This window comes from Mytilus edulis, chromosome 5 (assembly GCF_963676685.1).
Source record: "Mytilus edulis chromosome 5, xbMytEdul2.2, whole genome shotgun sequence".
Taxonomy (NCBI): Eukaryota; Metazoa; Mollusca; class Bivalvia; order Mytilida; family Mytilidae; genus Mytilus; species Mytilus edulis.
The window spans coordinates 34,643,847-34,788,025 of record NC_092348.1 but is presented as its reverse complement, the minus strand read 5'-3'; the positions used below and the strand labels follow the sequence as shown (position 1 = coordinate 34,788,025).

At 31.5% G+C, this 144,179-nt stretch overlaps 3 protein-coding genes across 6 annotated transcripts in view; all 3 read right to left on the bottom strand.

The window, feature by feature from the left end:
* Window positions 1-16,055: 16,055 nt before the first annotated feature.
* LOC139523523 (uncharacterized) lies at window positions 16,056-39,244 on the bottom strand. 2 transcript variants are annotated; one of them, XM_071317591.1, is made up of 6 exons: window positions 39,163-39,244; window positions 37,947-38,054; window positions 36,784-36,945; window positions 31,651-31,716; window positions 25,766-25,831; window positions 16,056-19,146 (listed from the first exon to the last, which is right to left on the bottom strand). In XM_071317591.1, exons 2-6 carry the CDS (start codon window positions 38,005-38,007, stop codon window positions 16,991-16,993), a joined length of 2,511 nt encoding a protein of 836 aa, XP_071173692.1. In that variant the 5' UTR covers window positions 38,008-38,054; window positions 39,163-39,244; the 3' UTR covers window positions 16,056-16,990. The 2 variants fall into 2 exon arrangements, with proteins under 2 accessions (XP_071173692.1, XP_071173693.1); XM_071317592.1 differs by having other exon boundaries at window positions 37,947-38,088; window positions 39,163-39,231.
* A 10,857-nt stretch (window positions 39,245-50,101) lies between these two features.
* On the bottom strand, window positions 50,102-110,325 carry LOC139523521 (uncharacterized). Of its 2 annotated transcripts, XM_071317589.1 has the most exons (9): window positions 110,144-110,325; window positions 91,630-91,680; window positions 90,182-90,232; window positions 80,614-80,814; window positions 62,644-62,814; window positions 56,165-56,320; window positions 55,069-55,108; window positions 54,687-54,797; window positions 50,102-52,637 (listed from the first exon to the last, which is right to left on the bottom strand). In XM_071317589.1, the coding sequence occupies exons 1-9, from the start codon at window positions 110,217-110,219 to the stop codon at window positions 51,107-51,109; spliced, it is 2,388 nt and encodes a 795-aa protein (XP_071173690.1). In that variant the 5' UTR covers window positions 110,220-110,325; the 3' UTR covers window positions 50,102-51,106. The 2 variants fall into 2 exon arrangements, with proteins under 2 accessions (XP_071173690.1, XP_071173691.1); XM_071317590.1 differs by lacking the exon at window positions 90,182-90,232 and having other exon boundaries at window positions 110,144-110,260.
* Window positions 110,326-137,220: 26,895 nt separating this feature from the next.
* The window catches only part of LOC139523520 (uncharacterized), a 14,970-nt gene continuing 8,011 nt past the window's right edge, over window positions 137,221-144,179 (bottom strand). The window contains exons 6-10 of one of the 2 annotated variants that reach the window (XM_071317587.1): window positions 141,693-141,770; window positions 140,942-141,052; window positions 139,678-140,052; window positions 138,088-138,221; window positions 137,221-137,591 (exon numbers count right to left, since the gene is read on the bottom strand). In XM_071317587.1, the coding sequence (XP_071173688.1) occupies window positions 137,535-137,591; window positions 138,088-138,221; window positions 139,678-140,052; window positions 140,942-141,052; window positions 141,693-141,770 (755 nt within the window). In that variant the 3' untranslated portion in view covers window positions 137,221-137,534. The remainder of the gene's footprint in view (window positions 137,592-138,087; window positions 138,222-139,677; window positions 140,053-140,941; window positions 141,053-141,692; window positions 141,771-144,179) is intronic. The other variant, XM_071317588.1, reaches the window with a different exon arrangement.

The following is a 144,179-nucleotide window of genomic DNA, read 5'->3' as shown; positions in this document are numbered from 1 at the left end:
TACATCTATTGTTTCCGCTAGACTTTACGGTTCTAAATAATGTTAAACTTGAAATAGCAATTTTCAGAGGATGAAAAAAAGTAAATCCCTAACAAATTTGGAAAAGTAGAAGTAGGATTGAGCAGCTTAGACATCTCATACCCGCCTTATTTACATATATTTTGATTATCAAAAAACCCCTATCATACTAGTATTGTTAAAAAATATACCAATAGCTTTATGACGGTGCTTCATGAAGAAAATCAAATTGTCAAATATCTGATTATGCATTTATGACTGGGTTTCATCGCATCTTAAAACGATATCTTTTTGATATTATCAGCATTTTTATGAAATTTTATCTAAATATCATTACCTTTTTATATATATTATCAATCTTGAAATAGTGACTTGATGCAGCGACTTATTCCTTCCAACTATTTTATAGTGACTGCAAACCTCCAACCCTGATGTTAGGCCCCAGGGAGAAAAACACGGATTCGCTGTTTGTGTTTCCCTCGGTTTTAGTTTGTAACCCGGATTTGTTTTCTATGAACCGATTTATGACTTTTTAACACCGATATACTGGTGTTGCCTTCTTATAGCAAAACCATTTTAGTTTTCTCAAATTAAATGCATACTGAATTAAAATTAGAGGATGTGATATAATTGCCGATGTGACAGATGAAGTGGTTGTTAGCAATAAGTGTACATACGATGAAGTTCTTGTGTACAAATTTAAGATTTGGGTGTTAATAAATTTTCCAATCGTACAGAATTTGATTTACATGATGTGAACATGGTAAAGCATATTTGTCAAACCCTAATTCACACAGAAGTGCGTTTAAACTTTCAAATTTGTTTTGATGGAATAATTCGAGCGTTACTGATAAGTCTTTTGTACTGACGAAACCACATGTCTGTCGTACACAGTTTTGTGAAAACGAAACCAGCAAAGAAGCAACACAAGTATACATACACCCTTTCATGTATAAGTGCAGGTTATTTCTATCTTTTAGTTGTTTAAAAAATGCTAATCAATCATAGTCTAGCCATAATTTGATGTATGTAAATATTTGAATACATCATTTGTATTGAAATTTGTTTTTTTATAAATTCTATTTGACAGGAAATCAGAAAAGACTTCCAACAGTGTTAATTTATATCATCGTATGTTCTAGTTTGACATGCTTGTTTCTTTTAACACTTGTAACAAGGCGTACATTACTATGTAAATGCAAAAGAACCTAAAATTTGTATACAGATAACAAGACATGGATATAAGTTACAATTTGATGTTTTCACTTGCGGATTTATGTATGATGTAATAAAATTGTTATATGATTTAAAACAATTATTTAATCTATACGACATTAAATTCTACTACTTTGACACAATTTGTCTCTGCGTTACATAGACAATGTATGCTGACGCCGTTATTCAATCAAGCAATCAAATACCAGCAGTATTAATGCATGTTGAAATGGCAATAGTAGTATACCGCTGTTCAATAGTCATACATCGATTTAAATTGAAACGAATTAAGAGTCACACATTAAAATTGAGAGAAAACATCAACAATGAGAGGAAAAAAGGGAGCTACAGAAACACTGACCTGCTACAAAAAACCAACATCAAAGGACTATTTAATTATAACTGCAATAAGCCTGGCTTGGTACAGGACATTTTAAGAAAACATGGCGGGTCGAACCTGGTTCTAAGGCTAGCCAAAAAATGGCAATGTTAAAAATTCCGCACAAATGATAACATTACGTGACAGGAATACAGTACAAATAAATACAATAACACTCAGGAAAAAGAAATACATAAATATAAACTATAATAGAACATTTCAATATGTAAACGACAGAAAACAACGAACAACTAAAACTAATCTACGACAGTGCAGAAATACAGCACAATAGGATTATGAACCTGTGTTCAAACTCATTAGTCGAGTACGAACTGACAATGCTCAGACAAAAAGAAAAAAAAATATTATCAAAAACGACTAAAAGACAAACAGGTCTCCAAAATACAACATAGAATCTATAACCTCAGCAACACAAACCCTACCAAATTCCGAGGTGCTTCGAAATGGTAGGCAGATCCTGTTCCTCATATACAAGAGGGATTAACTATGAGTTACATTGATAAATTACAAAATGAATGTACTATTGATTAAAAGCAAATAATAAAATCCCTTTTATCGTTTAAAACGTTAAAGGTAGTTTGTCTTTCACAACTAGTAAAGAACCAGAGCTGTTCGCATATCGGAAACAAATACGTCCCGTATATGCATCCTAGTTGCTGCTATGAATGTCAGTATTGAGGCAATGGCATTCAAGAGTTTTGGTTTAATTTTTATAATCATTGCCTCAATGTAAGTATGACAGATGTTTTCTGATCTGAGGGCAATCTGAGAGAATAATATATAAAATAACATTTGATGCAATACTGAAGATATTTTTAGTTACATAGTTAGCTAGTGACCAAAAGCGATATATATAGGGTCAGTAAATGCCACAGGCATATATTACCTTAACTGTATATAAATAAACAGTTTACAAAACTTTACATTTTTGAAATACTAAGGCGTTTTTACCCAAGGAATAAATTACCTAAGCTGTGTTTTGGCAAAACGTTTAGGAATTTTGGTCCTCAATGGTCTTCAACTTTGTACTTTATTTGTCCTGTTTATTTTTTTTCATATGATCGTCACTGATGAGTCTTTTGTAGACGAAACGCGCGTTGGGCTCGAATTCCACTATTGAATTTACTGACCCCATATATATCGTATTAGGTGACTATCACAATGTGTATCGAGTTTATCATACCGACTTTCTTGACATGTGATACTAGTGTTTAGACTAGTGGCATATCAAACTGGTTAAATCTTGATACTTAGTATTAAGACCCTACTTCCATTGGTCTATACAAAACCAAATGCCGACAATAACAACTTGTTAGTTTTAATGTTTTTTATCAAATTATTTCAAGACAAACAGACAAATAATATTACAGAAGAGACAACATTAAAAACTAAAGACTAAGCAACACGAATCCCATCAAAAACTGGGGATGATCTCAGATGCTCCGGAGGGGTCGGTATCATGTAAAAAAGACACCTTATTTTCAACAACAGTGTGTTCCTATTGTTTCCTACAGTTAAGCCAAAAGCATTGCACCTACAGTATTTAACTAAGCCAGCATTGCAGGAGCTTGATTTAGAATAATACTTAGAAACCCCTCTGACCTGTTACTATTCCCATTCGTCCTTAATTTACAGTCCCTCATGTCGTGTTTTTACTGGGGATCTAAACATTATTCAAGAAGAACATCTCCGAAATGTGATATCTCATGGTCCTAAGTTACGAGAACCCCAACACATCTATTGGAACCATAACTTCAAAATAATCATGGCTTCTATTGAGAACTACGCCATAGCATTGGCTACACGAAAAGAAGTTGGACTGGACACTTTGTCAAAATGGGTCAGAACAATCAGGTCTCTGATAAAACGTCGATTCATAAGTTGAAAAACAGTGTGCATGATTTGCCAAAGTCCGTTTTTCAGGGATAAAGAAGCTGTGAAATGTATATCATCTCTTCACGATAAATATGGTCTTCTTCCTGCAAACAAAGCTGCAAATGATATCGTCTAGGTATGTATCGTACCATTACGATTATCTTGTAAAAAAACTCATACAAAACATATCATTCATTTAACAAGGCAAAGATTTTGGCGAATCATAAGTCCTTCATTACTTGAATGAACATTACACTGAACAGCAAATCAGAGGACTTGTTTGTATTGGATACCTTATCATACCTTGTTAACACAGATTTACAGAGGTACATTGCCGTCTCATCTGCATATTTGACAAAATGTCAATTAGATTGTTAAAAATTCTGACGGCAGTGACAGACCGTCTTTAAAATACTGCGAAACTGTTTACTCGCGAAGTGATATTAAACATATGTGGATTCTTAAAAACTTAAAGAACTTGTAGATTTAAATTTCGATCTTTCTCTGAATAAACTCATCATAGATACCAGGACTAAAATTTTACACTTACGCCAGACGAGCGTTTCGTCTACAAAAGGCTCATCAGTGACGCGCGAATCAAAAATGTTAAAAGGCCAAATAAATTACAAAGTTGAAGAGCATTGAGGACCAAAAATTCCTAAAAGTTTGGCCAAATACAGCTAAAGTAATCTATTCCTGAGGTAGAAAAACCTTAGTATTCAAAGTTTTGTTACCACTTAATTTAAATTTATTATTATGAACATATCAATGATAACTCAAGTCGACACAGAAGTGCTGACTACTGGGCTGGTGATACCCTCGGGGAAATGAATCTCCACCAGCAGTGGAATCGACCCAGTGGTTGTAAATAAACTCATCATAGATACCAGATGAAATTAGTTATATACAAACCTTTGATTTTTTAACCATGTACACCACCATTCCCCATGTTAAATTGAAAAATCGTCATAAAGAAATTATCTACAATTCTTATCAAAATTAAAATGGTAGCATACGGTATCAATTTATTACTTTGGAATACCATACGGCTTCTTTTGTTTAAATATTAAACAAAAAGGTTAAACCTGCTACACAGAGGTACATGTGAACTAATATTAGAATGCTGGAGTTTCTTATTGACAACATATTTGACGAATTTTGAGATAGACTTTTAAAAAAATTTGTCGACATTCCTAAGGGAACGCTTATTTGCCGACCTATTCCTATTTTTATATGAGTCGAAGTTTCTCCAGACACTTGGCAAAACCAAGAAGATAAAAAAAAATCCAGAACATTTAATTTGATTTCACATTCTGTCATTCATTTATATTGATCATGTTCTTTCCAATATCAATCCAAACTTAAGTGATCTTTTTAATACCACAATCTATGACAAACCAGACGACTTTAATTTCGAAATTATCAATTTCCCCAACCTAAGTAGCAATATACAAACTTCACCTGCATATGGGATATACATTTCCCCAATCATTTTGTATCTAAGAGCTTGCAGGTGCTACTCAGACTTTGTAAAACCTGTGTCTGAATAGAAATTTGATGAACCTTGGGTATGTCAAAGATTGTCTCTTTCCTTTTTCTAAAGAAGTTCATTGGATGATCCAAAGACATTGTAGATTAATATTCCATGTAAACTACACAAATAATACACGATTGCATTGGTGTATATATTCTAGGTACTGAAGTTGTTAATCATCTTAATAACGTGTTATATTATTCTTTTATTTGCCATGTTAATTATTACTGTTAATTTAAATTTCGATTATTTTTGGTAATATCCGCGTAATATTGACGTGGCTCGTTACTTATACATCCCGTCCTTGTATTATTGTGCCATCATGGTAAATTTTTGTATTCTAGTTTTTTGATTTTGCTAATGTCCTTTGTCTATACGCCGTTTTCTTTTGTTCACAAATTTGTTTGTTTTAGAGTGATTAAGATTATTACACAATGATGACTGCTCATAACCAGAAATCAACGCCACTTTGCTTATTTGAATATTATACTAAAGAAATCGGATACGGGTCACGGAAATTACATTAAAATGATAGGGAATTTTGAAAAAATGTCTGTTTTAATTTGAATTTAAGTGATAGACAGGTTGCCGGGGCAGAAAATGAATATACACAACAATATACACCATTTAAACGAAACATAATGACTGTTGTTGCAAAAATACAGGTTCCTGAGCTATTTTAAAAATCGAAGCGAGAGGCTTTTAACATTGCAGAGTAAAATACAGGCTAAAATGGCTGAAACGTCAAATTTGCAAACTTCGTGTTGAAAATTGGCTTACAAGGTCATTACAAAAACAGGTGAAATATGAAACTTGAATTTCCAAAGAATAAGCAAGTCCAAACCTTGTATGTGTAGTCGTTGAACTCTAGGTTCCCACGTAAAATTAAAATGTCACTATTTCAAGAAGAATAAACTCACGAAAGCACGAAAAATTCACTAAATTCGCGTTCATTGTTTTGATTTTGACCGCCTGACAACTTTACGGAAATATCAAAGTGATTGTAAATAAGGGCTCTGTGACGGGCAACTTATAATATCCGTGTTTTAAAGATTTTAATGATATCAAGCCTATCAAGCCAGTCCAGTTCAAAGTACTATCACGTGGTACAATTCTCATTTACATATTATGAATATTAATTAGCAAAACCACTACTAATTTCTGGCTATGTGTACCCCCATTTTTGACATTTTTGTTTTGTTCACACATGATTGTCAATATAATGGAATTTTATGCGACTGTGATGCAAGTCAGAGGTTTATCTATAAAACTAGGTTTAATCCGACATTTTCTACACAAGAAATATGTCAGTTATTATCTATTTGTTTGATGTGTTGGAGCTTTTTATTTTGACATTTGAAAAGGGCCTTTCCGTATTGAATTTTTCCTCGGAGTTTAGTATTTCTGTTAATTTTACATTTTACTAGTATACATGTCCATTTGTTGCTTGGCAGTTCAACTAAGAAAAAAATCTTTTCACTTTCGTGCAAAATTATTTCTTCAATTACCGCGAGGCAAATATTGATCCTCCCTTTGACCCAAGAGAGGCGAAATATACCAGAGGGACAGTCAAACTCATAGATAAAAAATACAGTGACTACGCCATGGCTAATAATAAATATAAGTACACAAGACACAACATAGAAGAAAACTAAAGACTTAGCAACACGAACCCCACCAAAAAGCTTGAGGTGATCGCATATGCTCCGGAAGGATAAGCAGATCATGCTCCACATATGGCACCTGTCTTATAACAAACCCGGTAAAGATAAAACAAATCTACATTTATATAGAAAAAGTACAGGAAATGTAAAGATTTTAAGCCATTCGATTGAACATAAGGAAATATGTGTAACATGATTTTATACAAAGACAATATGAAAATAAATGTAAAAATAAACTGCTCCGTGATTCGTAAGTGGCGAAAATGTAAATCGAATTTCCTAGTTTATTCGTGAGCGTTGAATATTTCATAAGAAAACGGGTATTCCGGATCTATTATCAAAATATACGTTATGTTCTCATTCGCCGAAGAATAAACGGGAATAAAAAGTGTTATACCTTAACATGGTAAAGGACGAAACCTATTATCATGCAGTGTTAAATTAAGAAAACAACACATGCAATTATGACCAGTAGAGGTGCAGCAAATTTTTATTTTTGAATCAAGAACATCATGATTATCGTTAAACTTTGCTCGAATGCTGCTGCAATATGCAATTTCTACTGTCCATGATGACAATCTAAAAAATAGAAAAAAATACATAATAGATTATAATTTAACATTTACAACTTTACACTGATTTCAAAATGGATTGGAGGGTGGGACATCTTATAGAACTCTGCTGTTTACAATCATCAGAAAATATATAAAGATAAAAATTGTTTCTCTAAAACATCTTGTGTTACAAATAAAACTTCAATGACTGGATGAATCGTAAAATAGCAAAGTGAAGAATACTATAAACAATCTTGTAAGATTCGTATATAATATAGAAGAGTAAAATAATTGACAATATGTCCTTTCATTAATTTAAGGTTGATGAATTATTTATTATAATTTATTGGTATTATGTGTTGTTTTAAAGTCAATTATTATAGAAATAAGAAAACAAATCAAGGCACAAAATGAGTAAAAAAAAACTTAAACGTCTTACCTTTACATGCTTCCATTGTACAAATTCTTGAGCTTGTCCCTTAACCATAACACAGGTTCCCGTTGTGTTCAAGAGCAGGATTGTTGCAAGATCTTGTTTTTGTTTGCGTTCCAGATCCACAGGATACTGAGCATTCTCCGTACAAACCCCATGGTCCCCAGTTTCCATTAACTAGAAAACAATAATATGAGTTAAGGCATTTATCTTTACCTACCGGGATAACTCAATTAAGGTGCAATATATATCACCATTGATTTTCACTAATTAGTCTTTGTTAAATTTGCACTTTTCAAAAGGTTGTTTAGAATTTATCTTTATTTCAAATAAAGAAATACTTGGCATGAGTGAAGTTTTATACTGTCGTATACTATAGAAAATATTTCACAAAACCTTCATTGCATATAAGAAAATAACTATCATTGTAAGTTAACCTTCAGATTTTCAACCCTTTTTTTTTTTACCTGTGTTCAAGCATTAGTAACCATGTAACCTCAAGTTTCCAAAAGATTCTATAGAAAAAATAATAGTGCTTTAAAATACCCAATATATACTTGATACATATTTATGACCCAGACATGATTTTCTGTAATGAAATGTAGGATTAATGACCTATAACTGTCAAATTCAAGGGAATATTTTTTAAACCAATTTTTTTATGCAACCGGATGTAACGTACTATTATTTGGTGGTATTACACCTATTAAATGAAAATCTAGTGTTGTATTACATATTAATAATTTTTTATGATCTTATGAAGACGGTAAAATTCGACTTTGTATAGATCGACAAACAACTGAAATGTTCAGAGATACCAGGACTAAAAATTTGACTTACGCCAGACGGGCGATTCGTCTTCCAAAGACTCGTCAGTAACGCTCGAATCAAAAAATGTTTAAAAGGCCAAATAAAGTACGAAGTTGAAAAACATTGAGGACCAAAAATTCCTAAAAGTTTTACCAAACACAGCTAAGGTAAATGACGTAGGACAGGGAACATTCGTTATATTCATGATACCTTTATAAGTTAAAAGCATATGCCTTAGTTGTGTCTAAAGAGCTTTGATGGATTGCGTTTAATTTTGTGTTAATTTTCTATAGTTAAGGTATTGTTTGGTATTTATTTATAATAAAAATTTCATTACTTTGAAAAAAAAATAAAAAATAAAACTGACCCCATTCGAAAGAATTTTTTTTAAATTTATTTACTTCTTCCTAAAATTGTCCAACCAATATCTGTAGCAGGCTTCAATAAGTTAATTGTCTGGTGTATGATGTTCTCATATTAAATACCTAGCTGTATTTGATTTTAGAGATTAACTTTACCACTTGTAACATTACAAGTCATGTATTGTCCAGTCGGAGTTGTAAAGTATTTGTAAAATAAATACGACTTATTAAAACTGCAAACTCTATTTTGTATTTAATGTATTCTCAATCAGGAATGCATTCATCTGTCTTCAATTAAATTATTTGTACAAACGTCACATACATTAATTATTATGTTGATGTTGGGGTATGTTTTGAAGTGAATCATATATATGAATTAAAAAAAAATCAAGCCTGGCATTGAATAAATGATGCGAACTTAAACGATGTCTTACCTGCATATGCTTCAATGTTATAACTTTTTGAGCTAGTCATTTCACCATTAAATGAGGTTCCGTCCTGTGAAGGAGCAGGATCTTTACAATCTCGTACAAAGTCTTTTTATTCGATGTTTCTAAAGAACTATCATGTCTACTGATATAAGAAGATGTGGTATGAGTGCAAATGAGACAACTCTTCATCCAAGTCACAATTTATAAAAGTAAACCATAAGGGTCAAAGTATGGTCTTCAACATGCAGCCTTGGCGGACACCGAACAACAAGCCATAAAGGGTCCCAAAACTTACTAGTGTATCATACCACTGTGAAATGCTAAACAATTTCAGAAAAACATCAACCTTTAAAAAAATTCAGCCATTTGCAAAGATATTATACACAGGTTAATGAAATAATTTTGTTGTAAGGTATACTTTTTCTTCTTCTGTCTGTATGACCTTCAGTTTATGAACACCAAGAAATTTCTTAAATATCAATTAAACTAATCTAAAACTCAGTACATGTGGTGAGAATAACAACAATAAAACTATTAAATTGGTGCTCGATGAAACAACGTGTTCTTTATGTACAGGTGCCAGAAGTGTTATGTATATACAATATAAAGAGAAATGTTATTTCTTTATTTTTGTTTTGAAATAAAAACACAGAAAATAAAATTTCTGTTTTCAATGTATCGTTTAGTATTTACTCATTAATTCATAATAGAATAATGTATCTACTTTAAAGTTAAAAAAAGCCGTCTTCTGAAAAAAATTTCTACTTTTGAAATTGTCTGACAAAATATTTCTTACGAATTTCAATAAGTGTGATCTCTCGAGTATGATGTTGACAAACATGTAAAACACATTGCTGTATTTGATTTTAAAGATCTATAGACGTGTGTCTATTTAAACTGTATGTGTTAGCTACTCCTGTCACATAATTATCTTTCTTTTTTTGTCTTAGAACTTTAATGTACCTTTTAGTCGAGGTTGTTTTCATAGTATGTATGTCACCGTCGTTAATTGCTCTGTTTCTGAATTCTTAAATTTATGTTTATCTTAATTATTTTCTTTGAAACAAACTTGGGTGAATCGAAAAACTGGAACATTTTATCTGAATCTATATTTATTGTCGATTATTAAAGTCATTAAAAGCGAACTCTTTTTATCTTATTATATTTTCAAACGTTTAATACATATTCGGATACGTCTATTTGCTCTTAAGATTCCAGCAAGTCTTAAATGCTTGTTCTGCTTTTTGTCCATTTAATTGCTCTTCAATTTGACCTGAAAATTGCACCTGTTTGGTAAAAACCATGTATATAGTTTTCAAAGTTATACCTTCCATAAATTTGTTCATATTATCTAGCAACTCTGTAAAAATGTATACACACAGCTGAACAAATATTAGTATCATACCAGCTTGAAATAATGTGCTGATATTATAAATAGCAATGTTCTATATTTTTTGTCTTAAATATCTGACAGGGACATTGCAGAGTGTAACTGTTTTTTATTAATCTTTTTCATATCTATAGCTGACAAGGTTTGACCAATTCTATAGATTAACAAACATTGGTCAGATTTGTTGTAATATTTGCATGGTTGAGTCTGAGTATTGGAGGCATACATCATATGTTTAATATAATTAGTAATATTGTTGTATTTCATTGTAGAGTCATTCAAGATTTGATAATTAACAATTGAACTAATCACATACCTGCAAGACCATAACATAAATCAGAGTTATCATGTGCATATTGTCTTTTCTACGTCTCGTCAAACCTATTTTGAGGAATGATACATTGCTGTGGTCCCCACCTTTGCTTATATAGTCAAGTTGTCGTCTTCTTCAACCAGCTGTAACCAGTACGTTTAAGTTAAAACCTTTTTTCTTTATTTTAGGTATCAAATAAACTTTATTTATTATAAACTAGTTTCGAGTACAAAAAAAAATTAAGTGCGTCAAATATTGTGTTCACTCTAATACACTGTATTTTTTCTTACCAGATGTGACTAAAATGTTTCATTTAATATTTCATTCTTTTTAGATAAAAAATCAACTATGTATGAAATAATATGATGTCGAGTGAGATTTTATGTCAGCAACTAATTTTTGCGCCCATTTACGTATAAAATCATAGTAGAAATATTAACAATGTAATGTGTAACATTCAAATGTACATTAAGTCTTGTATAATAAAAACCTCACATTTGTGAACAAAAATATAACACGAAAGTACAAGATTAAAGTTTGAAGTTAAAAACACTACATGGTCTTTTGTGGTTTCAAATAAATAAGACATATAAAGCCTTGATAAAGGGATATGGTAGTTAGGCATAGTTAATTTATTTCCTCAGTGAAGGACGTGGTTTTTTTTAAAATATTTATTTAATCCAAAAATCTGTAAGCATACTGGTAAGTTTTTTTATATGCCTTATTCTTTTAATGAATATAAACTTTTTATCGTTTCTTTTCCGAAACACAGTTTTCTTCACAATATTATATGACTGGAATTTACAAAAAGATGATAAATTTGCGCATTAAAATATTTATTCATTGTTAGTAAACGTAATCGTTATATACATGATTCATTCTAATTGAATTATTGACTTTTCATTTATAACTGTTGATGTAAATGTCCTTTGGTTTTGTGAGTCTTTGTTTACTCATTGGTTTTGATTGTTATTGTCTTATGTCATAAATGTTTATTGTTAAAATATTAAATGAGTTTGTTTGTTTTATCTAGATTTTGTTCACAGTCAGTCTTCCAAGACCTTAAATAGATTTTTCTACGTTATGTGTTTTGTTCATAATTATTGAAGTCCTTTGATCTGGAATGGTCGCCCTTGGTGCACGTGGCAATGATGCAATTTTAGTTAATAGTTTTATTTAAACAAAAATCTATCAAGCAGATGTACTCGGATGTCATTTGATATATCGAAAGAAAAATCGTGAATACAACCTAACCATTGACGAGCAACGCAATCTGGACTGATCGTGAATGAAATTAATTGTAGTTCTACTTCAAAATTCTATGTAAAACCTGCTGTTTTTTTTCAACCAATTCTCTTTGCAACTGTTCATTTTGTTTTTGAAAACATTGAATTTAGGTGATTATTCTTCAAAATTATCGTGGATAAATTATGACATTGTGATTGATTGAACGCCGTCACGTGATGACCCCTATGTATCCGTAGGGGTTAGAAAATTTCATATGGGGATCACATCGTCACGCCTACAGTTGATTGTATAGTCATCTATTCATGTTGTTGTATTTTATTATTTAATGTTTTAATTTGGCCTCACCCCCTATGGATTTTACTAACCCTCTATGTACCTGTGGGGCGTCACCTGCAAACCATCTAACTTATGACATATTGTTTATTTCGTTGATGCGCTGACAAAAAGGTACCAAGAAAATGCTATTATACTTGATTGTTTGATCAGTCTGTTCACAATGGCTTTACAAAAGTCATTGTACCAAATTTGAAAACTTAGTGGGAGAATTATCGAACAACGTATCGATACTGTGCGATGCCGAGCTTAAACTGCAATTTTAAGAGCATACGATACTTTAACATTGGAGGTGATGACGTTGTAGACGTAAAATGCTGTTTTTTGCGACGTCAAACTGTAACATAATGAAGAGAAAAGATGCATTTTTGACTGATTTGTTTTAATCATTCAGACTGATTTCCTTCAAAACGAGCTGTTTTTAAAAATGATTATAAATAAGCAAAACTCTATAGTGAATTGTCTGTGGCTTGTTTTTTTTGTGTATCAACCAGATGATTGGTGCCCTTTTCGACTTATATTTATAGCTTGTTTTTATGTTGTGCAGTTTAACTAATTTCTCAAATTAAGGGATGAATTGGGATCCCGTAAACTCCGCCAGATTCTGTATATGACCGTCCAAAGCCTAGAGCTTGTTATTCAGTGGTTGTCGTTCGTTAGGTATATTAGATTGATTTATCGTAGTTTTCTCATATGAACTGTTTTTACATTTTGTTAAGTCGTACCTCAGCTATCTTGATAAGTGCTAGGGGTTCTCTTTTTAATGAAGGCCGAATGGTGACTTGTTATTTGCTTACATCAATGTCATTTGGGTTTGGTAGATAGCTGTATCATTGGCAATTATACCACATCTCCTTATTTCTTATTACTGTTTGAGATTTCTTGTTTGTTTCGCTGTGTAACTGAAGTATTTTTGTTTTAGAAATTTTTTGGCGAAATTGCTGAGGGATAGGTTTCGCAAAAACTAATCGAACAAGTTATGATGAAACTAAGATGAATAATATCTCTTGTTTGTCGGATATCCAGCAATCATAATAACTAGTCTCGCATTTGTGTTCCTGTTACAATTACAATGAAATAATCACGAATAATTTTATAGTTTTTTTTAATCAAGTTATAAAGGTCCCATTGTGTCATTATGTTCCACTGTATTAAAGTTAGGAATATGTACGCTACAATGCTTATGAAAACGCTACCTCATTCTTAAAAGAAGAGTAATTGTGGCATTACAAAGTTGTTACATCTAAAAGCTTTATTTTCATTTTTATATATACTGAGCAGAACGCCACGTCTTGTTTAAGGGGGTAGACCTGGTATATGGGAGACAAATCGTACACATTTATTGAAAGGCTTTAAATGCGTTTTAACATTGCAATAAATTAAACAGTGATCAAGCATTTATGTTGTTTACATTTGACTGTGCGAATGATGCAAACAGTTCCAGTAAACTGTACACGTTTGACACCACCAAGCCTTAAACTAAAGAACATTTTTTTATAATGTCGTGGAAGAAAAGGTAGAAAATTACCATTCATATATATGAAATGCTTAAAAAACCAATGAACTGAGTCTGAGGAATTCTGGAGCAACTATACTGACTAAATTTTGATCCCCTTCCCCAAACTGTTTAAATTAAGTTTTTTTTATCCTTCATTGATTTTTTTTATGTCGCTCTTACTGACAACTATTTGTGTTTGTTTTTTTCAAAAATAAAAGGCATTGTTCTAGAATATTTGATTTGAACATCAATACTAGTACAAACTTATGCATATAGATAATTTACATTAACACACAGATATTACTTAGATAGTGACAGACTGTCAAAACAATGAATTCTGATAGGGTCTGCTATTGATGACAGGGGCATTTTGTAGTCTGGGGTGAGAAACCAATATAAAGTTGTGATAAAAATCTATATCAACTCGCCCCTAGGATACTCGTCCCGTACTGAATATTACTGTTTTTTTCTTATAAAATTTATTTCAATTATTATTGGGACAGTATATCTTTGCCTATAACACATTAAAGAATGCAAAGACAGTCTGCAGAAGTTTCTGTAAGGGGGAAATTAATTTTGTCCCTAAATTCTTCTTTATTCGTGTGCCCTGTGAGCCAACTTGTTTAAAGATTTTGAAAATATCAAACGGTCAAATCGATAAAAGTTTGTGATTTTCAAGATTAAGAAGCAATAAATTTTAAAACATTTTTTGGCAGGAATTAACAAAAAAAAAAAACCTGTCTGGCTAAATTTGAAATAAATGTGTTTAATGAGCTGGCCAGACTTTTCGCCATATCAATTAGTAAAAACAGTTTTTTTTTACATTCAGGCTATTTGTATTACAATGATGTTTCAGATTTACTTTAAACTATGCATTTTAACAGTCGGGTATTTCTTATGACAACATGTGCAAAAACAAACAATGATTTTTACCTACTAGTGTTTTCTACCGTTTTTTTTTTAGGGTACCCCAAAACTGGTCATATTCAATATATCCTAAACATAAAATGAAACGGTGAATTTCATTAAGACTTTGGCAGATGATCATTCCATAGTTTCTATGACAGTTCGCATTATCGAAAAGATATACCATAGCTCTAACAATCCTAATCTTTCAACGACTCTCCGTAGACAAAAAGAGGACTACTGGATTAGACAATTGGGAACTGCGACACCTTATGGTTGCAATGACAAAATTGATGGTATAGGTATTCTATCTAGTCCTTCGTGTAACTCGGTGAATGGGATGAATATGTTCAACTCGACTCCTCGACGTAGACACAGTCATGGTCATCGTCATTATACATCAGCTTCTCTGCATGATGTCTCTATTAATGACTTGCTGCCATTTATACAAAAGCCGTTAGGTATTCATCACATTCGCACGAAACTTTATTCATTACCCCTTTCAAAACGTCATTCTCTGTTCAATTTATGTTTGGAATCCACTGTTACAAACCCTCATTCAAACCAATACAAACTTGAAGCTAAAGTAATCTATTGACTGCTATGTTCCAAATAATTTACAGGATACAACCTATACAATGAATGATATACACTCATCATTATTATAGGAGTGATGTCCTATTTTATGACGAAAATTCACATGTGTTGATTGTCAAATTATTTAGAACTCATGGGGTCGCTATCAGATGCGAAAAAAATATAACAAAAAATAACCCAAACAAACATAAAGTAAAAGCAAAAAACTGTTCAGTTCGAAAAGAGATTCTCAGTCTGATCGATGATTGGGCTTATATGGAAAATAACATGCAAAGATCTATGAGTATCAAGCTGGGTATAAATGGTACACACCTTTGATTCATCTTATTTGTGTATTATCAAACTCTGCTTTTTTCTTAATTCATTTGATTATAGCTATTCGATATCGTCCTTGATTTTCGAAACATTTTTGTCAGTTTATAACGTATCAAATACACTTTGTAATATGGACGTTATTAAGAATCAAGCCGGTTAAAACATGAACAAAACGCCTTTATTTTGAAACATCAAATATATTACAAAAACATTACGATAAGTCATTTTATAATAACAAAAAATACATATAGAACTACAACCACAATTTCTATTTAAAAACAAAACGCTTAGTATTAACGAAGTACCCAATACCATTTCTTTAATGAGCACGATTTTCTGACAGAATGTAAATGATAAAATAATAAATAAAATTCATTGGATAAGTTATAAAGATAAGTTAATCAATATCAACCAGCCATGCTTGTTACTTCAAACTAAAATTTGTACAATAGAGTTTAATCACAGAAATATACAAACATGTAACTGGTATTAAATTTGTCTACATATGATCAAAATTTATAGTTGTCTTGAAAGTTAAGAAAAAAATCCTTTATTTTAACGCATGAAAAACAAAAGAAGATTAGAAATACAAAACAATATGGTATATAACATAAATCATAATAAGTGGCAGGACAACATAAGTTAACATAACAACAATGTGTCACCACTAGGCCCTCAAAAATAAGAATATCCTTTCTCAAGCTATAAAATGAAAATATATGACAAAAGGTAAAACACTTAAAAAACATCGGTCTGATTTATGTCCAAAATAACAAACGATAACCACCTTATGTCAGTCTCCTTTTAACTTTGGACAGGCACATACGAAATGTGACGGGGTTAATGATGTTTATGGGCGCCTATTTTAACCAATTTGTGGTTGTGATGTGTTAAGGGGTAGCTTGTTTTACAGTAGGAAACCAATCTTCAAAAATGTATTTTATTAATTGTTTTTCGACAAACCTTTTGACATTGCACAAAGAGGTTAATTAAACTGTTTTAAAAAGAAGATGAATATACCATAGACAATTGAATTTGTGGTTATAATTATATTTTCGCTTCTCAACATGAACAGGTCTGTTTTACATTTCAAACTATTTTAGTGGAACACAACTACAGCCAGTAGTTCCACAGTACTTATCCATCTCGGGGGCCTGTATTTTAATCAGATTTATAACTTGTTCACTCGATAAGTGAAACATGTTAGCAATTAAAGATGGACATGGGCAGAATTTGTAGTTTTTGCATGTATTCAATGTGCTTTTGATTTGCAAAGACATACCTCTTAAAATTCCTGCATCGGTTTTTTGTTTTTGGAAGTAATTGTCGTCTACCTTCCCACAATCTGGCCTAAATGGGGCAAGACTTATAAAATCATACTCTTTTTTAGATGGAAATTCTGTTGCTATTGTACATATGACGTCTTTGTCGGTAAGTTTTTCACCATATGTAGATATTTCAGGATTATCCTCAGCGAAATAAGCATCTTTTACAGATTCTGTCAAATCTGTTAAGGTTACTGTCGATTTATTGCTCTTTAGTTTTCTGATAACAATAACTTTCATTATGTTTTCATTTCGACGTTTACTTGCAAGAAGTTCATTTTGTCTATAAACCTTGATAGATAGATCACATGATGGTCGAAAAATATCGAGAGGAAAGAAGTCATAAGTCATAAGGTCGGAACGTAGAAGAGATACTGTACACATTAAATCTTTTTTGGTCAGCTTTTTGCCAAAATTTTTCACTGTATCTGAACTCATAAATTTTAATATATCTGTGATTGACTTAAACATATAATCCACGGTATTGCCTTTATCCGTCATTGTTATGACCGTTTTATACATAACTTTCCTAGCACGCATTTCGTCAACAACCCTTATTATATCATTGTCTATATCTTTTAAGAAACCAATTACCCTTTCTTGTGCCGATTGAGTATTTATACGGTTTAAAGATTGAAATTGTATGGAGAAAATAGGATTGTCGGTATCTATTGGGAGTTTTGATATTCCTAAAACTGTATTGAATTTAGTATAATTTCCGGCATTGTTCATTAGTGTTCTGAAAACTAATGTGGAGCTTTTAAAGACAGATATAACACCAGTCCAACTTTTTAAAAGTGCTACTTTCTCTTTTTTAACTTTATTTAACTCTTTAAGGAATTTTGTATGATGTTTTTCATAGTTTATTCGGGCATTTTTTACTTTTTCGGCAGTTTTCCTCCATTGAACTGCACTAGTAACCTGTGATACAATATCTGCAATGGCTCCTATAACCCCCATAACTTTCTCGGATGGCTTCAACTTATATTTTTTAATGTAGGATCCGAGAGATGTTTTTAATTTTGTTAAGTCAGTCAAAGTAGATTTGAAATTTGAAAGCTTAGTTTTAAAGGCGGCAAATTTCACGCGTAGATTTTTCTTTAAAGATTTCCTGCGAAGGGGGTTTACAATATTCTTTACAGTTGTAGAAATACTTTTAAACTTTTGTTTAAGTTCTTGAATAGGACCTGTTATCATTTTTTTAAATGTTTTTCCTATTGTTATGGTTTGCTGCCAGGCTTTGGATCCTAGTTTCTTAATTTGTTGGCCAAATTTCTTCAGGGTCATCAACTTTACGGTTTTCCTAAAATTTTTGAGTGATTTAGAAATTCCTTTGAGTGGTTTAAGCAGTTTTGACGAAAGCTTAAACTTGCCCTTAGTTTTAGGTTTTGATGTTACGTCAGCGTCTTCATTGAACAAGTTTTGTATTACAGACCCTTGAAAATTGCCTTCAGCATCAAGAACCTGAGTATAAGCTTTCGAGAAAGAATTTATAAATCTACTGACGGCTGCTTCTACCAAATATTGAACAAGTAAACCTATCAATTGGTTATGCTTTTCATTCTTAAGCATAGTGCGAATATCAGAAAGTCGATACTCAAGACGTCCTATAACACTATCTAAATATTCCTGTGATGTATAATTTTTCGAAGCTTCGAACATTTCATAAAGCTTCGGAAAATTTGTTTCAAGGCTTTCTGACAACCTCAATTCAAGATCCTGCAAGGTATGCATGTTTCGAAGAGTGTCATTAATATAATAGGATATGTATGCGTTGTTCGTATTTGATGTAGCAAGGTTAAGGTACTCTTTCTTATTTTCAAGATACAATTTGTCATATTCAGATCTCATAGAAACTAATCGTCTTTCGATGTGTTCCATTTTTACTTTATCTCTACAAATACTTGGATAGTAAGCACAACCCTCTGAAAATAAAATTGGATATACATTTTAACAGATAAATAAATCACTGTCATGCACGCAAGAGCTTTGAATAAATTAAGAATGTTAGGTATGGTAAAATATATAGCTGTATGACATCCCTTGGTTGATATATAGAAGTAGATTATGTCATGGTCATTATGATAGTCTTCATTACAAACCATAATAGTTAAAATGAAAAAAAGGTATATTTGCTTAAATATGTACCCAATAGTTTTGTTTTGTGTTTTTGGGATGTTTTTTCATTGATTTACTTCCCACATTTTTTAAAATGAAAATGTTCAGTTCTATGTTGATGATCATTAACACATATTATTAACCTTCGAACTCAGGGTTAACAATAAACTGATACAGAAGTTGGAGTTCTTTAACCACTTGCCTAATGATGTCACCGACAATTATTATCATGATGATTCGTTACAGAAAGCAACTCGACGAAACAAGTAACAAAAGGTCAACGTACACTTTCCAACAATAGACGGGTATCTAATACAACATTTCAAGTTAAAAAAAGTCACGAGTCTTTTATGGAGGTATGACAAACATTGAAGAGCATTTCAAACGAAATTAAGATTCTGAGGTATAGCCAGACCCAGACAAGCTTAAGGAATCAGAGCGAAATGATGTTTATTTCTGAATAAAATAAAGGTAATATATATTGCAGCAAATGCGTTAGTGTTCAGGTTCTATATGTATTATTAATTAGACATCAATTTTATGACTAATAATGGATGTGTGCATATCTGAATACTAAACTAAACTCAATCACCAGTGATTTGATCTAAATCGTGTTATCCTTTCTTATCATTGATTACTTTTGAACCTGAATTTAAGTTGACCATCGAATCTGACTTCTATGTAATCTGACTATACATTAACCTAAATATGAATAGTCATGGTAAAGCAAAACAAGAAATATATGGACACACATAAGACACCAATAACCCCACAACAAACTAAAGATTTGGAGAAACGAAACGCTCATAACATCGCGGAGGAAGTCAGTGTTGACCTAGTTTTATATTACAGGATTTTAATGGTTATGGTTGAGTGCTACCATATAGACACTCAAACATTAGATATTACAAAAGCGCAGTAAAGAAAAAAAAATGGAACGCAAGCCTAATTCATAATATATGGTAATTTCAAGTGTACTTAAACTTCAAAGCATTTCCCGATCAACAACTTCCACCTGTATGGTACTATTTTAAATGAGACAACTATCCAATAAAAACTAAAGGATGGGGAATTTAATATCAGAAGGGTGCCATTCGTCCTTCAACAATGAACAACATACAAAGCGCATAGTTCATTATGAATTGCCTCTGATAGAAAACCGTAATACATTGTTTCAAAAGAGCAGCAGGTAAGTTAATTTTAATCACTGGAAAAAAGATAAACCAGAGACATGAGACAGTGATGAAACAGCACAACAGAAAAACAAAGTCTTAAGGGGACTCGCGGGTCTAAATGAAATATATTATGTAATATAGGATTTCGCTATATTTTTCCATAAATGAACTTTATCTTATACTTAATAGAAAAATAAAGTAAAAAAATGGGGTCACCGTTCATTTACGTTCACTATCTGTCTACGAATAAAGCATACATTTTTGTTAATTACCTTTTTTTCTATTGAACTAATAGGAGAATATCGGTAATATCGAAATAAAAAAAGAATTAAGGTGGCTCGTGGGTACAAAAATTTCAGCCAAAAATTAAACCTTTATTTTTTCATTACAAATTTTATTTATTACACTGTAAGTTATTACTTTATGATATGGTACAAAAATCAACACAAAAAACGATTCGGTTTGGCCCCAGATGACTTTTAAAATGTTTATATCATTGAAAAAGCTCCAAATTATCTCCATTTGGTGCAAAAATGCCATTTTTTGGCATTAGATTTGAAATATCTTTTTTAACTCATCGGTGAGCTATATTTTTTTATTATTGTTTTCAAATAAACTGTACATAAACTAAATAATTGTAAAATTTAAGCGATTTCTACATTTTAAAAGTCACCTGGGGCCAACACGAATTGATTTTTTGGAATGATTTTTGTACCATATGATAAAGTAACAACTACTGAAAAAATTAATGAAAAATAAATGTTTAATATTTTTCTGAAAATCTTATACCCGCGAGCCTCCTTAAGCCTGGAAGAGCTTGACACATTCGATTCAAAACTCAGAATAAGATACAACTAACCAATACAATAATGGAGGACGAAGTCCCCCATTACAGTAGAAAAATCAATAATATTTTTTTTTTTAAAAATGGGAAAATTTCCCATCATTTTCTTTATACTAATGAACTCAAAATCGTTAACTTTTTTTTTGTCACCTTTTTTTTACTTCCCGCAATTGCACAGAAATCTACTCCTTTGTGTGGTCTCGTTTGTCGTGAGACTTTGAGTGAAATATATATGTATCAGTTCAGTAAAATATAGGAAGGAACACAATAACAATTTCTATTTTTAATTATTATTTGATATGAAAAAAATACGTTACCTGATGATAGTGTTTCTTTGTTTACATTGAATATGACGGCATAACTGAAATAACGTAACAACTAAAATCCTTAACAACAGAACCAAGATCGGAAACGTTTGAAGTTAAAATATGTTTAAATTAAAAAAATAAATAAATCATACAGTCATCGTCCGCTTTCATAGGTAATGTCTGCCTCATATTATACTATCGACGAGAGATATTGGAAACTAGGTCGTTGTCTAATAAGGAAAATAGACACATCGTTTAACATAATAAAGTAAAAACCATTTCTACCTACAACGCATTTTGTTAAGAGATGTATGAAAGAAAACACGAACTTTTGCAATGCTAACTTAAAAGTATAGAATTAATGTAGGACAATAAGTGTTAAAATAAATGAATAGCAATACATGTACAAATACCATTAATGGTAGCAATTTTTCTGTACCATATGAGCATTTCGACATTGAATGTCCCCCTTAGTGATGATCAGTAACCTTTACGTTGAACGATGAATATGGCGAAGTGGTCTTTTAATTCTTCCGGCAATCATAGTTTTGAGTGGTTTTATTCAAAATGGCCCTGTTATAATGCTCTTTTGGCTGTAACAACCATTGTTTTGAATTTGTAAAAGCTTGACATTTAAAAAAAAAATTGACTTATGAAAATAAGGAGATGCGGTATGATTGCTTTTAAGACAACTGGTTTTTAGTTAATACATTTTATACTATTTGTTTGGTTATGTATTGTTAAGTTGAATAACCAGGAGGTTTGATTAGTATTTAAATTGTCAAATCCCACATGACTTAACGTCTTCAAGGAAAGTTAGTTATAATGGTTTCAGATGGTTTCAGATGAGTTCAGCTGTATTCTCAAAACAATATTTAGTAACGTACACCAACAAAGTAATGAAACCCTACGGCTATTCTTTTCAGTGTCTTTATTATGATTTTCTGAAACGTTTTGCACCAAAAATATATTTGTTAATAACTTATCAACCGTCAATGAGTTACCCTTGTGCACATTACCTTCTTATATATGTTAACTTATCTTAGATAACTAGCTTAACATGTTATACTTCAGCGCGTTAGCATTACAGAAGAAATTAGTGACGCTCAAATAGAAAAAAATTAGGAAGGCCAAATAAATTACGGACTTGAAGATTATTTAGGATGCTTCGTCAATGACCATACACAAGTAAAATTAAAAACTAACTGTTCAGAAAACAATTGAAACTCTTTCCATCTGCAAAGATCCATTTTGATATGAACATGTTAAAACTAGGTTTAAAATGTAATTTTTACCATTAAAGGTGTAATACCACAAAATCATGGTACGTCACATTCGGTTGTATACAAAAATAGGTCGCAAAAAAGTGTTTCCTTGAATATGACAGTTTAGGTAATTAATTCTACATTTTATTGCAGTAAAATATTTCTGTGTCATAAACATATGTCTTGGGTATTTCAAAGCACCATTATTTTTTTTATTTGGGATTTCTATGAAATATTTTGTAATCTTGAGGTTACATGGTGACTAAACCTTGTACACATATAAAATAAGGGGAGATATTTGATTGGTTAACTTCCAGTGATGGTTATTTTCTTATATGCAATGAAATATTATGTGAATTTTTTTCTATAGTACTGGACAGGATAAAACTTTACTCAGACCAAGTATTTCTTTATTTGAAACAAAGATACATTCTACAGATTTTTTGAAAAGTGCAAATTTAACAAAGACTATTAGGGGAAAATCAATGGTGGTATTTCACCTAATTGACAGTTTTTGTACACTGATTAAAGAAAAAGTAAAATCACAAAAATACTGAACTTAGAGGAAAATCAATTCAGAAAGTCCATAATCACATGGAAAATCAAATAACAAAACGCATTAAAAGTGAATGGACAAGAACTGTCATATTGCTGACTTGGTACAGGCATTTTCAAATGTAGAAAATGGTGGATTAAACCTGGTTTTATAGCGCTAACCGTCTCACTATGATGACAGTCTCATCAAATTCCGTTATATTTACATTGATGCGTTAACTAAACAGACACAATAAATAAAATAGTCAAATATGGGTACATCAGTCATCATCGTATAACAATTTTAAAAGGAACAATTTAACAGAACACAAAAACATCTATCTACAAACGCATTCATTGATTTGTGTGTCTGACGTCAGAAAATTTTATACGTCACAAAGATTTGTCGTTCAATGTGCATACAAACAATTTTAGAATTTACACATATTGTTTCCATCAAAACCTTTTTTAAAGAAGGGAGATAATTTATAACTTCCGGTTTAAAAATGAAACTTCGGGTCTTATTTGATGTTTTACTTGACACGGATTCCAAAAATATATGGTTTTATATTCTTCTACATCAAATAGAACAAAAATTAGGTACTACCGGTTTACACAAGGTCACTTCCGGTTGGCGTTTACAAGGTCAAATGGCTTGCAACATAATGCAAAAAGTCCCATGGCTTTATACCTAAGAGGTAAAAGCAAAGGTCAAAATCTAGAATATCAAATTTACCAATGACCTCGAGCACAATTTTGAGATCATAAACCAAGGACCTCAAATCAAAAGACACTAGGTCCTTATAACTTATAGTTTACAAGTTAGAAATGCATATAACTTATATCAATTGCATAAGGGTGAATAACTGTCATATTGAGTGTCCGGATATCTTCGGTCCAAATGGTAATTCTAATCCTGAAGAATGAATTAGCAATTTGGTAAAATAAATGTGTCGTAATTTTTACAGCTGTAAAGGAGTAGTGGCCACAAGAAAAACAGTGTATGGGGAGATAACTCTTACAAGAAAAAGTGTTCGGTTAAGGTAGCACAATACAAAGATTTGTTCACTCCCAATCAGATAACTTTAAACTGATGTAATTCATTTCATCCTTTTTTATATTTTATAAATGAGGTACCAAAAGACTGAAGAAAGATTAATCTTTCAACTTGTGATAATTTCAATATGACATAATTATTACATAATCAACTGTTATGTAATTAGTTGCTATATTGTGATGACCACACTTGAATGTATTTAGCGTCTTTGTTCTTCATAGCATCCAAAAATATTATATAGATTCTTGCATAACACAGTTTGACCTCCAAAACTGTGTCTCAGATTTTTCCTTTAGTATTTCATTCTCTCATAAATCCTCAATGAAGTTTGAAACATCAATTTATAAGAGATCACTAAATTCAATTGGGTATAAAATCTGTTCTATTGAAGTTTTTGGAAATCTGAGACACAAAAATCTTTGTATTGTGCTACCTTAAACAAAGTTAGTTTCAAGGTCAGTTTCAAGATCAGTTCCAAGGTCAGTTTCAAGATCAGTTCCAAGGTCAGTTTCAAGATCAGTTCCAAGGTCAGTTTCAAGATCAGTTCCAAGGTCAGTTTCAAGATCAGTTCCAAGGTCAGTATCAACTGTTCGATACTATATAGCAAAAATCTAAGCGACATCTTGTAAAACAATAATACTGCACCAAAACAAATAGGCGGAAGAAATAAAAACAATAATCAGAACAAAAGCAAAAAGGTCTCTCCACCGTAAAATGGAAAGACCTAATTATATAGTGAATTTGATCATGTTTATAATTTACCGATATTTTCCACTAGCGGCAGATGACTCTAATTCAGTTTTAAGTTTTTAAGCACATTTATCATCAAGGTATCTGTTAGCGTTATCAAATGGTACACAAAAGAAGGGCGAAAGTTACGAGAGAGACATTTAAACTCATATGTCGAAAATAAACAGACAACGCCATAGATAAAAAAGAAAAACAAATACGAATAGACAAACAATATTAATAGTACACAAAACACAACATAGGTACAAACTGATGTTTGCAGAATTTTGTCATGAACGGATTTTATACAATACAGAAACAAATTGTATTGCTATATCACTAAATCTGACAAGCTATGGGTGATAAAATTTGTTTGGGGTAAACCATAGAACAATGCATGATATATTTACTATACCTATGAATATTACTTTGTATACACTCAGGATCAATGTATTTTGTAGCTTCAAATAATAAAAAATTCAGAAAATAGTAATTAGTAAAATCTTAAGCATACCTGTTAAAGCCTGTGTAAGAGTGAGGCCTAGGCCAGCTAGACGTATTGCAGATGTAACTCCTGTAACTGAAAATATAAAACATTCACTGATAAGTTTGATGCATTAAAGAAACACACCAAGCTGATATCGTTAAACGTATTTACGCAAATTACATAGTAAAATATAATTGTAAGTCGGAAGTATTCAACTTTTTAAGGACAAATTGCAATGTTTGTATGATTGTAGTTAAAAAGTTAAATGAGTTCTTATGTAAGTCAATTGGTTTCAATACATTTATATTTAACATCATAAAAAATGATCTATTAGTAACTTTTGGAAAATGTCATAATTATTTAACTTCGTACTTTGTAATGTCCCTATATTATACAAATACATGGTCCGAGACCACAATTGTCGTCCCTTGATTTTCGTTGTTCACAAATATAGTCCTTAGTGTGACAGTGGGTTACTTGCCATTAATTTTTATACCCCTTCCAAATTTATTTCTGCATGTTTAATGCCTCATATTGCAAGTAGGGGGGTGAAATTACACTGTGAAAAAATTTGGGTCCAGAATTTTAAAGAAAAGAAGTGATTTGGTCCAGGTGAAAAAGGTTGAAAAATAGCACTTCGGAAGCTGTGAAAAGATTTCAAGACGCCCTAAACATAAAATTGTCCATATTTTGAGTTAGAGGCGATGAAGTTTTCTATAATTTTGATATAATTTGTCCCAAAAGTAGTACAGCACACTGTAAAAGTTTCTTTGAGAAAGCGCAGGTGTTATTTTTTTTTATTTTCATTTATGTTCTAAAAGAAATGCACTACGAAATAATTGTGGTCTTTGACCACATGTTTAAAGGACTTTGAATTTCTTTATTAGACGAGGAAACTATTTAATACGAATGTTTTGTTGATTCTTAATCTCCTAAAAATTATTACCCCCCCCCCCCCCCCGCCTGAAAAAATAATTAAATAATATAAAGATATTGTGTTGGTTTTTTTTCCAAAATTATCATAGCTTGTACTTTGTAAATCTAACTGATATTCTACAAATATAGCCTTTGTATGAGGTCGATACAAGGATATATTGACCTGAAAGAAGTATATTGACTAAGGACGAAGTCCGAGGTCGATATACTTCTTTGGATCGATATATCCTGTACTGACCTCATACAAAGGCTATATTTGATGTATTATTAATTTCCGACCATACTTGTATCAAAATCGTCATTTGATTTTGTTGGAATGTTATAGATATCATATTGTCTCCTTATTAGTTGTTATTTCAATTGTTTTGTTTTGTTTGTCATCCTATGTATTTGAAGATTTTTTGTCTAATAATCGATCACAGTTATCATTTGTTTCAAAACGTTTAAGATCGTTTAACAATATCCTGAAATTCATTAGATGACGTCACAGAGTTTCTCGGTTTTTAGATATTTTAAAAGTAACCGTACAATATGCTTTTTGCTATTTGCCGTTTTCTCTCCACCTTCGAAAATATAGTTTCACATGTGACTATCCCTAAACAAATCAAATTTGTTAAAATATACGAACTTATAATATTGTTTAAGGATGTTTTAGATGAGGTTTTGAAATTTGTATCAAATGGTCAGACTCCTTGGTGTTTTTCCATATAATACAATGTAAAATATTTTGCCCCATAACACCCATTTATTTTTTCAGATAAGACTTAATAGCTCATGAAAGGTCATTTATCAAAATTTTAGAAGATTCTTGATTTTCTTTCTCTTCTTTTGAGACCCAAATAATACCAATGCAAATATAAGGTAAAAGTCCGAGTCAGCTTTTTCCCGCCATATTTTAAATCTCAAATATCTCCAAAAGGAGGTCTATGACCTATCAATATTTTTAGCTTATCTTTATCCTTAATTGATGCTCTACCAGCTTATAGTATCAATTTTAATATCTTAATTTCTTATTTTTTACTTAAACTCACCTAAGTACATCCTTAATATCAAATATACTTTTGGTGTAGCTCGGTACGTATACATCCCGTCACTATGTTATTATGCTATAGTCATTTTTTTTTTGTATTCTTGGCTTTTATTTGCTTGAGTGCTTTGTTTTCATGCCACTTTTTTCTTTTTGTTGACATATTTGTTTTATTTTAAGTGTTAAAGATTATAACACAATGTTGACTGCTGTACCCCTATTTTTGATATTTTCCCCTCTCTATTAGTTTTGTCCACACATTGTTGTCAATATTATGGATTTTCTTGCAATTGTCATACTAATGAGAGGTTTAAAACCAGATTGAATTCATCACTATTACCAAAACGAAATGCATGTGCAAAGTCAGGAAATATAACAGTTGTTACTCATTCATTTGATGTGTTCGAGCTTTTAATTTCGTCATTTCATAAGGGACTTTCCATTTTGAATTCCTTGGAGTTAGGTGTTTTCGTTAGTTTACTTTATACTAAGTAGCTAATTAGTGTACGCGGGGCTGCTTACTATATAATACTCTTGAAGAAACCAAATCTTAATCACTATAACACAATAAAGAATGTAACAAAGAAGCTCAAAATGGCACATAGACTAAGCATATTATATTAGCAAAAATTAAACACAAGATTACACAAATAATCGATAGTACAATAACGGGATGTATAAGTACATAGCCACGCCATATATGTATCAAAGAAACACCAAAAGATACAAGAACAAAAAAAAAGTTTTATAATAGCACAATAACGGAATTCACAAGTACAGAGGCACGTCATATGCATAAAAAAAACCAAATTGAACACAGACAAAGCACATTAGCAAAAACGAAAGACATGAATACGAGAATAATCTTAGAACAATAACACAATGCCGGGATGTAAAATAGCTCGCGTGTTGTTCAGTTAAGGTGGCACTGTATTATTTCCTCTCCCATAAGGGATAATAATAGCCCTTTTTGAATTTTCACCAGTTTCTAACACTACCAAAAATTCTACATTTACTTTACTATTCAGAAAGGAAATTGGTGGCGTATCATGGTCCGAAACCACAATTATTTCGAAGTGCATTTCTGTTAGAACATAAATGAAAATAAAAAAAAATTCCACCTGCGCTTCCTCAAAGAAACCTTTACAGTGTGTTGTACTACTTTTGGGACAAACTATATCAAAATTATAGAAAATTTCATCAGCTCTAACTCAAAATATGGACAATTTTATGTTTAGGGCGTCTTGAAATCTTTTGACAGCTTCCAAAGTGCTATTTTTAACCTTTTTTAGCTGAATCAAATCACTACTTTCCTTTAAAATTCTGGACCCAAATGTTTTACAGTGTAATTTCACCCCATTGTTGCAATTTGAGGCATTAAACATGCAGAAGTAAATTTGGAAGGGGTATAAAAATTAATGGCAAGTAACCCACTGTCAACACTAGGGACTATATTTGTTGTTATTTATATAACAACGAAAATCAAGGGACGACAATTTTAGTCTCGGACCTCATGACCGTTTACTTTTTGTTGCTATTTATGTCTTTTATCGTGCAGTGAATACAAAATTTAAAATATTTCTCAACAATTCATTTTCATCTGTATGTAAAATTATTTCTTGCTTTTCTACACCTGATTTATCCCTCAGTTTTGGAAAGTATGTTCAGTTAATACTGTAATTTTTGTCCAATCTCACTGTTCAGATACATTGACTTAGGTAGGGTACACAAAAGAGCAACCTAAATTCTTGAATGCAAATAATACCGTGCTACATTAAAAAAACTTTTTTTTGTGATAGTATATAGGACCTTAAATAATTTGACGTTTTATTTGGATTCTATGATTCGTTCAAATAAATTTTGTAACGCAGTTGGTCCGATGTTGTGAGTCTATTACCTTCTTTGAAGTTGGTTCATTTACTCGAAATGTTGGCCCTTATAATCTAAAACCTTAACTGCGATACTTAACCACGATGCATATATGAAAAATGTGACGAAAACAAATTTTGTTAAAATACCAAATTCTTTCAGTTAACAAAGGCATTCACTAAATGCGTCATTATTTGTCACAAATAAAGATTTATTTACCAGTTGCACCACCAATTGCTCACAAGAGTTTTCCTGGAATAGTCTTTATATTCAATCTGAATTTCAATTGGCGTGAATAAGCCTTACATACAAAATCATGAAAATATGTGAAGAAGAAGGTAACCTTGTGCTAGGAAAAAAATTAAATTGAAAATTCAACATCTTCTTATTCCATACTAATATATTTATAAATAAGAAGCAAATAAACAATTTTTCTTAAAATATAAATTAAGAAAAACGTACACAGAAGATCTACTCAAGCAATTAAATCTTACAAAGAAACACCTTCACAATGTTGTTTAATAGGAACAATTGGCTCTACTCCCAGAATTAATTAAAGCAATGCAACTTTACAATTTGTTATTTTTGTGCCTTTTGGTTAAAACTGTTTCCATTTGATGTTTAGCAAGTAATAAGCAGATCGATTTATTGATATTTGAAGGATTGTTTTGCATTGATAACTAACATATTCTATTGATAATCCAGTTTAAAAAGAGAAACATGGGATGTTGGAACGCTTTTATATTTTCTTATTGGTAGAAAAAACAAACGACAAAATCAAAATACATATATTTCATTTATGTTTTATTAATATGATTATATTAGTTGCACCTATGTTGTTTATGGGCGAACAGGTATGCTTAAAAGATACTTGATCGTGATTGCCTGATTCTGCTGAAATAACACTCAGTTTGTTTGTTTCATATTTCACGACAAGAAATTTTCAAAACACGCATAACGGCGTATACAAATGTCTGGGGTTTCATGTATTTTGTCTTAAGGGCTGCAGTTACAGTGGATATGTTGACGTTACTTATATCAATACTATTTTCGCGACGTCAAACCGACATATCGGAGAAAAATGCATTTTTCAACTGTTTTTTTTTATGATTTATAAAGGTTAAATTTGAAAACGAGTGCATATACCCATCTTTTTTTTAAGAAGGCATTAGATTGGATTACGCATGAAGTGTATATGTACCAATATAAATAAAAAAAAGACAACAATGATATTTTTTAGAATTTGAAAAATAAACAACCAAAAAATAATGTTGTTTTTCTAAAATGCTAACCTTTGTTAAAAATTCATTATTTCCAAAGAATTGTTATAAATATGCATTTATGTAAAGAAGAAGATTAACAAAAAATCTGCTTGTATTTATCTGTTGATATTACAATAAAAAAAGTTAGGTGTGTATATTCAAGGAAAGTAAAAAAAACAACCCAAAGTTTCAGATTTTAGAAAAACAACATCATTTTTTAAATGTTTTAATTTCGACCTCTTTTAATTTTATCTCTAAAAGTAGCACACGAAGATATAATTTTTTAACAAATTTTAATTGCCGTGGTGAAATTAGTTATCAAAGGTACCAAGAAAACAGTTTGTGCTAAATTTTCGTAAAAATTTCCTCAAGGGATTGAAACCGTATCGTATGCCTATAATAATAATTTGTATGAAGTAAACATTATGAGAATTTGATTAAATATCTTGGTATAGAAAAACATCGACTAAAGAAATTGCAATAATTTAACCAAAATTGTTAAGTTCTGTCAATCTCAATTCAAATGATAATATAAATAAGAAGATGTTATATAAGTGCCGATGAAACAATTTTTTTATCCAAGTCATAATGTGTAAAAAGTAAACAATTATAGGTCAAAGTACTGTTTTCAACACGGAGCCTTGGCTCAAACCGAAGAGATTACCCTATTGAGAGGTAACTAGATTTCATAACAAAACTCAACAGAAATCCGATTATTTGTGCTTATTAAACATGTTAAAATAATTCAATTGAATTTGCTGTAGAAACACCTTTGCGTTTTTTGTTTCTTTTTAAATCAGAAAAAACACGATACTTACAAATTACTGAACCCCATCCTCTTTTTTTGCGGCGATTCATAAGTTCCAGTTCGTATGAACCCAAATCTGTAAAGATAAAATTAATCAGTTAACAGAACATTATTGCTCTTAATACATACGTTTGTTGACTTTAAACGAGGAAGCTGTTTCGAACCCTTTCATGGTAAAGACTATAAAACAGAAATCAGTGAATGCAAAGTCCAAAAGGTTACAAGATCAACTACAAGTAACTTACAGAGCAAAAGACGAAGAAGTTAAAAGAAGTACTAGAAAAGATAAAAGACAATATCTGGAGGACCTAGCAAAAGAAGCAGAAAAGGCAGCCATTCTTGGAGAGTTGAGTACAGTTTACAAAATCACCAAACAAGTCTGAAGAACATCAAATGCACAGACAGCACATGTAAACGACAAAAATGGCAAAGCATTGAAAACGGAAAGGGAACAAGCAGAAAGGTGGGTCCAACATTTCAAAGAGGTATTAAACTGCCCTGAGCCTGATATCATAGCTACCCCTGAACCATCAGAAGATGATTTAAACATCAACACAGAACCACCAACTATAGAAGAAGTAAGAAATGCCATTAAATCATTGAAGACAGGAAGGCACCAGGCATTGATTCCATTCACGCAGAGATGTTAAAGACAGACTTAGATACATCATCCAAAGTACTCCACAATCTTTTCCTTGTCATCTGGAAAGAAGGGGACATTCCATCAGACTGGAGCAAAGGCCTGATTGTGAAATTACCAAAGAAAGGCAATCTACGCAACTGTGACAACTGGAGAGGGATTACATTACTTTCTGTCCCTAGTAAGGTATTTTGTAAAATTCTTTTAAAAAGAATTGATAAAATTGTGGATGAAAATCTTAGAGAAGAACAAGCTGGCTTTAGAAGAGGCTGAGGATGCATAGAGCAAATTTTCACTCTGAGGAACATCATTGAGCAATGCATTGAATGGAACACACCACTCTTCAATAATTTCATTGACTTCAGAAAGGTCTTTGACAGTATACGTAGAGAAACTCTTTGGAACATTGTGGAATAATATGGAATTCCACCAAAAAATTTGATGCTTATAAAAGCTTTCTACAACAGCTTTGAATACAGTGTCATCCTTGATAGCTCTATCTCAGACTCATTTGAAGTTAAATCTGGTGTAAGACAGGGATGTATTATGTCACCGATCCTATTTTTATTGGCCATTGACTGGATACAAAGAAATACAACATCAGACAAGAAAAGGGGTATCCAGTGGATCATGTTTAACCAGCTAGAAGACCTTGATTTTGCTGATGACATTGCCATATTATCAACAACAAGTGAACACCTCCAAGAGAAGACCAACATACTTAACAACTATGCAAAGCAAACTGGTCTGAATGTCTATGCCAAGAAGACAAAGGTAATGTCAATAAATACCAGAAATACAACACCAATAACAATCAATGATCTGCCAGTGGACAGTGTTGAAGATTTCACTTACCTTGGAAGCATCATAAGCAAAGTTAATGGAACAGGGCAGGATATAAAGGCAGACTATCTAAGGCATGTGCAACATTTGCACGACTTCATACAATCTGGAAGTCCAACCAACACAGTTTAAGGACCAAACTGCGAATTTACAACAACAATGTTAAATCTGTCCGACTGTATGGTTCAGAAACTTGGCGTTTTAGTTAGTGACCTTCAAAAAGTAGATGCATTCCATACAAGCTGCCTGAGAAAGATAAACAGAATATTCTGGCCAAATAAGATCAGCAACATATCATTTTGGAGAAATGTAATTCTTAGAGCATAACAGCAGACATTTAACCACTGAGAATGCCACAACACCGCACACCTAAAACAACTCTGTATTGGACACCACCAGGAGTAAAAAGACATCAAATTAGATTTAGAACGAAATTCATAACAGTGTGGTCGACAGTAAAACGTTTATTAGTAATTGTACTGAAAAGTTTACCTTTAACTTGTTTGTCGTGGACGATGATTTTATGCTCACTCAGTCTATCGGAGGCCTTCAAGTGGGGATTTAAATAATCATTTGTTACAAATTTTGATACATAAAATGAAACTTTCTTTTCACAAATCATTTAAGGAATTTATTTTAAATAATTGTTATACCATCACTTACAACAGTTTCACTTTTAAGAATATTAATGTCCAGAGCTGATATCAATAAATAATAATAATAAAAAAAAAGTTTATTCATGGTAAAAAAAAAAAAAAAACTTTTAAGTTAATAGGGACCCGCGTTATTTCAGAAAATATCTTATTGATTAAGAGAACAAAAACTTCTACGTTGTGATCATTTAAGAGTGGCCTTCTATTTATTCAATGCTAACCATGTGGGCTTTGTTTTTTTTATATGCCATAAATCGATTCGTTCATTCAGATATTTGTCAGTTTGCCTTGGCTCTTCAAGTCCAACACACAACTTCTCACGAAATTGGTATTTTTCTTACAAAAAATACATCCATGTGATGTATTCTTTTCATGGAGAATGAATGTTGCACCTTATTTTATTTGTTATCGTTTTTTTTGTGTGTATCATTGACGTATAAGACAACCTGAATCTTCTTTATTCAAATTTAAAACATACAAGATGGCAATTATGACACAAAATAACTAAATTAAACTTACAGCAGAAGAAAGATAATGAACATCGCTTTTATAGTCTTCTAAATATCGAAGACGCGTGGTCTTTTTAAAAATGATGTAAATTCATAAAGGAAACAATAAACAAAATAGTTCGAATATTTATATTGGAAAAAGTAACGGTGTGTAAATCATAACAATTATTTTATTTCAATGAAAATCGAACTGTTGAATTTTTTCCGCTGCGAGCAAATTTTTAATTTTGGTCGCATTTTGAAAATCAATAAATCTTGTATTCTTGTTGGAAGCTGCACTGTGTAGTTTATACCCGTTTTTTTTCAATGCCACACAAATCCAACACAGACAAAAAAAATGGTAGGTTCAAGAAATAATTGATGCAAACTATACTTTATTGTAGTTTTAACATGGGTAGGCATTATATTCGTGATTATTTTTGCCCGAGCGATATCTAAAAACTATTATAAAAAGTGTCCTAGTTCAGTGAAAATGTACGTCATACTTATTTCCTAAACAAATAAATAAACAAACATTAATTAACATACAACACTATCAAAGGCCAGAGACTCCTTACTTGTATGATTTTGTAAAAAAATGCATCTTTTTAAAACAGTCGAAAACAAAATTGTCTGTCCAATGGAAAAGTCGAAGCCCAAAAAAGATGAACAGTGCATTATAGAAACATAGAAGTTGGTTGCAAAAGTTGACGACAAGATATATTTTATAACTTGAGTATGGCCTAATACTATTAATCTGAAATAAATATATTTATAGCAATTCCCTTGATACGAAAGATCTACATGTTGCCTTGGGCTTTTTTTTTCTTTTCTTTTTTTGCTCTTTGGTTGGGTTTTTGTCTCAATGACAATTCAATTTTCATTCTTATCATAGATATAACTGCATGTTAAAATAAGAATATGAAGTGTGATAGACAATCAGACACATTCTTTCCAGGGACCAACAGGCGTTATCAAGCTATAGGTCCCCGTATGGCCTTCGACCATTAGCAAAATACACACTTTATAGAATGAAAGCTCCAAGAGGTCTTGGGATGAAAAAAACAAACATAAAAGATGAGCGAGAAAAAAAAATAGGGATACCGCATGGAAATTGGAAAATGGTCCGCAACATTAATTTAGTCAACTCACTTAGTTGAAATTAAAGACCTGGCGAATTTTAGCCTTTTGCAATGGATGTGATGTATGTTTAAAAAAAAATCATGGTTTGTTTGGACATTTTTATAAATCAAGTCTTGTTTTTAAATTATTTGCAAGTAAGTTTTAAGTCATGAACAAATAATCACTCACAGAAAGACGTCAAATCCATCAACAAAAGAAAAAAATTAATAGACGACCGACAACGCACAGAATATCATGTATGTGTTCCGGACTATATGAGTATTTGGACCATACGCATATATCATGACCATAAGGGTATACTAATATGGTCCAACCATACACGTATGGTCCAAATACTCATAAGGTCCGGAACATATTTTATTTGCGATCACAAATGCACGAAGACGTCCATTTCTATGTAAATTGGGTCGATTTTTTATATAGATAAGATGAATGCGTTTCTGTTGCCAAGTGTTTTTCACAAGTATAGTAGCAGTATAGCAGAACGGTTTAAGTTTCCTATATACACCAAATGATACATTTTGCCAATACAATAACGTAAATGCATGCAAATTTCACAAGGTTTAATCCAAATAGCTTTCTTACTATCCAATAACTTTCAAGTACGAAAAAGACAGGGCAGAAGTATATTTTGTCTTTATGTTTCGTATTTGCACAACTTTTGAAAGTGGATTATGCATTCGTTCTAAAATAAAATTAGACCAGATAAAAGTTAAAAGATTACATAACTCGACAATCGCAATTGTTAAATCCGAAAAAGATAATCAATCAATACATGCATTCAGTAAGTCATTCTTTTTTCTGAAAGAACATGGCTTTGCGATATCTTATTATGAAAATTGATTGTCGAAACATAACAAAAACACAAGTAAAGGACGTTTAATTAATCAATATAAATCAAAACACAAATTCCTGATTAGTATTTCGAATTATTTTATATAGGCGTTGAGAACCTTTGGTGACCCCACGGTTTAAATGTTTATATTAAGGACGTCGTGAGCAATGGGCGTTATAGACGAACGTTCACCTAATCTGTCCAAGTCAATGGGATATTAAAGTGCGCCAATCAATGTCCATAGCCACACTGTTATGAATTCGATACTATTAGTATAGGTTATTTGAACTCTTTGGAGATAGCAATAAGCTAGAAAAATGTAAATATATTGGAGAATAATGATTAAACATGTGAAATTGAATTGCGCAACAACAATATTATTTTGATGATCTTATATTGGTTCCCTAATTGACAGCAATAAATGATAATCAATGAAATATAAAAAAAAGAAAATATCATTGTTGTCAATATTACAGATTATATGCATGTTCTTTATCGCGTTGAACCTGTTATACATTCGTTATTATTATTCGATACTTACCGGAGGTGAGAGGTGCATGTCCTCCAAAACTTTGTAACGCTCGTGTATCTCTAGAGTCAAGATTCTCGGTTGTAACTTTTTGCAGTGCATTTTCCCCATCTCTAACGCGTACTGAATTTTCATCTGTATCTGTAACGTCTCTAAAGCTGAATGTTTTCGTAACTGTAACAATAATTTTCTATTTTGTACATTAGCAAGCATTAAAAATTGAGATGGAATTACCTAAGTAAATTGTGTTGCTAGTTAAGACTATATTTCATTTATACCATTTATTCATTAAAACTTCGTAAATACAATCTGCGCTACAATGATAATGTATCGGACAGCATTTTATACATGTTTAAATCTAACGTAAATTTTTTCTTATACTCATCATCAAAGAACATTGATATTTCATTGTTAGGCTTTGAGGGTTCCCTCTTGTCATATAAAGACTTATTATTGGGCTTTTAAAAAAGAACAACAAAAAAACCCCGATATTGAATTTCTCGACATTTGGATAATTATCCCCTGTGAACCTCAGAAAGAAGTACTCAACTATACCTAGAAATAATAAAAAAAAAAACTCTATGCAGTGCTATTGGGTATGGTTCTAGTACTGGTATAAATGAAATGAACCTAACCATTTGTACCTTTTTGTAGACTTTTTGTATGAGCGTCACTGATGAGTCTTATGTAGACGAAACGCGCGTCTGGCGTACTAAATTATAGTCCTTATACCTTTGATAACTATTTACACCACTGGGTCGATGCCACTGCTGGTGGACGTTTCGTTCCCGAGGGTATCACCAGCCCAGTAGTCAATACTTCGGTGTTGACATGAATATCAATAATGTTGTCATTTTTATACATTTTCTGTGTACAAAACTTTGAATTAATAAAAAAAAAAACTAAGGATTTTCTTAACCAAGGCATAGATTACCTTAGTCGTATTTGGCACAATTTTTTGGAATTTTGGATCCCCAACTTCAACTTGTACTTGTTTGGCTTTCTAAATTTTGATATGAGCGTCACTGATGAGCCTTATGTAAACGAAACGCGCGTCTGGCGTACTAAATTATAATCCTGGTACCTTTGATAACTACGAAAATAAATTTTATGCATGTAAGAAAGGAAAAAAACAAAACTAAAAAAAACTTGAATCGATATTAAAAAAATCTTACCAAGACTTGATGTCAGTACCACGTTTACAATCAGAAACGTATAAATCAACATTATGTCCATTCAGTCAGTATTCAGTGCTAAACAATTGACAACTTCTGTGTTTCTGTCTGAGAATATGAACACACATATTAAATTCCCCGACTAGAAGGAAAACAAGTTCAAAATGAAACACGAGAAAAGGAGGAAAAGAAGATTACTTTAACATTTTTAAACCTTTTCTTTTTCTGTAATATGCACAGTTACAAAATTTGTGTGAAACTTTATCTCTACACGACGAAGTTTTTTCCAACGGGATATCACATATTTTACATTATTTTTTACGATAATGATTTATAAACTCGTAAATTCAGAAATCTTCCATATTAAGTTATTCATGTAGAAAAAAATTATGCAATAAAGATATTGTTACGTTGGGAAAAAAATGGAAAAAAAAATCGTTTAAGTATTTAATTTAGCTTTTTTGGTAAGAACTTTGAATATTATCTATATCGGATTTAGTTTGATAGTTTTATACACAACTAAAAATGTATTCAGACCAATTTATGAAGACCAATGGTCTTATATCCGAATGATCACTTAATTTTGGAATTGTACAAAGTCCTGTCATTCGACTCCTTACGAATCTTGTAGAGCTAGAAATAGCGTTTCAGATGCGCAAAACTAATATAGGGGTTCTTCTTAATAGGACAAATGTTATTGGATAAAAACAAGAATGTATACATTATGTATCTCCTTAGTGTATTTCTATGTTATTTTCCTCGTAAATGCTCAAAAGTATTTTCTTTGAAAGGCATGCATGTTAAAATATACAAACGTTAGAAGTTGTACGATCAGAAGGGGACTAAATCAAAATGATTTTTAACGTTGCCTGGTGTAATTGGAACATTATTTTTCATTACTTTTTAAATTTAAAAACGGAAACTATATGGGAACTTTAGAAACAGCTATACAACATATGTGTATCAAAACAATTACTTCTAAGCTGACGATAAAATCATGGAACCAACAGTTCATCAGCAGTAATTTTGACGAAGTGCTAGTAAATAAGTATTACACTATGAATTTTGTGAATCTGAACTGCTTTTCTTGATTCATCTTAATTAGCATGACCAGAAACGATTAATTTCAAACATAACAGTGTATGTCAAATGATAATTTGCCATAACTTAAATAATAAAAAAGTTATTCATGTAACATGAAGTGAAAGCTACTTACAATAGTTGTGTTCTTTATTTTAATTCACTTTGTGAACTTGTTAAGGAATGGTAAAATATTGACTTAAATGTAATTTCAGTTGTAATGGTTTAATATTTAATTTCAAAGGGCATTCAACAACTGTTGCTCAACAAAGTGAGAAATAGCGTGCAGTATTATGAAACGAATACACCAGCAATCGATACCCATCGTTGAAAGCAATATGTCAAATACAGGAGAAATGGCATTCAATATTGGAAATAAAAAAAACCAACAACACTGGGTTCAGTTTGTGTATGCTTGTTAGCTAGTTTGCTAGGTTTTTTGTTTGTTTTGTTGTGTGTTTGTGTGTGTATGAGTATGTATAATTATATAAATGGAATAAGATAAAAGTTTTACATATTGATTTAATAAGACAATATTACCATCTGCTTGTACATTTATACCAAATTTATTGACTGAACATTTTCACAATACACTTCTTATGTTAAACCTTCGTACACATTATCATTTTTGTATCTATTTGTGTTTTTTCGTATTCCATAATTTGCAATACTCATTTTATTGTGCCCAAAAAAGTATTTGTACAACTTTGCCCCCCGCAGAGCTACAGAAAAACAGTACATTAACGGGTGTTACACGGACTCTTTTTAGACGATACACGGACTCTTTTTAGTTGTTACACGGACACTTTTATGAATAGAATCACTCGTGCATGATCAGTGAGGTCATAGGCACTTTAACTTTCAATTAGATTTGAACTTTTTGGTTCACCGACTTATTTCCTTTTTTTAGCTCACCTGGCCTAAAAGGCCATGTGAGCTTTTCTCATCACTTGGCGTCCGTCGTCGTCGTCGTCTGTCGTCGTTAACAATTTTTCAAACATCTTCTCCTCTGAAACTACTGAATGGATTTGAATGAAACTTAGCATGATTGTTCCTTAGATTATCTTGCACAAAGTGTGTGCTTCGATTTTTGATCCGTCAAAAAACATGGCCGCCGTTACTTAAAATAGAACATAGGGGTCAAATGCAGTTTTTGGCTTATATCTCAAAAACGAAAGCTTTTAGAGCAAATCTGACAGGCGTAAAAATGTTCATTAGGTCAAGATCTATCAGCCCTGAAATTTTCAGATGAATCAAACAAACCATTGTTGGGTTGCTGCCACTTAATTGGTAATTTTAAGGAAATTTTGCAGTTTTTGGTCATTATCTTGAATATTATTATAGATAAAGATAAACTGTAAACAGCAAAAATGATCAGCAAAGTAAGATCTACAAATAAGTTAATATGACCAAAATTGTCAATTGACCCCTTAAGGGGTTATTGTCCTTTAATGACAATTTTTCACAATTTGTTCATCACATTTGCTAACTTTAAAAAATCTTCTCCTCTAAAACTACTAAACCAAATTCAACCAAACTTCAACTGAATGATCAGTAGGGTGTATAAAATAAAGTTTGTGCTTTATTTTTTATTTCGTCAAAAAACATGGCCGTCATGGCTAAAAATAGAACACAGGGTAAAATGCAGTTTTTGGCTTATATCTCAAAAACTCCAGCATTTAGGGCAAATAAGACAAGAAGTTAAAGTATTTATTAGGTCAAGGTCTACCTGTCCTGAAATTTTCAGCCGAATTGGGTAACTGGTTTTTCAGGTATAATGCCCCTGAATTGATGATTTTAAAGAAATTTTGCAGTTTTTGGTTATTATCTTGAATATTATTATAGATACAGATAAACTGTTAATAGCAAAAATGTTAAGCAAAGTAAGATCTACAAATAAGTCAATTTGACCAAAATTGTCAATTGACCCCTTAAGGAGTTATTGCCCTTTAAAGACTTTTTTCACAATTTGTTCATCATGTTGACTTACTTTAAAAAATCTTCTCCTTTGAAACTGCTGTATCAATTTCAGCCAAACTTAGGCTAAATGAGTTTCAGAGTATCTAGTATAAATTTTATATTTCATTTCCTTGTATGTCAGAAACATAGCTCCTATGGCTAAAATAGAACATAGGAGAAAATGATTTTTTTTTGCTTTTGAAGAAAATAGGACGATTCAAAGAACATTTAAATAAATTGAAAAGCCAAAATAATCATTGATGAGAGATTTAACCAAAAACATTAAGGTGAGCGATTCAGGCTCTTGAGAGCCTCTTGTTTTTTTATTGAACAAAATATTTACGTTAGCATCAATATCTAATTTCAAACATTTCCAGTTAAAAACTATACACATCAGTACACTAAGGGATTAGACATTTAACTTCAATAGTGGGAGTATGGTTTTCTCCTTAAATAGATATTTTGATCCCAAATTTTATGATAAAAAAATAATTATGGTCAAGCAGATGACAAATTAATGTTTTGAATGATTCCTGATTTTCCAAATACCGTTAATAGTGCTCATTGGTGGATCCAAGTGGGGGGGGGGGGGGGGGAGAGGTCCGGGGTTGGAACCCCCCTTTTTGTTGGCCGATCAATGCATTTGAATGGTAACATATAGTTGGAACCCCCTTATTAAAATGACTGGATCCGCCCCTGGTGCTAATTCAAATAAACACATTTGGGTGATGGCGTTAAAAAGTAAATAGTTAATATACTCAAAAAAGAACATACCGCCTTCTTTATGAAGCAAAATATTCGGTCAATAAATGTTTTCTTCAATACATGGACATGAATAGTATTTTGGACAATGCTGAAAGTAAAGAAAGGATGATACTGACGTGAACATTTCAATAAAAATAAGACAGGAAATAAGTAAATAAAAATCAAATCTAATATCAAAAGATAAAGTCCCTATCAACTCACCAATACACAATTGATCCTATAAACAAAAAGTGTTCATGTAATCCACGTCCAAATAAGCAGCAAATCTAGAAGAAAATCATTCAACTTATGTCATCAATTTTGGGTGTTAAGCTGCGATTGGATCATATAGTAACACGTGTTTAATCTCGATTAACACTTGCAGATATAGAGACGAGCATGAATTAAAAAAAATCAAAGTATATTCCTGAATATATATAATATTAAGACAAAATCCATTTTTTTCATAAATATTTCATTCACCTAATGAAGTAGGAAATTCATTATTTTGATACCTTTATATTTTTATCGAATTTATATCAGTGGCGGATCCATGTCTAAATCCAGAACAAAACAGGGGGGGGGGGGGGAGGGGAGGGGTTCCAACTTTATGTCCCCATTTAAATGCATTGATCTTCAAAAAAAGGGTTCCAACCCACGGGACCCCCACCACTGCATATTAAATTCATGTATTTGGCAACAAACGCGCGATTTTTACGATTTCTTTTAAGAGGGAATGGGGGGATTGAATGGCTCATCCTGCATTTTTTCATCAAAAATAAAGATCACAGCCTGTTTATTTTAAAATGAATTAGCCTCCCTCCCCCTCCCCGCTTTCCGTTTTATTCATAAAAATCAAACGTTATCTTACCACTAAATTATTCCTGAATATATTACTTTTTACGAAGTTGCATTTTAAAAAGTCTTAAATGTGTACAAAATTTATCTTTTACTTGAAAGTGTTCCTATTTTTATCCAATTATTAAATTCCTGATTTTTTTCTTGAAAATCTCGGTTGAAGGGAAATGAAAAAAAAATATGTGTTTATACTATAACGTTCATTTACTGCTTTATGGCTATCCAAATTTCTCAAATGTTTAGTCGTGCTTAAAGTATTATTACTTGAAACGTCGTACAAGTCAGATAAAAAACAAAAGTAACAAAAGAAACAGGCCGGTTACAACCAGCCGAATAGATTTTCTGCACTTGTAGTCAAACCAAGGTCATCGGCTATGGCCTCGGACCTTGACCTGACTACGCGTGCAGAAAAACTATCCGGCAACGGTTGTTACCGGCCTGTTTCTTTGTTTTCTTTTGTATTTTATCTAATACGTATTTTTTTTCTCAAATTTATTATTTTTATAAAGAACTTCTGTTCCGAGGCCTCACTTTTTTTTTTACAAAATTGCACAAAATCCCGAATTATCAGCCTCAAATTTCTAGAAAACAAGCATGGTCACCAACGCTTTATTTTGTGTTTTATTTTATAACTCGCCAAGGCCTACAATATATTTCAAAATTATAAAAATGACATTATATTAAACTGTATCGGATGCCCTTAATCAAAGTTATAAATCTTGGAAACACTTTCATCTGGCTGTGTTACGTATTCATTTAAATGAAATATTTCCTAAATTCAGTAGCAATATTCAACTTTATCTTTTCACTTACCCTAACATAGTTTTGCCCACCCATTGGCATTCATTAATAAGTAACTAATATCCCCATTTATGTCAACTGAAGGTACCACTATGGACCATGGCAGTTGCTATCAAAGGAACTGAAGATTTTTAAAGTTCAACCTAGCATTAGTTGGTTGGTAATAAACAATTGTTTTTTTGGGATCTTCTATTTTGTTTACTATTAGATTTCGGTGGACAGTATATACATTCATATCATTCTTACTAAATTTCACGTTTGATAAGGAAAACCACAAACTACACAATGAACCAGAGTCACACAAATCAAGCACCAGTGAACTCAAGTTGATTTTTTTGGACGTGTATAGGATTTAATACAAAATTGAACCACTAATGATTGAGTGGGGTGCAACTAAGATATACTTAAACATTAAAACACTATTTTTCTAGTTTTTAATGACTGGTGCCACATGTTCAGCCCAGAAATTCGTTATCATTTTTTTATTTTTTAAGAACATCATCGGCTTACGTTGGAGATCTTTGTTATCTCTCTATATATATATCCACCTCCAAACGTAGAAACTGACCACCACAAAATACAACAATAGTGTTAAAAGTGATATTTACACCAATCAATCAATCAATCAATCAATCAATCAATCAATCAATCAATCAATCAATCAATCAATGCATATCAACCCTTTTTCGTCAGATTCCTGTCATTTCGAGTCTCTCCCCATTATATTCGGGGAAAATAAAGGCAACAGTAGTATACCGCTGTTCAAAAGTCATTAACCAATTGAGAGAAAGCAAATCTTGATTGCAAACCAAAACCGAGACAAACACATCATCTATAAGAGAAAAAACAACGAAACAACAGAATTAATTAATGAAGTGCAGCAAAAACAAACGAAAATGCAACACACACATAAACGAACTCCTTGTTGAAGACCGTACTTTGATCAATAATGGTTAACTTTTATAAATAAGGGGCGAAAGATACCAGCGGAACAGTCAAACTCATGAATATATAGAAAATCAACTGACACCGCCATTGCTAAAAGTGAAAAAGACAAAGAGACAAATAATAGTACACAAGAAACAATATAGAAAGCTAAACACTGAGAAACCCTATCGAAAACAGGGGATGAGCCCAGGTGCTCCGAAATTGTAATTGAGATTAAGAGTTGTCTCATTGCCACTCATGAATATCACATCTTCTTATTTTTAGATAAGATAACAACTGCCATTTTCAAAAATATTGCGTCTGATTTCTGATTATCTGAATTGAAAATACAAAATTTAAGACCTTTCTGTTAAAGGCTGGAACCTCCAATCAATTTGATTGCGTTTGTACGTCGCCCCTTTACATGCCACCATACATACTGTTTGTGGTCATTCATAAACACGGATTTCATGGTGAACAATGTCACCTTAAGGTTTATGTACCCTTCTGTACCCACTTTTGTACGAACTTTTCAAACTTCAATTGTATCAAAACTACAGATATAATGAATAATAGAGATAGTTCATTTTGTACATATTCCAAGGGGAAACTTGATGCAAAGCATTATTATTTACTGTTCCATTGCATTTAATAGAAAAAGAGGACTTTGTGGCAAATAAATCAAGATTTTTATAGAAAATCCACAGCCTTTATCCTTATACTCTCATATTTGGCAATTTGATGACTGATAGATATAGGATCATTGCATGCAGTGCTAGCATTGATTTCCTTAAAACAAGTTTATAAATGTAGTTATTGGTTAAGACAAGTATAAATATGGCCAAAATCAAGTACACCTTTTAGGGTGTGCTCGACTTTAGTGACTCAGCACGAGGTGTTTTGGAATTTACAGGTTACTTAGAACTTTTTGTAAAAAATAAACACTAGCACATCATAGAATATCAAGTGAGTAATTTATGTTTCAAATTTTATAACAAAAATCTCTGTATTAAAGGCTGTGGATTTTCTATAAAAATCTTGATTTATTTGCCACAAAGTCCTCTTTTTCTATCAAATGCAATGAAACAGTAAAAAATAATGCTTTGCATCAAATTTCCCCTTGGAACATGTACTAAATGGCCTATCTCTATTATTTATTATATCTTTAGTTTTGATACAATTGAGGTTTGAAAAATTCGTACAAAAATGGCTACAGAAGGGTACATAAACCTTAATCCATTGGCTAGCCAATGGTATAAAACTGTCAGTTCTTTCTATTATATCAACTGGAATAAAGACACTCTGGCTTCCTATGATAGGTCAGGAATGTCATCTTACCTGTAACTATTCCTTTTGGACAGTTTGACTGAGCTCGGATAACCATGACAGGCGCATCATGAATGTAGAACACGAAGAAGCCTCAGCCTCTTGACAAACGCAGTATCTATCCATTTTTTTTTGCAATTTTGATTGGTATAACAAAAACGAATTACAATGTTTTATTTTACCATCGTATACTACAGTTGTCTTTTTTTCACACCAAACACCTCCTTCTATTCTGTTTTTTTTTAATTGCCATGATTTCTGTTTATTATTACGAATAAAGGTTGACGCTGAGTATGCATATGACACCAACATAGTTATATTGAGGGCTATTTTGTAAAACATACGATATAAATAATGGACACTACTTTCTTATTCAATACGTTTTTTCTACGAATACAAACCTTCAAACGAAAGAAACGACGGAGTTTTGACTTTGTAAAACAATGCAGAAAACATCACACACAAAAATACTAATATGCGAACAAGAAGATGTAAATTAAGGCAACGGTTGTTTACTTACTAGAATAATCAAATATAAATAAAACATCAAAACATATATAAATGTAACAAATAACACTTTCAGCAATTCGAATGAACTCTACGGGAGCAAAACCTGATACGACTACATAAAATGCATTTCCTTCTATGTATGAATCACTCGCCATGATAAATAAACTCATTTTAGTCTCTTGTGGACAGTTGTCTCATTGGCAATCATAGCACGTCTTCTTTTTTTATATCTTCATAGATACCAGAATTGAAATTCTATATTTGCGCTAGAAGCGCGTTTTGTTGCCAAAAGACAAGTGAAAGACGCTCGAATATTAATAAAAAAAGCCAAATGAAGTACGAAGTTTAGGAACATTGAGGACCTAAAATTCCTAAAAATTTTGCCAAATACAGCTAAATTAATCTATTCTTAATCAACACTCAGTAAAAATATCGTATTTAGATATAGGACACAATTTGAAAATTTTCAGCTTAGAAGAATATGATGGAAGATAAATATAGAATCTTGCGAAAACATGTAGCTTCTGCGTTGATTAACAGACATATCGTATCGGTGGACGTTCTTTCAAATAACACTTTTGTCTGACAAGTGTTAACCTACCCAATCGTAACGTATTAACTGAGACATTTTAACGCCATACGATAAGGAAAGCTGGTGTGGTACTGTTGAGAAACGGAGAAATTAACAAAGTTAAAATCATCATGTTTTGTGAAGATGCTTGTTTGAAGTCGTCAGTTCTAAGCAATAACGATGAAAGATCAAGATACTGGTATAAGGGCATGCAATTATAATTATACTGAATGTTCTAAAAGTAATATATGCACATAATGAAACTATGAGGCGGGAAAATATATACTACAGTTTGAAATGAGGGAAGCCAATTAAATCACTTCCAAATTAATATTTTGTGATTGTATTTTACTTTCGCATTAACCGACAGATATAGATCATTTTTATTATCATCATATTATGACATCAGTAAAATCCATTTTATTGTTTTTTAAGTATAACGACATGATATATCAATATATATTTTTATCACATATTTGTTATGAATACCTTAGGTTTTGCATTGCCCGGGACAAAAAAGAGTATATTGAGATTGTGCCATTTAAATGACGTGACGTCATTGCGTCCTTAACGACAATGGCGAACAATGACGGTGCAAAATTTTCGCATTTGTGTATTGCCATATTTCAAAATTCTCGCGTTTGTGTATTTCCATATTCTAAAATAAGTGGAAATATGACAATAAATTTCTATGGAGTAAATGATTAAAAATTAATTTGAAAATGTGATAAAACTATTGTTAATTTGTTTTAGGATTTACCTAATTTGTTTCATTAAAATTATTATAATTGAACTTTTTTCCCTCTTTTCTGCAAACTTAAATAGGTGATAAATAGATTATAACATGTCTTTTCCATATTGGCCCTGGTATCATCCCTCGAGTCTTGGGATGATACCAGGGCCAATATGGAAAAGGGAATGTTATAATCTATACATATATTTATATTTCAATTAAGATATATGGTAATCATTCAGATATGTCAACATTACGAAAATGTTATTCGATACTAAATGTAGATTGAGTAATCGAAAAATTATGAATCTAATTCAATGTTACCAAAGAATTATCATCAAAACTACCAAATTAGGTCCAGGTAGCTTCAACTCTCAACGTCTGGAGTTTCTGGCCAAAGTATCATATCATAGTGCAGATATTTTGGCATGAATACGTGTAAACTTTCAGTTATACTCCCATACAGACAAAAAATGTGTACGGTACAAAAAGGCACTGAATGATAAAGTGTTAACTTAGATTTACTAAATCCATTTGTTTTTCAATCGGAATGCTTTGTAGGTTTTAAAACTAGATCAACGTGTTTAAATCTCCAAATCCAAGTTCAAACAAAACGTTTTGGAAAATTAACTGAAACCAAATGTTTGATGGATATTTGTCTCAGTGGCAATCATACTTCTCTTCAGTTTCCTTAATTTGAAAAAAGTTGAAGACGAGCAATATATTCAAACTAATATAAAAAAGCAATTCCTTGATTCAGGAGAATAGGATTGCAAAAACAGTGAACAATAGCCATATGCATCCACTCATAAGGAAACACTTGTATGTAAAAACGAAATAGAACGACAACATATATCTTATGAGTGGACCGGTTGATGAACACACACACATTATAGAGCTCATATTATCGAAGAATGTGTACACTTTAATCCCAAGACAATAGATCGGACAAATACTAAAACAAGATAAGGATTATTTCATATTAGGTTTCACCTTACACTTTATCCATCCGATAGTAAGACAGGTACAGGAGCAACTATCTGAGTCAGAATGGGACGCGGTATGTAGTATAATCAACGTGTATCTAGTACATTAAATATTCTATTAGCAACAACATTTTGATATTCAAATAATTGACCTAGACCAGTAATTGTCGTCTTATATACTAGTATATTCTTTCAGTCCAACCTTCTGTTCATCTTGCGTTTCTTCCTGAATATAACAATTTGCTTCAACTGGACGATAAACAACACAATACGAGTATCTAAGACAAAGACGGTAATTTCTAATTTCGTTCTGTCGACCTCTAGGATTAAAAATGAAATGACATCTAACAAAAGACAATAACACGTGAAGACTAGACATAATAGGAACAATTATATGCGTGTAAACTTTTTTGACGTCAGAGACCTTCACAAGCGATATAAAGCGTATACAACATTAAGTGTTGAAAGCCAGTGATTTTCATAGGTAAAAAGGGATGTTTATATTTATCTCGTTTGCTAATAATCAAAACTGTTGGTCGTAACATGATAAATAATATACGTTTAAAAAAGATCTTCTGTCAAAAATTCTTCAAATTCTCTAAATCAAAGTAGATCAGGGACAATAATTGGCTATTCATTGATAATGAAGAAAATCTATTGAACCCACCCAATTCTTTCAAACGCTGAGCAAAAAGCGGCTCTTTGTGTTATGAAACTGAAAACTTTAAACATATAATCAAAAATGTAGCTACACATTTCTTCACTAAACATCCGCTTGTATTTCAGTTTGCACGGAATAAATGTGGACAAAATGTGCGGAAGAAACCTTTTTACATTTAATTTAACAAAAGTCATCTACTGTTATATCAGTCTTTAATTTAATTTGATCTTGAAAATTCTGTTGATAAAATTGCTTGTTTTTTCTCTGTTTTTCAGTGTTAAACTATTTGGATTGTTCTATTGACTGATATTTATTTTCCAACAATTTTTACACGGATCCTACACAATTTGTTAATGATGAAAGTAAATGTGACATTCTTACCAATAATAAAACTTTCCACCAAAAATCAAATGAAAAGGATGGTCGTCAACAATGACAAAATTATACCGTGTTGTTAGTTGTGATAACTAAACGTGAAAACATTCAATAAAGAAAACGACCTGATATAAACCACAAGTTTTAGATATATAGCAATAACGGAAAACATTCATTGAAGATATTCCTACAATACAGGCTCCTAGTTATTTCACATAACGATTGTAGCTGGATAACACATGTTTTTGAGAGCTTGATATTAACATTCTCTCTAACCTGAAACAGTGGATAAACAGTATAACTTAGAAACATTCTGTAAAAAAAATCTATTGCCAAGGGTTCGACAAATCAGGTTGATATTTTTTAAGACTAAAAACGTACAAACATGTTGACAGACGAAAAGAAGTAAGAAACAAATGGATTGTGTTTACGCAGGTTTAAAGTTTAATCGGTTGTCCTGTTACGTATATAATGTATACTTATACGTTCACCTTCTTATATCTAATTAATAATTATTAATCTCCCATGTATATCTGAAAGCTTATGATAAAACTGATCTATCACTATGATGTAATTCATCAAATTGTTTCTTTCATTTATGACATATCATAATCAACACAAAACAACCCTATTAACCATTTATTCAGGATGCAACAATTCGGAAAAACAGAAAAACAGTTATAAGAATATCGTAAACCATACACATTACATGTACAACACAATTTAATCATATAAAATCAACAAATGTTTTCTATATCACTACACTGACATGTGGTCTTTCAATAACCATCATCAACAAAATCCTGTAATAAAAAAGTCTATAACAAACTGTTTCATGATGTTAAATTTAATTTTAATGTTATCAGATAGTTGAGTTTAGTATGAACATATTCCTGGAAAAGCAGTGCCAAATAACCTACACAGACAGTAGTTGTCTGAAAATGTATAAGTTTTTGAAAAAAAATAAGATATTAATTTTACAAGTTTAAAATCATACATAGTATTTGCATGGTACTTAGTTTTCAAACAGTTAATAAATATGAAAAACATTAAATGAACATTGAGCTGAAACTTCTCAGAGACAAATGACACATAAAAGTCACACTTGATTGAAATTTGTCAACATTTCAGAAAGCACGATTTGTATTTACCGATGAAGAATTTAATTCTTTGGTAACGGTATATGGATTTTTGGAATGAAACGGACCAAAAACTCACGATAAGTTTATGATAACCTTCACCAGCACATTCAGACCACATGATTAAGAAGGTATAATCGTGTTTGGGCTTTAAAATGAAGAAATCCAAAATATATTTTGTTTCAGAATAATAGTATTTGTTTTCTTTTTCAGCACAAAGTTTATATTCTTTATTCATATTAATCACATCTTACCTTATACTTTCGCATCTATAGCCATATTTTTTTTCGGTTTGCAGCTCACGTACAATATTTGAAAGTAGCCAAAGTAAGTTGCAATTTCCTGAATCATTAAAACTTTTTTTGGAACACGAAATTTTTTATCGGAAGAGTCGGAACGAATAGCAGATCACAATATAGCTCATAAAAAGTAGTTCCCATATGCCAAATAAAACAGTAACTATAGATATGATTTTGATTTACTTTCTTCTTTAAATATCACAGGATTGGAAACGTTTATCGTCTGGTATGCACTGAGGACCGGGTGTTAAAATGTTAGACTTTGAACAAACTGTATTTGAATCAGGAATGTTTAATACGAGACATAATAAAAAGTTTTGCCAGCCGTGACTACAAACTTTATGTTTTGTACAAAGTAACGTTCTTGCCATTAGAATAAGGTTGGTGTCCAATTTTGATGATTTGAAAAATTTAAGACTTAAAAACAAATGAGAATCTACCACACCATTGTTAATTTCAAGCGGAGTGTGTTGGTTTCGGAGACTTCTCAAGTCATACCCCCAGTAACAACTTTCATTCAATAAAATGACGTCGGCAATAAATTTGATAACCCTATAATTACAATTGAACACTGAACTTTGTACTTGCGTTGTTAATTTACAGGGTGCAATATTCTGTTTTACGCCTGTCTTTAACTTTTGGGTGAATTTATCAATTTCAGGACAATCACATATTGGAGATTGAAGATAATTTTTAATTGTTACTTTATTGTTCCTAATGGAATCTAAGTGTGTACCCCAATAACATTTAACTTTAGGAAGTACACTCGCGATATATTTCAAAAGATCGAAAAGAGTCACAAACATTTTTTTAGCCATCTTTGGTTTATGACGTTTTAGAAAACCAAACAATTTTCTAGGACTTAACTTCTTTGTCAATATTCGGGAATTCAATTCTCTTAGGAAGGCCTGTGTTTCTTCTACCTCAACTATTCTCTTTTTCAAACTAGCAATGTCTATGGACAAAAAGTTAAGTAAGGGCTGAATATACTGTCCATTCAACATTTTCAGCGTATTGAAGTTTGATTTAGAGTATACGGATACCCACCTGCATCCATTTGTGGATTTTCCATATGTTTTTGAAATAAAGTTATAGAGATTAAAAAATGTGTAATCGTAGTCCTTACCATTAAATGATATATCACGAAGGAATGAGATAACAACTTTACAAAACTGTTTTTGAAATTTTTTCATATTTTGGAAGGCAATATTTATGTCTTTCTTTGCTTGAATGAGTGTTGCTTGAGCTTTTCTCAACTTATCGCGAATTTTCCGTTCCTCTATAACACTTGTAACAACGTCAACAATCCCGAAACCAATAGCAAAGACAAGTCCTATTCCAGCTGCAGCTGTTGCGAAGACTGAGGCAGTTGTTGTAGCTGCAATTGTTACAGCAGCAATTACTGTTTCTACAGCTATCATTGCTATATCTATATACGTCGATTTCCATTTGGAATCAAGCCATTGTTTGTGTTCTTCGAGAAGAGATTTCATATCTGGAATATCTTCAATAAAGGAACCATGATCTTGAATGACACTTGACAATAAACCTTTTAGTTTCGTATGCAATTGTTTGACTGTAGTTATTTTATCTTTGGTGTCTAATACGTTATCATGTATTTTGTCAACCAGCGCAGATATTTTTTCGGGATCACCATATTTCGATAAGAATGAATCTCGCAACTTCGTCACTTCTGGCTTTAATTTCTTCTTGATGTTATCTCTAAAAGTGAAAACAATTAATGATTATAAGGTCTGATTTTTATAATCTTTCAAACAGGAAATTGTGGAAAGATAACAGTTGTAATGTTGAGAAAAAAAAACCAGGATTTTAGATTTGAAACAAATTCTATAATTTCAATCATCTGCATAAAAAGTTATGTAAATTAAGGCGACAGTAGTTTATTGATAATTAATTCTTCAATCGATTGAAGAAGTGTTTCCTGCTATGTCTTCATCAACCGCCATGCAAACAAATCGCACAATAGGAAAAAGGAAACGTTTGAACATCAGACCACATCCTTGGTATCATGAATTTGAAAATATTGGTGATGGTGACCATCAAAGTCATTTTCTGTAGATTTCGATGCCGTGTGATATACTGAATAAGACATTAGCTTTCAAAAATTATGTTTTAAATTCTTGACTGGGATTATGTCAATGTATTATTTTCCCCGCTCTCATTAACGGATGGTATGAAGTGTTAGTTCGTTCATTCGTTTTTCTTTATGTCCAACATTTGTATCCGCAATATTAACATACACAAAGTTCCACACAATGTTCATTTTTTCATCCATTCTTTTTTATCTTTTCATCAAAATGATTTCGGAGGGTTACGTAAAGAAGGCACGGCCTCGGACTTCTTCACTATATTTCACATTTGTATCCGCTTCTCCTAATAAACCCTTTATCGTATTAAATGAAACTTTCTCCGAATCTTTTCTAATTATTCAATATTTTATGTTTTTGATTAATATCAAAGCTTCGATTTTGACATTGCTTTATTTGTGGGAACAATTTTTGTTTATAAGAAAATCTTCCTGAACCCTGGATTTATTATTTTTATTTTTGCACTTAGAAGTTGGTGGTCCATTTTGGAATGCTGTCGTGAGTTGCTTTTTAATGTCTTATTCTTACTAATCACCTGGGTTCATGGAAAAAGTGAAATTCGGATGATTTCAAACTGAATGTCCACGAATGGAAAATTTATTCCGCAATTAAAATAAAAGCAAACGCAAAAATATTTTTTCTACAGCGATTTCTCATAGATACGAAGCTTCATGCTAGACTTAAATACTATTGGATAAAAGATTCATGTGTCAGTCTATACTATTGGGACATTTTTAGTAGTTTTTGAATTTTTTTTGTAGTATTGGCTATTAATTTTAAGATTTATCGGCTTAGGACCTTAGGCATCAGTGAAGAGAATTTAATTATGCAAAAACCTGGTACACAGTTTCCTAAAGTGGGTCTGTGAGGAGGATAGCCGGGTAATCTGAACCCTCTATCGATTTTTGAATTTATGATTGATAGGAGCTGAAATTCTGCCTTTTAATGAGTGTCTGGGTATACCATTGGGATAATTTATGTAATTTTGGAAACATTTTTGTTTATATATTTTGCTTCCTTTTGGTAGATTGTTTCCTGAAGCAGGTAAATAAAACAAAAACGCCTCGAATACCTGACATTTATACAATATTTTGATTTTTTTAAACGAATGAGTTATAAACAATTCTTATAGACTATTAAAGCCCCTATTGAATCAGTAGTAAGAGCTTCATTACTGACATAATTTTTGACATACTTTTCTTAAATTATCCGTTCAATTTTTTGTTTTTGTTTAATGAAAACGAAGGTTTTATCTCCCTCACGCATATTTAACCATACATGTAGATGGAAAGTGATTTTATGTCAAGGTCCCCGATGGTCAATCATATATATCTCTTTACGTATGTCGATACCTTTTCATCATCGGCTTTCAAATTGTTTGTTTTTACAGTAAGACAGTATGGTACTATTAAAACAATGTACTGTTGTAGTATATATTGCATAAAAACGAATACATTTTGGTTGATTTTTTTTGTCAAAATAGTGAATATGTAAAACTTTTATATTTTTCACGAATAAAATAAAAAAAAAGGATATTTTTCGTTAACTTGAATGTAATCGCATTCACTTTCAACTATTGATATTTTTATTGAATGTTATACAAATATGTTTCTATTACAATACGGAAACACCGAAGTATAATCATGTTTACGACGTACTGTACCTCATTTTGCAAACGCTTGGGTAGTATAGACATCCCTTCTTTGCTTGAACCACCTTTAGGGTTGTTACTGCAGCACTCACTACTACAGAAGCAACTATTAGTGCTATAAGACTGAAACGAAATTGTTTTGATATTGAATTATCACAAGAATAGAGAAAGAGAAGCTAATATGATGCATTTAAACTATTTGTACTATTTCTGTTGAATAAAATATGAACTTTATCAATTTGCATGTTTGATACCAACCGTTGTCACTAATCATGCTAATGATTTTGAACGCCAAATTCTGAATAACACCAGAAAGATATTGAAGCAGTTAGAGTGAAATACTTCATTTGAATTTATTTTCTCACTAATACTAAATTTTAAAAATATAGCTTACAAGAAAAATCTTTTCTTCCTCGTTCTATCAATTTCGTCATCTACAAAACAAGTATTATAATTTAGGTTGCACAGGAAAAAGAAAACTCAAAAGAGTCCGTTCTTTTTCTGTACAAGCTGAAGTTTGATATATGTGATTTTTCCCAAAGGAATTTGAGGATGAATTTCAACTTACATGTTGAAATTCGGAAATATTTTCCCAAATCAAATGCAAACACAACATGTCGGCTTCTTTATTTTCTACGAAACAATCGACAAAGCGATGTCTCTCTATTTTTGTTTTGTAAAAATAGAATTACAAAAAATATTTTCTCAGGGTATTCATAGTATTCTTGCTGTTAACCACTATTACGTTACGAATTTATTCGTCTATACAAACTTGCAACTCTTTTATTGCACATTCGAAGCTAACACCAGCTGATTATGAAATAACAATGTATTAAAGTTTATCTGGTTTATCTTTCTTTACATTCGGAATAAAAAAAATACATGTATTATATCAACTTTCAAGTCAAGTGCTGACATTTAGCAATTTTAAAAGGAAATACGTTTACGTTGACAATTACTTTTAACAAAAGGACGCAAAGGATACGTTGATAGAAAATCGACGAATCAAACATCCGAATGATATCAATAAGTGTTCATAGTATTGTTACTAGCATGGCAATTTATTCAATCATTCAATTGCAATTTTTATTTCTAGTAGTATAAAAAAAGTTGATATGGCATGATCGAAAATAAGATACTATCATAAGATAAAGATAAAAAAAAAACAATAATCGCATCTGTGAACTACAGTTGAAATTGTTTATGTTATCCGATTTTATACCATCGTAAGTTTCACTCCAAGATTGAAAAGGTCGATTTTTGACAGATTGCATTGTTGATACTTATAAAGTATTTGACTTTTAGCTTCTTAAACAACAAAAATTTCTAAGGGAATCTTTCTTTTAAATCTAATTATGTCAGACAACAGAGAGAAAGCACACTTGTTTGCAGAATTCATCAGTAGACAAAACATCATTCCATATATATTTCTACTAATCGTAGTCATTTTTGTTTTATACTGTTGTACCCCTGTCTAAATACAAATGTACCTTCCATACACTCTAAATGCAATGAAGAATCAGCTTCCCATGTTACGTTATTGTCTTTCATTTTCACAACAAGCATGCCTCCTTCATTGTCCTGTGGATAGGTGGAATTCATCTCTTGGACCAGTGATACATATGTCTTATTTAAAGTAATCTTTCCTGTAAATGGATAAACAGCATAGTTTAATAATTTACATAATGTTCATCAAATTTAAGTTTCAAGAAGAAATATTTTAAGTACAACCAATCTTTAATCTGCTTGTTACTCACTGCTTATAATGAATTTAAAATATTTTTCAAAAACAATACAAATTCCACAAGATGTAAGGTAAAAAATTTCAAGATATCAAATTTGAGGCATAACATCAAAATATCGATTATAGTATAAAAAAGAATATGTGGTATGATTGCCAATGAGACAACTATCCACAAAAGACCAAAATGACACAGACATTAACAACTATAGGTCACCGTACGGCCTTCAACAATGAGCAAAGTCCATACCGCATAGTCAGCCATAAAAGGCCCCGATAAGACAATGTAAAACAATTCAAACGAGAAAACTGACGGCCTTATTTATGTAAAAAATGAACGAAAAACAAATATGTAACACATAAACAAACGACAACCACTGAATATACAGGCTCCCGACTTGGGACAGGCACATACATAAATAATGTGGCGGGGTTAAACAGGTTAAACATATAGACATGTTTCTATACAATATGTAAAGCTCCACATCAAGTCCTCTAGAAATGTGAGGAATTCTTTTCTTTGTCTTACAGATCTACAACCAACACAATTCCGTGTTCATTTGGCATCATTCTGAGTAAACTACTTCATCTATATTTTAGATAAGTTGGTTCCGAGAAAAACAATCATACTACAAAGTATAATATACTATATAGTAGATCATGTCATTGTAGTATTTGGACAAGTTTAAACGAAAGAGCACACGGCCGGATATGTATGCTCAACACAATAAAAGAAAAACAATTAATGAAGAGAGCATTCAATTAAAACCACCATCGTACAGGTTAGGCAAATGAAGAATGTGGCGGGGTTAATATGTTCGTGATAGTACATTCCATTCCCGAATATATATAGGGATGTAACAACAAAACACAAGAACATACTATTTATTTCTTTAAAGTAGCTCAAGTCATCAGTTCCTGATTTAGTACATGTTTCGTTCTAGCTTATAAAACACAAGTTTTGTAAGACTAAACTATCTATTATCACTTGTTATATAATGACATTTCTTTCTCTTGATTATTTTATTAAAAAACTTGCTGAAAAAAGGGGGGTCTGGTGATACCAAGGGTTTATTATTCGCAATCGGATGTTGCACCATACTTTGATATGCGATTATGAAACCCAACTTGAATTGAAGAGGATCGTAGGTGGATCTTTTCTATGGTACAATTATGATGCTATTTCATGACTGAAGCTACAACATAATTAATTTATATGTTTCGAAGGTTAGTAAGACGTTCATTATCCCATGACTAGTAAACACTTTTGTTTAGGAGCCAGCTTAAGCACGCCTCCGGGTGCTTTTTTTTTTGGGCTGTATTGAAGACCCATTGGGGTCCTCAGTTGTTTTCTGATCTTTGGTAGGGTTGTTGTCTCTTTGACACATTATATTACCCATATCCAATCTCAATTTAACATTTAATTTGACTGTTTCCGTGTAATTATGACTGACTTTTGTTTGCATTGTTATAATTTGCCTGGAAGTTAAAAAGATTTCTTGTTTCTCTGATATATTTGACATACGCACACGTTTATTTATTTATTTTCATTTAATATTCACTTGGTACATGAACTTTCGATTTCTTTGTGTATACTTTGCTCGTGAATAATTTTAATACCTTTCATTTCTAAATACTATCCATAATAATAAAGTATAATTTGATTCAATTCATTAATGAATTCATACATATTTGAAAATACAAAGAAGACATAGAATAAATCAATACGAATCAACAATATTCCATCTGTATATTTGTGATTTTATCCATCACTTGTGACCTTGAACTCTGAATATATTTCAACAGCGGTATATACTTTTTATATGAAAGCTCTTCAAGGAATTTACATATGAACACATATTTGATTCGTGCAAACTATCGAAAAGACCGTCACAATTTGAAATATGACACATATAGGATTGTCAAGTAAAAACAACAACATTAAGAATGTAAACAAAGAATTAGAAGTAACAACTTAAAACAAAAAAGTACAAAACCATATAAGAAATCTAATTTGATTAAATTCAAAACGATACACATGGTTTTAGAATTACCATGATATAGCATACCTCGTGTGTGTGGTAAAATCTAATAACAGGTACATTTGAAACATATACTGTTAAAAATAAAAACTTTGAAATGAAATATAAATTTGACAATTTGAAAATTGAAATACAATTAAATGTACTATTCCGAAATCTCTCTGCAGAAAAAAATCACACTACTGATTCCAGATTGCCTTGATGAAAATGAAATAATGCATGTTAACATTATTCTGTCTAGTCCTTCCTGTAGCTCATAGAATGGCAAAATTATATAGATTTCTTCATTTGTGACGTTGACTTTTATGAGGTCAAACACGCGAAGCAATGCATGTGGTTTTTAAATTTGATTGATGTTTTTTTTTGCTTTTTTGTTATTTATTTGTTTGTTTTGAGATTGTGACACAGTGATGGCTGTTGTACCCATATTTTGACTTTTTTACCTATTATGTCTGTTTTGTTCACGCATCGTTGTAAATATAATGTATTTTGATGCGACTGTCAGACAAGTGAGATGTTTAGCGCTATAAAACCAGGTTTAATCTACTATTGTCTACATACGAAAATGCCTGTACTAAGTCAGGAATATATTATAGTTGTTATCCATTCGTTTAATGAGTTTGAGTTTTTGATTTTGTCATTTGATTATGACTTATATCTAGAAATTGACTATGAGAGTCGGTTGAAAACAAATATTTACGACTAAAGAGATATTGGTTGACCGTTGTGGACTTTACGTATTACATTATGATATCGGGTATGTTACTTATGTCGTAACTACAATCCCCTTTCCTTTTCACGAGTGTGACCTACCGAATAAGACTATTTACCTCTTTTATAACAAGCTGAGCAACACGACGGATGTCACATGTGGAGAAGAATCTGATCCACTTCCAGATAGAGCACCTTTAATCGCCTCTAGTTTTTGGTGAGGTCTGTGTTGTTTTTGTAAATCTATTTGTGACATTTTGTTCACGCATCATTGTCAATATGATGGAAAATGATGCGACTGTCGTACAAGTTAGAGGTTAAACGCTATAAAAGCAGCTTAAATACAACATTTTCTAAATTTGAATATGCCTGTACCAAGTCAAGAATATGGCAGTTGTTGTCCATTCGTTTGATGTGTTTTATCATTTAATTTTCAATTGGATTAGGGACTTTCTGTTTTTTTTAATTTTCCTCGAAGTTCAGTATTTTTGTGATTTTACTTTTTTCATTCAGTCTGATGTGCTTTTCACAACTCTTCGTAATGGCTATACTCGTTATATATTGCATAGGCTCTATGTTGTTGCTATTGATACCATTAGAAGCAGTTGGCAATTCTTCATCATATTCCTACGATGCTTTCTCTACTAGAACCATTTTTAAAACTTGTCTAGACCAGTAAAAGTCTCGAAGCAATCAATTTGGGCGATATCTTTTATCATCAAACAGTTAGTCGTATATATCTACCTATAGGTAATTGTAAGATCAACCTCATTCTAACATCTTTATACCTATACCAAACTAATTGCAACTTTTGTTGTCTCTATGACACATTCCCCATTTCCATTCTCAATTTTTAACTATAAAAATCAGTTGAAAGGTCTAAACTCATCAGCACAAAAAAGAATTGATTGGCACAATGTACAGATCTAAGAGAACTTAAAGGATAACAACTGATGTTTTATAGCTAGTAGATTCAATGGTCTTTTATAATACAACTGTCATGTAAGAATTTTAACGATATCGATGCCATCGGGATGACTTTGTCGGTTTTCAAGAGCTATATTAACAGCGCGTCATCCCTGCAATGGCTTCCATGTTACCGATCGATAAAAAAATAGATGAACATAGTTATGGTACAGAAGCCGATAAGGGCTATTAAAAAAAATGTCGTAATTACGACATAGCATGTCGTAATTTCGACATAACATGTAGTTATAACGACATCGATATATCGTAATTTCGACATAACATGTCGTTATAACGACATCGCTATGTCGACATTTTGAAATAACATATCGTAATAACGACATCACTATGTCGTAATAACGACATCACTTTGTCGTAATAACGACATCGCTATATATATAAAAGAATATGTATTATGATGGCCAAGAGACTAAATGACACATAAATTAACAACTATAGGTCATCATACTGCTCTCAATAATTAGAAAAGCTATAAAAGAGGGACGAAAGATAACAGAAATACTGTGTGACAGACGGTGTAATTAATTAATTATTAGCTCCCTTGGTTAAACTTCAAATTTCATATTTAATGTATTTCATTGTTAAATAATTTACACGAAGCTTAATAAGTATATTATTTGTTAATTGCATAGCTTTTGCTATTTGAATATATTTATTTGTATTGTAAAGTTTAATATTTGCGTCGTTGCAAAATCTTTGGTTACCTTCTTTGGTTACCTTCTGTGATAAACATTTATATGTTATAGATCATAGCCTAGATTAAACGGTAAAAGACCGTACAAAGGGTTATATAGCTAATTGAGGACTAACATTCAGTCCAACTACGGCTAGCCAAGCTATCCACCCCCTTTCAAATGAGCGCTTACATGATGCCTTTGTTTTTGTCGTATTGTTTATATTGAGATTTCTCCGCATTAACTACTAATGCCTCATGTTTGTCTTTTCAAAGTGAAAATACACTTCACCGGATGCACTTGAATCAATGTCAACATAGTATTCATTGAATAATAATACATTGCTACTATTTTGTTGAGTGTGTTTTCTGTTGTATATTATTTTATTTAATATTTTTATAACACTTGTTACATATCTTTTATTGTTTGTGTATTGCATATGTTATTGTTTATAATAATATTGTCTGTATGATATGCCTTCCTGGGGACATAATTTGGTAAATAAAAATATTCTATTCTATTCTATTCTATTGTAATAAGGGTGAACTAAAGTATTGCTTGCTCTACCTCTATAGAGCACGATGTTCCTAATACACGACGTTACACTTAAAATGCGGCGTCGAAGAGGGTTTTGGGCTTCGATAAATTTTTGCAAGTTTTATTCGGTTTTTTATATGTTGGTTGATTTTGTTCGTTTTGTGATGTCATTTTATCATAAATTACCTCAAGTTGCGGTAATCGATTGAATAATGTTTACCCTTTAAGTTATTTCAACTAAAAATGCAGTACTGTCGCAAGAAATGTAAGAAAGGAAAATAGGACGGTTTTATATAAAAATAAAAATTTGATGTACACAACTTTTCTCATAGGATGTTTAACTTTTAAGGTGCATATCATCTGTCATTGTAAAATTTCTATACTAGTATCTTAATTCAATCCCAATACAAATATATACTACACTCTGCAAGTAAATCGAAACATTTTTACCCTTGGTCAAATTTGAATAGAATTGTATTTTCCCGGGCACATAAACTAATTTTTTTTGAATGGCCCTTATCGGCTTCCGTATAAACGTTTCATTGCTCTGAACATATTGTAGTTAACAATAGTAATCGATAAGCTTCTTTCTAACCAGTTTTTAAAATAAGAGTAACTTGGTAAAATGAAAGTTGACAAAAAATCTATTTACGCTTCATTTTAATATTTTTTTCCAACATATACTTTGAAATTCACAATTTTCGATGATGTGTTGAATGCTGTGTATCGTCTTTTCGTTTTCTTCTTTCTCCATAGGTAGTAAAGTTGAAATAAAATATTTAAGCGACAGTGGCATCAATCATAATTTCTTATTTGTCAAACAAATATTTACTTTCGTATCTCTTATGTAGAGATACAATAATGCCTACTTGTATCTTTACTTTTATAAAATTCCATGTATTGTGACATCATAAGTATCACATCTTTATTATCTATATATATAACTGTAATGTAAGAATATATAGATACATCTATACTATTAAATGACATGACCTCATTTTGTGTGTCGCTTCTCTTACTTCCATTTAAATGGATCATCATGACTCTTTAGCTAGTGTCATATAGGTACCATTCAACCTCGCATTTGTAATCCTTGCTTATGAGTATTCAGTTTGGATTATTTTGGGAGAAAAACGAAAATAAAGGTGTTCGGATATTATTTCCGTCATCAGGCGGACTTTTTAGACATAGACAAGACATCTGTTTGGTCAATAATGTAAAGTTATTAGAAAGCGAAACCATTGATAACGTTTGAATGTATTTTGAATTTTACCTACCGACTGTCCATGCTGATAGCTCTGATGAATAGAAAACTTGCAAGTCATCTCCTTTTGTTGATTTATACTTGGTTTTCAGTTCCATATCTTGTCCTTGCCGAACAAACGTAGCATGTATCTGTCCCTCTGGATACTTCATTCCTCCAGTCAATTTTAGCTTTCTACAGGCACCTGTCATTTGAAACGTATTAAATTGAACTAATGATTGTGATAATTGATAAGAATTTTTATTAATGAATCAAAACGTGTATTTATTGTTTTTGTGCGTTTTTTTGCAATTGTCGAGACTATATCCATCTCTTCAGCTTTAAAAAAAAAATCATTTATCTGAATTTAAACCTAATTAGTGTTATTTCCGTTCAGAATGATATGCTTTTCGTTTATTAAATATGTTTATAAAATACCAAGTTTGAATGAAATGTGCTTTTAGAAATAAAACAAAAGCATGTATAAATATGAAAATGTGAAAAAGTGGCATTCTTGCAAATGATACAACTCTCTACATTCGACCAAATGTCATACACGTTAACAGCTATAAGTCACTGTATGACATTGAACAATGATCAATGTCAGGTAACTATAAACCCTCATGCTGTTTAAAATATAGAAAACTATGAATTTGAAAAATTATAACATGTAAAAACAAATTACGCCCTCTCTTTCAAATATAAAACGATACTTTATATCAAAGTGGCATGTACTTTTTATACATCGTATATAAAAATGCATGTGTATCTTGCTTGCAGGTCTTCAAATCAAATATCGTAAAAAAATAACTAAAGATAAATGGAATTAAATCCTTGTATCTATGATGAGTTTATTGACAATGAATACTATATATATGCAAAACACTAATAAGTGTTGAACATCATCGCACAAAGATGAAAAAACTGAACAGATGATATAAATTGTACAATAATTGCAAATATTTCGGCTCAACAAATTGCCTTCCGCAGTGTTAAAAGTTTAACAATACTGATACATAACGTATAAGGTGTAAAAATAGATCAGTAATAATACAGGTAAGTTTTAGTCGATTGATTTTAATTCAAAATCCTGAATATCAAAATATAAACATTAGACTGTTAATTTAATAATTTCTTTCTATTGATTCCATCTGGATGGAGGACACCCAGTTCTTTTATCCAAAACTTCTTCCGATTCTCTATTTGCCTATTTTGCCATGTACATATAAATATACACAAAGAAAAAGTTAAGCACCCCTGATATATTGCATTATATGTTTTTTACCAAAATGTTAAATTGAATATAAATATAGAGTTTAACAAGATCAATGGTCCTTTAAAAAGATGTGACCATACAGGTTTGGCCAATTATTACGATATTGACGTATCATACACGTGAACCATGTCTCCCATGCAAGTTACAAAATGCAGTTTCCCTGCGCTTCAAATTTGAGTATTTAAGTCCGGCGATTTGAAATTTTTATTCACACTCTGTGAACATGGTACGAAGACGAATATCGGAGGCTCAAATATGGCAGATTATCAGTATGCGGTCATAAGGGTTATCTTATTAAGCTATTGGACGTCAGATGGGCTACCATTATACTGTAGACAGCAGGTTTGTGAGGAAACACATCCAAACAAATCACGTTAAAGACTTGCTAAGATCCAGTAGATCATTGGTAACATCGCAGCGAGAAGACAGGGGCACTGCAACGCCTGGTTAGACGAATGCCATTCGCAACATGTCCTGTTCTTAAAAGTGAATGGTTACCTCATAGACAGCTATCATCCAGAACCTTGAGGAACCGGTTGAAATCAGTAGAACTGAAGTCAAAAAGCGTTATAAGACGTCCCATGTTAACTGACCGACATCAACAACTGCGTTTGGCATGGTGCTTGGCTCGTCATGGTTGGACCTTGAGGAACTAGAGCAAGACCCATTGGTCAGACGAGCACCGGTTTCCCTGCATGTAACAGATGGAAGATTGAGAGTTTGGAGACATAAAAATACAGTATATACCCCAAGAAACATCAAAGCAATTCCTTACGGTGGATGTTCTCTGATGGTATGGGAATGCATCTCTCATGACTGCAAATTGGACTTGGTGACTTTACGAGGAAACCTTAATGGTGACCAATACATCAGAGACGTTCTTCGGCCAGTAGTTTTACCTCAATTTGATAATCACCTATTAGCTGCAAGACCTGTGTTTATTGATGTCAACGCTAGGCCGCATCGTTCAAGGGCGGTTACCGCATTTCTGCAAGGCGAAGCAGCAACTGCTCTTACACGGCCTTCCATGAGCCCGGATTTAAATCCGATAGAGTCCAATTGGGATACGTTAGGACGTCGGGGACGGGCAACCGAACCAACTGTACAACATTTACATCAGTTAGATTCAGCATTGCACCGGCATGACCGGGAATGGCGGCAAAGACCACAGCAGGAATTTACCCAATATTGAATACGGAACTATGGATAACGTTAACAGACTTGTAATGGACATTTTCTTAGTGAAATGACTTTAGTATCATGCATAACGAACTCAGAAGGTCCATACTTAAAATAAACACTTTTTAGTGTTTAAACTGAACTTGTGGTTTTGTGACAATCTATTCATTAAATTATAATTTGTGTTGCAATTTGTTGTGCATTTCTTAAAGCTAATGATATGTCCTTACAGTCTGCATTACTAATTATGGCACCAATTGTTGTAGGATCCCATGTCCCTTTTCGTAATATTTGTCAATTCGAAAAAACGTGGGGTTGCTTAACTTTTTTCTTTGTGTATATTAGTGAAAAAGGGAACGCTACATGTTTGTAAGATCATGTGTATCTTGCTTGCAGGTCTTCAGATCAAATATCGTACAAAGATGACTAAAGAAAAATTGACAATGAATACTATATATACTAGTAAAGAAAACAACGTTATATGTTTGTAAGATCATTTATATTTTCTATAACAAAAAAATTGATAACGATTAGTTAATGTAATAGTAATCTTACATCATTTTGAAGAGAACACTTACAAGTTTTCTATGTTTGACACAATATTGCACATTTTCGGAAATGTTTTACAGCACAAGTAAACATGTCAATACCGTGTATGAGCACCTCTTGCATATATGACCGCCTGACACCTATGTCTAATTTAATCAATAATACGTCGAAAAAAGTCTTGGGGGATGTTGTTGCAATCTTTGAAAAGTATTATTCGGAGCTGGGCGAGCTTTTCCGGTGGATTTCTAATACGTCGTCCAAGTTCGTTCCACAGATGTTAGATTGGCGATCGGGAGACATTGCTGTCCATGGCAACACACGAATATGATTATTCCCTTATATGTCCATCAAAATGTGTGACACATGACAACGAACATTTTTCCTCTGAAAAACCTGATAAGCTATCAAATGTACCAGGCTTCAAATTTGATATGCCAGACGTGCGTTTCTACATAAGACTCATCAGTGACGCTCAAATTAAAATAGTTAAAAAGCTATAAATGTGAAGAGCATTGAGGACCTAGAATTGCCAAAAGTTGAGCCAAATAAGGTGTTCTATGCAAAGGATAAGAAAATCCTTAGTATTTCGATTGTTGTCTTCGGAAAAACAGCATAAACTGAAGCCAGTACTTGGTTCCTTCATTGCGCCAACCGTTACTTACTTTCAAGTTGAATTCGATTCATCGGTAAAAAAAACCTGTCTCAATCTGAGCTTATTCCATCGAGTCTGTACCTAGGTCCATTATAGTCGCACCATCCTGTGACGCTGCTTGAGAATAGACCAATTCAAGGTACAACGAGTTCTTGTGTCAACTTAACGCAATCATTTACTAGCTGTTTATTCAGATATTCTGTTGTTTTTTCTTCCGTGGAATTTTCGTACTGTTTGGGATGCATTTACTAACCAATTCCGGAGATAAATGATGTGGATGTGCCTGTCTTGACATGACGTGGCTTGTTAATTGGATGATCATCTGTCGTGCTAAAATTTCTTAAGCCTTTCAATGGTCATTATAGAGACATTAAAATGATTTACAACCTACTTTTTTGTAATGCCTGCTGCCAATTTTCAATTACCTCGTTCTCTCTCATTTTGCTGTAGACAGAGTATCGATTCCAACTGTATACAGGTGAAAAAAGGGTTATGTGTTTGAAATCATAAAATCACGTTACATCAATTCTAATGTTTTCTTATAAATAAATGTGATAGATAAATCCTTGAGGTCTCTAGTTTTAATCTTGAAAATATTTGAAATTAAGCTATCATAGTTTTTTTTAGTAAAAACAAATGTAACGTTTTGCCTAGTATATATATATATATATATAGTTATAGCACACAGAAACAATTAAACAAGTGACAACTCTACTACACATCCATTTTATCCCCACTGGAGGGGAAAGTGACACAAGGCACTATCTCTCAGTTATTTAGACGTACTTATTTCTCTGACTACATCTTACGATTCTTTACTCACAGCTACTTTTGCATAGGTATTAATTCTGTACTAAAAAAATGCAGTACTGGAAATTTACTTTCGATTTTTAGTACTATTTCTTTACTTTAAAACTATTGTAATATTTAGGTACTTGAAATTTACAGTACTTGATTTGTAATAAATATTTTGGTACAGAAATAATACAAAATTCCATGTTTGAAATAGAAAAACTTTCTAAATGCTGAAAATGTAACGGTAGTAACCAACAATCTGTAGTACCTAAATTTCAAGTACAAATAAAGTACTGTAAAATACAGGTACCTAAATATTACAAAAAATTTAGAGTAACAAAATTATGGAAATGGGGAATGTGCCAAAGAGACAACAAAACTGAATTTTAAAAGTAGATTTCCAGTACTACAATTTTTAGTACAGAAATAGTACCTATGCAAAAGTAGCTGTGTATACATTATTTAACTAATTAACTCCATCCTTATGCCTTATATATGATGTACTGTGCTACAACTCTAGAGTCTACACACGAGAACGTGCAAATAAGGCACTAGACCACCGAAAGCTGAATGTTTAGTTCAATCAAGGTATCCGAATGGTCTAGAGTGCACAACACAATGCAGTCGATGTTGTCTCGATATCAAACATTACAAACAGGCTTTGCAGAATCTCAATATTGACAAATTCAAGTCTAAACCTCATGATTGCACCTGTGCTAGTTCCCAAATCACACATAATCCGGTTGGCCACGTTAATACCGGAGACCTCGATATTTTTAATAATACTTCCCTTCGAAATGTGTTATCCAAAGGTCCGATATAGCGTGAGCCTAAATCAACAATTGGAAATACAATTTCAAAATACTGATGGAGTCAGGTGAGGATTATTCCAGGCAATGAACTAAACGTGAGATGTAGATACATGTACTCTAAATGAATAGATTAAGGCCGTGATGTCGTTAATACAAATCAGAATAAAGAAATTAAATGGATCTATTAAAACTCATGTTACGTCAATCTTTAGTTACGCAAATGATACTAAACACTTGTCCTACCTCGATGGAAAATATGTTGTTGTCCTCGCAGATAAAGCCCCAAACAACACCGTTTTTGTGTGTAAATCTCATTACATAAACTGCTTGATAAATGAATTAGGTATTACAATTCACTTGGAAACTCAACATATACCCTTACTACGCTTACTATAGACGAACTCCTGGATAATCATTGGTCTGTTCTCTATTTCTTTGGAATTTCTACCAAAGATGAAGAACTGGATCGTCTATCACTGTGTTGGATACCTAGACTTCATAATTGTCACGGTATATTGCGGGGTCTTCCAAATGCTCCACGAAGCCTCTTTTTAATTTATTAACATCTGTTTTATCAGAAATCAAAGCCGGGCTTTAAAGTTATTGTGAAACTGCCATATCTAGAGGTGGCTTGAATCAGATATGGATGCTAAAAACATCCAAAGATCTTTTAAAGTACATACAACCTAAGACTCTCTCATCTTGCAATAGTATTAAAACATTTGACTTTTCTATACTTTACACAAGTATTCCCCATTCTCAACTTAAAACAAATTAAAGGAGTTGGTATTGCTTTGTTTTGTATAAAAAAGAATGGCACACGTAGATACAAGTATCTTGTCTTTGGGAGGGATAAATCTTACTTTGCAAAGAATCACTCTGATTCAAACGAAACTGACATTATCAGGAAGCTTGATTTCTTGATTGACAACATATTTGTTACGTTTGGAGGACGTGTTTTGTCTTCAACAGAATGTCGTCATTCAAACCAGAACTGCATGTGCCACTCTCTTGCCGACTTGTGTCTTTATTATTATGACGCTGAATTCATGCCGGAAATTCTTAGGAAGAAAGATAATAAGTTAGCAATATCCGTTTTACTTTACTTTCCGCTTTATAGGTGATGTTCTCTCACTAAATATTTCAAAATATGGTAACTTTGTTAAACGCCCCTATCCCATCGAACTAGAGATAAAGGATTTATCCGATGCAGTCTGCCTTATAGAATGAAATTCAAAACAGTGTGGCTGTGGCCATTGATTGACACATTAATTCATCCATTGACTGGGACAATTTACGTGAACGTTTGTCTGTAATGACCACTGTTAACGACGTACCTACGATAGACATTTTACCAGTGGGGTCACCAAAGGTTTCTTAACGCCTTTAATTATAAAATAATTAGAAAAATTTATCAGGAATAACCTTTATGTTTTGATTTATATAATTGGTATAAATCAAACATCGTGTTATTTCTGATAAATTTTTCGAATTACTTTATTAAGGTGTTGAGAACCTTTGGTGACCCTATAGTTTAAGTGTCTTCAAAAAGTACATAGTGAGCAGTGGTCGTTACAATCAAACGTTCACCTAAATTGTCCCAGTCAATGGATGAATTTAATGTGTCAATCAATGGCCACAGCCACACTGTTTTGAATTTCATTCTATCTTAACCTTCACCATGAGGGTCTGTTGAAAACAAAACTTTACGACAAAAAATATGATTTTAGCCCCCAATTGAGAACTGTCCATTTATATGTAACAACATTCCAGCAGCTTCTGCATATGAAGTATATATGTCCCAATTGATATAATATTCCAGGGCTTGTATTTCCTATCATGATCTCATTGATTGAGGGCTGTTGCTTACAAGGAAGCTATTATACCAAGAGTACCTAATGAGGAAAGGAAATCCTCCCTTCGTAAATTTTACGAGTTGGTTGACCATTACGAACAGCCATTTCAGAGATGAGATCTCACATGTTTCTTATGTCGTAAATAACACGAGTAGCACGACGGTGCATGTGAAGCAGGATCTGCTTACCCTTCCGGAGCACATGAGATCACGTCCAGTTTTTATAATGTGTGTTTCACGCCGTGTAATTAGAGCTGCTATTAATATAAGGTGTGTTTCAAGCCATGCACCACCTTTACTGATAATACAAGTGATAGAACTGTCATAGATTTGTCTCTTGTTTAATCGTTCTTATACGTATTGGTCCACGACCTTACTTACTAGGGCACTGGATCGTTACGAGTAACGATACATATACAAAACAAATAAATTATACGAACGCATTAAAAGTGTTAAAGAAGCAACTATATATAAACTAGAGACTCTACAGAGCTTGTGTCGCTCACTTTGGTCTATGTGAATATTAAACAATGGACACAGATGGATTCATGACAAACTTGTGTTTTGGTGATGGTGATGTGTTTGTAGATCTTACTTTACTAAACATTCTTGCTGCTTACAATTATCTCTATCTATAACAGTACTTTCTGTGGAAAATGTTATTGAAAATCTTCAAATTTTAAGAAAATTGTTAAAAATTGACTATGAAGGGCAATAACTCCTTAGGGGGTCAATTGACTATTTTGGTCACACTGACTTATTTTTAGTTCTTACTTTGCTGTACATTATTGCTGTTTACAGTTTATCTCTATCTATAATAATATTCAAGATAATAACAAAAAACAGCAAAATTTCCTAAAAAAATTACCAATTCAGGGGCAGCAACCTAACAACCGATTATCCGATTCATCTGAAAATTCCAGGGCGATAGATCGTGACCTGATCAACAACTTTACTTCCTATCAGATTTGCTCTAAATGCTTTGTTTTTTGAGTTATAAGCCAAAAACTGCATTTTACCCCCATGTTCTATTTTTAGCCATGGTGGCCATCTTGGTTTGTTGGCCGAGTTACCGGACACACTTTTTTTTAACTAGATACCCCAATGATGATTATGGCTAAGTTTGGTTAAGTTTGGCCCCGTAGTTTCAGAGGAGAAGATTTTTCTAAAAGATTACTAAGATTTACGAAAAATGGTTAAAAATTGACTATAAAGGGCAGTAACTCCTAAAGTGGTCAACTGACCATTTTGGTCATGTTGACTTATTTGTAGATCTTACTTTGCTGAACATTATTGCTGTTTACAGTTTATCTATAATAATATTCAAGATAATAACCAAAAACAGCAAAATGTCCTTAAAATTACCATTTCAGGGGCAGCAACCCAACAACGAAATGTCTGATTCATCTAAAAATTTCAGGACAGATAGATCTTGACCTGATGAACAATATTACCCAGTCAGATTTGCTCTAAATGCTTTGGTTTTTGAGTTATAAGCCAAAAACTGCATTTTACCCCTATGTTCTATTTTTAGCCATGGCGGCCATCTTGGTTGGTTGGCCGAGTCACCGGACACATTTTTAAAACTACATACCCCAATAATGATTTTTGCTAAGTTTGGTTAAATTTGGCCCAGTAGTTTCAGAGAAGAAGATTTTTGTAAAAGTTAACGCAGGACGACGACGGACGACGACGGACGTCGGACGCCAAGTGATGAGAAAAGATCACTTGGCCCTATGGGCCAGGTGAGCTAAAAAAGAGGGAAACATTATAAATGTAACCACCAATCTATGATAATGATAATATAGATAATTACATCTAATATTGGTGTTGTTTTTGATCATTTTTTAGTTATGTTTAATGTATTATATTGTTAACATAATAATATATGATAACATAAAGACATGAAACAAAAGGAAACTTGTTGAAGCGAATTTATGGATTTCAAACGAGTGCATCGGTTTATAGTATGAATAAAACACAAAACACCGAATTGTTTGTGTGGAATTATCAATGCGCAAATCATTTCTTGTGTAGACATGACTTTAAAAGAGGGACGAAATATACCAAAGGGACAGTCAAACTCATAAATCTAAAACAAACTGACAACGTCATGGCTAAAAATGAAAAAGACAAACAGAAAAACAATAGTACACATGACACAACATAGAAAACTAAAGAATGAACAACACGAACCCCACCAAAAACTAGGGGTGATCTCAGGTGCTCCGGAAGGGTAAGAAGATCCTGCTCCACATGTGGCACCCGTCGTGTTGCTTATGTGATTACAAATCCGGTAAATAGTCTAATTCGGTAGGTCACATTCATGAAAGGGAAGGGGATTGTAGTTACGACGTAAGGAACATATCCGATATCATTTGTGAAACGGTTATTCCATAACGGTCAACCAACTCGTGATTGCGTCCGTAAAATTTACGAAGGGATGATTTCAACTTCACCATTTGGAACTCTTGGTTTAATAGCTTCCTTGTGAGCAGTAACCCTCTATCAAGAAAATCATGATAGGAAATGCAAGCACGGGAATATCGTATCAATTGGGAAATATACACCCCGTATGCAGGTGCTGCTGGAATGTTGCTACTTAGAAATGGAAAGTTCACAATTGGAAAGCTGAAATCATCTCTTTTGTCGTAAAGTTTTGTTTTCAACCGACCCTCATTGTCAATTTCTAGATGTAAGTCAAGATATGAAGCCGACTTAATTGTATCTGTAGTATCCTTTATCTCCAATTCGATGGGATAGATGCGTTCCACATACTAGTAGTCACCAAATTTTGAATTGTTTAGTGAAAGAACGTCATCTATATAGCGGAAAGTAGAATTAAAGGATATCTTTCTTCCTAAGAAGTTCCTGCATGAAGTCAGCCTCATAATAATAAAGAAACAAGTCGGCAAGTAGAGGGGCACAGTTTGTTCCCATTGGGATGCCGACAGTCTGTTAAAAAACACGTCCTCCGAACGTTACAAATATGTTGTCAATCAAGAAATCAAGCATCTTGATAATATCGGTTTCAGAGAATTTTTTGTTTTAATCAGAGTGATTCTTTACAAAGTATGATTTATCCCTCCCTAAGACAAGATACTTGTATCTACGTTGACCATTCTTTTTTATGAAGCAAAGTAATACCAACTCTTTCAATTTGTGTTTTAGTTTGGAATGTGGAATACTTGTGTTCATGTTTAATAAATGCGTGTGTGTTGTTTCTCATAATGATGCTTAGGATCTTAATATAGTATGCAAGTTTGGAGAAAGGATGTAAACTACACAATGCTAAGTATAGATTTGAAACTTAGTCTTATATTCTGCCGTTAAAATGCATTGAATCGTTAATGATAACGTAACATAACAATAGGTATACATCAAGACCATACGGTTATACCCATTACATTTATATAGAAATATCTTTAAATACATGTGTTGAATAAAGGCAACAGTTGTATACCGCTGTGCAAAACTCACAAATCGATAGAAAAAACAAATCCGGGTTACAAACTAAAACTGAGGGAAACGCATGAAATGTAAAAGGAGAACAACGACAAAGAAAAAACACGCACAGAAACGAATAAAGCATTAGACAAAATTCGATGAGAATAACAAATATAACAGAACATAAAAACTAAATACATGAATTAGGGATAGAAAAGTACCGTGACACGTCTTATAATAATGTAAATTCACACTCAAATATAAGAGGAAACAAACGACACAAAACCCAGCGTTAAAATGTAACACACACAGAAACGAACTATAATATAACAATGGCCATATTCCTGACTTTGTACAGGACTTTTTTAAGGAAAAAATGGTGGGTTGATCCTGGTTTTGTGGCATGCCAAATCTCCCGCTTTAATGGCAGTGTTAAGTATAACATTAAGGTGACAACACAACATTACAGGACTACAATACAAATGAATAGGAGAACATATTGGAAAAAGCAACCCACGAATAATAGCTAACAAAAAGCACCAAGTTTAAAATTTAATACGCCAGCAGTGAGTTTCGTCCAAACAAGACTTACTAGTGACGCCCAGTTAAAAAAGTTCGAAAGCCAAAACAAGTACAAAGTTGAACAGCACTGAGGACCAAAAGTTCAAAAAAATTGAACCAAATACGGCTAGGGTTTTTTGCTTGGGATAAGAACATTCTTATAATTCAGAATAATTTATATTTTTGCAAACAGTAAATTTTATAAAATGACTATATAAAAGATATACATGATAAAACTGAACTATTAACTCATTACAGGAAAAACAAACCGGATACATTGTTTATAGAATTAAGGTTGTCAATGCAGATAAAAACGGTTGGTATTCTTTATATACTTTGAACAGATAAACAAATATTATTGTTTTTTTCATTACTTAAGGCTTCATCACCAATTAATAATAAAACGATAGTAATATTGACATTAGAGACATTAATTTCGTTTAACATCAGATTTCTATGAGTTGAAAAATTAATACACTATAGTAACTGGTGTTCAACATTTTCATTCATTAAACCACATGAACAATTGGCATTCTGTATCAAATTTGCTTCGAACAAGGCAGCTTGCAGAAAACTGTATCTGTTACGCAGCCTCGTGTGTAAAACAGAATACAAACGAACTAGAAGACACATATCTCAGGGATTTATCATTCCTAATGTTTATGCAAATTTCATTTAAAAAGGGAAAATGTAGGAATTTGTATTATGCTTAAGTCTAAAGAATTCCACAATTCAATAAAGACGGAAAATAAGACTGTTAATAATTAACTGATAAACGCTTTACAAAAATAGTATGTTTTTTTACTGTTACGGAAACTATGATTACTAATAGTTATTTGATAAAAAATCCGGTGCTTGTATTTTAAAACAAATTTTTAAAATCGTCTGCACCGGTACAAATGTGTCTTTTTAACAAACACAGCAAATCTACTTGTATACCATATTTTTCAAGTTTGTATAGTAAAGCCTTAATATCAGAAATATTTATTTAAAATTTCAAACCTTCAGTATGTTCCTTCATACGAAAGGTTAAATTTCTGATCCGAGTCTCCTAGCGGAGTAATAACATGAGTTAGTCTATCGCTTTTAATTAGTATATTGCTAATCTTCCAATACTGTTAACTGTTTTCAACTTTCAGTTCATCTAGATTCTTGTTTATAGTCGCATAGACATGTTTTTCATCCTGTTTCTTTAAATTATTAGTTTTAGTTTGTAACCCGAATTTGGTTTTTTCTATCGATTTATGAGTTTCGAACAGCGATATACTACTGTTGCCTTTATTTAACTTTGTTCCTGTGTTACTTATCTTAATGTTCAGCATATGTACTACTTGAACAAATATAAAGAAAAGTATGTCCCGTGTTCGCACTTCCCGTCCCAAATTTGAATCAAAGCAAACTTTATCATCACATCTCATAGTTACTGCCCTTGTAGATACACACGTAGATGCTATATTAATAAAATTGTTTATTGAAATTTGAAACAGCAAGATGAACATCATTTGCATCAAAAATTAAATTTTCCCAATAAGAATTACGTACTCTTTGTTTTATTAGGTCATAATACCTCTTTAATAATCCCATATAGATCTAATATATGTTCGACTTTTACTAATACCACAATCAAATGTAACGTATGTTCCATCATGATCACTTATACCTCCACGAAGAAGTATAGTGTCCTTATCTAAAACCGGTGTAGAATCTTTAACTAAAATAGGAGCAAGTAGTTACGAACTTATTGTTCGTGTGTCAAAGTTGGTGGCTTTGTAAATTATGTTAATTACGCCATTAATAAAAGTAACATCTCTAATATTTGATGGTAGACCAGATATAAAATCTTTTTTCAGAACACGTTGGCAAAGTATACAAATATTTTTATCAAGGGTGTGTTTCAACATTTTATCAAAGTATAGCCAGAAACAAACTGAAGATTGCCTTTCCGACCTTTAATTATTTATATTAATTAAAATAGATCGGTTTGGTCTTAAACTCAAACACAGTTTGAATTCACTGTTTCATTGAACTGTTTGGTGCGGTTATACCTTAACACATTAGAACCGAATCTTCCACTTTAATGTGTGTGGTAAGTAGGTTTACATTTACTGCAAATCTTTACAGAAAACAATATTTGTAGACATATTGTAATGTTTGATGTAACATTTTTCCATTTTGGATTGTCAGAATTGTCCATGAAAGACCTCCATGTGGTCAATTGGATCAATCAAAACATTAATTGGTTAGTTATTTCACAAGAAAATCCTTTTATAATTTAGAATGCAAACGGAGAATTTTCAAAATGACTTCAGCCGACCAAAGATCAGAAAACAGCCGAATGCTTCGAATGAATCTTCAACGCAGCAGGAAAATCTCGCACCCTGAAGTTAGATTAAGATGCCCCCTTGACAATAATAAAATTCAAAATGAAAATTGCGAATATGTCAAAGATTTGCATCATTTGGCACCTAATAAATGTGTGTACTAGATCAGTGAAAACAAACGGCATACTAAACTCAAAGACATTTAAATGAAAAAAAAAAAAAAAAAAAAACAATACAAAAAATCCAATCCTGGGACAGGCGCAAACGTGCGGCGGGGTTAATCTTTTTATGCGAGATCTCAACAATCCCCCTTTACATTGTACCTCCAGCCAATGTAGAATAGGTAACAAAAGAAACTAAGCAAAATGACCATTATATATACAATACCAAAGGATTACTAGCAGGTACTGAAATGCAAACTGAAAATTTCAATTAAAATGATTTAGTGTATATAAAAGGTGAAACACATAAGACGTCGCGTACGGTATTGGTGTTAGTTGTTGTTAATTTGACGTTATTTTTCATGCAAATGTATAAATAACGTCGTACTATTAAGTCCGTGCAGCTCAATCATACAGCATGATTTATATAAACGGTCTGCTTGACTTGCTACGTGTAGAGCCGAAATGAAAAACGGCGGCACATACTGTAGAAGCACAAATTTTCGTGGGGGATTTAATTTCGTTTATTTCGTGGATAAGAATTATCCACGAAATTAAAACCCCAACGAAAATTTAACTGTAGATTTACATTATTTTATGATCTGACTAAATCTTATTGACATTATATAATTAATGAACATAAATGCAGACAATGAAATAAATAGGTTAATTGATTAAACATCGATATTCAAAGGTTTTCTTTAAGTCAGATGATAATCCTAATCTTTTGTTTGTACAGTAATTAATAATCACCAAGAACTTTTAATCAATGTCATTTAACAGTCTAATGCGTCTGTAATGCCCTCAAGTTGTAATACATTTATTACACAATCATTGTCCTTGGATAAAGTGTATAACAGCCAATTAGCGTGTGCAGGTTACAACACTTGATTAGTGCTCACTGTTACTATGAAATCCAATTATTGATTTTTCCCAACGGCAAAAGTTCACATCAGTTTTATTGAGTATTGTCAATTATAAAGTGACATTTGTATATTTTTTTCTAAACTTAAAAAACACGAAAATTAATCCCCACGAACTTACTTTTGGATACAAAACGACGAAATTTTAACCCCACGAAAATTAATGTTTATACAGTATATCTTAAAGTGCAGTTAAATTAAAACAGATATATAATATTTATTAATATGGTATCACATTGAATCAAAGATATTTTCTTTTTCTTTTGATTGTAACAGGATATTTTTTTTTAACTACGGTTTTTTCTTCTGCTTTCTTTTATCGACTTTTGATAGTTTCTGAATAAATTTTGGATAGTATTGAAGCGTTTATTTCATCACCTCTATTAAGGTTAAGTATCAATTGTTGAAAGCAAATTCAAAATTTACTACAACAAAAAATAATTTAATCAAATTTGTCAATTGCATAAACAAAAGGAAATTTAAACTCAACTATAAACAGATAAACGGATACAGTTATAAATTTTATTTAGATTAAAAATCTGTTGAGATATAATTGTATAAAAAAAAATATAAAAAAGTAACGATTATGCATGAGATATTTTGCGACGTTAGGTACTACATGTCAAGTTATACAGAACGTCAAAACAAGTAAAACAGCATGCTGTGATATTATGACTAGACAAAAGTGGTTGCTGACTGTGTCGTTAATACTTTCGACATGTAGTCTAAAATGGGTTCAAATAAATCCCTGAAATGTAAATTTTCATCTTATATAGTATTTTTTGTGCTGTTACACATTAAAATTGTTCCCCCTCCAAACTGAACTTCTCCCCTATCCATATGTTTAACTATTTTTGGCTGGCCACACAACAAAGTGAACTTTTCGTCCTTGTCAGACGCGTCCAATTAACGATGACGTCATAAATAAAACATACTCCATTTACACCATAGACCGGTCTTTCTAGGAATAAAACTGTTTTTTTAATAAGTTTTAACAATGACAAGAAAAGCTTCAAAGCAACGCTGGTCATATGTTTCGGTGTTACTTGTCCACACGCGCAAAATAAATGTTATTAGGGTCATTCGAGTTACACAATGAAAAAAAGTATTGATTTCAATGTATATTCAATTTTTTCTTTTAATTACGCAAATTTTGATATATACATTTATAAAGTTATCAATTCCGAAACATCTAACAAATGCAATAAAGGCGTACTGGAGAGCAAAAAGTCTTATTATCACCAACACCGTTCGCGACATCATAAGCATCATAAGTGTACAGTTTGAACGTTCGTCTACTACAAACATAACTAGTGGGACTTATTACTTTGGAAAAGAGAGTCAGAATAAAACATGGGGACACTATCCTCTTGGAAAACATATAAAACTTAAACCAGCCCCGATTTTCTTTTCACTCTTAATTAATTTAATATTTTCACAGATAAATTATACTATAAACTATTTCCTTTGTTATAGCTGAAATAATTTACCACTTGTAGGTTTAGGCCCTGTTAATACCTAATGTTGGGGTATCAAATGTAGACACCAAAAACTACAATTAAGGAGCTACTATCTCTTAATTATATGAAAATGATGTACTGGTATTTAATTTTACTTCAGTCAGTAGTGTTTATATTGCAGAATTTTATGTTTTACTGGAAATGGAATAAATACTTATAGTATGGCTGATAACACAAAAGCCTATCGATTTTGTTATTCTTGTATGTTTTTCTATTTATTTTAGTTAATCAATATCTTTTGGAGTTAAGTATGACGTCAATTTCACAAGGACACGTATTTATTTAGGTGACAGATGAAGCCCGTCTACGGATGCGGGATTGTCTCGGGTTGTTGTTTTCCCCTATTCCAATGCTCAATTTTACTATTAAATACGGCATTGAATTACAGATAAAACAGTAAAAAAAAACAGATTGATGAACCGTACTTTTTACATGCAACTTCATACAGTATCTTAATTAATAGAAGGTAACTGCTGGAAGAATAGTTCTTTCTAAGAGTTTGCGTATTACGGTATGAAGCACATACCTGAATAAATAAAGATGCATTTGATTTGGTTGACCATTATGTGTCACATAATCATTGTACAGTAGATGGTATAATACCATAAAAATATTAGTAACACCATAGAAATGTATTTCAACAACAGTTCATACTGTGCAACAGACAGGACTAGTACAAAATAATAACTGTTACAATCAGTTCTAGCGAAATAAAAACCATGCAAGAATGACTTCTATGACAGACTTGTCCAAAGTTGATGATGGTAGGTACTAATCTGATTAAAGTGTGGAGTGAGTTATGTTAGAGCTGCCAATCATAACTGTTCTATATAGAACTATCAAAAATGTAAGGATAACTTTTCAACAGAACTGTCCTTGTTCAAATCAAATTAAGAAAATATTAAAATATAAATCAGTGTTAGCACAATCTTGTCAACTATACACTCAGGAGTTACTTCTTATCCATTTTGTACAACAATCAACCCTAATGTGTCAATTATATTTATTTTGAATAATAATTTGTTTTCAATTTCGATTTTGATGAAAAAGTTTCAAATGATTGATGTTTTATTTTTTATAAATCTAGGTATGATAAGTTAAGCCTTTTTCAACTGATTTTTATAGTTCGTTCTTATGTTGTACTGTTATACCACTGTCCTAGGTTAGGGGAGGGTTGGGATCCCGCTAACATGTTTAACCCCGCCACATTATTTATGTATGTGCCTGTCCCAAGTCATGAGCCTGTAATTCAGTGGTTGTCGTTGTTTTATGTTTTACATATTTGTTTTTCGTTCATTTTTTTGAAGGCCGTACGATGACCTATAGTTGTTAATGTCTGTGTCATTTTGGTCTTTTGTGGATAGTTGTCTCATTGGCAATCATACCACATCTTCTTTTATTTTTTATATATAACGTTCTAGGATGAACATTTTGTGTGTTTTTGAACATTTTCCTGACATGTCCTAAAAGATTTTAAGATAGGGTTTATAACTGATTTTAAATGTTCCTATTTATTTGGTGAGTTCACCACCAATTTGTGTAGGATCATCGTGTCGCGCAATTATTGATTGATGAATTAATATTTTATTAATGTTTAATGATATATTGGTTGAATTATAATTTTTTGTTTTAATTCGTTGATGGCGGTACATTTTTTTCGACATGTGAATTGTGAATACGTCATAATTTTTTCCGTATTTATCTCATTTAAAGAATAAACGAAAACAAAGTGATGGAGAGTGTCTCTTTGGCACTCTTACCATAACTTCGTATATCTTAATACCCACGAAAAATCATTTGGGTTTCTTCAAGCAGCCTGGAAAGAAACATGCACTGTTGTAACAGTAAATAGTAATCATAACTTGACTTCCTGAAAACAACACAATTCTTATTTGATATTAACCCTTTGCAAATCATTCTTTTAATTGTTCAATAGAAGGTTGAAATACTTACCACATGAACTAATTTGTCTGTCCAATGGAATTGTCTGCTGGCACATATTTACAGCAAACATACATGGAGTTGAGTAAACAGCGCCCGTGTTATCACATACCAAGCCACCGATATGTTGACATCTATATGAGGCATCGTTTGTGCAAACACATTCAAAGCCATCAAATACTTCAAATTCAGAACATTTAGAATTAAATGGATCTGAAATAAAAATGAATAGTATAAATAGAATGGAACGTTTGCATTATGTCATGGCTAAACTATCATGAGCCGATAAACAAGAGCTTGAAAGCTTGACACAGTTTTAAGACAGAAGATGATGATACTAAATGAATTTTCAAATTCGTCAATCGAAAAGAACTGACATTTCCATTACAGTAACGAAAAAGACAAAAAGACAAATACATGAAAAAACAATCTTCATAATAAACTGTTTATAAACTATATTCAAGTAATACCGATCGGGTACTATTGATACATGCGGATATTAATATCAAAATTCACAATTTTGTAGTATCTAAACAAAGAAAAGCACCTTACTTATATAATGTGGTTTCCAATGTACCCGTTTCGTTATTCATATACTGAATCTATGTCAACAGAATATGACTAAGGTCGTGTTCATACCAACGCGTACTGTAAACCTGTTACCAATTAGTTTCATCTGCTCTTAGGTTAAAAGTTCGAGGCATCGTCCCCATTCTGAACAGACACAGCTGAGTACGTGTAAACTCCACAAAGCTAAACGGACGGCTCACTTTGGCAAGGGTTTTACGATCGATCGAAAGAAGACCAAAGTGACCATGAGGTTATTTGGTAGATAAACAATCTGAACTGCAACGTACTATTAAAGATATACATAGTCTATGAAAATAAATATAAGTCAGGATCCTGTTATGAAATGAATGTCATTTGCTGCTGTGTTACATATTTGTTTTTCGTTCATTATTTTGTACATAAATTGGGCCGTTAGTTTTCTCGTTTCAATTGTTCTACATTTTGCATTTCGTGGCATTTTTTAGCTCATTGTCGAAGGCCGTATGTGGTGAGATGTAGTTGTTAATTTCTGTGTCATTTTGTCACTTGTGAAGAGTTTTCTCATTTGCAATCATACCACATGTTCTTTTTATATTCAAAAAGTATCAACAAAATACAGAAATCTAAGGATAAATGACAAAGAAAGGAGTTAGTATATTCGACTATTCATCAAACTGTTACAGGATTGTACAAGACGAACCGATTGAATGACAGTAACATTATTTTAAAGATATCAAATTATCAACCACGCTTTAACTTTAGATAAACATTGTTTTATGTTTCCTATTATATTAAGGGATAACTTTATATATATTTTTAACTTCAATGAAAAGATTTTTCTGACAAAGGAGAAAAACAAGTCAACAAATTATGAAACACGTTTTAGGTTTTCATTATGATCTCATCACTCGGTTTCAAACACCTGATATCAAATTATCCTCTTTTTCTGTCGCTTTGAACTATCTTAATATAACCCTTTCATATATTTATTTAAGAATTGAATGCTCTTTTTTGTAAATTTATTGAGGTGTAAAAGCGTTGACCGAAGTACATTTTGTATGAAGCGCGGAAGCGCTTCATACTTAAAATGTGCGCACGGTCAACGCTTTTACAACCCTATAAAGTTACAAAAAAAAGCATTCAATACTTATAATTACATTTTTACCTATAGGATCATGAAAACACGCCTTTTATCAAGTTTTTATTTTATTTACCTGTGCACTTTATTGTGGGACCTCGTGTCATCATGAATGAGAAGTTTTATTGAGTGATACAACTGCTTAAGGAATAACACATGATGTGCAGTTAGCCAATCAGAATAACGTATTGTAATGAAACATACATCTAATGTAATTATTTCATAATTTAAATATACGAAAATCCATAATATTAACACTGTTGGTATTAGGTTGAATGTGTCATTCAGCTGAATGTTAAGGAAAACAGAATTATTTGTTCAAATAAAATCCAACCAATCGTTTTGATATTTATTTACTACAAATATTTTTGTTCATTTTCCATCTCAAAGTATTTGAAATTAACAAAGTTAAATCAAATGATACTTGTAGCTCTCTCTTAAAAAAATCATTTATCTAAAATGAAAAGAAAATATGTTGCATGAATGTTTCTTTTATATTTATAACACAGCTATAACGTATTATCGACAAAAAAACTCATCATAGATACCAGGATTGACGTTTGATATGTACGCCAGACGTGCGTGTCGTCTGCAAAAGACTCATCAGTGACGCTCGAATAAAACAAAATTTAAAAAGCGAAATAAAGTACGAAGTTAAAGAGCATTGAGAACCAAAAATTCCTAAAAGTTCTGTCAAAAACAGCGTAAGTAATCTATTCCTGAGGTATAAAAGCCTCAGTTTTTCAAAAATTCTAAATTTTGTTAACAGTTAATTTATAATTAGGAACAAATCAATAATAACCCAAGTCAACACAGAAGTGTTGACTACTGGGCTGGTGATATCCCCGGGAAATTAAAACTCTACTAGCAGTCGCATCGACCCAGTGTTTGTAAATAAACTCATCATATATACCCGGTTTGAAATTTTATATTTACGCTAGACGCGCGTTTCGTCTACAAAAGACTCACAAGTGACGCTCGAATAAAGGAATGTTAAAAAAGCCAAATAAAGTACGAAGTTATATAACATTGAGGACTAAATATTCCTAAAAGTTATGCCAAATACAGCTAAGGTTATCTATTCAATAGGTAGAAAAGCCTTAGTATTTCAGAAATTAAAAGTTTTGTTTACAGTTAATTTATAATTAGGAACATATCAATGATAACTCAAGTCAACACTTCTTACTGGGCCGGTGATACCCTCGGGGATTTAAAACTCCAGCAGCAGTGGCAACGACCCAGTGGTTATGAATAAACTCATTATAGATACCAGGATGGAAATTTTATATTTACGCCAGACGCGTTTCGTCTCTAAAAGACTCATCAGTAACGCTGGAATAAAAAATATTAAAAAAGTTCCAAAAAAGTACGGAGTTGAAGAGTAGTGAGGACCATGAATTCCTAAAAGTTTTCCAAATACAGCTAAGGTAATCTATTCCTGAGGTAAAAAAAATATTCCATTGAGTGCTTGTTGATTACATTCCAATTACGTTCGGGTGTGTTGCCAAAGTAAAACGGATCGAAAAATTAACACAAATAAAAACATAGAATGTGAAAAAACGTGACAGATTAGTGAATTGAAAGAGCCTTGAATTTTGTTTTTATATTTTCTCTGTGTTTCCATTTGTTAATTAAATTATTCCTTTATAGTGGTTAACTTGCTGTTGTAATGAATTTGTTCTTTATAAATCTGTTATTACTATTTACTTTCAAGAGCATGTTTGATTACATTCTTTCAGCAAGGTTTTCCCTCGCACTTGTTCAGCACGGTGGCCAAACATAGAACGGGAGGTCTCGTAGTTAAGGTAAAAATATCGGCGAATTAGTGCCTGGGACGTCACTCACCAAACTTAGGTTACATTTATGAATATTTGCATAATTTAAAAGTTTTTCTTCTAAAAAAGGAATTCACCTTGAAATATGTAAGAGTAAAACGTAGCCATTTAAAAATACGAAACATATTCGTTTCTGAATTTGAAGTTTCATATGAATTCAATTATAATTTTAATCAGCTTTAGATATAGGAAGATTTTGAATGAGGGCGAATAAGACAACTCTCCATCCAAGTCAAAATTTGTTAAAAGGAAACATTTATTGATTCATTATATTTTTTAACGATAAAAATATTAACTCAATCATTTCCCGATATAATACCTAAGTAGCCCAGGTCGCATAGTTAGGAACTTTTTTAACAGCATCACTAGACCAGGAATAAAATTCAATGAGTTTATATTGACAATAGTTTTACATAATATTGAAAATGGAAATCGGGAATGTGTCAAAGAGACAACTACCCGACCATAGAACAGACAACAGAAGACGGTCATCAACAGGTCTTCAATGTAGCGAGAAATTCCCGCACCCGGAGACGTCCTTTAGCTGGCCCCTAAACAATATATATACTAGTTCAGTGATAATGATCGCCATTCAAAACTCCAAATTGTACACAAGAAACTAAAATAAAAAATAAAACAAGACTAACAAAGTCTAGAGGCTCCTGACTTGGGACAGGTGCAAAAATGCGGCGGGGTTAAACATGTTTATATCAACCCCTCTCCTATAAATCTAGCCAATGTAGAAAAGTAAACGCATAACAATACGCATATTAAAATTCAGTTCAAGAGAAGTCCGAGTCTGATGTCAGAAGATTTAACCAAAGAAAATAAACAAAATTACTATAATAAATAAATAAAAACAGACTACTAGCAGTTAACTGACATGCCAGCTCCAGACTTCAATTAAACTGATTGAAAGATTATGTCGTCATCATATGAATATCATGCACAATCCTTCCCGTCAGGGGTTTAGTACCATACCATAATAACATATATGACAAGAACATAACCCTTGTAATGCCAACAACTGGTTTTTAAATAAATGTGTTTAGGTCCGAGACCTTATAAGTGAATCAAAATTAACGCCAACATATGTGATCTTTAATGACCTGACAACAGTATCGTAAATATATCCCTTCTTAATAAGTCTATTGAAAGGTTTTGTTAGCTTCTGAGGTGAATACTGACATTTTTGTGCTTTATGAAGAATATTTCCATAAAAAATTGGATGTAAAATACCTGACCGTATAAGAAGACTGCATGTTGAGCTATATTTACGAACGATGCCCTTATACCGATGATAAAATTTATTAAATGTTTTGACTAGTTTGTGATATCGAATACCTGGTGTAATATTTTTTCAGTAATACCTAAATTGTCTCGTTAAAATCTAAAACATTGTTACATACACGAGCAAATCTTACAAGTTGATATATATAAACACCGTAAGATGGTGACAAGGGAACGTCACCATCTAGAAATGGCTAATTAACAATAGGAAATGAAAAATCATCTCTTTTATCATTAGTTTTAGTATTAAGCTTTCCGTTAATGATATAGATATCAAGATCGAGGAAAGGGCAGTGGTCATTGTTAGTATTAGCTTTATTTTAAAATAATATCAACAGGATCAATTTTTTTAGTATACATACTGAAGTCGTCATTATTGAGAGCCAAAATATAATCCAAATTTTTAAAAGTATTATTAAATTTGTGCATTAGATGTTGTTTCGATGGGTCTTTGCTGATTTTTGTCATAAATTTTTGCTTGACGATATACGGAATCTTCAAAGTGAACAAAAATGATATCTAGTAAAAATTCAAGGGCAGATATAGTATCAAAGCATTTCCAAATGACAAAGTGTTTTGTTTATTGCTACTAAAAAATGACCTAAAATAGTTTGAACATATATATTCACATTCTGACTTTTTAAATGCCCATTTAATTAGGTATGTGATTTTTTTCTTAATTAAAATGTAAGGCAATGTGGAAAATGAGGTAGAAAAATCAAAATTGTGTACAGATTCAAAATCACCAATATATGCATGCAATTTATCAAGTACTTCCAACGAGTTCTTAATAACTCCAAAAGTAATTAATTCCACTATTTTCGAAGGCCTTATTTGAACAATTTATCATCAGGTTTTTGATTGTACCAAGTGTCAGTTGGAATGTTGGTGAGTTGGTGATTTCTTTTTTCAGAACCTCAATGTAAAATTTACGTCAAACAATAATAATACTATTAGCAGCTTTATCGGCCGGGACAAAAACAAATGCCTTGTCAAGTGTTTTATTTTAATAGATACTAGTATAGGAAGATGTGGAGTGAGTGCCAATGAGACAACTCTCCATCCAAATAACAATTTATAAAAGTAAACCATTATAGGTCAATGTACGGCCTTCAACACGGAGCCTTGGCTCACACCAAACAAAAACTGAATTTTCGGCTCTCCCTTGACACCATTTGCGAGTATGTTCTCGAGGAAACGATAATAGTCCGTCGGAAGGGGACGATAAATGGCTAACCCGTGTAAAGAGAGAGCCATATCTCTTGCACGTTGAAGACGCCCTTGTAGATTTCTAAAATGAGCATGCTAATGCCGCTAGAAGGCAGCACTCGCACCCGCAACGTGGAAAGGGATTAATATAAGTTGCAAAACTTGTTTCCCAATCCACTATAAATAAATATGTTTAAATTATCAAACAAAAAACTATAAAAGGCCCCAAAATTACTAGTATAAAACCGTTCAAACGGGAAAACCAACGGTCTAATCTATATAAAAAAAGAGAAACACGTATAAATTACATAAACAAACGACAACTACTGTATATAAGATTCTTGACTTAGGACAGGTGCAAACACATAGGTCCTTTACTGACGAATGATTTTAACTCTCGGTCTTGAACGATGTTAAGATCTCCTGTTATAACATGGGAAATGGGTCCATAAATGTATTTGGATTTACTGCAATAACATGAAGTAGGTGTATTTTCACTGATATTAAGATCTTTATACAATTGGCTATAATTAAACACACATTACCGGGTATTTTCTTGTAAATATTACAAATAAGAGGGAGCTCAATATTATTTAAATATCCAGGAATTTGTTCTTTAACAGAATGGTCGTTAAAAATACCGAAAGTATTTACAAAATCAAAACCTTTATTGACATATTTTATTTTAATAAAATGTTTTATATGATCATCAGGGGATACATTTTTTTGAATAACCAGTACAATTGATAAGCATCACTGTTTTATACATACATGTAATAACTATCGTAAATTCGGTTGACTGAACAAACATGTTTTGATTTACACTTGAAATACTATATACTATTTGATTGAAAAAATGACTTTAGTTTGAATTGGAAATTATCGATGTGATGGAACAAAAATTGAAATTATTCTGTACCACACATATGAATTATAATGAGGATAAAACACATGTGGTGAGTACTAGTGTATTACAAAGAAATATTTATGTGACAATTTACTAATGTACATACCAGATATAGATTCAAATATTGATTACAATAACAAATATTGGTTTCTTTCTGTAAAAATAACATATTTGTTCACTACGTTATTCCGGAAATACAATTAGATTATTATATCTACCTACACTTTTTTTGATAAAGAGTTCAATTTTCGATCTTAATATATACTTTATATCCGAGCGTAGCAAGAGTATTTTTTATTCGTTGTGCATGTGCAGTTTCAGCGAAGCCTGTATAGACTGCATATTCAGTTTAAATTTGTCGAATGTCCAAATAGCTCATTTAAAATAAAGTATTTTTGCATTAATAATGGTATTATTCAAATTCTCTCTACACATTCCTAATAAGATATCTTTTTCAACGAGTGCCTCTTTATTTATTAGGTAAAAAATTTGTAAATTTCGAAAAAGCGTTTCCATCAATGGTTTAACATTGTTACATTGATAAAATAAATGCTCAAGAGTTTCAATATTATTGTTTTCATCACGCAAGTAACATTATCCATTTGACATATATATGCATTATTTGCAGTCTGTTTTCGGTATATATAATCCTATGTATACTTTACCGTTGAAATTCGTTATCTTTTCTTTTAATATCCTTTTTAATGAGGTTTAGCCAAGTTTTTCCAATTAATATACTCGCTATGCAAACTTTCCCGTTTTGTTTGACACTTATGGGTCTCAGTTATGTTAATATTTAGTTGAAGATATTATAGTTCAAATCTTTATATTTAATGATTTTGTTATCTGGAATTTAGAAATTCAAGGTTTTCAGAAATTTTGATTTTGTGGCTTTTAAGTATGTTTAAAGCGGATTGATCATAATTATTTTTAAAATCTGCATGAATGTTTGTGGTATGGAGATTTTAATTCGTGTACAATAACGAATATTCCGAAATACAATTACTTTAAACTATTAAAAGAGGGACGAAAGATACCAAAGGGACAGTCAAACTCATAAATCTAAAACAAACTGACAACGCCATGGCTAAAAATAAAAAAGACAAACAGAAAAACAATAGTACACACGACACAACATAGAAAACTAAAGAATAAACAACACGAACCCCACCAAAAACTAGGGGTGATATCAGGTGCTCCGGAAGGGTAAGCAGATCCTGCTCCACATGTGGCACTCGTCGTGTTGCTTAAGTGATTACATCCGGTAAATAGTCTAATTCGGTAGGTCATATTCATGAAAGGGAAGGGGATTGTAGTTACGACGTAAGGAACATATCCGATATCATTTGTGAAACGGTTATTCCATAACGGTCAACCAACTCGTGATGGCGTCCGTAAAATTTACGAAGGGATGATTTCAACTTCACCACTTGGAACTCTTGGTTTAATAGCTTCCTTGTGAGCAGCAAACCTCTATCAAGAAAATCATGATAGGAAATGCAAGCACGGGAATATCGTATCAATTGGGAGATATATAATTGTCGATATATTTCATTGAAAAAATCTTTGGTATTATCGTCCCATATATCCCCAATAGCTTTTATCTATCTTTATGAAAAAGAAAAGGAAAATAAAGATTTGCCCTGAAATAAAAATATGAGTTTCCAAATAATAGATTTTTCTTTCAATTCACTTCCATTTTGTTAAATATACTCTGTGTGATCTTTTTCAATTTTTACTACGATTGTAAAGCGCTTTTGTAATAATGTGGTATGTTTTTGATCTCAAGACCTGAATTGTCAGAACATCTACACAGATAAAATTCATCTGCAAATTTCTGAATACATTCTTTTAACCAAAACAAATACAACTAGATAGTGGCATATGTAATATCGAATATAAATTTGATATATTTACTTTCTATCCAACTATTCAAGTGTATCATCCATATGTCCCCTTTTTAACATCTAAACAACAAACCTTCTGGTCTACTTTATTCACTTTCCCATATCAAATAAAATTTCATATTATCTTATTCTTTTTTGTTGTATTTTACAGGTATACATTTTATTTCTAACCACACACTGAAATAATCAATTTTTTAACAATAAGGACATTCCCAGAGCATGTAAATTTTCTACCTTTCCAGAGGTGTACACTATTTTGAACTTTTTCTAATATTGATTTCTAAATGTTGTCATTATCAGTGTTATAACCTTGGTCAAAGTACGGCCATCGACACGGAGCCAAGAAAATGAATAGCGTGAAACTATTTAAACAGGTGAAACCAACGGTGTGATCACTGTATATAAAAAAAAACGAAAAAGAAATACCTATTAACAATAACTACAAACTACAACAACTGAACAGCAGGTTCCTGACTTAAGCCAGTCGCAAAAACAAAGCAGCAGTTGTACATGTTTTAACAGGCATTTAGTAATGTTATATATCTAGTGAGACATACATTCAGTGTATTCAATTTATAAACAATATAGCTTCATTGACATGTTTGCCATATAACAGACACGACACTAGTATTCCCTAATTACTTGTAAAGGGGTTGTTAAATTTTACCATTTAAATGTCGAATAATAATGGTGACTTAACAATACTTCTTTGTATTGTTTGATATATGATTATCCGGGTACATACCAGCATAATACTCATTCTTCGTTTGTATGTTGTGCATTCCTGAAACCATTTCTGGAAAAGTTCAAAAAGGTAGTTAAAAATCGAAATAAACAGTATTTAATACTCTCAATGGACTATATCAAACGTACTACTTTGACGCGCATATGTGGCTGTGAATACATGTATGTCTCTTAAAATCGGAAGATGGGAAATTCAAAATGTAAATTAAGAAAACCAAACAGGAATGTCATATCCTTTTAGTATGACCTCATTACTGACACTTAATAATTAAGTACATAAAAGAAAATCCGAAGTAAAAGCTTTGTTTTATTGGCTCGTATGCATGTATGATTTAGTTAAATGTTAAATACCCATTGGAGATCAAATATTTCAAATTAAAAACTCCGCTCTAAGCAATAAAGGCTTTATCATGGAAGTAATAATCATGAGGACGGTTTATTATCATTATACGTTTCCCTTCCCTTATCCTGCGTATGGTGATTTTATCAAATAGTTACATAAATAATCTTTGTAGAAACGTTAAAAGGTGATGTTCAGTAGAAAAAACTGGCTGCATATTTTTCTTTTGAGTCATCTGAGTATTTGGGGTTTGAAAGATTTGTTCACATTAATGTCAACAAATCAAAGAATAAAACTTGAAATTGGTTAACGTTTTAACAGAATTAGATATTTGATTACACATTTAAATCAGATATGCATGCATTGTATTTATTTAAGTTTTATCTACATTATCCACTGTTCTAAAATACGCAAATGTTCTTTTAAAAATTTTGGTGAATGATTATTAATAAAATGGTGGGCTTCTATAACATGCATATTGTTGGTACTTGAAAGGTTCGTATGTTTCCATAGAGTCATCTTATTTTATTGAAATGATCAATAAGATTCTGTAATTTGTATGACGTAATAAAGCTCAATCCGTTAGAAAAGTCATTTCTTTTCGATCCGTTGGATCAGTAAAAACAACTGAGGCATTGATCACGTGATTATGACGTGAACTAAGCTTATCATTTACTGATCAATGACTGCTGGCTGATGGCTTAAATAGGAATGCATAAAGATGCAAGTGTTGTACATTAATATTGTAAAATGAAACGACATGAAAAACATTTTACAAAAGGGTTTCACTTTAATAAGATGATACGTATGAAACAGACACAAAATTCATTAATAGGAAGATGTGGTATAATTGCCAATAAGACAACACTCCACAAAGCAAGCATTGAAACATTATACTTTATTAGAGATGTTATAACTCATTTAAAACAGTTATACACGCATTGCACATATTTTGTTAACATGCTTGTATGTAACAGGCACGACGTTATAAGTCTCCAATTACTTTTAAAGGGGTTGTTAAAATTTACTATTCAGATGTCAAATAGATATTTTTACTTCATGATACTTCTTTCTATTGTTTGATATACCTTTAACAAGGTTATACATACCGGAAAAATTCACATTCTTCTTTTTTATGTTTTGCAGTCCTGATACCATATCTGGAAAAGTAAAAAAAACGTAGTTAGAATACTGATATACAAATTTTTAATACTGATAATTAAGTATATCAAAGTCAAACGCACTCTTTTGACGCGTATTTCTGGCCTTTCATTCATCTTTAACTCTCAAAGTCAAAAATTTGTAAATTAGTAAAGTGAATCAATATTGACCAATGTGACGGAGGAATAACAAAGAAAGACAACCAATCATTTTCTTTTTTTTAAGATAATATCAACTGACTATCGATCAATCAGCAACTCAACTGCGATTAATAAAAGTCTGTTTTCAAGAGTTTTTAATGCAAATTTTCTAATTTTAAGAAATGAGTTTTAAAAAATCATGTACTTGTTGATATGTCAGCTTTTTCTGAAACAAAATCATGAACAATTTATTTCCAAAAACAATTATTCATAAAAGTATGTACCAAGTATATAATATTAAGACAATACAATATGAGGTATAAGTCAGAGTCTATAGAAAGAGCACATCGAAAAAAAAGTTTCTTATGGGGAGTAGATATATTTCTTACTATGTAAAACTCCGAGAAAATTTCAAAACGGAAAATCCGTAATCAAATGGCAAAATCAAATGAAAAAAACATATCAAAGGAATGGACAACAACTGTCATATTCCTGACTCTGTACAGATATTTTCAAATGTAGAAAATGGTTGATTAAACCTGGTTTAAAAGCGCTAATTCTCTCACTTGTATGACAGTCGCATCAGATTTCATTATCTTGACAACACGTGTGAACAAAACAAACAGACACAACAGGTAAAATGTCACAAACACGAAAAACTGGGGGTGATATTATAAATCTGCGGACCGTTCATTGGAAAAACAATATTTGCTAACTTACGATTGATATGTTAAATATTTCAAACTATCAATAGATTTGGTCCGGAATAACACGTCAAACTAGGTATTTTTTGCATAACGATACATCAATAGATTATAATAAGTTATCAAAGGTACAAGGCTTAAAATTTTATAAGCCAGAACGTCAAAATTAAATTTGAAAACACCTATCGACATTTTTAACTGTTCTTCGAACATCATTTTATTAAATAAAAGTTATCTAATATTGGTAAATACTAGTAATTTTTGTTTTTTTTAGTGGATGTAGAATTAAAAGATAACTGTATTGTATTTGAAGCTTTAAGGACGTCCATCGGTAGTTTTACTATCGCAAATGTAGTTTACCTGGCGACGCTTAGCGGAGACAGGTAAACGGGTATTTGCAACAGTAAAACTACCGATGGACGTCCGAAAAGTTTTAAATACAATACAGTTATCTCCATTCTAATGAAAAACAAGTTCATAATTAAATTTCAACTATTATTTCAGTGTAAAATCTTCATTAATGAAAATTCCTCGAAAAGATGTTATCTTCTTTGGTCCCTACTCTAGGTGACGTCATATGTATGCTTCCGGTGTCAATCATAAACACCGGGCGTTTTCTGGCTTCTCTGCCGCTTCAGAATGTAATAATATTTTTTAAAAAGAAGATTTTTAGGTGAAAGATGTGAGTTTTTTGGCTTAATTGTAGAAATTACATGTCAATACATTCAGCAATTCAAAATGTCGGCTTCCTTAGTTACAGGCGAGGAGATAGAGAATTTTACGCTAACTGTCATTCAATCAGAACCATTAATACAACATAATTGCATTATAATTGTATCTTAAATGTCCGGAACAACAATAACTGTAAATTGTCAATCATACCACATATTCTGAATTTTATATTTTCCATGAGGATTCATTTTTATTTTTTATATTAACCTTGTTACATTGTTTTATCACTCTGAATGTTTCTTTTTCTTAAGAAATAGTATTTTTGTGCTTTTTTGGCAAACCACAGTATGACATATGATCAATCGAACAATTCGGTAAACAACTGATATTGTACGCTGATTCCAAAAATATATGGTTTCTATACAAAAAAAATTAAATAAGGGAGATAATTTGTTACTTCTGGTTTGAAAAATGTTACTTCCGATACTATTTGAATATTTACTTGACACTTATTCGTAAATTTTCTGGTTCTATATACTTTTACATTAATAAAGTACAAAAATAGCTACTTCTGGTTCACACAAGGTCACTTCCGGTTGTATTTTTCAAGGTTAAATGGTTTGAAACCTATTGCAAAAAGTCTCATGGCTTTATCATGTATACATATGAGGTAAAAGCAAAGGTCAAAATATAGAACGTCAAATTAAGCTATGACCTTGAGATCAATTTCATGGTAATCAATCAAGGACCTCAAGTAAAAAGACCATATATCATAATTATATATGACTAGTGAGTTATATCACCATACGCGTATTTTTAAATACAAGAGTGGAGAAAACTCCCTTTTACGTTCAACGTACCCTTGAAATCAAAATTCAAGTGTTAGGACATGACACAACTATCAATTTAGTAAAAATAATTTGTCGATATCTTATATTGTTTTTGGAAATAAGTGAAAATTAGCCAAATTCAAAATTTAGAATATGACCTTGACCTTTGACCTTGACCTCATTTTCATTCTTTTTGGCCAAGGATCTCAAATCAAAAGATTCTAAGTCTCTATCACTGATGGTTTACAAGATAGAAATTTTTATCACTTATGTAAAATGCATAAGGGGAAATAACTCTCATATGGAGTGTTCATATCGCTTCGATCAAAATAGAAAAAAACATGCAAAGGATATAACAAGCAATGTTATAAAATAAATTTGTCACTTTCTTTAACGGTTACGGAGGAGATGAGGGCACAAGAAAAACAGTGTTCGGGGAGATAACTCCTACAAAGACAATTATTTGGTTAGGCAGGGTAAATTTCAAAGGCGCATAAACTGTTCGATATCATATACCAAATTCTAAGCGACATATTGCGAAACAAATATTTATCGCAAGAACAAAATTAGGCGGAAGATAAAAAATAATCAGAAGAAATATAATATGTCTTTCAATAGAAAAGTGGAAAGACCTAATAAAGGTTTTACATCAACAAGGATAGTTGAGCTGATGCAGATGTTTCAAAAACAGAACATTTTTAATTTGCAAAATACTCATTTGCAAATTCGGTGCTGCTTTTTCTTTAAGATACCACCACATGTAAATAACTAGAATGTACCGAACAATGGTAATTTAAAAATTAAATTAGAGTTTATACATATTTGATAAATTCCTAGGGTATGTACTTTCCCTGGTTTTATTTTCATTAATGATAAGGTCAGCTTTCAGCTTGGCAGCTTGGCAGTTATGTTTTAATTAAGAGATTAAGGGATAGGTATTAGATCATAGATAGGAAACAGCAGGATGACAGCATGGATGTTATCAGAGAAACATCTGTATATAATTTTGATAGGATGGTCAGTTGTTGTTTGAGCATTGCACTGTTAGCAGTCATATTTGTACTTGTAGAAAATTAATTCAAGAAAATTACTTTTCATTTTCTTGAAAGTGGCTATATTAGTTTTTGATGCAAATCAAAACCGAAACTTTTAAACACGTTAAATGGTACATTTGGAGCGTATTTGTATTGGAGTTGATGTTTGTAACATGGATATTTATATTTGTACCTGATTCTAAAGATGCTGTTAATTATTCATTTCATTATCAACTTAGTTAGTGTTTGCTTGTCAGTAGCTATTTGGACCTCTCATTCCGCATGTATGGGACAGTAATAGTCGGGGATTAACCGAGCAGTTAATAACAGTACCGTTAAATGCAAGGAAAATGTGTCAGGCAGATATTGCTTTTCAAGACTTTATTACCAATAATGATAATATAATCGAAATGGAGGACATATTTCGTTATAAGCAGATAAAATTCAAGCTACACCTTATATGGTAGTGCGCGATCCCACATGCATCAGTTAGTACACAGAGGACCACATGATTTCTAATTCCACTTCTTTATTAAATGGACAGAAGAAATTTAATTAACTGGGCGTCCATATTTTTCTTCATCCTCGCTTCAGTGGAAATGTTATGTTTCATCACCGAACGGAAGTTAGTAATCATCTAAAATCTTATAAGTTTCTGAAAATACTTGAAAGAACATAAAGCAGCCGATTTTTACTTTCACTTCAACCGGAAGTCTACGATGTGACATGTCAACAATTGGAGAAATTTATCCCTGCTACATACATATGAAGGATACGCAGCCTTCTTTAGGAATTCTATATCAGAGACTGCAGCTAGTAGAAAACCAGGAAGTTTGTGGTGTTCGGAATACAAGGTGATATGCAGCTGAAATCACTGCCTTTCTCCCCAACATTACAGCAGGTACGAACTCCTTATATATACTCAACCCTTATTATGCCTGGTCTGAAAAAATAATTTACATTGGGGTTATTCATTTCATTCATCCCTAGGCTAACTAGGTTTTCATCAAGTATAATTATAGAAGTGTTTTATTAATATTCACGTTTTAGTATATTATTTATCTTATATTCATATTATATTATACGTGCTCTTGTCTTCCCCCGACGGAGAAGTAATGGGATTTCTATAGGAGGGATCATGTAGATATGACCACTTATTACCCAGGTATGGGTTTCTACGAATATCACTATTGTTAATGTGCAGCTCATATGCCTCTTTACTATATAGCAGCAGAGTGGTCTATTAGAAACACTACTCTTAGGTTGGGAAATTTGTAATATTTTCAAGGTATCAGAGGATGTGCAGCTATGAGATGTTGCATAGTCATAATTGTTCGATTTGTAATGGGGAAATCTATATATGTTGTACTTACTTAAAACCGAGACCATATGAGCCCCAGAGTATTGGATCTGGCAACTTGAAGACATTTTAGATCCCCATGTCAGTTTTGACTTCAGTTTCCACTTTAAAACTAACAGTTTTATCAGTGTATTTGAATGACCATCCGTACTATGGATTTTTAGGTAGTTGAATTGATGGATTAATAGCAGGTTTTCATGCAGGATGGCCACTGAACGGTAAGCAACCAACAATCTATCAATCAATCATGCAGGGTTGAGTGCCTTACCGTCTATCCCAAGTTTTGTTTTAATCTAACTGAGGATTCTCATCTAAACACTCGTGTTTGATCAACCACAGGTGTTCTACACATGTATGTTTTAATGCTCACCTATCAGGTTTCTTCCATAGGTTTCAAGATTTTCACCTGTCTGGGTTCTGGATATTGCATGTTTATAACTGTCAGGGTTATACCACATTTTCAAGATTTTACCTGTCTGGATTTAGCACAGGTTCATATATTGTTTTCACCTGTTTTAGGGTTGGAGCAGATGTTTAAGACATGATACTGCTTTAGTTTTATATTTCAGCAGGAATCTGGGAATATTATAGTATAATAGTCCCAGCTGGAATGCTATTTATGGTTCTCAAGGAATGATAGTAGGTGAAATTGTAACTATAAATCCGCCTAAGGAGTGCTACACGACTTGTCAGTTCCAGTGAACTCAAAGTTATGGTATTTGCCAGATGCAGCTGTGCAGGATTCAACATTCATATATCCAGTGAACATGGGCACGTTAAGCAACCAGCAATCAATCAATCAATCAATCAATCAATCAATCAATCAATCCAGTAACATTGTATCACAGTACGTACATTGCACATGCATGTGGCAATGCTTGCAGACCTGCTCTATTTTATATGCAGTCTCAAGAATTTTTACCTTTTTTCGGTCTTCCAAATGTTTTTTTTTTTTTTTTTTTTTCACCTATCTGGGGTTTACCATATGTTATTATATGTCTCGCTTGTCAGGGATTTACTACAGTATTCAAGTATTTTTACCTATCTGGGTTCTACCTCAGGTAATTGTTGTTTCACCTGTGGGTTCTACCACAGGGTTCTAGGCATCCTTATGTATAAGTTTTAGTTAGACTTATTATTCTGGCTTTTTATGTTTTAAAACATTTATGGTATGACTAGTTAGAAATATATAAAAAGTGTGCCAATAATAGATGAAGATTGTTTAATTTATTTTGTAACTGCAAGATTTCTCTTAAGCTAGCTCATGCTACACATGTACAATTGAATGGTATTTAGCAGGAATTAGGCATAATAACTTAAGAATAGGGCTTCCTGACCCTTTAACAAATTCGTTGACTTACGGTTGCAGTGCTCAATTAATCTAACTTTTTGGATTTCTCTGATGTAGTGAATTTACGTATAGTAGTAAATTGCAGGCAGGACACTCTTAATTCAAAATATCTAATTTTCTAAATTTCACATTACATCTGAATTTCTCCGAATGTGACCTATTTCGAGAAGGTTTATTTTCAACCCAGTTGATTTGATGCGAAAATATTTACAAGTACGAACAAATTAGGGAGCTACACCAGATTCCTATTTATTTCGTAGTGATAAGTATATAACGCTCCTTTGTTTAGAGATACATTTATATCTCTGCTTAGAGATTTGCTGTTCAGATTAGGGTATAATGATAGTAAATTTTGTGGTCATTCCTTTCGAATTGGTGCTGCTACATCAGCAGCAGCAGCAGGGGTTGAGGATCACATTATCCAGACTTTAGGTAGATGGTCATTTGATTGGTATAAACGTTACATTCGAATTGATCCAACAACTGTTGACAAGCACAAAGCAGAATGTGTCGTTCCTAATTCTTATACATGTTTTGTTCTACATCAAAGGAGTCCTAGAACTACATTTTGTTCATTATTTTAGTATTGTAGTTATTTTAATTTGGTTGTTTTCATTTTCATACATGAAATTATATTCAAGTACTTATTCTTTTAAATGGTATATTGAATTATTTTTTATTCTTATTTTAACTATATATATATGTACCTGTATCATTTCTTGGGGGCTTTTACTCATACTACTCGTTCTATTTGGCCTACTTAATTTCAGGGAAATTATTTTCCCCCAATTCATTCATACATCTTATAAATTATTAAGGCTTTGTTTTATTTAAAGGTGATAATAAGTTAGTTCTGGTACCTGTTGGGATCTACCGCAGGAATTCTCATTTTTCAAATTTATACCCGTCTGGGCTCTACCAGTCAGGTTCTAATAGTACCTGTTGGGATCTACCGCAGGAATTCTCATTTTTTTTCAAAATTCATACTTGTCTGGGCTCTACCACTCAGGATCTAAAAGTACCTGTTGGGATCTACCGCAGGAATTCTCAGTTTTCAAAATTCATACTTGTCTGGGCTCTACCACTCAGGTTCTAAAAGTACCTGTTGGGATCTACCGCAGGAATTCTCAGTTTTCAAATTCATACTTGTCTGGGCTCTACCAGTCAGGTTCTAATAGTACCTGTTGGGATCTACCGCAGGAATTCTCATTTTTTCAAAATTCATACTTGTCTGGGCTCTACCACTCAGGTTCTAAAAGTACCTGTTGGGATCTACCGCAGGAATTCTCAGTTTTCAAAATTCATACTTGTCTGGGCTCTACCACTCAGGTTCTAAAAATACCTGTTGGGATCTACCGCAGGAATTTTCAGTTTTCAAATTCATACTTGTCTGGGCTCTACCACTCAGGTTCTAAAAGTACCTGTTGGGATCTACCGCAGGTATTCTCATTTTTAAAATTTATACCTGTCTGGGCTCTACCAGTCAGGTTCTAAAATAAATTTTTTCACCTGTCAGGGCTCTACTGCAGGTTCTTAAAATTGCATAATTTAGGCAATTTATTTTTTAAACAATTTAGGTAGTGTTTTGCGATTTGGTTATTTTAATTAGTATTTTTGTAAGTTTTAATGAGTAGCCCCCTAGAAAGCCAAATGATACATTTATTATTATTTTCATATGTATTCAGTATAAAAGATTTAGAATTGATTGTGAATATGATACTAGTATACTGTGTATACAATGGTGTCTTAGTATATTAGTTTGTTAATAAAATTATAATAGTTATTATACAGTTTTGCATAAAATATCAAGTATCCAGTATGGCAGGATAAATGTTCCATTCAAGTAGAACATTTCCTTTTCTACTCTTAGTATCTATATTAGTATAGATAAATGTGGTATGATGCATGAGACTAGTAATTGTCTATAAGGAGACATCCTCTGTTCAATGTGGTATGGTATATGAGACTAGTTATTGTCTATAGGACACATCTACTGTTCTTTGTGGTATGGTATATGAGACTTGTTAGGTTTTATTAGGAGACTACTACTGTTTCTATGTGGTATGGTATATGAGACTTGTCAGTGTTCTTTAGAAATATCTGCTGTTCTATGTGGTATGGTATATGAGACTTGTCAGAGTTTTTTATAAATATCTGCTGTTCTATGTGGTATGGTAGATGAGACTTGTCAGTGTTTTAAGGAGACATCTACTGTTCTGACAGGAATAGGTATAAATGGTAATTTAAAATTAAATTAGAGTTTATACATATTTGATAAATTCCTAGGGTATGTACTTTCCCTGGTTTTATTTTCATTAATGATGAGGTCAGCTTTCAGCTTGGCAGCTTGGCAGTTTTGTTTTAATTAAGAGATTAAGGGATAGGTATTAGATCATAGATAGGAAACAGCAGGATGACAGCATGGATGTTATCAGAGAAACATCTGTATATAATTTTGATAGGATGGTCAGTTGTTGTTTGAGTATTGCACTGTTAGCAGTCATATTTGTACTTGTGGAAAATTAATTCAGCCCACCCACCGTTTCCCCAGCTGCACCTTAAAAAATTGAATAGTCATAGTTTAATGTCAAATATTTTTTATATGTATATTTAAAAGGGGCTACTCATAACAATATGTGTTTTGTTTGTTTTAGATTTATGTTTTTCGTTCAATTTGGCCTACTTAATTTCAGGGAATTTATTTTCCCCCAATTCATTCATACATCTTATAAATTATTAAGGCTTTGTTTTATTTAAAGGTGATAATTAAGTTAGTTTTGGTACCTGTTGGGATCTACCGCAGGAATTCTCATTTTTCAAATTTATACCCGTCTGGGCTCTACCAGTCAGGTTCTAATAGTACCTGTTGGGATCTACCGCAGGAATTCTCATTTTTTTCAAAATTCATACTTGTCTGGGCTCTACCACTCAGGTTCTAAAAGTACCTGTTGGGATCTACCGCAGGAATTCTCATTTTTTCAAAATTCATACTTGTCTGGGCTCTACCACTCAGGTTCTAAAAGTACCTGTTGGGATCTACCGCAGGTATTCTAATTTTTAAAATTTATACCTGTCTGGGCTCTACCAGTCAGGTTCTAAAATAAATTTTTTCACCTGTCAGGGCTCTACTGCAGGTTCTTAAAATTGCATAATTTAGGCAATTTATTTTTTAATCAATTTAGGTAGTGTTTTTCGATTTGGTTATTTTAATTAGTATTTTTGTAAGTTTTAATGAGTAGCCCCCTAGAAAGCCAAATGATACATTTATTATTATTTTCATATGTATTCAGTATAATAGATTTAGAATTGATTGTGAATATGATACTAGTATACTGTGTATACAATGGTGTCTTAGTATATTAGTTTGTTAATAAAATTATAATAGTTATTATACAGTTTTGCATAAAATATCAAGTATCCAGTATGGCAGGATAAATGTTCCATTCAAGTATAACATTTCCTTTTCTACTCTTAGTATCTATATTAGTATAGATAAATGTGGTATGATGCATGAGACTAGTAATTGTCTATAAGGAGACATCCTCTGTTCAATGTGGTATGGTATATGAGACTAGTTATTGTCTATAGGACACATCTACTGTTCTTTGTGGTATGGTATATGAGACTTGTTAGGTTTTATTAGGAGACTACTACTGTTTCTATGTGGTATGGTATATGAGACTTGTAAGTGTTCTTTAGAAATATCTGCTGTTCTATGTGGTATGGTATATGAGACTTGTCAGAGTTCTTTATAAATATCTGCTGTTCTATGTGGTATGGTATATGAGACAGTGTTTTAAGGAGACATCTACTGTTCTGACAGGAATAGGTATAAACATGGGATTTATCAATTACTAAGCCTTGAAATTGTAATTGTTTAAGTCATTTCTCATCTTGAATCTAAAAATAAAAAATGGGGTTCTATAAACCTATACGTTAAGCTTCCACTAGTAATGGGTTTTACTAGTGAAGCGACAATTTTAAACTGAACAACTCTAAAATGCCTTCCATTGCAACAAGGAAAAATGTCAAGATCTTTTTTCAGTGGTTCAGGATTTGTTTAGTACATGAACTATCGCGATCGATTTAGTACCAGTCAGTACTGGTTTAGCGTTCAATCCAGTACTGTTAAGTATTGTTTAGTACACGGCAGTTTATAGATAAAATAGTTATTTGGGATTTTTCAGTAGCGTTCTGTACCGGGTAAGTCTATCAATTTGGATAAAAAAAGGATTTGTGCAGATTTATAAGGTTTGTTTCCCTTTCTTCGAGCTTGTTTCTAATACTCAATTGTAAGCATTACCTTCAGTGAAATTTTTATTGCCTTGTCCAAAATTAAATATATGTGACAGTTGAATAAGCATAAAAACAACTAAAATGAAATATGTTTTTGGAATTGCGAACACATTTAAATTTTTTAGAAAGAAAAACTATATGAAAGCTTAGTTTGGACAATTTAATAGCAATTCTAAATAAACAGTTCCCCTTCAGCATGGAAATGAATATAATATAACTATACAAACTGATAAACTAGTTTTTTCACAACATCATTAAAGTGGAGTTAAAGTCTTATAGGATTGTAAATATGTTTTATTTTATCACCTTGCACTTTCATGACTTGGCTGTGGTTTTCTACAGCAGTTGGTTCTATGCCGGAAAAAGGAATGTTTGGATATATTTAGTAAAATATATCAAAGCTGGCTGATGACTTGGCTTTGTCAGTGATGATTCATGACATGTTACACATAAATTAAAAAAAAAAACTTGAGAAATTATGCAATTTTCAGTATGACAACAAATGAATCGATCAAAAATTTGAACAATGTTTACATTATTTCTAGAACATTGAAGACAAAGGAAAATGCTGTGTACTTCTTTCTTGTTGAAATTTAAATGGTAAAGGCAATTGTCAGATAAAACTTATAATAATATTGACAATTGTAAAGTAAAAATATCTATTAAAATAATAAATATTTTCAACTGCGTGTGACTAGTATAACTAAGATCTCAATATCAGTCTGATAGTTTTAAATTACAATGTGTTAAGCTGATTTGTGGCGTGCAAATAGTCAATCTAAAATAAACCGAGGTAAACATTACAAGTCAGTAAAAAAGTAATTGATAATCATCTTCCTCATAATATGTTATTTTAAATGACTTATACTGGTTGTCATTTTGAACTATAATCCACATCATAACGGTGTCTCAGGTATGCACGGATGGATACAACGGAGTCAACCAAAATTTGGTTATCAAGTCATTGAATAGATTTATACGCCAACGTCTGACTTTTGGGTTAGATCTATAACACTCAGTGGAAAGGAATTTAATGAATTGAATTTATTTCATAGTTCACAGCTTAAAGTACTACAAGAACGAACAGATGATGCATCACTTTATATACTGTCTGATCAAATGCATATTGAAACTTCTTACATAGTCAAATTTTAGCTACCTTTGGTAACCTTTTGAAATGATCAGGAGAAGGAAATCTATATTAGACAGCCTGTACTGAAAGATATCACGTCTCATAGCTGTATTATACAATTATGTGAATGGTTTACTTTCATGTATGACTTTGAATCCATATTTGACATTTTTATCTGTGTATTATCCTTAATTCGGGAATGCTTTTTGCTGCATAGAACTACTCATAGATATAGTCCAAATCATGCACAGAAGTTAAGCATAGTACAAGAAAGAACATTTTAAACTAAAACACAAAAACTTGTTACATTTGAGATACAAAGCTATCAAACTTTCAAACTATATTTCTCTGGACGTCAGGTATCTAACTAACACTACAAACCAGTAAAAGTCTGAAATGGCCTATATCTGTACTCGACTGTACTGATTTTTACTCGACCAGTCTGAATTGGTCTGAAATTTACTTGATAATACTCGACTGTAGTCTGAACCATACTTAACAGTCCGCATTTGTACTTGACCAGTACTTAACCATTTTATACGAGTCTGAACCATGCTCGACCTAGTCTGACCCGTACTCAACCCAGTCTGAACCGTACTCGACCTAGTCTGAACCATACTCGACCAAGTCTTAACCAACCTAGACCTATTCTTTGTATCTATCAACTGAATGATATCAATTTAGGAAATATTTTTAAATAAAAATGAAATTTGAACAAGTTGAAATTAAAAATGAATTAAATAGAGTATTGAAATTAAAATTTCACAATAATCAATCATGATATATAACTTCAACACAATAATAATCAACACTTAAATAATAATATCTTTCAACTTTAAAATATAAATAAAACAAGCTGATCAAATAATCTAAAAAAATGAATTGCGACTAATGTTTTCAATATTATTCAAAATTTCATGAATATTTCGGAAGTATTTTATGGTAACAGGACTATTTTCACCATTTTTAACTTAAGCCTAGTTTAGATTTATGGTTTCAGTTGAGTTTAGTAAATAATGCAGTGAAAGTTTTTTTTTTATATGTATATATGAAATAGTATATAAAACAACTTAATAAATTTAAAAAAAATGAGACCTTAGTTGTTTTGTTTTATTAAACCAATAATCTAATATAATCATGATAATAGAAGTTCCATAGCAATCCATGATAACCTTTTTAATAAAGGAAATGTGTTCAAAAGTAACAGTAATTTTTTTTTAAATTAATTTATGTAATTTTTGTCAAATTAAAGACATGGCATACATAAAGCACTTTAATATGGTCTAATTACCCCAGTACATGTGTGTTTACAGGTAAAAAGATAGCCCTATTTTCCTAAATTCGTGTATTACTTATCTAGTACATCTATATTTGAAAGGCCTTGTTATTTAAGTTAAACAGGATGTTGCAATTTTTAATCAATGTTATTTAGAATTTAATACCTCTGACCAGGTGTGATCTTATTTATGAGTTGCCCCAAGCAGAGGTAATACTTTATATTTCACCACTTATCAGAAAAACAATTTAATTATTTCTTTAACTGTTTAATTTCATCCTTTTTTGATATAAATTATATATAATATTTTTTTTTATCCTAAATATAATAATAGATATATTTCTAATATAAGGTTAAAAAATGTATAAATGTTGTTGGCTGTTGTTATATATGTCAGTTAAAAAGAAATTTATTTTAACAGTTAAAAAAGTAGATGTTATTTCATTTGATCTAGTATGGTTCAGACTGGTCTAGTATTGTTCAGACCTTTGGTTCAGTATGATTTAGACTGGAAAAATAGGTCCAGTACAGGTCGAGAATGGGTTAAGACTGTTTCAGACTGGTCGAGTAATAGTTCAGACTATTTTCAACGGCAAAGATAAGGGTTAAGTGCGATTCAGTACAGTTGAGTATGGTTCAGACTTGGGTCGAGTAATGTCAAATACAAGTCAGACCAATTCAGACTGGTCGAGTAAAAATCAGTACAGTCGAGTACAGATATAGGCCATTTCAGACTTTAATGGTTTGTAGTGTAAACTAAGAACAAATTCCAATTTAATGAGAGCGTTGAGATAAAACAATATTTTCCTGACAAAAACTCATCGAATATAGAGATCTCATATTATTGCAGATATATTGAGAGATATAATATTGGACCAGAATATTCGATATACATGTAAAGCAAGTTTAATTTGTATTGAAAAGTGGACACATGCCACTTTTAGATTCACTGCACGAATTCTAGTCAACCTTGTTTTTTTTTAAGGCACTGATCCGTCATCTTTTGTTGGGCATGTTTATTTCAAGGTACAAACATGTATTTGATTCATCTGTTAAGTGCTGATTTATTATTAAATCGGATGAACTCAAGATCGTACTGCTGGCCAATAAATTTGCAGTTGCCATTTTAACGCCGAGTTCAAACATATTCGCAACATCTTAGACGATAACATATTTAAGATATTTTCAAGTTCTGTTGTCGCAAAGGATCAAAAGGGATACTGAAAAATGTAAATGGTGTTTTATGTCTGTCAAATTTTGACAAAATGGTACCAAACAATTTAATATCTTATATGTACTCGTAGTGACCGTACAACCCGTATATATTCAAGAGATGTTCGAATTTGGGCCAGACAGTATTGTGAATAAAACAATTATACAAACACCCTTCCCCAGTACGACACTGGAGAAGTTTGAGTGAAAACAATTATATGAGCATATGGCCTTAGCTTGGAATGTGTAATCAGTCTACATTGATTGTTCCTTTTCCTTATAAATTCACACTGCACTTTTATTCTTTATTAAATTTTAGAGAGATTAAGATTAAAAAGCAAGAATTCATTAAAGGCATAGCACACACTTTAATCACATTAGGAAATGCAAAGACTATTGAAAATACTCTTTGGTTTGCTTGAATGCATAAACTGTATTTAAAATTTGCAATATTCAGGGGACGTTGAAAAAAAACTAACGAGCTTCTATACTCTTTGCCAATAGACTGAAGACAAGGATTTGTATTTCACATGCAGGGACTTCACGAACTGGAGAATGTCAAACACCCTTTTTATGAATTTACAAAATATATTTTTGTAAGCTATGACAATAATATCTACTTAAATAGCTAATTTAAATTTTCCATAATTTTTGTTATTTTGTCATTAATAACGTTTATAAAAAGTTATGAAAACGACAATAAATACCGTTGAAAAAGTACAAACTCATAGGACGAAGAATCACTGATAAAAGCCAAGCTACAAATGTAAAAAAACCAGACCCAGAAAAGACAAACAAACATTATATAAAAACTGAGCACCATGAACCCCGTAAATAATCTGAAGGGTATCATATGTGCTCATGGTGGGTAAACAAATGCTGCTCCTCTATAGTTATAAAAAAATCTAAACATGATTGAGAACTCAAATTTACAGTTTTTCAAATACTTGGAAACGGTTTTACATGTACAGCATAAACACTTTATTTTCTATATAAATCAATGTACAAAACAATAAATGAAAACAATCCTGCATGATAGAGAGCAATAGAAGATAAGCATTGAAGTACAGCTAAAATACAACTGATATGAAAACCATAGACACAACGCTCTGAAATAAGAGTACTCGTAGGTAAAATCAAATGAAAGTATATCTTAATGTTCATAACATGATAAAATAAGCTTTTTGTTTTTTTTTTCTTTCTGATATCATTCAGAATAATAGTTATTTTTTTCACTATTAGTTTTGATAATCAAATAACCATTACAAAGATTTTAATTGTTATTATTGTTTTTTCTTTTTTTTAAGATTTAATATAGAACATTGGCATTTTACAGGCATGTTTAAGTACCATTTTATTTCAGTTAGATAAATGGAATGAATTTTTTAAATCAGAAATACGACCTATTTAGTAAATATTCACTTATTTCCTGATTCTTGTATGTATCATGCTGTGTTTAGGATGTCATTATGTGAAAATTATTGCTAATCAGACAACTCTCCGTCAGGGATCAAATGACATAAAGGTAAATAACTATAGGTCACCATACCTTCAACAATTAGCAATTCTAAAGCACATACATGTAGTCAACTATAAAATGCCCCGAAATGACAATTGACTATTTCAAACAAATATATTAAGATCACATCTTTTTTTTTATTTTAAAACAAAAATCATATATCTTCTCATATTAAGTTTTCTAGTTCATATAAGCAATAAAAATGACACATTTTTGAATACTCGAATTTTAGCAAGGAGTATTTATGCCATGTTGGAAAATTGCTAATAGATATGTTATGATTAACAGACGTGTTTTTTTTTATTATAGTGTCAAAAAAGGAGATATAATGGTGCAATGTTTTCAGAATCAATGGGATACATAGTTATCAAAGGGACTAGGCCTATAATTGGATACGCCAGACGCGCGATTCGTCTACATAAGACTTAAAAGTAACGCACAGATCAAAATAATCAAAAAGCCAAAATAATACAAAATTGAAGAGCATTGCGGACCACAAAATCCAAAAAAGTGTGCCAAATAATGTTAAGGTAATGTATGCCTAGGAAAAGAAAATACTTAGTTTTCGAATAATTCATACTTTTGGAATAAGTAAATTAATGAAAATTACCATATAATTGATATTCATGTCAACACCGAAGTGCTGACTACTGGGCTGGTGATACCCTTGGGAGCGAAACGTCCAGCTGCAGTGGCATCAACCAAGGGGTGTAAATAGTTATTAAAGAAACCAGGCTTATAATTGGATAAGCCAGACGCACGATTCGACTACATACGACTCATCAGTGACACTCAGATCAAAGTGATTAAAATTCCAAAACAGATACAAAGTTGAAGAGCATTGAAACCCCAAATTCCGAAACAATTGAGAAAAATACGGCTGAGATAACCTATGCCTGAGAAAAGATAATCCTTAGTATTTCGAATGATTTATACTTTTGCAATAAGTAAATTTATGAAAATTACCATATAATTCATATTCATGTCAACAACCAAGTGTTGACTACAGGGCTGGTGAAGTGATACCCTTTGGGACGAAACATCCACCATCAGTGGCATCGACCAAGTGGTGTAGTAGGTATCAAATGCATCAGGCTTAAAATTGGCTACGCCAAATGCGCGTTTCGTCTTCATTTAAATCCCCATTGACGCTCAGGTTAAAAGATTAAAGAGCCAAAACAAATACAAAGTTAAAGAGCATTGAGGACCCCAAATTCTAAAAAATCTAAGACAAACGGCTGAGATAATCTATACATGTGAAAAGAAAATCCTAAGTATTTCGGATAATTTATACTTTTGCAGTAAGTTAATGTATGAAAATGACTATATAATTGATATTCATGTCAACAACATGAAGTGTTGACTACAGGGCTGGTAATGTGATACCCTTGGGGACGAATCGTCCACCAGCAGTGGCATCAACCCAGTGGTATAAATAGTTATAAAATGAATCAGGCTCTAACGCCAGATGCGCGATTTGTCTTCATAAGACGATCAGTTTAAAAGGATTTTAAAAAGAGCCAAAACAGATACAAAGTCGAAGAGCATTGAAGACCCAAAATTTAAAAAAAATGTGCCAAATACGGTTAAAGTCATCTATGGCTGAGAAAAGAAAATCCTTAGTATTTCGAGTGATTTATACTTTTGCAATAAGTAAATTAAAGAAAATTACCATATAATTGATATTCATGTCAACACCCAAGTGTTGACTACTGGGCTGATGAAGTGATACTCTTGGGAACGAAACATCTACCATCAGTTGAATCGACCCAGTGGTGTAAATAGGTATCAAATGAATCAGGCTTAAATTAGGCTACGTCAAATGCGCGTTTCGTCTCCATTTGACTCCTCAGTGACGCTCAGGTTGAAGTGATTAAAGATAAAAAATAAATACAAAGTTGAACAGCATTGAGGACCCCAAATTCTAAAAAATCTAAGACAAACGGCTGAGATAATCTATACATGACTCAAAATGGTCTTAACAAATCCAGCATGTATATTCCTTTTATGTAAAAGACATTTCAAAAGGAAGAAGAGCACAGCCGATAGTGCAATATTATTAAATATAGTAATGCTCTTTTTTCTTTACGGCAAGTTACCTCAAGTTAGGGCGATTTTCGTTCGATCGTAAGATGTTGAGAAACCACCAATACGTAATGATATGTATTACCAAAAAGGACAAAACAAAAAAGCAAATTCATCAACCGAAAGTTTCAATATAAATCAAGTCTGTACCGAAACACAGACAACTGATAATCGAATATTTTTTACTAGATTGATTAAAATCATTTGCCCTGAATTGCTATGATGACATAAGCGTAGAAATAGAAATAAAGATGATATGATGATGCAATTGCATATTTTCACAGTACTTAAAAATAATAACTGTAAATAGTTGATTGTATTTGTATTGTATTATATTATCTATTTCATACCTTTTTTCAGACAAAATGTATCTATGTAAATGATGTACTTTACCGCACAGTATTGCTCTTAAATAACCTATACCGTATTTCTAATTGTTAATTTAACTGACACAGATATGACATTTTAAGCTTACTTCTAGACTCGTGTTCATTTATAAACATGATTTTTTTTATTTGCAAACATTAGATATTTTCAAAAAATACTATAATTATAAGTTAATGATCAATTCGAACAGACAGGTTTGTTATTTGAAGTGAATAACATACCTGTCATGAAAAAATGTTAGAATTTGAAATGCATTCATTAGAAAAATGTTTCGTTATTAATATAATTAAAATTATATTTGATCATTGATCTTTGATTGGTCTTTGGTAAACATTGATTTACATTTACATCTTTGTGTTCTTCTATAACTGACATAACATTTTGTAGCTACATATTGCAATTAATTTTGTTTTCATTAGTTACAACTATGACAAATTAACATAATTTTATATGTTATGTCTTACCAATAGACTGCTGATAAAAGAGGAAAACACACATTATTAACCATAATGCTTGCATCACGGAATGTCGTTGCTCCATTCTGGCAACTAAAACTAACTATCAAAATCCGCTTACAGTTCCAAGTGCCCTTATAAATGCTTGGCGATAACTGTTGTTTTAATTTCATCGTATCAGATGACATGATCTATTGATTTCAGAAACAAAAGATACCTGTATTAAGTTTTAAACATATGTCATATGAAATAATATATAGAATGAAATAAAAATCAATGCAAGTAAAAATATATTCAAGGAAAGATAGTTGATTGGATCTAGTAGTTACTCACTTTGTCTTATAATAAGTTATTGTAATAATGGCACATCATATATCTCATTAAATTTTGGATAGTGTCGTGCGGAAATACAGTAATCAACATTCGTAAAAACGCTCAACCATTTAACAACATAATTATATTTTTATTTATTTATTTGTTAGTGATAATTAATTATAACACTGAAGAAAAGAATGACAAGTATTACTCTTTTCAAAAACCGATTTCTTTTTGCATACCTGTCCAGCTATAAACTAATATTGTTATGATATCTCATATATTGAAATATGAAATATACTTTTGGCATATTAAAAAAGGACAGCAGAACAAATCACAAGTGAGCAAATAAGTAGTCAGAATCCTTTTGTTATAAAAAAAATTCAGATCAATACCAGTCCTAAGTTAGGGAAGCGTATACGGGGAATCCTTTTTAAAACAAAATCTTCAAATTGTCGACTTTAAATCTTGGAATTATCAATTTTATTCATAAATGTCCAGCTTTAATCTTGAAATTATAAACATTAAACTTGTAAATTTCAACATTAATCTTTGAATAATCAACTTTAATCTTGAAAACGGTTGATATTTTACTTCTAGCTGATAGTTTGTTTTGCTTCTCCATATACAAAATGTACTCATAATCATTTTCGCGACTAGTTATTTGTAAAATGTTAAAGAAAAATATACGTATAATAAGTCTGTATTTATTCAAGCAGTCTAATAACCATGGAAAGAAGGGGATGCAACTTCTTATCAATGGGCATACGTGGGTATGTCATCGTTTTGCGATATTTTATATATATGACACTACTTTTCAATGACACTGTATAATGATATGCACTGTTCATTTATAACCTTTTATTGATTTGGGGTAGGTTCTACAGATCTGATTTTAATATGATATTGGAAATATTATATTAATAGCCAATAATAGTATTTGAATCAATCAGGGGCATTATATTTATGTAAATGTAATGCTCCTGATTGATTCAAAGAGACTAATCTGTGTATATTTATATATGAATATAGGTATAAAATTTATGAATCCACCCCTCCCTCCCCCCCACCCCGTTGCCAAAAATCAAAATGTTAATATCTATTTCTAATAATGCATGCAAGCGGATGTGCATTAATGTTTATCAATAGCGAACACTAGCGAACAATAAACTAAAGCAAATAAAACTGAAGCGCACCGTTTGGCTAAGGCTAGAGTCCATTAAGTAAAAGTTAGCGTTGTTCTCAATGCATAGAATAACTCCATTAATGAAAGTCTGAAAATCGGTGTCAGACTAATGAGGGTCGGAAGATTAAAATTATTTTCAAGTTTAAAGATGATAATTACAAACTAATTCTTGATAATTCCAAGATTAAAGTTGTAAATATCAAGATTAAAGTTGTAAATTCCAAGATTAAAGTTGGAAATTTCAAGATTAAAGTTGTAAATTCCAAGATTAAAGTTGGAAATTTCAAGATTAAAATTGTAAATTCCAAGATTTAAGTTGGAAATTTCATGATTAAAGTTGTAAATTCCAAGATTAAAGTAGATAATTCAAACTGCCATAGTAAAATATTGTGAATGTTTCTCATCCAGTATGAAAATAGAGCTCTTATCAAACTTTAACCGAAACTGTTCAATCAAGAAAGCGTTATGTTAATGCATGTTTCACAAAGTTTCATTTGCGGATAACGTAGCATGCTCTCTATTTTATAGTGTACATCCCTTCTGTAGCACAACTCCTTATCTTCTTACTTTGTGTCATTACACTTCATCTGTTGATGCTTTTTGTTCTGGACATTTTTTTCGTGTTATACACTTATATCTTCTCTACTCTAGCTGGCATTTTTTCTTTATATTATTCATTTGCTCTGCTAATCACTCATGATTAGCGTAAGAAGTATAAACACCCAACTCAAATATTTAAGAACAAAAATGTAACATACACATCAACCAATTTGCATGGTATCAATAGCATTTGAAATTATACATACATTTAAATCGTACATACTTTGTATTCAAAAATAAAATATGTATTTGGATACCATAATTCCTCAGAAAATACATCAAGAGTTGTCAAGAGAAATCGGTCGTATTCACTCTTCCATGTGCCATAATACTAACATTTTCTTATTAACCATTTTTATAATAAAAGCCTGGACAAACTATGTGTGAGCAAAGTGTAAGTACTTAACTATCCTGTGTTTAAAGTTGGAGTCAAATAGTTTCATGGCCATATTGTACCCTTATATCCAATCACAGCATTCCTAAGTTGACTCCCTTCACTTGCCGTGGATACACAAAAAAATGTAACACTCAATTTTTCCCTCAATGGTACAAATAATTAAAGACACCAGTTTATAATTTGGAAGATTTAATATTGATACTTTGCACAATATAAACACATCGTATATAACAATGTTTCGTGGATAACATAATTATCAAAAGCATGTTTTCGTATCACGCATATTTAGGGAGACTTTCTAAACTTTATTCGTTTAAACAATATTCATTGGATATATCTAATCAAGATATATATTAAGTAAAATGTTATAAACAGTTGGATTCAGATACAATGCTTAATTGAACAAATATGAAAAATAGCATGAATTATAATGAATACTTGGAGCATGCTCTGTCATTTTAAATAATGTAAGAATAGAAGAATAGAAACAAAATAGACAAGGTTAGTCATTTTATACGTTACATTTTGATTAAATGGATTTATTGTAAATGGTTTCAAAATCTATTAATATGTACCTTGTTAAGACTTTTAAATATTACAATTAAAAATATTTGTAATAACTTTCATATTTTCAAATGAATTATGATTTTGACCGGTTTTTATAATATTTTTTTTGTATAAAAGTTTTAACTCGTTTATTTTTTAATTTAACTCAAAGATGCTTCAATAAAACAAGAGTTTCGATATAAAGGTCTGTTAAGTTATGTCTTTTGTAATCAAGACGTGTTGACAGATTCTCAATGGACGGTTTAAAGCTATAACAGTCGTTACCATAACATGAGAATAATGACTCTTGGTGCAGAACAGGCATGAATTAAAGAAAATAAGAGATGATAACATAACACAGGAGAAAAATGACTAACATCATGTTTAATGCTGATAGCCAGGGGCGGATTCAGCCATTTTGAAAAGTAGATACCCAACTTAGGATAAAGGGGAATTCCAAATATGTGTCCCATTTCAAATGCATCGATCGGCCAAAAAACGGGGCGTCCAAACCCCCAAAACCTCACCACAACTGGATCCGTTACTTATAGCTATATTTATTCACTCAGATTCCATTAACTCATCTAGATGATAATGTGTAATAAAAGATACCGAAAGACCTCACCAATAAGCAGAACAATAATAAGTGTAGCTGCACGTTTATTAGAAATATCTATAAATGGATGATTATACGGCGTTTTGAGTAATTTATGCAAACAATATATCAACAAAACCTTGTGATACATTATCTACTTCTGTAAATTTATTCCTACAAAATGCAAAATATGAGAACAAATAAATCAAAAGCTCAAAAAGGCCTTCTTGTTTATTGTTTTTATCAATTTGTTTCTCGCAAAACCAAATACATGTTGTATTCTTATTTAAACACTTCAAAATGAAAACAAAATTGTTTAATGCTAACAAGTATTTTGTGACCGTTCATGAACACATTTAACAGAATTAATCAATAAATATATATAGGACGCATTCGAATGACATATTTGATGGTAGCTAACTAAACATGATCAATCTTGTGTGATCAAGGCGATTGTGTTTTCCATGTTATCATTTTTTTTCATCTGGGTACTCCAAAACTGTAGACTATTGTTGAGTAACTGTTAAAATTGTATCAAATTAAATCAAATTTAGAATATTAATTTAAAAGTGTTTCAAACTAGATATACTTACATCGAATTTACATAAAACTCTGAAATTAAGAAAAAGGTACCATAATCTAAGGTTAATTTTTGTTTCTTCTTTTAATTTACTGTTGGCACTCAAGTTAACAACTAACAATAATGTAATAAATATCAGAGTAACGTGTGTTTCGGTCGTGTTGATGTCAAACCTTATTGATATGGCATATGTCAATTTTCTATCTCAATACTCAATAAAATGAACTCACCGTCTGAATATAATAAAGTTGTATCACAGGTGATAGTAAACAAGGAATTTAAACTTTTCACGTTATGTCTCGATAATGTTTTCCATTCAGTTGTACATTTATTGAATCTTTTATTTTCAAACTGTATTTGGTTTGTGTTTGATAGATAACAAATAGCATGCTTTATGAATTAATCAATATCAACCAATCTCTCTTTAAAAATCACCGTCTGAATATAATAAAGTTGTATCACAGGTGATAGTAAACAAGGAATTTAAACTTTTCACGTTATGTCTCGATAATGTTTTCCATTCAGTTGTACATTTATTGAATCTTTTATTTTCAAACTGTATTTGGTTTGTGTTAGATAGATAACAAATAGCATGCTTTATGAATTAATCAATATCAACCAATCTCTCTTTAAAAATCAACATTTGCTATTTTGTACTACACGTGTATGTAATATTTACTATTCTAAATTGTAAAAAATCAGTAATTTGTTCAATCTAGATTTGAAATTTCTAGTTATAGAAGGAAAACTATGTGCAACTTTATAAATATTGTGAAAAATTTAATATTTTCGCTGCATTTATGTAAATATGGTAAAATTCACTTTTTCGTAGTTCAAAAACTGTCAATTTTCTTATTGGTCGGATATTGCCAGAAAATTCATCATGAATCAATGCAACTTATCACTTTAAGTATCAATCATTGTACTTGAACGTTTAAGTCTAAAAGGCTTTTCTTTTCTACCAGATGTTAAAAAAGTTCTTATATCTGAATTTGTTTTCATAAAATTTTTTGGGAAAAAAAAAGGGTTGAAAATTTCAGGTAAAACTAGGGAGAAAAAAGAATCACGTTTACTTGAGAATTATTATTTGACATCATTACTTTTAATGGTAAAGGGTCATTAACTACGGGATATTATATAAATGAATATGATTTTGTTTGCTTCAATCATTAGTAAAACTGAAATAATGAAATAATAATTCGCATTACGCAGTCAATTTGGTTCAATTTTGTACAAAAGGCAAAGAAACATCGGTGATGAATTATTTACGTGCAAGCAAATTATTCAACCTCATTGAACCCGTAAACTTGTGAACATGAATTAACACATAAGGTAGAAATTTGTATGCAAAGTTTAGTCGTGTAAAGCCATTAAAAATTAAAAGCATGTCAACATTGAAAGTTAAACACAGGTAAACTATTTCATTTACTAATTTGATCTACAAAAAAAAAAAATCTTATACAGGAAAAATCAGAGTTAGAAAAATTCATTTACACGAGGTCGGTGTATATTTATAATTATGATTATGTTTATATGGGGTCATGTTATCTTTGACATTCTTCTGAGGTCAACTCGAAAATCAACTAGATTACTTATATATTACAGTACACATGAAATTTTGATATATATATTGACTCTTGAAATTCAAGAGTCTATCTAAAAATGAGGGCCTTCCAAATACCGTTTCGATCTCTAACATCACTGAAGAGACATTTATTGTCGAAATCCGGATCTGGTGTACAAAAAAATATATATTGAAACCTTATGTTTGTGGCATAACATCGTGGCCACAAGTTAATTGTTTTCTGTTTAGTATTAAATTTATATTAAGATCCATTTTGTTACATCTTGTGATCAATTTTAGTTGGCAATCGACAATGGCAGTCAGCAGGGATATAGAACATTAGTTGTTCGACCTGTTAGTCACATGCGTTTTGTTTAAATATACTGTTTTTTACATGCACACGTATACAAATTCTTCAGTGATGTTAGGGATCGAAACGGTATTTGGAAGGCCATATAATTTACCCTCAATTTCAGATAGCTATATATAGACTCATGAATTTTAAGAGTCAATATAGGATGAACGGATCATATAAACCGGAGGGAAAATATGATACAAGCCCAAACCAAAAAATATAAACGAGTCTAAATTGAAAACTACGTTCAAACCTATGATTGCGTTGGATAAAAACCGCAGTTTGTAAACGTGTGCATTTAAACAAATGTCGTTGTAGAAGGGTTTAAATATAGCACAAACAACATTTTCCAAAAGACCAATAAAGTGAAAAAGTATATTTAAACAAAACGCATTTGACTAACAAGTCGAACAACTAATGCTCTTAAACCCTGCTGACTGCCATTGGCGATTGCCAAATAAAATTGATCGTGAGATGTAACAAAATGGATCTTCATATCAATTTGATACTAAACAGAAAACGATAAACTTGTGGCCAAGATGTTATGCCACAAACAAAAGGTGTCAATATTTTTTTTGTACGCCAGATCTAGATTTTGACAATATATGTCTCTTCAGTGATGTTAGGGATCGAAACAGTATTTGGAAGGCCATATAATGTACCCTCAATTTCAGATAGACTCTTGAATTTTAAGAGTCAATATAGGATGAACGGACCATATAAACCGGAGGGAAAATATGATACAAGCCCAAACCAAAAAAATGTAAACAAGTCTAAATTGAAAACTACGTTCAAACCTATGATTGCATTGGATAAAAACCGCAATTTTTATACGTGTGCACGTAAAACAAATTTCATTGTAGAAGGGTCTAAATACAGCACAAACAACATTTTCAAAAAAACCAGAAAGGTGAAAAAGTATATTTAAACAAAACGCATTTGACTAACAAGTCGAACAACTGATGTTCTTAAACCCTGCAGACTGCCATTGGCGATTGCCAAATACAATTGATTACGAGATGTAACAAAATGGATCTTAATATCAATGTGATACTAAACAGAAAATGATAAACTTGTGGCCAAGATGTTATGCCACAAACACAAGGTGTCAATATTTTGTTTGTACACCAGATCTAGATTTCGACAATATATGTCTCTTCAGTGATATTTTTGTATATTTCTCCGCCTGTTATTAGGCCTTTTTCAAGGGGTATTTTTCCCAATTTTTAAATCAAATGAATAACGTTTACATTACACATTTTTTCAAATGCTTTTTCACGATTGCAGTATTAAGACAATAATAATGCATTAACTTGACATATCAACGATATAAGGATTCGACCCGAAACTTGATAAAAGCTCGGCAGAGCCTCGCATTTGCCAGTTTCTAAGCCTCCTCCTTATACCGTTGATAAGTCAAGTCAATGCACTATTATTATCTATTTATCAACCCCAGAGATATGATATTCACCGAGGCCAATTGCCTAATTGTATCAACTGGAAACAAAAGTCAACAATTGCTTTATTATATGACTTCTTATCCTTCTTTAATTTGCTAGTATTTGCTTAAGACATTATTAAACCTACTCCTTTTTGTATACTAAATATTTTATGTGCTTTTGCAGTAGTTAATTTTCACACGTCGACATTTTTAATACAACTAGTTTACTAAAAACAATTAAACCAAAAGAAGGAAAAGAAAACATACACCGAAAACAAGAAAACGAAAGAAACACGGGAATTTACTTGACGTCATTGACGCCACCTAGGAAAATCTTTATTTAGGTACACAGACGCTGTACCAAAACCTTATATTACCTCCCGTGATTGTTGCTGCGGTGAATATAACGTTTTATTAGAAGGATTTCCTATGCTTTTAACCAATGAGAAAAAAGACACATAATAACCCATGGTATTCAAAGCAGTGATTTTAAGCTTTCTCCATCTGAATTTTGTCTAACAAGTTATTAAGCTTAGAATCGGTTGACACTGGGTTTTTAATTAATTGACACCTCGGACAATTTCAACTTTATTATTGACAGCTGTAAATACCCCAATGTCTTTTCTTTGCATAATAACATCTCCGATGAATATTTATTCGGTCTAAGCAAACTATTTGATATTGAAGTTATTTGTCGATTCACACAAATAATCATAATAGAAAAAAAATACATAACAAATAGCATCATTGTAATGCTAGAATTTCCTCTCGTCAACATGATTTCTTAGTTATATGAATTAGTCAGTGTCAGTATTCCAAATTTGATTTGTCACTTGCTTATATATTATCGAGATTTCAAAAATCAGTATATATATGTCGGCATAATAAACAATATTCTGATCTTTGTCCTTTTTGTACTATTTCTTTTTGGAAAATCTAATAAAAGCACTTCAACTCGTGAGTTTACTTGATCTTACATGTGATTAACATGCAGGATCTACTTACCCTTCCGGAGTACCTGAGTTCACCCCCAGTTTTTGATGGAGTTCTTGCTGCTTAGTATTTAGTTTCTATTTCGTGTTTTGTGTACTATTATTTATCTGTTTGTCTTTTTATTTTTAGCCATGGCGTTGTCAGTTTATTTTCGATTTATGAGTTTTGACTTTTCTACTAGTATCTTTCGTGCTTCTTTTAAAGATACAGTTTCAGTTTGACACACTTCAAGGCACTTGGTTTCTTTATGATAACTGAATAGAATATTTTAATCAATTTCAAATGCAAAATTTACTGTCTCGTTTTACTTTATCAGATTTTTAGTTAGCTATAGATTTGGATAGAATATAAAAATCCACACACCTAAACAATGGTCAATTATGACACAAATCTTCACGTTTCATATATATCTTTATGGTTTACAAATTAGTTATGTTGATGTGTAACAAATACCGATTTTGATATCAATTTGAAAACAATAATAATTGTAAAACAAGGGGAAAACATTATCCGATTATATTCAATATATTTCAGAATAGATTATAATTGAGATTAGAATTTAAAACTGTCTTTGCGAATTATGATTTAGAAACTGACTTCTAAGCTTAAATGAAACTACTTTCAACTTTATATTAGCTGGTTATGGTTAGTTATTCATACAATACAAATACGCATAAAATTTGCATGATAACTGAGATCAAATAATCACTACATAAGAATCAATATGCATAATTAATTCTTGAATATGTATACGAATTTTTATATACCTTAACTGCACCTTTTTGTCTTGTTTTGAAATTTCAAATAAAGCCAGAAAAACAGGCATATCTAGTACTACCGACATTCAATATTTCAAGTGTGTTTATGTCAAATATGAATTAGATTGTTGTAGTATAAACACTGTATCTTTAATTTTTTTTTATGAAAACAAACAAACAAACGTCATAGTTATATTTATCAGCTCCCTCAAGCAAAGTTGACCTTAAATATGGATTTGGTTATTATTTTTTTTGTCGTTTTCGGTTCATAGCTCTTCACCGTTTATGGTCTTTTTAACATCTTTCGTTGCATTGGCTTACAAATATTTGGCTTTGAGCGTTCTTGGTGAAAGTAAATCAAAAAAAGCGTTTCGGCCGCATATAATGTATAACGTCTTGTTTTAATTTTTTACAGCATTGATTTGATGCTAGTGGACTATTAGTCCCCGATGGTATCATCAGCTTTTTTTAAAGTTTTTTTTTTTATAGTTTTTTTATGTATGCAAGCACAAAATTGTATAAACTAAAAGAACCTTGGTGAGCACGCACACATACCCAAGGACTCCATATTAACGGTAGGCAAACAAAATCAAGAGGTATAACCCCTAGAAATAAATTGAATCGTTATTTCCTGTCGATATGCTCATCTAGATAATATGTCCTTTTTATCGACAAAATTCCAAGATATTCTGTTGTGTGGTTTCAGAGGCCTTGCGATGACAAGAACAGGACTGAGTATTTTGAGGTCAATAATTTCAAATGGGGCATAACTCCTAGATAAAAAAATGAATCATAATGTCTTGTCGATATGAACATATTCATAGTATGTCCTTCTTATCAAAAAATTTTCGTGAAATTCGGTTTTGTGGTTTCAGAGAAATTGCGATAACAAGAACAGGACTGACGGACAGATTAAAACAGTATACCCGACGCTATTAGTTGCGTTGAGTATCATAATGCAAAGCAAATAAAGAATATATGACATGCTCTAAAGAGTAATGAAAAATAAAGGAATGTTATATATGTTTGCAATATATAAAAATGTTTATAAAGTATAGAAAATAGCATAGCACTAAGTGCATACTAAATGGAGAAAAAATGTAATTTCACATCAAAAGCTAACAAAACCTTTAAGCTGACTTATAAAGAAGGGTTAAAGTAACAATACTGTTGTCAGGTCATTAAAGATATCATAATGTGGCTTTAGTATCGATAGGGTCTTTGCATCGGAAATAAACACATTTATTTTAAAACCAGTTGTTGGCATGATACGGGTTATGTTCTTCTCATATGTTTTATGATGGTATTATACTAAACCCCTAACGAGTGAGATTGTACTTGATATTCATATGACTAGACCACACCCGCAAAATCGTGGGAATTAAGAGCTTGGTTGAAAGTATGTAAACTGTTGTAGGGAGAAATTTTGTAAAATATTTCGTTTCTCGAGAATTTCAGTAAAGGAGTTCATGTCTGGGGAATTTCAGAAAAGGTATAAAAATTCAAAGGTACTTGGAAATAGTTCCAGCCCTCTCCCCTTGTTTCCAAAGTCCGTTATTTTATTATTTTCTTTTTTTTTAATTCACTTATTTTTGCGTTTCTGTATACTATGAACATACGTATCCTATAAATAAAGTGTATTTGCTATAAACTATCAAGTTTCTTCTCATAGGCGAACACTGCTATATTATAGAGAGAGTCTCTATCAACCCGATAATCATTGTGCTGTCCCCGAGTACTCGTATGAAATGTATGTGCAAGTTTAAAACCGGAAATCCTGTTTGACTTAAAGGCAAAATCGCGGGCATTTTAAGCTTGGTTGAAAGTATGTTATCTCTTTAAGGAAGAATTTTTGTAAAAGATTTTATGTCTGGAGAATTTAAGAAATGATATCAAAAGTTATTTAGGTACATGGGGACAGAACAATATTTTTAAGCCCTCTCTCTTTTTTTGAAAGTCCGTTATCATTTTGTTTTCTGTATACTATGATCAGAGACATATAATACAGTCTACGTATCCATGTTATAAATATTAAAGTGTATTTAATTTTCTATTAAGTAATAATTCTAAGTTTCTTCTCCATGGCGAACCCTGCTATATTATAGTGTCTATATATATATATATATATTATAGTAGTATAAGTATACAGTACATGCAGATAAACGCAAACATGATTGCCCTGTCCCCGTCCGAGTACTTGTGAAAACTATGTGTAAGTTAAAACCGAGGTATAATAGTAGTGGTTCTTACGATCTAAAAATCACGATATAGACAACACTCTGATTGGCTTATTAATTTTTATTTTTGTTATCTATCATACGATTGGTTCTTAATTTTTAATCCGGTAGTTGACATAAAAGTCGGTCTGATGACGAAATGAATGTCCGGACGCCTTTTTTTGCATTTTTCTCCCAAAATAACCCAAACGGAATAGTCATAAGAATGGATGACAAATGCGACTATGCATGGTACCTATATGACACAGAGGCATGATGATCAATTTATTGTGGGAGGAAGAGAAGCGACACACAAAATGAGGTCTTCTCGTTTAACAGTATAGATGACGACATAATCTTTTAGGTTATTTAGGTTATCTTAATTGAGGTCTGAAGCTGGCATGTCAGTCACAGCTACTAATAGTACCTTGTTAATTAATGTATCATTGTCATTTTGTTACCTTTAATGACATCAAACTCAGACTTCTTTTGAAATGCGTTTTTGTGTGCGTATTGTTGTGTGTTTGTTTTTCTACATTGAACAGAGGTATAGGGGAGGGTTGAGATTTAAAAAAACAGGTTTAACCTGGCTCTATTTTTGCGCCTATCCCAATACAGGACCCTCTGGCCTTTGTTAGTCTTGCACGATGTTTAATTTTAGTTTCTTGTGTACATTTCTGGCTTAAGTATCACGTCCTTTATCGCCTTACTGGTATAAATTTTTGTTGAGGGGCCAGCTGAAGAACGCCTCCTGGTGCGGGAGTTTATCGCTACATTGAAGACCCGTTGGTGGCCTTCTCTTGCATTTGCTCTTGGACGGGTTGTTGTCTCTTTGACACATTCCCCTTTTTCATTCTAAATTTTAATGTATATGAGACAATATCTGAATAAGTATAATTTTCATGTTCCATCTTTCACCAGCAATTACTTTTTTATTTAGGCACCCTTTTGGAAAATTTTAAGTTTCAGTATTTAATAGAGTATGTAATGCACCAACTATTGCCAATTAAACACTCTTTATTCTTATAAGATATTAAAATTTAAATGTCCCCCCCCCAAACAAATCATGTTAACCAATGTTGTTTTGTAGCAACTAAATCATTCAAAGAATATCTAAATCAAGTAAACAGGCTTCCGGTTTTCACAAATTAATAGATTATATAGAAAACGTGTCCCTTACTGGACTGAATTTATTATAACTAAAGCATGTGATAAAATTTTGCATTTCTAAGGGTCTTTGAAATTTTGTCCCCAGGGTAATTTTCCTCCTGTTACCACTGTTTTTTTTAGCCTGTAGAAACGTTTGAGGGACAAAGATTTTGTTTCTTGTAATACTATGAGAAGAGCATCATTTCCTGAATGTAGGACTCCATATATATATATATAGGTGAATGGCAGCCAGTTTGAAAATTCCAAACTCCCCAATGATCAGAATTTAGATGAGAAGAATTCTGTTGTTCTCTCCTGTTATAGCATTTTTGTACCTTCTGAGAATATTTCATTGTCAGCACTATAACAGTAAATGTGGTATTATAGTATTTTATTAAATTGATATGTAGATGGAAGTAAACTTCTACACAAATTCGAATAAAATGACAAAAGGTACTGTATATTTCCTTTCTGTTACGTTCTGTCATGTTACCTAATAATAAGTAACAGCATAGCCATAATCAACAACAGAAAGGACATGAAGGATGTTAAAGACAATTTCACTGATGAATCACAACGTAAATCTAATATATGCCTACCATTTAATTTAATACAAGTTATTATCATCATATTAAATAAATCTCAAAAAAATGACAGCTTACTATATTTACATTACATCTATTGCTTGAACTCAATAGTTAAACATTTTATAGATTAAGTAAGAATTTAAAAATTTGATTTATTTAACATTGAAATATCTATAAACGGAACATTTATGACATGCATGTTTAAATTTATGTCCGCTCATGCTCATTGATCCGACCTTCCACCATTAGTTAATTACTCTGGTTTTTCAGTATATTCAACTCATTTATTTTCTTCATGGGTTTAGGTAAGGGAACAGTATTTCCGACCAAACGATTACAGATTTTGAGTCAACATTCCATAATGTCGTGAACTTAACACTCCCTTATATTTTGAACTCATTCCAATGAATTAGTCTGGCATTTACTTTGGCTTTTACTTTTCTGCAAGTTAGCATTTTCAGGGAAATAGAAATTATTAAAACGTGCTATATCGTGACGAATAAAATAATTGTGATATTGCATGTATTTCAAAGTAATATAATTCGTATTGTTGTATGCACTTTCCAACCTCCTTTTATTAATAGATATTCCCCATTCGATGTACTTAATACAGCTTTATGTACACCATTATTGAATTGCATCAACATCCTAAATTTTATAATACTTGAATGACTGTATTCAATAATGCATGGTTTCAATTTTTCAATAATCTGAAAAAGTCTAATTTCCATGTTCCAACTTTCACCACTAATTATTGTTTTTATTCAGGCATCTTTTCGGAAAATTTTAAGTCTCAGTATTTACTAGAGTATATAATGTAACTTTTGGCAATTAAACACTCTTTCTTATATTTCTACAGATATTAAAATTTAAATGTTCTGTTCAAACCACCCCTCCCCCATCCTAATCATGTTGTCCGGTGTTGTTTCGTAGCAACTTAATCATTCAAAAATATCTTAAGTAAATAATCAGGCTTCCGATTTTCACAAATATGATATATTATATGGAAAACGTGTCCCTTACTGGTATTCATTTATTATAACTAAAGCATGTGATAAAATGTTTGCATGTTTAAGTGTCATTTAAATTTTGTCCCAAGGGGTAATTTCACTCCTGTTCCCACTGTTTATTTTTCGCCTGTGGAAACGTTTGAAGGACCACGATTTGATTTCTTTTAATGCAATGAGAAGAGCATCACTTCCTGAATGTATGACTCCATATGTATAGTTTGAAATTCCGAACTCCCCCAAGATCAGAATAAAGAGAAGGAATAATTTTGTTGTTCTCTTCTGTTCAGCATTTTTGGGTACCTTCTGAGAATATTTCATTGTCAGCACGTGCACTCTAACAGTAAATGTGTTTTTACAGTATATTATTAAATGTATATGTAGATGAAAGTAAACTTTTACACAATTCGAATGAAATGTCAAAAAGTACTGGGTAATTCTTTTTGTTACGTTCTGTCGTGTTACCTGATAAAAAGTAACAGCATAGCCATAATCAGCAACAGGAAGGAGGGTGAAGACAATTTCACTGATGAATCTTAAATTAATCTTCTATATGCGAACCATTTCATTTAATACAAGTTATGATCATCATATTTAATAAATCTTCACATAATATACAGTATATTGAATAAAGAACAGTTTTTTTACTTTTGATTTCAGCAGAGAACATTGTGTAATTTTAGTACAGTAGATGGTCACAGAAAGAAACTTATTTTAGAAATTTTCATTACCTAGTCAGATGTCTTATCTTGCAAATAAAGTTTCAAAAGATAGATGACATTGCTTGCTGTTATCTTCCATTTGTGACGAATTTGAAATGCTTTTTTTGTCTTAATCTATGAAATAAAACAATTGTTTGGAAAAAAAATCCTTCCTTTTACCAACTCTGTCCTGTTACTTGTCCTGTTACTCATGATTGTTTCATGTTATCGACATATCGGAATATATTTTAGTATTTGTCTTAACCTTTTGTATTGAAAATTCTTTAATAAATAATTTGCATTTGATAAAATATTGTAGGCTATACTACACTACAAACCAGTAAAAGTCTGAAACGGCCTATATCTGTACTCGACTGTACTGATTTTTACTCGACCAGTCTGAATTGGTCTGAAATTTTACTTGATAATACTCGACTGTAGTCTGCATCATACTCAATAGTCTGAACTTGTACTTAACCATTTTAAACACGTCTGAATCATGCTCGACCTAGTCTGAACCATACTCGACCAAATCTTAACCAACCTAGACCTATTTTGTGTATCTATACATTGTATTTAATCAATTTAGGATTTGGAAAATTAAACAACAATTTCAAATTATAAATGTATTCAATCATAGCATTTAAATCAAAATTTTTCAATATCATAATATAACTTCAACACCATATTTATCAACAGTTATACACATATATAACCTTTGAAATAAAAATAATACAAGCTGATCAAATTATCTCAAAACTGAATTATGACTATTAGTTTCAAAGTTATTCAAATATTTTGAATCTTTCAGATATATTTTAGAGTTACTGGACAATTTTAATCATTTAAACTTAAGCCCAGTATAGATTTAGGGTGACAGCTGAGTAAAGTAAATAATGCAATGAATTTTTGTTTTTTAATTTAATACACATACATGAAAAATAGTACATAAAGCAACTTATCAATTAAAAAAAATGACACCTTTGTTTTGTATAAAACCATGCATTTATAAAATTATTAAAATTAAACTTCCACAGCTATCCTTGATAACCTTTTGAAAAAAGGAAATGTGTTCCAAAGTTATTTAAAAAAAAAATCATTAAAGACATACAAAAAGTACTTAATAAGATGTAATTTCATCAGTACTTGTGTGTTTTAAGGAAAAAGAAAACAATACTTTTCTTAAACTTGTGTATTACTTATCTAGTGAATTCGAAAGGTCTTTTGATTTAAGTTTAATAGGATGTTACAATTTGGTGTGATGTGTTTTATGAGTTTGGCCCAAGCAGGAGGTATTAATTTATACACTAATCAGAAGAACAATTTTATTAATTTTATTAAATTCTTAGTTGTTTATTCTTTTTCAATTTAAAATATATCACATATAATATATTCCAAATTATAATAAAAGACATATTTATAACACAAGGTTGACAAATTTTAAAAGATAATTACATTAATATAGTATGAAAACTAGTATGTAGTTTTTATTTAGATATTTTAGAAAATTAAGATAAAATATAAACATGCAACACAAGATGCACCTTAAAAAGGTTTTGTTACCCTCAGTATAAGTGTAGTGTTTAGTTAAAAGAAAATCTTTAAAATTAATAAAAAGAAATTATTATATAAGATAATCTGATTTAACCTTCTCTATTTGATAAATCTGAGAATCATGTAGATGTAAAAGTCTGATTTTATATATATCTTTATTTTATTATGGCTGTTGTCATGTCAGTTGAAAAGAATTTATTTTAACAGTTAAATTTAAAAAGAAAAGTAGAGGTTATTTGGTCAAGTATTGTTCAGACAGGGCGAGTATGGTTAAGAGTACAAAAATAGGTCGAGTACAGGTCGAGAACGGGTTAAGACTGCTTCATACTGGTCGAGTAATACTTCTCACTATTTTCAATGTCAAAGATAAGGGTCAAGTACGAATCAGTACAGTCGAATACGAATAAGACTGGGGTCGAGTAATATTAAGTGAAATTCAGACCAATTCAGACTGGTAGAGTAAAAATCAGTACAGTAGATTACAGCTATAGGCTATTTTAGACTGTTACTGGTTTGTAGTGCTAGTAAACCAGATATAGTATCTTTAACTTATTCTTATTAGAAACTTTTTTTTTAAATTGATTCACTTTGTTAACAAGAAAAACTTGATTTTTTTTGTATTATTTTAAAAATTATTACCACATCTAACAATTGTTTGAAATACAGACAACAGTTCCTAGATCCCCAATTTGTATTTCGCCATTTATGCTAATAAAATAACGGTTCTAAAGACATTATTTTTTGTTTTTCCTTTTGTCAAAAATTAGACATTTTCAAATATTGTCTCATATACAGTCTATGCATGGTGAGAGATTGCATTAGAAATCCTAAGAGTTAAAATTGTCCAAGCGTATATCTAAATGTAATTGAAAGAAATTCGAAAGTTATTCAATATTACATGGCAGAAATGCAATGTAACGAAATACTTTATTAAATTCAATTCAAAATAAACTCCCTTCCATATTACCTTATATTACTTTCAAATTTGAAATAAATTACAGCTTATTATATTTACATTACATTATCTATTGCTTGAACTCAATAGTTAAACATTTTATAGATTAAGTGAAAATTTATAAACTTAATTTATATAACATTGGTATATCTATCAACGGAACATTTATGACATGCATGTTTAAATTTTTGTCCAGTTACGCTCATTGGTCCGACCATCCATCATTAGTTAATTACTCATGTTTTCAGTATATTTAACTCATTTATTTTATTCATGGGTTTAGATAAGTGAAAATTATTTCCGACCAAACGATAACAGATTTTGAGACAACTCTCCATAATACTTTGAACTCATTCCAATAGATAACTCAGGTATTGACTTTGGTTTTTATTTTTCTGCAAGCTAGCATTTCCAGGAAAATCAAAATTATTAAAACCTGCTATCTCGTGACGAATAAAATAATTGTGATATTGCATGTATTTCAAAGTAATATAATTCATGTAATTCATATTGTTTTATGCACTTTCCAACCTCCTTGTACTAATAGATAATACCCAATCGATGCACTAAATGCACTGAATAGACTTTACGACAAAAACATGCAACAACTCTCTTTTTGTATCTACCTTCATAACATCGATATTCTGTTAACTAAAGGTAAAAAAAAACATAATGCTACAGCATGATATGTTTTCAGTATGCAGGTCATGTTGGGAATAGGGGGGGTATACTATATTATCAATAACCCCATTTAAAGCAATGCCTTATTTTAACGCTCCTCGTTTTAAATGATACATTTTGCCATTTAATATCTCTTCCCCGGATGCGAATAATTAGGAATAACAATAAACTTTCATTTAATTAGTGTTATCTGATTAAAATGCGTTATTCCTAATGTTCCGAGTTTTTCTTATGACGCTATCCTGTCTTGAATGGTCTTGGTTAAGCGAACTTAAAAAGTCAGCAGATTAAAATTCAGTGGTATTTTGGGTTTTTTTTCATAATTAATTAAAGGTTTTTTCTCATTTGATTTGTTTAACAGTTTGTATTGTTTGGGTATTTTAGTAGCTTGCTATACGGTATTGGTTTTGCTAATTGTTGAAGGGCGTACTGCGACCTTTGTTCGGCCTCTGTGAAATTTTTATTTCGTTGACAATCTGATCATATCTACTTAATATTATATATATATATTTTTAGCTAGAAACAATAAAAACACATACAATGTATTGAGCACCAAACTATATTGCACTGAAAGGGAAATTATGACATTTACATGAAATTATAATCATTCAAAGAAAATTAAATCACCAACAGATGACATTATGTGAAGTTATATAACACATCAGTTTTACATAGTAAAAAGTAGTGATCATTAAAACTCTTAAAATACCCTTTTAAAGGGTATGGATAGCTAGCTGTATATCATTTTTCTGAAGAAAAAAACATTTAACAAAGTGTGCTGTTTATTGGCCGTGACAAGTTTTCCTACTGTGCTTTTAAAACACTCTATTGGACAAGAATAACTTTAAAACAAACAATTTAAATTCAAAACGCTAACAAAACCTGATTTTGTTTACAGAGCTTCTACCATGTTACATATAAAAAATTGTGATATGGATACCTTATAGATGGACATCTTCAGTGGTCTCTCCTGAAATCCTCTAGAAATTAAAAATAAACATTCCCTTATCTATAAAAGTGAGGTTTCATATTTAAAACAAAACGTTTCATATTTCATCTTAAAATACAAATCAAACATTCTAAATGTTTCGAATGCCATTCAATATGTGAAGATAAGACATCAAAAGTATTGTTCTAGAAAGTTGTCATGTGTAGCTGGATTGATTCATTTGTTTTATTATGCTGAACCAGTTTTTCGTATGGATAGTGACAATTAACAAAATGCATGTCAGAAAGCAAATTAAATGTTAAATCAAATGACAACCTATTATTGAAGACAAAACATAGGGTAATAAAACTTTAAAAATATTTTTTAACTTTTGTATGAAATAATATCATAGGAATTTATCATCATATTATCTTAAAATGCATAAACTGTTATTTGTTTAAATTGAATGCCTATCTAGATATCTAAATTCCCCAACAATGAAATATTATTTTGGCAAGAGGAACAAACAAAATAATAATCCATGCCTACCATTTTATGTACAATAAAACCTTTTGATCTTTGTATACATTGTGTACTTTTTAAAATATCATCCATATCATGCTTCACCTTTAGGCCCCTTTTACAAGAATGCTCAAGACATATAAAATAGAACCTTAAAAACCTCAAGCACCATCTTGAGAAAGATTATAACTCTATCATAATAACATTCATTGGTCATATAGTAATAAAATGTATAAAAAATCAGTGTGTTAGTGTCTGCCAGATTCAATAAGTATCCATACCTTAGCACTCATCAATGTCATTCGATTGACAAGATAGGAAGACATTCTTTTCAGTACTACAGAAACGTCTCACAAAATATATTAGGTGCATTTCAAATATTGAAAAGTTAGACTCATTACTGTATAGCTGCTAGCTAAATATGAAGTCATTCTGTTCAGTTACTACTAGACATGTTCACCATAAGCCGATACCGAAACCGATACCGAAACCCAAAATAGTAGTGAGGTAAATGGTAAATGTTTATAATTATTAATTAATGCAACCCTGTTACAATGTACTCCATTAAAGTTTGTGAATACACTAGATGGAGTATTACTTAATTCAACAATTTATATAAATCTATCAAAACAGCAAAGTGAAATTCAACGAATATTAAATATCCTAACGCAAGTTATATACAATTAAGATGTGAATACAAATTTAAAAAATACATAAAAAGATGAGAGAATAAGACAGAGGAATAAAGGAGCTAGCAAAATAAATTTTAAATGGTTTTGATTTGGTTTAGATGTTACTCTACATTGGAACAAATGGTTTTGATGTTTGATGTAAGCAAAACTTTAATTCATAAAGCTATCCATGAAATCATTCTTCAAGCATTCAGATTAATGGTAACATGGCCTTTAGTTGAAGAATTGGAATCTCAAAAGGGTGATTGGCTAAAATTGGAAGAGGTATTTGGATCTATTGATGGCATCTCCCAAAGAATAAATCGCCCAACCAAAAAACAGGCATTGTTTATTTTCGTTTCTTGGTGATTGTTACTCACTTGGCGATACCGTATATCCATCTGAATATCACATTGCAACATCATATTCTGTAAGGCAGTTACGAAATCAAATTGCAAAAATACGCGATCAACGCAATCTTTCAATGAAAAAATTCGTACAAGAACCATCCAAGAGACGAATGATTTATGAAATGATAGGTTCTCTTTATAGACACAGTCGGAACGATATTGCACCTATTGTAGAACTATGTGCAGCTCTTTCACTGAGGCGATACCTGTTTCGTGAATTATGAACATCATTATTGAATTGCATCGACATCCTAAATTGTATTATACTTGAATGACTGTATTCAGTAATGGTTGAATTCAAGTTTGCTATTTCATCAAAGATACCAGGCTTATAATTTGATACGCCAGACGCGCGTTTCGTCTACATAAGACTCAACAGTGACGCTAAAAAAACCAAGACAAACAATCATATAGTTGGAGAGGACCCAAAATTCCAACAAGTTGTTCCAAATACGGCTAAAGTAATCTGACTTGATTAACATACTCCTTAGTATTTCGAATAATTCATACTTTTGAAGTAATACTCCATCCAGTGTATTCAAATTTCAAGCAATACAATGGAAAATATTTATAATGTTAATTAACTCATACCGTTTTGTAAATATTTTTAATATTCTTATATTTACATACTCAATAGTGTGTTAAAATTACATTGTTAGGCAATATATATATATAAATTGAGATATAGTATTGATACAGCCCAAACAGAGATATTCAATCATGCAAAAAATAGCTCACAACTCTCAAAATGAAAAATGCCTAGCCTAAACAATAAAAACAGAACATTCAAATAGGACGTTTACACCTTTCTCGCGAGTTCATGAATACATATTACACTTTTTATAACATTGTCAACAAATTAAGGACACAATACTGATCTTGGGCTTTGGCATCAATCAATATTACTATCCGTGTATATATGAAATGAATTTACACAACAAATGATTAAATTGACAGACAATTAATCGTATTTAATTTTTAAGTTTTACAAACATTTTGTTAAAAAGGGAATACATGAAAATCGTTTACACTACTAATCAAATATCCATCAAATAAAACCTATTTATAAATGTTTTTGAACACTAGAGAAGTTTTCTTGTTATACTAAACCATATGTTTTTCAATAAATGACACACTTTTTGTGCATATGGTTACTCTAAATTAACTTTTGATTAGTTTAATTATTTAATTTCAGATTGTATCTACCCGTGTTGCAATTGCTGTATCACCCCTTGCATCTATTCAACTAGCCGCGTCTTATCATGTATGTTGGTATCTTTATAAGGTTGTTTGGTGGTATTTTTATGTTTGTTTGTGAGATTAACCTTCAACATTTGCTTTACCCAATTCTAAACGTGTTTGTTTAATAAATTGTCCGGGGTTGTCGTCAGTGGCGAACAAAACGCAAAATTTGCAATAGCTTTCGTTCTGTGAAGTTGAATAGACAATGCATGTGAAATAGTGCAGCCACGCATATTAGAAGCAACTTTTTAACCATTATATATCACGTTTATGTAAGGAAAAGAACTAGGTGGATTCTAGTTTTCATTTAGAATGCTGTACATATGAGCACTAGGTACAGATGTGGAAATAAAGTTTGCAATATCCTTAGATTCAGCAAGTGTCATTTTCTAAAAAAAAAATCTAATATATGATAGGGTGAAAAGGTATTTTTCTTCAAATAAAAAAAACGTCGTTTTAATCATAAAACCAAAAAAGTAATAAAATATAGGGATACCTGCCTTAGATTGTCTTAATTAAATCCTTTGATCCTCTAATTATCAAGTTACCCTCAGGCCAATGTAATATTGACATGTGTATATTTGAAGGAGTGTAGCGACAACGTGTCACCCTATTCAGTGCTAGATGTTCAATGTATAGTAAAGATAACATTAAAACAAGAAATGGTCAATACAAAAATTATTTTAAGATTTTCGAGCGGGGAGGGGGGTTCGCACTAAATCCGATAGTGAAAACATATATATGTTGTGTACAAGATGTAATTTTGTACAAATTATAATTTGTACAGGGTTTTTGTACAAGTTATAAGTTTTTTGACACCTACCTTCTTGCGACAGGTGATACAGGTTTAACTTATAAAATGTACCAGTGCAATGTTTTAAATTCAAAAAAATATACATCAACCTAACATTTAGTGCTATTCTCCTTGCCTTCAAACTGGAAATGAGGATACCTGAATGGTTTAAATTCTAATTTTATTTTTTTCCTTATACCATATTCATATCTATACAAAATCTTTGTGAGGTCTTATAAAGTTTTTGTACCAATGCTTAGTATTAGACTGTATCATGAAGTTGTGAAAAATTGACAGAAATATGCGGAGCAAAAGACTGTGTGCTTGCATCATCCATTTTTGTTCAGCAGGTCATAAAACACGGATAACTTGTACAAAAATTCTGTACAAATTATAATTTGTACAACATTACAACTTGTACACAACATATATATATATATATCATATAGGCGTAAAAAATTATTTTCACATGTGCAGATATATATATATTCATTAAATAAAATAGTAAAATATTAAGTAAAAAGTTAACAGTTCGATTCTATCGATTTCATCCTTCCATTGGGACTCTTCAGGATAACCGATGTAGTGTCGCTTTAGGCGACGTCGTTAAGGAGGTTTGTGACGTTCCGGCATTGTTCGTTATTAAAAATTATCTGGATTTAATTTTGATCGGAATGTTGTAATGAAATAACGTTCCATCTCTTTTCTATATGCTTCATCCCGTCTACATTTAAAAATAGGCATTATTTGAAAATGTTGTTTACCACAAGTGTCAAGATGGGCACTAATTGGCGAATCGCTGTATTCTGGGTGTTTAATTTGTTCTTTGTGAACTCGCACCCGTTCACAGAGGCTATTCCCGGTCTGTCCAATATAATTTTCGTGACAACCAGGACACGTGACGCAATAAATAAGATTTGTTGTCTTACAAGTCATATTGGCGTTCACATGAAATTTGTTGCCATCTTTAAAAGATTTCATTTTACCCGTTTCTAAATATTTTATATCTTGACCGCAAACACCGCATCTCGAATCCCCGCAAGACTTTATTTCAACGTCACTAACCTTCGGTTCGAACCGAGCTCTGGCTAAGTGTTTCGTCAAGTTTTCGGCTGTAGATTAAGTTTCTTTCGGTATCAATTTTTTCATAGATTCGCTTTCATGTAGAATCGGAAGGTTTGATTTAATTGTATTAAAAAACTTTTGGTAAATACGGGTCATGTGTACTAACAAACGGTATTTTCTTTAAGTTTTCATCCATGTCTTTCAATTTCGGGGCTCGTAATTCTTGAACAATGTGTAAGTGTCAGTTGTTTTGATTTGCGTATTCCACTTTCGGTTAGACCCTCTGGGTATAACTGCTGTCAAAATTTTTAAGATGAGGATATCCAAAAATGGTTGTAATTGGTTTCCATGGTGAATTTAATCGACGGATGTAAGGAGATGATTAGATCTTTAAATTTATATAAATCTTCTTCTGATCTGCTCCAAAATATTATGCAGTCATCTAAATATCTTTTCCAAAACTGAATGACATAATCACTGAAATTTTTATCGAATTGGACAGATATGTGTCAATACATTTGTTGCTCTAAGTATCCCATCACTAAATTGGCGTATGTGGTGGCAACTTTAGTTCCCATGGCTGTACCTTTAATTTGTCTATATTTTTTTCCGTCGAAATAAAATGTATTTTCTTCCAGAACTATTTTGATAGCCTCTTTTATGAAGTTTGTTTCAAATCTACTGTCAATTTCATCCCGGGAATTTGAGTTATAATTTTTATTATATATATATTATTTTACCTTTTATAGAATTAAAGCAGATTTACTGATATTTCAACAAATTGTTTGAAACAATTTCTTTTTTTAGATTCTACAGCACCATAACATTATTGAAAATTACAAATCATCTGAAGTTCTATTAATTGAAATATTCTAAAAATAAATCAAATCATAAATTTAAACACATTTCTTATAATTTCAAAGATTTTAGGTTTTTTACTACCTGATTTTTTTTATATCAATTCTTATTTTCAGTACAGCAAATTCAAATGATATAAGGTATAAGCAAAATCAAAATAAACTGTTCGGGGCCTTTTATTGTCGACTATGGAATCTGCTCATTGTTAAAGGCCGTACAGTGACCTATAGTTGTTAATTTCTGTGTCCTTTTGTCACTTGTGGAGAGCTGTCTCATTGGCAATCATACCACATCTTCTTTTTTTTATTTTATATCTAATGATTTATATTGGCATATGAACATCATCCAATTACTTAAATTATTATTGAATGTTCTCTTACAGAAATACACAGTGGATTAAAAAAACGTTTTTCCTATTGTAGTTCCACGTTTTCTCCTTATGTTCAAGGACATCGTACTTTGTACTTTGATGCTGCAACTGCTTTTATAAAAGTAACATGGAATATCAACGTTAGTAATGGCAACTTAAAATAACTAACAGCTACGTACAAGAGAAAATGGTCACAAACCACTTTTGACATAATGAGTTTCAGTTATAAATACCACATAAAATAGTTGCAAATCACATGCTGGATACGCTCTATCAATTAGAAGTCTAAAGTTTCAGAAAAGGTTTACTAGCCCACCAAAGTTGTTTTAATGTTTTGAAAGTCACAGGCCATATCAAGATTCAATGTCCTTACTACAGATTGCCTGAAAATACAATATACTTTATAAAACTAAGTTTATAGTCCTTTGAAAGACTTTGTTTACTTTCACTGCATTCATAGTCCTTTGAAAGACTTTGGTTACTCTCACTGTATTCATAGTGCCTTTCAGGACTTAAAAGTACCCACAAAACAAGAGAATGCATCCATAGTACATGAATGACCCACTCACATTATCATTTTCAGTGTTCAGTAGACTGTGAAATTGGGATTAAAACTCTAATTTGGCATTGTAATTAGAAAGATCATATCAAAAGGAATATTTGTACTAGATGTTGGATGTGTACAGATTCATTGTTTAGTTTTAGATGCATGATTTTTTTTATTAGTTGTTAGTGACTTTGAACTAGCTATCAGATAACTTGTATTTTTGTCCATCTGATGAGTTAAGCCTTTTTCAACTGATTTTTATAGTTTGTTCTTCCGTTGTACTGTTATACCACTGTCCCAGGTTAGGAGAGGGTTGGGATCCCGCTAACATGTTTTGTAAATTCCTTATCTATGGCGGATTTTTGTTGTTTCAAAATCTATGGCAAATTTTGTGCACTTAAAATATAATGCAGTACATATAAAACCAATGACTTATCTTTAACAAGTGGAAACATTTGTGAAATAAACATGCCATAATGGTCAACCAAATGGTGATGACAACCACAAAAAATCCTAATTAAATGATGAATTCATATTATAATAATAGCTTAATACAGACTTCAATATTGATGTCCCGTAAAAAAAAACATTTTCCAATCTGTTCTTGGTAACTCTTTGACCAATTCAATAAACCAACTAGCAAGTACCATAACAAACAAGATCTCAGTTTTTATATTTAAAAAAATGAACGGTTCGAATTTTCACATTATATTTATTTCATCGCTAGTACATCTTTTTTATTTGATGACAATTTAAATGAGAGCTAGCTATATAGCATGTCTATAAAAATTTGTGAAATAAACATTCCATAATCGTAAATCAAAATGTGATGTCAACCAAAACATTTTCGTAAATGATAAGTTCAAATAACTTAATACAGACTTCAAGATTGAAATGATGCACCTTATAAAATAAACTTTTTTTAATCTGTGCATGATACCTGTTTAACCATTCATCAAAATAGTAAGACCCTTAGCAAACAAGAAAGCAGTTTTTTTTTATTAATATAAATAAAAATGAACAGTTCGAATTTTCACACAGGCCTAATTTGTGTTGATGACCATTTAAAGTCAAATTGGTATTCGGAAATTTAATCTTTCACTTTATAAACTTTGCAAGCCATAAAAAAAATTTATAACTCCTTTTCTAAAATATCCGGTACTGAAAACAGTAATGTCCTTATTCATTGCGGACATCGGCTGATACAGAACATTTTGTCCTTGTTTCGGATTATATAATCTTTAAAAAAATAATGTGGAAGCCCTGGCAAGCATATCTTGTAATCAATTGTATTATGATTATTTTCAACTGTACTCATAATTGATCAACATGTTTTTTTTTTAAATATGTCATTAATATCATAACATGCATAACATCTTAAATATAACAAATAAGAATTCAACTAAAGTAATAGTGACTTAACCTCATTACCAATTCTGGTATCATGTCAACAGTAAGATTTTATATAATCAGGTATAACAAACTTTGATAAAAACAATCTGAGTTGAATATCATAAACCAATACTGTGTATTCATTTATTGTTGTTGGTACCAATTTTCATGGATAAAGGAAAAATTTCAAGTTCATGGATATTTGATTTTCGTGGTTTTGCCAAAGTCTGCTTACAAGTCTGTAGAAAGTTCATTCTTTGTTGAACATTTAATTTTGTGGTTCACCTGTACACACCATGTCCACATAAATTGGTATCCAATGAATAATGATGAATCCACAGGAGTAAGATATAAGGATGTAATCAATTGGTTTTCATATAGCCAGAACAGCAATTTCTCTGAAATCATCTTAAAACTTGAGGTTATTCCATTGACTTAGGATCTGTTTCTTCATTATTAGGACTACTTGAGATACTATCCTGAAAGTAAAAAAAATATATTTTGTTTTATTTTTCAACATTTACTCCATATTTCTGGGTACTATTTTACATTCATGACATTATTTCAGTAAAAGCATGCTATTTTTTTTTAAATCAACAGACAACAGACACATTTAAACATTACTATTAACTGACTAGGAGTTCTTTAGAAAGGACAGACAGCATGCTTGTTTTTTTATATAATATATCTGCTTATTATTATACACGTGTACAATTCAGCTTACTCATTTCCACTGTTTCTCAAGAAACATTTTGATATTAAATAATTGAAGCTTGTCTTAATTATTTTTATTTCATTATATTTAGATGCCAATTGCTATCATCTTCTTACTTGGAAATACTTGAACCCATATTAATGCGTTTAAAATCAGCATTACAGAGTTTAAAGCTGTTTGTAAAACTTGGAAGATTTCAAAAAGCAAATTATTAGGAGCATATTGTTTTTCAAAATTTTAAAATGAATGTACATATATACCTGGCCAGAGCTGTTATTTACTTTTTGAGAATATAAACAGTTATCATTATGTAAACTGCTACTAAAAGGATCATCATTTTCTCTCCACTTCTGATTGAATCCACAACAAAAGCATTGTGCATACGTATTGCATCCTGAAAAACATAAAAAAAAGCAATCAATTATTAAAATATTAACACAACTAACGTAAGATGCAGATGTATATAAAAATAAGATGTTGTATACTGTAAACCAATTTATTTTCACAGATACTTTATTTCGCGTTTATACCATTCTAGTCCACTTCGCGGCGATTTAATGTCGCTATTTTCTAATTTACTTGAGGAAGTCTAATAAGGAAAGCACCAAGTTATATACCTATTCGCGACGATTTAAATTTGCGTTATTTTTCTACTCGCAAAAGTCGCAAAAATAAGTTGGTTTACAGTAATTGATTTTGAGACAACTCTCCACCAGAAACAAATGACATAGAAATTAGTAACTAAAGGTAACCATACAGCCTTCATCATCGCACAAAACCTATATCATATATAAAGGCCCATAAATGATAAATGTAAAGCAATTCAAAATGGGACACCAATGGCCTGATGTATGTTAAAACAATTAACGTAATACAAATATGATAAACAGCAATAACAACAACTACATTACAAGCTCCCGACATATGACAGACACCTATAGTATGTGGTGGGGTTAAACATGTTAGTTGGATCCTCCCCCTCAGTTGATAAGGTGGTGTAACAGTACAATATATAAACAAACTAACAATTATACTACAAACCCTATGTATTATTAAATAAGTGTGTGGTTGAAATTTATCTTGTTGTTTCAGAGAAGATTTTTGTTAAAATGTATGACAACAATCAATAATCATCATGATCATAATCATGATAATGACAGAAGATAACAAAAATTAAAAAAACAGCTGCTCCATGAGAGCATGATAGACCCTTCGTCTTGTGTGAAAGTTTTATGCAATAATCATAAATAGTTTCTGAGATACAGAGCGACATGTGGAAAATACTTTTTTTACAAAAAATTTTGACGGGCGTATAAAAACCACTAAAATTCAATGAACAGATATAGACAGTATAATTTCTGTAGAATGAAACAATGTTTATCAACGAGTCATCAAAGGTAAATCTAAAATGGTAAAGATACGTATGAGGTTATTGATGAATATAAACATAAGAGTCAAAAATATAATAATAAAGAAATGTGGTACATTTGCAAATTGGACAAATATCTCGTTTCTTGTTTTTTATATAGATTAGACCGTTGGTTTTCCCATTTGAATGGTTTTACACTTGTAATTTTGGGGCCCTTTATAGCTTTTTCTTCGGTGTGAGCCAAGGATCCGTGTTGAAGGCAGTACATTGACCTATAATGGTTTACTTTTATAAATTGTTATTTGGATGGAGAGTTGTCTCATTGGCACTCACACCACATCTTCCTATATCTATAAGAGAGTCCAAAATCTAATAATAAAGAAATGTGGTATATTTGCAAATGAGACAACTATCCACAAGATAAAATGAATCATTAAATCATTCAAAACATTTAAATGAGAAAGCATCATGATAGCTTTACCTTTATAGAAAAATCCAGCAGTGGCCATCTTTTGTTTGGATGGTTCACTTAGTGACCATTCAGTAAAACTTTGTTCTCTAACTCTTTTCTTAGAATATGCTGGAAATTTTGCTGAACTGATAATAAATTCTTCCTCCTGATTTGGATTTGAAATGTGAGAGTCATTATTAGGAATAACAACCTCCTCCTGTTGGGAGGACACAATAGATCTATCTATATCAGCTACATGGTATGTTTCATTACACGCATCATCCAATTGTTGTGGTTGTGGTGTTTGATAAGCACCAATCCTTGAAACGCTTGTCGCAATTACTGGCTGAAAAGGCTTATCAGACGTTTGTGGTGTACCAGATGTTCCTATATCTACAAATGGTACTGTAATATTATTAAATAAAAACAATTCAAAAATTCAAAAGAATCATATATGAAATCTAGTGCATTCAAAGGAACTTTAATGTTTCTCTCTTTTTTTTAACAGAAATAATAGTCTTTTAAAGGATTTTATTTGTGTTTTAACTCGACTAATTCACTTACAAACAAATAAAAGTCCTTCAGGACTTTTATGATATGTTTGAGAGTGACTTGGTCCAGTTTAAACACCAATAAATTCCTTTTAAAATGTGTTTAATCCTTATAATATTTAAGAATCGGAGATAAGAATTTGTTTCCCCCACTCTACCATATGTAAATTGTATATTTGTGTCATAAAGTGATAAATAAGTCTTTTTAACTTTGAGCCACAGTATGTGTTCATAGTGTTATTACATCACCATTTTGTTTATATTGGTTTCAAAAAGTAGTTCAGTCGACAGCATCTTTCGAAAAATAAATAAGCCACTACCAGGAGTCTTCTTGACCAATCTTGTAACATACTCCCTTATGTTTCAAATCATACAAGAATTATATCTAAATAAGTGTTTGTATTATATAATGATTATCACTTATTTTAGCCATTTGAAAATTTCTGTAATTCCCTGTTACTTTTGGTATTCAATTAATGTACAAATTCTTTAACTTTTCAGTAAGTGTACTGATCATTACTTTAACACAGTTGGCATTGTGGTTTTAATGAAAAGAAATTTTAATATTGCACACTTAGAATTAAGAATCAAAAACATTATGCCTATGGTGGCATTTTATTCATCATATTATCAAATAAGTATTATATTTTTGAACAGGAGTTTACAATTATCCACAAAGACATGGACAATTGAAAGTATGCACCCACAACTTAAAATCATTTTACATTAACTTGACCACTAACCTTCATTTGATGGATGATGACCAAATCTATTAGCTATATTTGTCCCCTGATTGTTAGTACCATTTAATTCGTTAGGTTGTACAGGATGATATCGTACCCCATCATATTGATCTGAAATACCACAAACTTATACAATGTCTTTTATCACTGTCCATTTTTGTTTTTAAAGGCTGTATGGTGAATAATATATTGTTAATTACACATCCATCTGACTTTGGTGGAAAGTTGTCTTATTGGAAATCATATGTACATCTGCCTTTATTTGTTTTCAAGTTGATGAGACACATATTTTCCTAAACAAAACCATATCATGTGAATTTAGATCAAAACACTATTTTATCAAATATATTTCAAACTAATCATAATGAATATGTGTACTAAGTTTGAAGATAATGTGATGCACAGAACAAGATACATAATATAGGTGGGGTATATAAACAGAAACGTTTAATACAAGATCTATATAACTATGCAGATCTTAATTACAAAAACATATTCTACTTAATTTGATATTTACACCTTAAACTTGCAGTGAGATGAGTTTTTTTGTGTTCCTAGTTGAAAGACTAACTATTTGGTTTTCTTTAATGTGCTGTGCATGTACTATTTGGTGTCATTGATTGATACTTTATATCCTCTGTTTTTCTTTTCTATTCTGTTAACATAAAATCCTGCATATTGGATCTTAGACTGAACAGTTTCTTAGATTTGAGGAATTAAGAATTATGATACTATTAACAGGGAAACTTACCTATATTTGCCTGTTGATTGGCAGTACCATTTGTCTCATTAGGTGGTACAGCATCATATTGTACCTCAACATATGGATCTGAAATACCACACACTTTTGTATTTATAGGTCTACTCATTATTGCAGAATATTCAATGAATATACATTTATTGTCTAATTGAAAGTATTGAAAAATATTTTTGCTGACATTTTGGGTATCCAATTTGCCTGACCAATGAACAGATCAAAAAAGAAAAGATGAAAGGGCATTCATCAGTCTGATAACTATCCACCAGAGTCCAAATAATGAGGTATGTTGGCACTTTTCAAACCTCAACAATGAACATTATCGGTTCACTGTTTTCAGGCACCATAACAAAGAGGAGTTGTGGCTTGGTACATTGTAGCTTACAATAAAATATCAATAGTATAATAATAATAATAATAATAATAATATAAATAAAATAATAAGAGAGACAAAAAAGACAGGACTAAGACACTTGACTATACTTAACATGTTCCAGTACTAATCCTTAGAGGAGCTGCTGATCTATATATCTACTTATAAAAAAATGTTGAGGGGACTTAGCCAGGGGAAGCAGAATTTTGAGTCTTAGGAACAACAGAGATGAGATGTATGGACACCACATATATCATGTATATAGGCCAATCTGACCTATTTGCTGCCACCTATTAAAATTATAGCCTAGGGTATGCATGGTATGTGCATTTAATCTGTAGTTCTCTGTATACATATAGGATATATATTAAATGCAAAAAATGCAGCTGTATATATGTAATACCATAAATTTAACAAAGACTAATAGGGGAAAATTGATTGTGGTATTACATCTGTAATGCATATATAAATATGGTAATTTACATCATTATATAGCATCATCTTTTTATAAGGACCTAGCAAGACCTATTTCTTTGGCAAAGAGTATTATATTATAATATAACTCTGTCAGCAATACAATCCCTTGATAAATACAAATCATATCTGCTGATAAACAATAATAACAAAGTGGTTATTTCTAGGTATGTAGTAACACAAATGTGCATTTTAAGTAAACACACATCAATGAAACACCACATGTTTGTTTGTTGTACTTGAATTATAAAACAGCTGTATTTACATGAATTTTGGCTAAGAAAGACGGTTAAACAAACATGTTTTAACAAACATGTTTAACCCCGCCGCATTTTTGCGCCTTTCCCAAGTCAGGAGCCTCTGGCCTTTGTTAGTCTTGTATTATTTTAATTTTAGTTTCTTGTGTACAATTTGAAAATTAGTATGGCGTTCATTATCACTGGACTAGTATATATTTGTTTAGGGGCCAGCTGAAGGACGCCTCCGGGTGCGGGAATTTCTCGCTACATTGAAGACCTGTTGGTGACCCTCTGCTGTTGTTTTTTATTTGGTTGGGTTGTTGTCTCTTTGACACATTCCCCATTTCCATTCTCAATTTTACTGTTTACATTATAAGTTTTATAAACAATTATTTATGGACATAAGGTGAATGCAACATTGATTTTTACTGTAAAAAATTGAATACACAAACATTTCAGAGATGTACCCAGCTTTTAACAAACCCTACTTGTGAAACAATAGATGCCAAGATGGTAATTAATGTAAAGCCTTTTATATAACAGTAAGTCAGTAAATTTACCTGTATAAGCTACAGGAAACAATAAATTAATTGCATATTCAGACAAACAATTGTGTCAGCTTTTATTTTGATGGAAAAAATTAAAACATTGGATTCCCCAAGTTTGAAGTACACTGAAGTAGGAAACAAACTTATTTGTAAATCTTGGATTGAATGACGTTTTAATTTGATTTCTACACTTTCTATTCGATGTTTAAGTTAATTTAATGTTTTAATTTCCTACCCAACAGAACAAAGCTCTAAGTAGTTAGAAAAAAAATTGACATGATAGATGGTGCTGTTCATGGGCATGAACATTTTACATATGGGCAGTTTTTGTGTTTAACTGTCTGCAGCTATCACTTTGAAAACAAAATGCATAGGAACCACATGGGTTATAACTGTATTACTAATTTTCTACCCTTAAAAACTTCATAAATCTTGATAAAGAGCATTTATCTTTCGTATCAACATGATCAAGATGATTCTGATTGTTATTTTTTAAATGATCTTAAAGATCAACAGACAAGAAAAGCATTCTTTCAAAAACTATTTTGTCTAGCAGTTGGTTATCATTGATATGTAAAAAATTCAATACCATAACAAAACGTATTAATTTATTTCTGATCAGCAGTATAGGAAAATTGAGTGCTTCATGTTCCAAAAATGATTATAGATAGGATGTTTAGAATGTTATGATTAATGTATTATATTTTGTGTATTTCAAAAGTGGTGATAAACCTTGGTAGTATTAGAAATCAAGCCAGTATCATAGGGTTTTGATTGCATTTGATTTGATTACACCACATCTATCTTTTCACAGAAAAAAAATGTTGCAATCTGATTGGTAATATTG

Bases quoted from the DNA above. Each gene is read 5' to 3' on its own strand.
- LOC139523523 (XM_071317591.1), bottom strand. From the start codon at position 38,007: ATGGACATAATGTTGATTTATACGTTTCTGATTGTAAACGTGGTACTG. The intron at 36,946-37,946 runs GTAAGATTTTTT...TTATTGTTACAG, and splicing joins GGTACTGACATCAAGTCTTG to TTACGAAAACATTCAGCTTT. The intron at 31,717-36,783 runs GTAAGTATCGAA...TTATCTTTACAG, and splicing joins ACATGCACCTCTCACCTCCG to ATTTGGGTTCATACGAACTG.
- LOC139523521 (XM_071317589.1), bottom strand. From the start codon at position 110,219: ATGGAGCAACGACATTCCGTGATGCAAGCATTATGGTTAATAATGTGT. The intron at 90,233-91,629 runs GTATGTATAACC...GAACTTTTCCAG, and splicing joins GAAGAATGTGAATTTTTCCG to AAATGGTTTCAGGAATGCAC. The intron at 54,798-55,068 runs GTAAGCTATATT...ATTTCGTTTCAG, and splicing joins AGGAAGAAAAGATTTTTCTT to TCTTATAGCACTAATAGTTG.